Here is a 144,179-nt window from a genome sequence, read left to right on the forward strand (position 1 = left end):
CCAAAAAAAGTTTACAAGCAAAGGAGTGGGATCCTTTAGCTGTCAATTTACAAAGTTTTCTAGATAGGATTTGAGCTAAAATATAGGTATTTGAATGATTTTGTAATTACTCGAAGTAGTTTAGACTTAGTTGAGATTCTCGAGGAGAATATCAAGTAGTTTAGGTATTTATCTAGGATTAGATAGATTCAATCCATTGATTGAGGATCATATTGTTGGATGTAAAGTATTTATGTGAGTTTTGAACTATTGTAAGGGGATTTGGCTATGGAGAATTAGACTATAAAAGAACTGAAATATCTCTGTATCTTTGTGTATTCTATCCATGAAAGGTTAAATCCCGGAGGTTGAATTCCTTCGAAATATATCTGTGTACTGTTGAATCCCAGTTAGGCTTGTAAAAATAGAGTTCTGTATGATCTGGTGTTATCACGTTTAATTCCTCATTCACTGTGTATTAAGTTAAATCAAATGTGTTTCGAACCATAGAGCTTTAGTTAGCTAAGCTCCGAATTCCATAGAGAAGAGCTAAAGCTGGTGGAAGCGCTAAAATCATAGCGGAAGGAGAAAAATCTGATAAATTTGTGAGGGGACCCGAAGGAGCCTAGAACCGTCCGATCGACATAATCGTTAGATCTATGGTAGTCGCGTGCAAACAAGCGTGGAGTTAAACATAGAAGTAAAATGGTCTTCACAGGTGAAAGCTGTTTTCGCACGAGCTCAAGGAGGTAAGTGGTATTTTGGGATAGTCGCGCAATTCCATTTAGCAGCTGACACGTAGAATGAAGAATCTACTTTTCTCACGTTCTCTCAGCTTGATAAACACCGACAAGGATTCCACGCGATATTAAGTGTCAATCGTTGGATCAAGCGGGCTTGATCAACGGTGGAGGATCACTTGGCTAGTCTGCGAGCGGGGAAAGCGACAACCATCAGATTGAAGAAAGAGGATCGAACGTGGAGAATTAATGCTATAAAGGTTAGGAGAAAGGTGGATGCGAGAAGTTTATGAACAACGATGTTGTTTTCCTTTCGGTTTCGGGGTAAGTGAATGTAGAATTCCTACAGAAACTCCAATAGATCTAGAATTCTAGTTAAATTAAAAACAAGTAATTTGCTGATATTCAAGAGAGGAGAGAAAGAATTTGCTCCATAAAATCAATGTATTAAATTAATGAACAATAGTAATACATGAGAAACCAAACCTCTAATCCCAAAGGGAGGTGGTTATATAGAAATTGCCAAATCTAGAAAACTAAGAAAAAACTAGTAAAAAACTAGAAAAGGCTAAGAAAAGCTAAAGGGAGGCCTAAAATAGCAACAATGACTCAATACAACCTATGTCAACTATCATCCACGGGGAAAGCATGAGGAGGGGCACATTTCCCAAGGAAGGCAACTTTAAAACATGCTAAAATGGTCCCGGGACCAAATCCCTTGATTTAAGGGGGAATCTTCATGTGGGGTGCCAATCCTCAAATAACTCAAGTGGATGAGGTGTGGTTAGGTGTGAACATGCAATTAGATGTCTAAATGGTTTAGGAAAGTGGTTGGACCAATATTTCCATAATATTAAGCCTTTAAAGGCAAAAAACAAGGGAAAGTTGGTCCACCGAGCTAGTTTACCAAAAACCAAGTGTGAACATGATTTTTAGTGCATGTGGCTAAGTCAAGGATACTTAGGCTAAAAAATAAATGTAGATGTTAGGATTATATTCCAACACCCCCCTTCATCCTAACTCACTTATCTAAACTGAGTCCCGACCAAGATGCCATGTTAGGTACTCAAGTACAATAAATAATCGATCCTCATAAAATAAAGAAAGAGGGAAAACCTCGTGGGAAAAACACCCCAACCCCCCCCCCAAAAGAGGAAAAAAGGGCTAAGTGGCCAGAAGGATCTACTCAACTGTCTCCACCACTCCATGCATATCTCTCAATTCTGAAAATTTCTTTTCAGTGAAAGACTTGGTGAAGATGTTTGTAACCTGCTGCTCAGTGGGGCAATATTGCGGTGGTATGACTCAGTCACGGATCAACTCGCTGATGTAATTCATGTGAATCTTGATGTGCTTATTCCTATGCCTTTGAAATGGGTCAATTGATATTTTAATGCACCCCTAATTGTCACAAAATATGACATACGGAAGTGGATACTGAATACCAAACTCGGAGAGAAGGCCCTGCAGCCAAACAACCTATGTAGTTGCATTCACTGCACCTCTATACTCTGCCTCGGCTGTAGATAAAGAAATCATGGATTGCTTCTTGCTAGACCAGAAAAAAGGCCCTAAAAAAAAGCTAAAAAAATAACCAGAGGTGGACTTGCGGCCTGTACCATCGCCGACCCAATTAGAATCTGTGTACCCAATCAGTGAAAGTGGGCAATCTGCAACATAAAAGATACCAAAACTGGAAGTACCTTTCACATATCTAAGGATTATCTTTGCAAATTTCCAGTGAAGCTCATGGGGCTCCTACATATATCTGGAACAAAATCCTACTACAAAATATATATCAGGTCGGGTGTGAGTAAGGTACAACAAACTCCCGACCAACTGTCAATACAGTGTACTGTCCACCAAAGGTGTAGTACCCGCATCCTCAAATATGATCCCCAAAAGAAAGGGAGATGCTGTTGGCTTGCATTCTGTCATCTGAAAGCAGACAAGTAGATCTGATGCATACTTATACTATGCCATATTTATCCTTGAAGTAGACTGAGAAACTTCAATGCCAAGAAAGTAGTGCAACATCCCCAAATTTGTCATGGAAAATCAATCGTGTAATGCTGATTTTGCCGAATCAATAGATGAGGTAAGATTCCTTGTCATCAGTAAATAATCTACATAAAGGACTATTAGAAAAAGGGAATCATCATGTTGTAGCAAATAAACATTTAGATCAAATTTTCATCGAATGAATCCAAAGGAAAGCAGGAAAGAATCCATCTTTGCATACCAGGCTTTGGGAGCCTGTTTTAGGCCATACAAAGATTTATCTAATCTGCAAACGAGGGAAGAGTTATGAATGTATCCCTATGGCTACTCCATATGTATCTCCTCCTTGAGATCTCCATGAATAAATGCACTCTTCACATCCATGTGATGAACTTCCCATCTGTGAGAAGTAGAAATGGCTAAAACTAGTTGAATGGAGTCCATTTTTGCAAGAGGTGCAAATGTCTCTATGTAGTCTATGCCATGTACTTGTGAGTACCCTTTTGCAAGAAGTCGAGCTTTGTACTTTTTGATCTCACCATCTGCATCAATATTTGTTCGATAGATCCATCGGCATCGAACAAGCTTTCTTCCTTTTGGAAGTGGAACCAAGTCCCATGTGTTGTTTTCAATGAGAGCAGAGTACTCTTCATCCATGGCAGCCTGTTAAATTGGCAACTAGGGACAAACTCCATGTGGGTCGGCTTATTTATGGCAGCTGATATTTTTATTGGATCCCTCTCGTCGAGAGGTGTAGGATTGATCCAAAGATCATCCGATTCCGATAAGTATTTATGGAGATATGAATTTATTTTGTTTATGTAATTATTATCAAGCCGACCAGCTCTTATGTAGGCTCTAGAAGCCCAACCGACGTGTCTATTCATCATCCTCATTGTGGTATAAATAGATGAGGATTTGATATCATTCACACACTTATTCTTGATGTGATCTCCTCTCCACGTCTTGGGTTTTTGGAAAAGGAGAGTCACAAAAGGAATACGCTGGCCTAGTTTGAGGATGCCCTAATCCAACGTAGTATTGAAGACACTTAGCTGCAGTAAGGAAGTCATTATTATGCTGTTCATGATGGAGACTATTACACTGTTAATAGAGACACATATACAGTGTCAAACAATGAGGATATTACGCTGTCCAGGAAGTAGTTTATACGCAGGTCATGAAGGTCCCTATCCGCTGTAAGTGGAGACACCTTATCCACCGTAAATGAAGACACCATATACGCAGACAAATGAAGATGCAGTCCATACGCTGTAATGAAGGCCATATATATATATGCACAGTATGGTAGAGATTATATGCTGGAATAAAGACGCAGTCCATACGCTGTAATGAAGGCTATATATATATATACGCACAGTATGGTAGAGATTATACGTTGGAATGAAGACGCAATCCATACATATATACGCACAGCATGATAACATTATGCGCTGTACTCAGTTAATGAAGCCGCAGTGAAAACCTATGTGCAGTCACGGAGACAGTCATATGAACTCCGATACTTCTGATATTTTGAAGAATAGTTACAAGATAAATGTCGGAACTCTGTCCACTATAATAATCATACTGTTAAGGGAATGAAGCAGCAGTGGAGCCGCAGTCTAGAATGCAGAAAGCACACATGCTAGATCTCGCATGGAGAAGCAGGATCTGACTGCACCTCGGTTAGGGTATGAGGTGCATTCCTGACCTGAACTCATAAGTATGATATGGATGCATATCTGATCGATATTCTACCTATGGATCCATGCTCGAATGAACGAAGAAGTATAGATCTTGAATGGAGTAACTGCAGTAAGGTCTGAACTACATGGAGACATAGCCCTTGGTATGACAGTCTTCGTATTACATGGATAAGGTATGACAATATGCTGTCGTGGTACTCCTGTAGAATATAAGGATGACCATGTCATGGATCTATTCTATAGATCACATGCCTATTTATAAGGAAAAGCTGTACCAAAGCTACTACAATCTAATAATCATTGTCGCAGTAATGATAAGGATATCAGATATAGTCATCATGCTGTAGACCTCATTGGAGACCTTGTTGACATAATGAAATGACTGTCATAATAGAAATCTCTGTATATCAATGAGAGCAGTAAACCAGTCATTGAGTACACATTAGATGGGTGCAGATCCATGATGTTGAGATCAACTCAGTGATATTTGGGTGTAGCGTAACATGATGAATGGGCAGCATGGAGATCTTGAGTAGCATGCAGGATGCAGCGTGATGGTGCTACACGGTCAGGTGTAGCAAATGGACGAGATGCAGCACGATGATAGGTGAAGGAGTCACCTTGAGAATTAGTTGAAGTAGAATGTCTTCAACTGATCTCATCATTATACGAAATGATCTATGCTAGATCTAGATAAGTCAAAGTGTTGACTTCTGTTGTAAATGTATTCTCTCTCTCTTTCTCTGCTGAACTTTGAAGATAAAAGAAGATTTGATCAAAGGGTTTCCCCACATATTATGGGTTTTGTCCCTGGCTCGCGCCATATCTTGTGTCCTCTTGTCTTGGCTTGTCTTCTGTGTTTTATATTTATGTTCTATCTGCAGTTTATCGTAATGTTGATGTGATTGCTAACTGTGAAAATTTAAATAAATTGCTCTAGCATAGAACATACCTAATCTTAACACAGCCTCCCAAAGCGGGTTTCCAGCAGCCTCAGAGTGTGAGTGTGGATATGAACCAAGTTTCAAATATAAATGTATGGGAAGTAATGGTTCAGTGGCAGCCAGGGTTTGAGGAGCCCCAAAAGACTGTGGTCTAGTCCTTCTCGCATCCGCAGGATCACCGACTAGTTCACCCGCATCTTGCAGGGTTTCTCTGCCCAAGTTGGCAGCTGAGTTGGAGCAGCCATGAACTTCTCCTCATCCTATGAATCAGACCCAAGAGGCTTCTTTGATGGCTACTCTGAAGTGCTCGAATAAGTTTCAGATTCCTCCTCATTAGTGGCAACAAGTGGTTCCTCGGCAACGTCTGCTGAAAAATCATGCAGTGATTCTTCTTCAAACTTCACACTTCAAGCTACAAGGAACTTTTCAGTGTGAGATTACAACAATCTATTACCTTTGACACCGTTAGGATATCCAACAAAGATTGTTGGGTCCCTATAATAATAGTGATTACCCCATTACTATTGTAGTTATACCCCTTATTTATATTGTTGTGCCCCCATTACCCCCATATTGTTATTAATGTGCCCATAGAATCCCTCTATTGTTATTTTTGTGGCTTTATATTATTATTGTTAGGTCGGCTGGATTATATTGTGACTCCATAGACTCCTATATATAGAAAGGAGGTTTTGTCATTTGTATCATCCAAGAATTGTTCATTTATGTAATGTAAAGGAGGTTGCCCCCTCGAAGAGGCTGAATTCTAAGGCGTTGTTCTATCTTTTCTATCTTTTCTTGAGCTGGTTTCATAACATTTGGTATCAGAGCTTTGGATTCTAGGGTTTCGCTGCTCCAAACAGGTCATCGTGGCATTTTCGCTATAACTTTTTTTCTGTGACGTTTCAGAAGTCGCAAAAAAAAACCCATTTGAGAAGAAATCGCGCTGAACCTTGGGTCCAAATTTCAGAGCTTTTTGCGCGATATTTTCGGAGATATGATCTCAGGAAGTTGGTCTTTTTGCAGACTCCTGAATTACACTCAAAACAGGTGACCTGGGGAAAATTGTCATAACTTTCTTTCTGAGCATCGGATTGAAATTTCGTAAGAAGGTAAAGAAAGAGGACGGACTGTAGTTTTCTTTTATATATTTTTCAGAGTTAAAGGTTGAAACAGTGACACGTGGCGCTTCATACAAGTTCGCTCTACTGAACTAGTCTATAATCAGGTCACTGCGGGAGATTGTGCATAACTCTTTCTTGGAGAATCAAATTTGGTTCAGACTAGTGGCATTGGAAAGAGGACATAGAAGGCTACTATAGGTCACAATTTCAGAACTGGATGATTCGAAATTACAGAGATACATCAGATTCAATATCAAGCTTCTACAAAGTAAAAAAAGGTGTGTAGTTTTTTTTTTTTATTTTTGCATAAGCTTGGTTTGAAGGAATTCAAAGGGCATAGTAAAGCATTATTATCGGTAACTGATGCCCCAAGGAAAGAAAATGAAAACACCTAGTAAGGAACCTGAAAGCTCTAGCATGACTCATGAAGAAGAGGAAGAAATGCTACATGATATATCAAAATTACAAGAACAAGTGCAACAAATGTCACGCTCACAAAAGCTAACAGATTCTAAGATAAATGGCGTGGAATCTAAGATAAAGGGCATGGAAGCTAAGATGGATTATCTGAAGACAGATTTGAGGACAGATTTGAAGACAGACATGGCAGATTTGAAGACAAATTTGACAAATTTTCTACAAGAAATACTTACTAATGGTGAAAAGGTTGTAAAGGAAACTCATGATGTGAACAAAAGAAATGTTAATCATGATTCCATAGACTCTAATGTTGGATCGAAGACCCACCATATTCCAAAAATCGATATGAGGAAGTTTGATGGCAAGGATCCCGCCACATGGATATTACAGATGGAGCAATTCTTCGATCTCAATAATGTGCAAAACACACAAAAGGTACGTATGGCAACTTTATATTTGGAACCAAATCAGTTTGTATGGTATCAATGGCTTTGCTCTCGTAAACAATTTATCACTTGGGCAATTTTTACGGAAGAATTGATAGCACATTATGAGGATACAAAAAGCAACACTTTTTTTAGCCAATTGATAAGTCTCAAACAAAAGGGTTCAATAATGGAGCACATTGAGGAGTTCCAAAAATTGAACATAAGGGTAAAAGATATTCCAGAGGAGCATAGGATTGATGTGTTCATAGGGTCTTTAAAGGATAATATCCAACATGATGTTTGCCTTTGGGAACCTGATTCATTAGAGAAGGCATTCAGGTTAGCAAGAAAAATGGAAAGCAAAATTATGGCAACCAGGAAGCATACCACTCACAACTATAAAGACGGAAGTGTTGTTGCCCCTAGTCTTCCACAACCTATAAGGTTGACACCAAACAATTGGAAGAAAAAAGAGCAAAAGGGCTTTGTTACAGTTGTGATAGCAAATACACTAAAGGTCATAAGTGTGCTGAGAAGAAATTATTCTACATAGATTGTGAAGAGGAAGAAGAAAAGGAGCAAGAAAGGTCAAAAGAAGAGGATATACTCCAGGAACAAAGCCTAGATGAAGAACAAATAAATCCGACCATATCTTGTAATGCATTGGCGGGAATTACCACTCCTCAAACCATCAAGATAGAAGGACAAATCAAGAAGAAAAAGGTAATAGTGTTGATTGATTCAGGAAGCACCCACAATTTTATTCATTGTAGGGTAGCAAAAGAATTGAATTGCTTCCTATATCCAGCACCAGAGTGTCAAGTGATGATTGCAAATGGAGGAACAATAAATTGCTCTGGAAAGTGCCATAATATCAAGCTATCCATGGGAGAATATGTATTGACTAGCCCAATGCTTTCCATTCCAATGGGAGGTGCTGATGTTGTACTAGGAGTCCAATGGCTACAATCCTTGGGTACAATAGCTTTTAATTTTCAAGAACTTTTCATCAAATTTTCTGTGGAAGGAAAGGAAGTTGAATTAAGGGGTATTGCAGGGAAACCAGGAAAGATAATCAGCTCTAATGGTATGACAAAGCTTCTAAAAAAGGAGCAAAGAGGTGTAATTGCACAATTATGTTCGCTAGATGTTTCCACATTGGAATCATCTATTTCTCCAGATCTCCAAAAAGTCCTGGACAATCATTCCAAGGTATTTGAGACTCCCAAAGGTCTCCCACCTATGCGTGATCATGATCATGCTATTCATCTGATTCCAGGAAGTGTTCCTCCAAACATCAGGCCGTACAGATATCCCTATGTCCAAAAAAGTGAAATTGAACGTATGGTTGCAGAAATGCTAGAGGCTGGTATAATTCAACCGAGTCAAAGTTCTTTCTCTGCTCCAGTAGTATTGGTGCACAAGAAGGATGGATCATGGCGCATGTGTCCGGATTATAGGGAGCTCAACAAGCTCACTATTAAAGATAAGTTCCCCATTCCTGTCATTGATGAATTACTGGATGAATTGCATGGATCAATTTACTTCACCAAGTTGGATCTTCGTTCAGGATATCATCAAATCAGAATGAAGATTGAAGACATTCCAAAACGACATTTAGAACTCATGAGGGTCATTATGAATTTTTGGTCATGCCTTTTGGCCTTACCAATGCACCTTCAACATTTCAAGGTTTGATGAATTCAATTTTCAAACCATTCCTTAGAAAATTTGTGTTAGTATTTTTTGATGATATACTAATCTACAACAAGTCTTGGAAGGATCATGTTGAACATGTTGACAGGGTGCTACAACTATTGGAGGAGAAACAATTATATGCAAAAAGATCCAAATGTTTCTTTGGAGTCCAGGAGGTGGAATATTTGGGTCATATTGTATCTCATGAAGGAGTTAAGGTAGACCCTAGCAAAATTAAAGCCATTAAGGAATGGAAAATCCCCACATCCATAAAGCATCTGCGAGGATTTCTTGGGTTGACAGGGTATTATCGCAAGTTTGTTAAGAATTATGGGAGAATAGCAGCACCTCTAACAACATTATTGAAGAAAGATGCATTTTCATGGACTCCGGAAGCAACAAAGGCCTTTGAACATCTTAAAGAGGCAATGTGCCAAGCACCGGTCTTAGCTACACCGGACTTCACAAAAACCTTTATTGTGGAATGTGATGCTTCAGGAAATGGAATTGGTGCTGTTCTAATGCAAGATGAAAGACCCATTGCTTTTGAAAGTCGTCCAATCAAGGGAAAGTTTTTAAGCAAAGCTATTTATGAGAAGGAAATGTTGGCAATACTCCATGCACTTAAGAAATGGCGACCCTACCTAATGGGAAGACACTTCAAGGTAAAAACGGATCATGATAGCCTTAAATACTTTTTAGAACAAAGATTATCCTCTGAAGAGCAACAAAAGTGGGTCACAAAGATGTTGGGTTATGACTTTGAAATCATCTACAAAAAAGGGAAGCAAAATGTGGTGGCAGATGCACTCTCAAGAAGGATGAGGATGTGGAAGCATTGTTGTGCGCCATTTCTATTATCCAACCAGATTGGATAAATGAAGCAAGGGAGGAATGGAAGAATGACGAAGAAGTGTGGGCACTTATTCGAAAGCTACAACAAGATTCCAGTACGTCTGATACATTTAGCTGGAAAAATGATTCGTTATGGTACAAAGATCGCTTATACCTCTGTAAGAATTCCCAGCTAAAACAAAAGATTCTTATGGAATTGCACACTTCTCCCTTAGGAGGGCACTCAGGATTTTTAAAAACTTACCACAGGGTTAAGAAGGAATTTTTTTGGGATGGCCTTAAATCAGATATTCAAAAGTTTGTGGCAGAATGTTTGGTTTGCCAACAAAATAAAGTTGAAACAATTAAGACACCGGGTCTATTACAACCTTTATCCATTCCAAGCCAACGTTGGGAGGAGGTTTCAATGGATTTTATCACAGGTTTACCCAAGTCTGAGGGAAAGAGTGTCATCATGGTGGTAGTTGACAGACTTACCAAGTATGCACACTTTTGTGCATTATCACATCCATTTAAAGCCAGTACAGTTTCTACTGCATTTATGGAAACAATTCAAAAGCTACATGGAAACCCAAAGATTATTGTAAGTGACAGAGATCCCATTTTCACTGGAAATTTTTGGACAGAATTATTTTCTTGTCTTGGTACTCAGTTAGCTCATAGCTCATCTTATCATCCTCAATCTGATGGGCAAACTGAGATAGTAAACAAATGTTTGGAAGGATATCTTCGTTGCTTTGTATCTGATAAACAGACACAATGGGTCAAATGGTTGCCTCTGGCTGAATGGTGGTATAACACTTCCTTCCATACAGCAACAAAAATGACCCCATTTATGGCACTTTATGGGTATCAACCACCATCCATCACATCATATTTAAGAGAAAATTCTAAGGTTCAGGCAGTGGAACATCACATCGAACATCAACAACAAGTCCTCCAACTCTTAAAGGATAACCTCGTGTTGGCACAGAATAGAATGAAACAACAGGCAGATCAACATCGCAGTGAAAGAAGTTTTGATGTAGGTGATTGGGTATTCCTACGGCTACAACCATATAAGCAAATGTCCCTCAAGCAAGCTAAGAAGGATAATAAATTATCACCAAAGTATTATGGTCCGTACAAGGTGTTGCAAAAGATTGGTACTATGGCATACAAATTGGAGCTTCCTGCAGCTTCTCGATTGCACCCAGTTTTCCATGTTTCATGCTTAAAGAAGGTTATAGGCGACAAGCTCCCAGTTCAAACAATATTGCCAGAACTTGACGAGGAAGGAAAAATTATATTGGAACCGAAAGCAGTTATAGAAACAAGAACTCGACAGCTACGAAATCGATCAATTTCAGAGTACCTTATCAAGTGGAAGAACTTATCCGCTGAAGATTCCACATGGGAGGATGAGAATTTTATGCAGAAGTATCCAGAACTACTCAAGCGTTGAGGACAACACTTTTTTGAAGGAGAGGGGCATGTTGGGTCCCTATAATACTAGTGATTACCCCATTACTATTGTAGTTATACCCCTTATTTATATTGTTGTGCCCCCATTACCCCCATATTGTTATTAATGTGCCCATAGAATCCAACATTTTGAGGCTCCAAAGCCTTCCTCTTATTTGTTGAAATGTGAGCCCATGCTCGTGAACCAAAAATGCAAAAGTGCAACACTTTCGGTTTCTTACCGGTCCAACATTCAAATGGAGTGGTGCCTTTGAGTGCTCTGTGAGGAATGTAGTTCTGAATGTATGTTGCACAATTAATAGCTTCAGCCCATAGCTTAGTAGCTAATGATTTGGACTGTAGAATACAATTGGCCATCTCTTTTAACGACAATTTTCCTCACCGCGACACCATTTTGATGTGGTGTATATGGCACTGTGTGTTGCAGCTGTATACCTGCATCAATACAAAGTTGCTGCACATCTTTGTTGACATACTCCCTCCCATTATCAGTACAGAGTATCTTAATCTTACACCTACACTCATTCTTAGCAAGTGCTTTAAATTCTATAAGGCATTCAAATACTTCCGATTTTAATTTTAGAAAAAATACCCAAGTAAAGCAAGGGAAATCATCTATGAAAGAGAGTACATATCGAGCCTTACTGATTGAAGGCTGCGGGAATGGACTTGTGATGTCACTGTGAATCAGCAAAAGAGGTGAAGAAGCTCTTTGTGCCTTCCCTTTGTCAAACTTTTGCTCTAGATGCTTGCCAAAAATGCATCCTTGACATACACCGCTTGTGAATTTAATAGCGGGCAATCCTTCTACCATGTTTTCCTTGCTGAGTTGATGCAAGTACTTATAGTTTAGATGGACAAATATTTATTGCCATAAACTATTTATATCATTTGTGATATAAATATAGTGCTAATAGATTTAGGAACAAATTGGGAGAAGAAATACAAACGAGAACCATGATCTGCAATTACATGTGCAAGCGTTGAGCCCGTGGAAATGTTGGTAATCACTGTGGAGTCCGGAGTGAACTCCACCTTCCTTCTAGAGCCGGAATGAGTGATCTGATATATCGAGAGAAGATTTGCAGATAGTGAGGGAACATGAAGCACATTTGTGAATCAGCCCCCTTCAATGTCTACACTTCCTTCTCTGCACACCTTTGTGGGTGTGGTATCTCCCAAGTAAATTGGAGATCTGGTGCTTTCTTCGATGGAGGAAAATTCATCTTTTGATGCATCCATATGGTTCGATGCACCTGAATCAAGGATCCAAGCTGATGGAGTGGATGTGACAGCCATTAAAGCATGACCATCTCGTGCTCTCCCTCTCCCATATCCCGTTCTATTATCATCCTTCTTCTTTGAATTCTTGGGCATGGTGAGATTGTGCTGCTGTAATTGCTTAGCCATCTCATCGATTATTTTCCTCATGCAATTTTCTTTGGGATGAAAACCTTTGGAACAATAGCTGCAAAGTGTTCTTTCCTTCTTATTCTTACCCTTAGGCAAAGAAGGGCTCTCTGAAGATTGTACGGGTCTCTCCTTCTTCGATTCATTAAATTTACCCTTCCCTTTTTGCTTGTCTCTTCTACTGCTCTTTGGAGCATCAGTAGCCGCAAGTGCTTCGTTCTTTGAATGCTTGATGGCACCCATTTGGACTAACTTAGCTAGATCTTGAGTCAATTATGCAATGAAGTCATTCAATGGAGGCATTTTCCATCATTCCTGAGTCAATTTAGATGCTTGAAAAGACGATACAAATACGGAATATTCAGGGCCTAATTTCGAGAGAATCGAAAGGATGAGTTGATATTCCTCTTTCTTGACTCCACATGCATCAAGTTCAATGAGGAGAGAATTAAACTTGGTGAAGTATCCTTTCAGGTTTCTGAAATGAGTTGGACTGAGGGATATGAGTTCATTCTCCAGTTTATGCACTCTCATTTCATCCTGCTTGCCGAATAGTCCTTCCAATGTGGTCCAGACTGCATCGGGAGTAGTGGCTCCATTGACATGAAAGAAGATTTCTTTGGAAATTGATAGGAATATCAGCCCAATTGCTTCATATAATTTATTGAAATACTTAATCTACTCCACTGCAGAAGTCGATTCAGTCTTCGTTCCCATTGTTACCCTGTAAAGCCCTTTGCTTCAGAGGAGCAGAATGATCTCTATCTTCCATTCGAAGTAATTGAAAGGATTTAGAACGAGCTTTGTGGGATGATAGAGATTATCCTTTTCTGTTTTCTATGGCTCCTGATGATCTATACCTGCAAATAAAACCATGTACAATCCACTAGATTTTAACTAGCTCTGCTACCATGTAGAATTCCCACAGAAACTCCAATAGATCTAGAATTCTAGTTAAATTAAACACAAGTAATTTGCTGATATTCAAGGGAGGAGAGAAAGAATTTGCTCTATAAAATCAATGTATTAAATTAATGAACAATAGTAATACATGACAAACCAAACCTCTAATCCCAAAGGGAGGTGGCTATATAGAAATTGCCGAATCTAGAAAACTAGGAAAAAAACTAGGAGGCCTAAAATAACAACAATGACTCAAGACAGCCTATGCCAACTATTAGCCAAGAGGAAAGCATGAGGAGGGGTTCATTTCCCAAGGAAGGAAACTTTAAAACATGCTAAAATGGTCTAGGGGACCAAATCCCTTGATTTAAGGGGGAATCTTCATGTGGGGGGCCAATCCTCAAATAACTCAAGTGGATGAGCGTGGTTAGGTGTGAACATGCACTTAGATGTCTAAATGGTTTAGGAAAGTGGTTGGACCAATATTTCCATAATATTAAGCCTTTAAAGGCAAAAATCAAGAGAATGTTGGTACACTGAGCTAGTTTACCAAGAACCAAGGTGAACATGATTTTTAGTGCATGTGGCTAAGTCAAGGATACTTAGGCTAGAAAATAAATGTAGATGTTAGGATTATATTCCAATAGTGAAGTTTTGCTAATTTTCGGGTAATTTTAGCAATTTTGCTGTTTTAGTAGAATATCTAAGTTTGGAGGTGGATGACTGAAATTCCAAGGGAAATTCAAGAAGAACTTCCACCTGTGCTTGAGGAAATCATTTCTGGATTTGAACGATTATCCCTTACACCTGCACCCAGCCCACCAGATGACAAGGTTGAGGACAAAAAAGCATCAGATCACTCACTTGTCATGATGGGGATAGAAGAAGAAAGAATTTTGAAGCTGTAAGGTACCTCTGCTCGTGCACGAAAATTCTCATACAGTTCTCATTATGATGAAGGTACATTTCCATCAAGTCTTTAATGGCATGCTAGATTCAATGGACACTTGAACTATGACAACCTTCACTTGTTGAAGACAAATGGTGTTTCTGGTTTTCCTATAATTCCTAGGAAACTTAAGCAATGTGATGCTTGTATTCTAGGAAAGCATTGAAAACAATCTTTTCATGATTTGCATTCCAGAGAATATAGAAAAATTGAACTCATTCATTTAGATTTATGTGGTCCAATGCCTATTCCTTTAGCAAATGAAAATAAATATATGATGACATTTATTGATGAATACACCAGAATGTGTTGGGTTTATTTATTGAAGAACATATCTGATGCTTTTAAAACATTCAAGAACTTTCATACATGGATTGAAAATGATGTACAATGTCATATTTGGCTCTATTCACACTGATAATGGAAAAAAATACACTTCAAATGGATTTGAAAACTATCTTCGCTAGCATGGGATCAAACAGTAAACAACTGTGCCTTATAATCCCCAACAAAATGGAGTAGTTGAAAGAATGAACATGACAATCTTAAATATGGTCCATGATGTTTTTCAAGAATGTAAAATTGATGGTTTGGGCTGATGTAGTTCTATGTGCCATGTATGTAAAGAATATATTTCCATCTAATGTTATTAGAAAAAAGACTCCTTACGAAATGTAGTATGGCCACATTCCTTCGGTAAAGCATCTTAGGGTCTTTGGTTCCTCCTGTTATGCCTTTATACCAAAGGAACAAAGAAACAAACTTGGTGTAAGGAGTTGTAAGTGTATCTTCTTGGGTTATACAAATACCTCCAAAGCATACTGTCTCTATGATGAAGTTAATAATAAGTTTATTGTATCTAGAGATGTAATATCTCTTGAATCTTCCAAAGTTGACAATGTTGTTGAGCGACAACTTGGTTGCTTGGATAGATTCAGACATTCAAAATCATTTCAAGAATTTGATAATCAAATTCCAAATTTTGAAGGGGGGATTCCTATACTGGATCAATATCTGGAATCTTCTTCTGAAGACCTCTCTCCCCCACATGAATCTCCAACCACCTATGATACTTTGAGTGATGTGATTGAAATAATTGGGAGACTCAATATGGATTTAGTCCCAAATCAACAACTTATCAGCTTGGGACATCACAGAAAGGTCCTCCAAAATGGCTGATAAAGACACTTGAAAGTGTTCATCCTAATGAGGTTGGAAAGACAGGAACAAGAAATTCAACTAGGCAAAATGGAGGTGATGTAGATGATTCTGATTCACCTGTTGATATGGATGTTTCTTATGATTGTGAGTTGAATTTGTCTACTATTTTTTAGCCAACTTCTTTAAAAGAATTCACTTCTCATGATGAATGGAAAGAAGCGATGCAAAATGAGTTTGATGCCTTGATAAAGAATGGCACTTCAAAGCTACTTGATCCTCCATTGGGAACCAAACCAATTAGCAGCAAGTGGGTCTACAAGAACAAGTATAAAGTTGATGGCTCACTTGATTAGCACAAAGGCAGGCTTGTGGAAAAATGTTTTGCACAGAAGGAAGGGGTTGATTATGAGGATACATTTTCCCCCACAACAAAATGGGCTACCATCCAGAAACTCTTTCCCTTGGCAGCTTAGAACGGTTGGAAAGTCCATCAAATGGATGTAAAAATCACTTTATTGAATGGAGATCTGAAAGAGAATTTTTTTATGTCCCAACCAGAAGGATTTTTTGTGAAGGACCAAGAACACAAAGTATGCAAGCTTGTGAAATCCTTGTATGGCCTCAAGAAAGCATGCGAGCCTGGTATGAAAAGTTAACTGAGCATCTTCTGAAACTCAACTTCAAACATTATGATCTTGATGATGTAACTTTGTTTGTCAAGAAAGTTGACAAAACAATTGTATATCTTGTGGTATATGTAGATGATCTTTTGATGACAGGGAACAATGAGAGCTATATTGCATCCATAAAGAAGGAATTGATAAAGGTTTTGAAATGAATGACTTGGGATATGTTCACTACTATATTGTTGTTGAAGTAACTAAACATCTGAAGTCTATATTCCTCTCTCAAAATAAGTACATTGGAGACTTGTTGAATAGGTTTTGCATGGATGAGTGAAATCCTTTGACTGCTCCAATGGAACAGAACCTGAAACTCACATCCATTGAAGGAAAATAATTGAAGATGCAACAAAGTATAGACAACTTGTAGGAAGTCTAAACTACCTGACTAATACCAAACCAGACATTTCATTTGCTGCTGGAATCCTCTCTAGGTTTATGCAAAAGCCTTGTGAGAGATATTGGTCTGCTGCAAAAAGAGTTCTAAAGTACTTGAAGGGAACTCAAGGCTTTGGATTCAAGTATACATAGGTGGGCAACTTCAGTTTGATTGGATACTAGGATTCAAACTTTGATGGAGACAAAGAAACCAGGGTATCTACTTCAAGTCATGCTATGAGTCTTGGATCAGGAGTTGTCTCCTAGAGATCACACAAACAATTAGTTCCAACATATTCCACAACAGAGGTAGAATATGGGGTAGCAGCTGAGGAAACAAAGGAAAGTGTGTGACTTAGGAAAATTCTGGAAGATTTGCAGGTCAAACAAGTGCATTCGTCTCCACTCATGATTGACAACACCTCTGCAATAAAGTTGTTAAAGAACCCAAAGTTCCACGATCGAACGAAGCACATCAATACAAAATACGATCTAATTCGACATCATGTTGAGGCCAAGGCAATCCATATGCACCATTGTTCTCCTAATGATCAAATTGCAGACATCTTCACCAAAGCGCTTGGAAGAGAAAAGTTTGAAAGGTTAAGAATGATGCTTGGACTCACCAACATCCCTTTAGATTAAGGGGGAGAATGTTGACTCCTAATCATTGGGATTGGGTGAATATATGTAAATAATATAAATAGTAAATAATGGATAATAGGAATATGAATGGACACTGGAAGGTGAATCCAAAGAGTCTCTCCCTCCTTGTATATATCCATGAGAAATCTTAATGAAGAAACAAAATTCAGTTTGAGGAGTTACCTCCTGGCCTACCACTCTACTTCTTCATCTTGCTCTTTCTCTACTTCTGCCTCTAGGTCTTCCTTTGTTTTATCTGCCTCTAGGTATTCCTCTATTTTCTCTTCCGCTGTATCTCTTTCCTCTTCTTCCTCTGCCTCTTCTTCTTCTTCTTTCCCTTATCTTCCTCCAACACTAGAGGCTGGGGTCTCCCCTAGTGTGAGGATTTGAGTGTCAATGAAGGCCTCTTTGTCCATATCCATGAATTTGGACCAAAGTAATGGGATCATTAGTTTATTCAAATCATCTACCACTATCAGTTTGATGAGGCCATGGTGGCCTAGGTGTTGGTGCTTTCCCTCTCTCACCTTTTGGCTCATGTCCCTGATGGACTGTAGGAGGAAATATGGTACATTGAGTCTTTGGGTTTGGGGAAAGTCTTCCTGAAACCTTAGTTCATGGAGTAATCTAAAATGATAGCCATGGACTACAGTCAACCTTCCTTCACAAGAGATATATTTTAGGATATGGTAGGCCACCTCATCCTAGGGATCGGGTAGGATTTCCCTCCTAACTCCATTTTTTTCTTCAATAGGTTTTTCTTCAGGAATGAAGAAGTTGTTTTGGAAATGGCACTGCTGGTATTGTCTTCTCTTTTCCATTGGACTCTTAGGGGAAGGGTTTTCACCCTTCTAATTAGCTTAGGAATGATTGGAATAACTAATCCCCTCACCACAGTGGTGGCATTAACTCCTGTCTTTTAGGGCCATGGAAAAATCATATGTAGTATCATCATCATATCCCTTTAGTAGTTCAAATAATCCTAGCCATTGATGTCTTCTAAAAATGTCTAATACAAGAGGGTCAAGATTAATTCTTTTAGTGTCTGTAGGCTCCCTTCTATTGAATCCCCCTCCCATCTTTTTCCTCCATTTTCAACTAGGTGAAGAAGGGTTACTTCCTGTAATAGATCAGATGTATAATTAGGTGGAAGTAGAGGGTTGGAGTATTTAGTTGATGAAAATTTTATATATTCCCTCTAATCTATAGCCTAAAAAATTCTTGAAATCCAAAATTTGACTAACATTTCCTATGGACTTTAGGGTGCACCAACATACAAGTTACGAATAGATGAATGAGAGGGTGTCGTTACTTTTACCACATGGAATGAGATAAGGATAATTGGAGACCAAATCAACCCTTGGAAATGTTGTTTCACCCTTTGGAGATGATGTGTGATGTTTGAAGGTTGTAGCTTAAAATAATGAGAGTAATTCCTATCTCTAATTGGGTAAAGTTGAGAAGAACTAGCCATTGGACATTCTATGTGTTTTTATGATGGATATGTCTCTTTGAAGATAATATATGAGGTGCCTTTATAGGCATGAGAATAATTCTAAAGTTCAAAAGTTTTTGTTTCCCTATTACACTCAATTTTAGATCTTTGAAACAACCATGGGAGCTTATGGGAGATTTTAAAGTTTGGGGATGAACCCATTGATTTTTTTAGGTTTCTTATTGGAAGTTTTGTGAATTTAGGGATTGGAGGCAATAGCCCTAGCTCTTAGTAATATGGCTCGACAAGGGGCTATGACCAAGTGCTTGGTTGACAGGAGTCAAGTTCGACATGTGGGATATTGGGCTATCAAGGTTTAGGGTGTTAGGATTATACACCAAACAACTTCTATTGCAAATCCCTAATATTGAAAAATCCTGGTACATGTGTCAATTAACATAAATTATTCTACTAGTTAATGGTCCATTATAAAGTATCGAATATCAGATGCTATGCTATCTGGGTGATGAAGTATCAACCTATTTTCCTTTGGAGTATCAGGTAGTGACTTATCGTGATCTCGACTATCGATGTATTGGGTAGAGGAATTTATATAATCCCCATATCCATAAAGTAAACTTTGGAGTATGGACTGGATACCTCACATCCTTGATTAAGCATTAAGGGGCTAGGTATGTTACAAATGGTATCAGAGCCACGATTCAACACTCTAATTGAAAGGGTTCAAGATAGAAATAATGAGTTGGTTCTAGTTAATGTTAAAGGTTTTTTGTAGTAAACTTGTTGAATTAAATTTTAATTGACTTTTTTGATCCATATTTGAGTGTGATGTGTAGTAACAACATCACATTAATTTAGGCTAGCATAGGCCTATGTGAGTGTAAAAAATGAAACTACATATGTTTAAGTTATATTATTTTCTTGAAACTAATAACTGTGTGTTATTTTGACACATAGGAAGACTTGCTAGTGACAAAAAAGAAAGGAAATTTTTGAGAAGATGTTTCAGTCCCCTCTAGAGGAAACCTCACATATTATATTGAGGAATTTGGAGAAAGGAGGAACGTGGGAACACCTCTAGATATGGTAAAAATGATGAGGATAATGAAGATAAGGCTCAAAGATGTAGGTAAAATAACAAAAGCATAATCCATTAGTAGGAATGTAAACAAAAGTGAATGCCATGATGATACAAAGTCCGTTTGAAATACAAAACTAATTGCAACAAGGACCAAATGCTAGCAACACTGAAATAAATTCCTTTATGATGGTAAAAATTCCATTAGCGATTCAAAACTAAGGGAAAACTACCAACACCATTGGGAAAAGTGCTCCTATAAAAAGTCACCAAAATTAAGAATATATATATTTGGTGATAAATCATCCATAGATTATTCTAGTGAAGGGACAACTAACTTGAATGGATTTTCAAGTAATAATCCTAAGTATACCTCACATAAAAAGAAGAAGAGAAAGCATTGAAAGAATATGTTTCTTGAACAATTCAAGAAGGCAAGGGCACCTACTTTTGATGTTTAAATCAAGAAAGGCGAGGGAGAGTCATGTATGTTGGGACTATAGAATTTGTATAGAAAAATATTTTAGGAACATGAAATATTGAATCAATGAATTGTGGGAAAACCTCAAGAATGCAAAAGGAATAAATGAAAGGAATCTCACTTGGAAAAAAAATTGAGTAATACTTTAGGAGGAAGTACTTGTTTGAAACACACTATGATGGGAATATTAGGGAGTTCCATGAATTGAAGTTGGGACAAATTACTATGAAGATTGTGCCTATATATTTCTAGAATTATTGCTCCATTTTCCATATATTAAGGACAAGAAAATAAAAATTCAACATTTCTTAGTGGGATACCTCGCTCTTGTTAGGACCCGATAGAGTTTGATGAGCCCATGAATCTTGATGATACAATAAGAAAGGCCACATATCATTATGATAAATCAAGGCATTGATCAGAGATGCAGAAGCCATAGAAGAATAAATACAACATTGGATTAAAGGAGAAGAGATTCAGATGATGAAAACACAAGACTATAGGAAAGGGTACCAAGGTGATCTCCCTATTCAAAATAAAAGTCCAACATAATTAACCTACACAACGTGGCATTAAGCCGACATAAACCATGGAAGAAAAGACAAGGGATCATAAAATAGGACCCTTGAAGTGTTGGGGATGTGAAGAAGAGCATTGAATCAAGGTTTTCCACATAGGCAAGATGACAACAAGAGGATTTATCAAGTACAATAAGCTAGTATCGTTAATGATGTAGCACAAGTGATGCCTCAAATTTACATTTCTATAGAGAATCGACAAGCAAACCACTAGGCACTGGTCATTGAAATAGAAGGTACAATTTCTTAATGATATGTTTATATTTTGAGTGACCCTGTACCTAAACTTAGTTATGCTGCACCATAAGTTATTTATGCCTATGTCATTTAGAAAAATAAGTGTAAGAAACCATGTGTAGTCTATCTAGCTATAGGGACAAGAAGGTAGGTGATGGAGTTAGCGGAATATTTCCCTATTGAAATGAATGGATCTATAGGAAAAAATAAATATATTTCCCTTTGGATCATATGATGTCATGATTAGAATGGATTGGATGGAAACACACTAGGTCAAACTATATTTCTACAACAATACTTTGGAATGTGTGGACGATAATGGAAAGCCTAGGATCCTCAAAGACATATCAAAACTTGTGGTCGTAAGACATGTATAAATGATGTAGTTGAAGAAATTCCATAGGAAATGGTGCTAGTTTCTATTCATGGATTAGACTCAACATACAACAAACCACCCAAGCTTGAAGACTATACCATATTGAAAAAAATTCTATATGGATCTTTGGAAGAGATATTTGGATCAAGTTTTGGCACAATCTGAATATGCTTATAATGATTCTCCTAATAGGAGTACAGGGTAGAGTCCATTCCATATAGTTTATGGAGTGCAACTGAGAGGAGTGTCTAAATTGAGAGATTTGGGTAAAGGTGAAATGAGGAGTGCTCAAGGAGAAGATTTTGTTTCAGAGATTCAAGTAATACATGAACAGGTAAAACAACAGTTACAGGACAACAACATAAAGCACAAGAACAAAGCAGATTTGAAGAAGAGAGAAGTTAATTTTTAGGTTGGAGATTTGGTTTTGGCACACCTAAGGAAGGAAAGATTTCCAAAAAGGGAGTATAACATGTTAGAATTTACGAAAATTGGACCATGCAGAGTCTTAAGGAAAATTTCTGCAAATTCATATGAAATTGAATTAGCCCCTAGTATTGGAATATCTCCAATTTTCAATGTTCTTGATTTGTACAGGTATGAAAAGGGACACAATAGAAGACAAGGAAGAACAAGAGGTCGATTTGGTAAAACAATTACCTATAGCAAAGGCATTGCAACCAAAGAAGATATTGGATAAAAGAGTGTTTAAGAAGACAAGGGGACAAGAGTATTTTCAGTACTTGGTCAAGTGGAAAGATCAACCAATTGCTGATGCTACCTGGGTGACAAATACCATGCTACAGAAGTTGGGTAGTTCTGTAGAAGAGCTCATGGACAGGAGCCCATGAAGAATTTTTTCCTCAAGAGTCTGATGCAGGAGCATGAGGCTTGAAGACAAAAGGCTTAATTTTATTCCAAAAATCCAAAAAAAGTTTACAAGCAAAGGAGTGGGATCCTTTAGCTGTCAATTTACAAAATTTTCTAGATAGGATTTGAGATAGAATATAGGCATTTGAATGATTTTGTAATTAATCCAAGTAGCTCAGACTTAGTTGAGATTCTCGAGGAGAATATCAAGCAGTTTAGGTATTTATCTAGGATTAGATAGATTTGATCCATTGATTGATGATCAGATTGTTGGATGTAAAGTATTTATGTAAGTTTTGAACTATTGTAAGGGGATTTGGATGGATTTGTGATCCAGGTGGATATTGGTGGCCACCTACCAAGTCCACCTGGACCCCCACCATTGTCTTTCTCAGCATTTTTAGTTTCCTTAATTGTAGCACCACTTACTATTTTTAGCAGTTTTTCGGGTCCTGAACTTCCGGAGCCGTTTTGAGGCCCTAAATGACGTTTTTTGGGGAATCCAGGGGCAACATGGGTCCATGGAATGGACCGTTGTTGCCCGTTCCAACAATGATAATGCTCGGATAGATCTTTCTAATGAGCTATTGTACGCGTCAAACGGAGATCATATGCCAAAGTTACGACCCCGGGAAGTTGATGTACCAATTTACCCCAAACGGGGCCCACAGTTTGGCGTTTCATCTCCTAGGGTTAGGTTTTGGAATGTTAAGGGTTTTCCATTGTTTCTCAACAATAAATAGGCCTTCGAGCCTCATTGTAACACAGTTCAGAGGCATGTAGCCATCACATCTCTTCTCAGAGATAAGCTACCATCGCCCTAGCTAGTTTATTTCCATTTCTGGTTGTAAGCATATTTCAGTATTTTCCATTAATGAAATGAAGTATTATTTCCGCTGCATCTTTGTGTATATGGTTATCTCTGTAATTTTTTGCGTTCCTGTTTAAATCTGGATCAGTGGTATCATAGCGGTCTGCTTTTTCTCTGTTTTTCTTTGCATGTCCCCAACAAGGTCGGGATATAAGGAGTTAGGGCTTGAACTGGTTGAACCTTTGCAAGACCAGCCTCGCAAATCCCGACGGCCTCCCATGGCGGACGAGAAGAAAGACGAGGGGGCAGGAGATCCCATCAAAATCTTGCTCGAAGAAGCCCTCGAGCGACAACGGAACGTGATGATGGACAGCTTTGCCCAAATCCTTCAGCGGCTACCCAGAAGCAACGCATCGGCTTCCAGCAGCTACTCTGGAAACGCCACACCCTTTAAGGTACAAGTTAATTTTGAAATCCCCATATTCGAGGGTCAGATAGACGCAGATGCCGTAGATAAATGGTTAAATCTGCTAGAGGGTTATTTTTCTGTTCATGAATTTTCGAATCGGGAAAAGATTGTTTTTGCTCTTCTCAAAGCAGCCCCCCACGTCAAGGACTGGTGGGAAACCTACTGCGAGCAGAAGGATGAAAGTACTGGCTCACTATTTTCAGCCGCACCCACCTGGGATTCGTTCCGGGATGCCATCAAGGAGCAGTACTACCCTGTCGGAAGCTATGAGGATGAATACATAAAGTGGACCACGCTGCGGCAGGGAAGGGACCAAGACGTGCCGGAGTTCACCAATCTTTTCCATACCCTTCGCACAAAGTTGGGTATCAAGGATTCGGAGCAACATTTGATACTCAAATACCGTGGCTGCCTGCACAAGTACATCCAGGAAGAAATACAATTCCTAAACATCCCCTCGCTCGGTGCAGCATACCGATATGCCGTCAAGGTCGAGCAGAAGTTTAAACAAAAGAAGCGAGACTTTGGATCTGCGAATCCAAAGCAGGGGAAAGGTGCCCCTAAACCACAGAACAAAGGACAAAGCCAAGGCGGGACAGCCCAAGACAACCAGCCGAAGCTGCAAGAAAAGAACAGCGCCGCGAAGCCGAGAAAGGACACTGGAAAATGGTGCGAGTTCCATAAGAGCTCCACTCACAACACAAGTGAGTGTCGGGCCAAGCAGTCACTCGTGGCTAAGCTAAAGGTTTCGAAATCAGATGCATGTTCCGACTCTGAGTCAGAACCCGATAAGGGGTATGAAAAAGGGAAGCAGATCATTGATGCGGATCCCAGCGCCACTGTTGCTACCATAAAGATCCAGAAAAATGAACCCGAAGATCCAGAGGAGGAGGAGCGTCTCTTCCACTCCCAGATGTGGGTAAAGGGCTCCCTGATACAGTTCATTGTTGATAGCGGGAGTCAAAAGAACCTCATTTCGGCAGAGGTCGTGAAGCGGTTGGGCTTACCGACCACAGCACATCCACAACCATACACCATTGGGTGGCTTCACCAAGGACGAGATCTTCGCGTGAGCCAGCAGTGTCGCCTTCCATACAACATCAAGCCCTTCACGGATGAGGTATTGTGTGACATCGCTCCCCTTGAAGTTTGTGACGTATTACTAGGACAACCATACTTGTGGAAGCGACATGCTGTGTATGAATCTAGGCCCCGTGCTGTTATTATTACATTGGGAAATAAGTTGTTCAGGGTACCAGAGGTAGCACCACCTACCGCCATCTCTTTGATTACTGCAAAACAATGCAGTAAGATCATTTCCAAAACCAGGAAATTTGTTTTCCTAATGATACACCCTCAAGGAAAGAAGAAGACAGTGGCCGCGGCCTCCAGACGGGGTCCCTCTGCTCGAAAACTACAGATGGAAAAGGTTGTGGAGGAGTACGAGGACATCTTCACCTCCCCGGCAGGGGTTCCTCTGCACTGTCAGGTCAAGCACTCCATCGATCTGACCCCAGGTGCGCCGCTACCCAATGGACCAATTTATCGGCGCTCCGTTCTGGAGAACGATGAAATCAAGAGGCAGATTCAGAGCTCCTGCAGAAAGGTCACATCCGTCCGAGTTCATCGCCCTGTGGGAGCCCGATCGTGTTGGTACAGAAGAAGGATGGGACGTGGAGACTCTGTATTGACTATCGAGCGCTGAACAAGATCACTGTCCGTAACAGGTACCCGATCCCGCGGATTGATGACCTCCTAGACCAACTAAAGGGGGCGAAATATTTCAGCAAGATCGATCTGAAGTCAGGATATCACCAGGTGCCAATCGAACCCTCTGATGTGTGGAAGACTGCCTTCAAATCCAAGGAGGGCCTCTTCGAATGGTTGGTCATGCCTTTCGGATTGACGAATGCTCCTGCAACCTTTATGAGGCTAATGGATGACATCTTGCGGCCATTCACCAACTCCTTTGTAGTAGTATACTTGGATGACATTCTGATCTTCAGTCAGAGTTGGGAAGAGCACCTCCACCACATCCGACAGGTTCTCCAAACACTGCGGCAACACAAGCTATGTGCCAATTTGGAGAAATGCACTTTTGGCATGACCCAGGTTCAGTATCTGGGATACATCATTGATGAACAGGGGGTGCATGTCGATCCAGCCAAGATCCAAGTCATTCGGGATTGGCCCTCCCCAACCACTCTAACAGAGCTCCACAGCTTTCTAGGTCTTGCCAACTTCTACCGCAGGTTTGTGTTGGGGTTTTCTCATATTTCTTGGCCCTTGAGTCAAGTCACCAAGGGAGGGGCAAAAGCAAAATTCTTTTGGTCTGAATCTCAACAGAAGGCATTCAGGGAGTTGAAGGATCACCTCTGCACAACACCAGTGCTCGCGTTACCAGATCTACAACAACCATTTGAGATCGAGACAGATGCCTCTGACTATGCGATTGGGGCAGTCCTTACTCAACATGGACACCCAGTGGCATATCACAGTGAAACACTTTCAGACACAGTCCGGAAGTACCCCACTTATGATAAAGAGATGTATTCCATTGTACAGGCCTGCCGACAATGGAAGCATTACATTTTGGGGAAGGAAACGGTCATCCACACAGACCACCGACCCCTGCAGTTCATACAGACCCAAGGGAAATTGCAGAATGATCGCCATCAGAAGTGGTCTACATACCTGCAACAGTTCCACTTGAATATCAAGTATAAAAAGGGCAGCACCAATAATGTTGCAGATTGCCTCAGTCGACCACCGATCATGGCACTAACCACCGTGCTCAACTCTTGTGGGCATGAGACTTCTGATTGGCCACTTCTCTACAAAAGCGACCCAGAATTCGGCCACACATACCAGACACTCTTGGAGGGTCGGCATGTTGCAGATTTTCACCTCCAGGATGCCCTATTATGCCACCTCGGTCACCTTTGTGTTCCTTCAAGCGAGCGTGCCAAGATGATTTGGGAAGCACACTACAGTCGGGCTGCTGGGCATTTTGGGGTCGAGAAAACGGTGGCAGTACTGCAAAATTATTTCTATTGGCCGAATCTTCGACATGATGTTGGGAAGTACATCCAATCATGTACTGCCTGTGCCGTTGCCAAATCGACCATTAAGAAGCACGACCTCTATACCCCGTTGCCTACCCCTAGTCGACCTTGGGAATCCATCTCCATGGATTACATGTCAGGCCTTCCTTCCACTAAGCATGGAAATGACTGTGTTTTTGTGGTCGTCGACAGGTTCTCGAAGATGGCCATTATGGTGGCCTGCAAGAAGAATATCACAGCAGAAGCCATTGCTAAACTCTTCTTTGAACGAGTGTGGGTGCACTTTGGGATCCCACAGTCTATCATCTCAGATCAGGACAATCGGTTTCTCAGCACATTTTGGTCTAGTCTCTGGTCAATGCTGGACACCAAACTCACGAAGTCCACAACCTTCCATCCTCAAACTGATGGCCAGACAGAGGTTGTTAATAGGATGATTGTGCACATTCTGCGCATGTATAACTCAAAGCATCCACGCACATGGGACGAGAGCCTCCCCTATGTTCAGCACAGCTACAATCGAGCTCTTCACAGCTCCACTGGCCATAGCCCTTTCCAGGTGGGTTTGGGATTCCAGCCACTATGCCCCATTGATGTGGCCATGCCACTTGTAGCTACTCACATGAATTCAGCTCATGTCCAGTCTGAAACAGATAAGGCCACCAGCTTCATTGAGCTCATCCAACATATTCGCCAGCAGGTCCATGACATTCTTGAGAAATCAAATGCCAAGTACAAGCAGCGACATGATCAACATCGGGTGCCACACAAGTTTCAGGTGGGCGACAAAGTTTGGTTGCATTTGCAAAAGGAACGCCTTACTGGAGCCTATCGGAAATTGAGACCACTCCGATATGGTCCTTACACCATTACTAAGGCTGTGGGAGACAATGCATTTGAGCTCAGCATTCCCCCATTCCTTGGCCTGCACCCAGTGTTCAATGTGGACCGCCTTCGGCCATACTTTCCACCATTGCTAGACACATCCGACATTGCAGAACAACTCAAACCCACAGAATTAAATCCAGATTGCATGGAACAAGCTGCAACTGATCGGATCATGGACACACAGATCAAGAACACTCGCCAACAGAATATCCAACTGTATCGAGTTGTCAAAGTAGGCCAACTCCTTCAGCAGGGCAAGTGGCTCACCAGGGAACAAGTTCAGCAAAAGTTTCCTCATCTCATGGAGGAGCTCAACGCAATGGGGACCATTGATTCCTAAGGGGGGAGGAATGATCTAGGTGGATATTGGTGGCCACCTGCCAAGTCCACCTGGACCCCCACCATTGTCTTTCTCAGCATTTTCAGTTTCCTTAATTGTAGCACCACTTACTATTTTTAGCAGTTTTTCGGGTCCTGAACTTCTGGAGCCGTTTTGAGGCCCTAAACGACGTTTTTTGGGGAATCCGGGGGCAACATGGGTCCATGGAATGGACCGATGTTGCTCGTTCCAACAATGATAGTGCTCGGATAGATCTTTCTAATGAGCTATTTTACGCGTCAAACGGAGATCATATGCCAAAGTTACGACCCCGGGAAGTTGATGTACCAATTTACCCCAAACGGGGCCCACAGTTTGGCGTTTCATCTCCTAGGGTTAGGTTTTGGAATGTTAAGGGTTTTCCATTGTTTCTCAACAATAAATAGGCCTTCGAGCCTCATTGTAACACAGTTCAGAGGCATGTAGCCATCACATCTCTTCTCAGAGATAAGCTACCATCGCCCTAGCTGGTTTATTTCCATTTCTGGTTGTAAGCATATTTCAGTATTTTCCATTAATGAAATGAAGTATTCTTTCCGCTGCATCTTTTTGTATATGGTTATCTCTGTAATTTTTTGCATTCCTATTTAAATCCGGATCAATTTGGCTATGGAGAATTAGACTGTAAAAGAATTGAAATATCTCTATATCTCTGTGTATTCTATGCATGAAAGGCTAAATCCTGGAGGTTGAATTCCTTAGAAATATCTTTGTGTATTGTTGAATTCCAGTTAGGCTTGTAAAACTAGAGTTTTGTATGATCGGGTGTTATCACGTGTAATTCCTCATTCACTGTGTATTAAGTTAAATTGAATGTGTTTTGAACCATAGAGCTTTATTTAGCTAAGCTCTGAATTCCATAGAGAAGAGCTAAACCTGGCAGAAGCGCTAAAATCATAGCGGAAGGAGAAAAATCTGATAAATTCGCGAGGGAACCTGAAAGAGCCTAGAACTATCTGATCGACATAATCGTTAGATCGAAGGTAGTCGCATGCAAACAAGGTTGGATTTAAACAAAGGAGTAAAGTGGTCTTCATAGGCAAAAGCTGTTTTCGTGCGGGCTCAAGGAGGTAAGCAATATTTTGGGATAGTCGCGTGATTCCATTTAATAGTCGACACATAGCACGAAGAAACTGCTTTTCTCGCGTGCTCTTAGCTTGATAAAAATTGGAAAGAATTCCACGCGATATTAAGTGTCAACCGTTGGATCAAGCGAGCTTGATCAACGGTGGAGGATCACCCAGCTAGTTTACGAGCAGGGAAAGCGCCAACCGTCAGATTGAAGAAAGAGGATCGACGGTGGAGAATTAATGCGATAAAGGTTGGGAGAAAGGTAGACGTGAGAAGTTTATGAAAAATGGTGTTGTTTTCCTTTCGGTTCTGGGGTAAGTGAAGTTCTGCTAATTTTCGGGTAATTTTAGCAATTCTGCTGTTTTAGTAGAATATCTAAGTTTGGAGGCAGATGACTGAAACTCCAAGGGAAATTCAAGAATAAATTCCACCTGTGCTTGAGGAAATCGTTTCTGGATTTGAATGATTATCCCTTACACCTGCACCTAGACCACCAGATGGCAAGGTTGAGGACAGAAAAACATCATATCACTCACTTGTCATGACCGGGATAGAAGAAGAAAGAATTCTGAAGCTGCAAGGTACCTCTGCTAGTGCACAAAACTTCTCATATAGTTCTCATTTTGATGAAGGTACATTTCCATCAAGTCTTTTATGGCATGCTAGATTTGGACACTTGAACTATGACAACCTTCACTTGTTGAAGAAAAATGGTGTTACTGGTTTTCCTACAATTCTTAGGAAACTTAAGCAATGTGATGCTTGAATTATAGGAAATCATTGCAAACGATCTTTTCATGATTCACATTCCAGAGAACATACAAAAATTGAACTCATTCATTTAGATTTATGTGGTCCAATTCCTATTCCTTCAGCAAATTAAAATAAATATATGATGACATTTATTGATGACTACACTAGAATGTGTTGGGTTTATTTATTGAAGAACAAATATGATGCTTTTCAAACATTCAAGAACTTTCATACATGGATTGAAAATGATGCACAATGTCATATTTGGCTCTATTCACACTGATAATGGAAAAAAATGCACTTCAAATGAATTTGAAAACTATCTTCGCCAGCATGGGATCAAACATCAAACAATTGTGCCTTATAATCCCCAACAAAATGGAGTAGTTGAAAGAATGAACAGGACAATCTTAAATATGGTACGTTCCATGATGTTTTTCAAGAATATAAAATTGATGGTTTGGGCTGATGCAGTTCTATGTGCCATGTATGTGAAGAATAGATTTCCATCTAATGCTATTAGAAACAAGACTCCTTACGAAATGTGGTATGGCCACATTCCTTCGGTAAAGCGTCCCAGGGTCTTTGGTTCCTCCTATTATGCCTTGATACCAAAGGAACAAAGAAATAAACTTGGTGTAAGGAGTCATAAGTGTATCTTCCTGGGGTATACAAATACCTCCAAAGAATATTGTCTCTATGATGAAGTTAATAAGAAGTTTGTTGTATTTAGAGATGTAATATTTCTTGAATCTTCCAAAGTTGACAATGCTGTTGAGTGAAAACTTGGTCACTTGGATAGATTCAGACATTCAAAATCATTTCAAGAATTTGATAATCAGATTCCCACATTTTTAGGGGGGGATTCCTATACTGGATCAATCTTTAGAATCTTCTTCTGAAGCCCTCTCTCCCCCACATGATTCTCCAACCACCGATGATACTTTGAGTGATGTGATTGAAAGAATTGGGAGACTCAATATGGATTTAGTCCCAACTCAGCAACTGATCAACTTGGGCCATCTCAGAAAGGTTCTCCAAAATGGCTGATAAAGACACTTGAAAGTGTTAAGCTTGATGAGGTTGGAAAGACAGGAACAAGAAATTAAACCAGGAAAAATGGAGGTGATGTAGATGATTCTGATCCACCTGTTGATATGGATGTTTCTTATGATTGTGAGTTGAATTTGTCTACTATTTTTGAGCCAACTTCATTAAAATAATGCACTTCTCATGATGAATGGAAAGAAGCGATGCAAAAGGAGTTTGATTCCTTGATAAAAAATGGCACTTCGAAGATACTTGATCCTCCATTGGGAACCAAACCAATTGGCAGCAAGTGGGTCTACAAGAACAAGTATAAAGTTGATGGCTCACTTGATAAGCACAAAGTCAGGCTTGAGGAAAAATGTTTTGCATAGAAGGAAGGGGTTGATGATGAGGAGACGTTTTCCCCCACAAAAAAATGGGCTACCATCTGGAAACTCTTTTCCTTGGTAGCTTAGAACGGTTGGAAAGTCCATAAAATGGATGTAAAAACTACTTTATTGAATGGAGATCTGAAATATAATTTTTTTCATGTCCCAGCCAAAAGGATTTGTTGTGAAGGACCAAGAATACAAAGTATGCAAGCTTGTGAAATCCTTGTATGGCCTCAAGCAAGCACGCGAGCTTGGTATGAAAAGTTAACTCAACATCTTCTGAAACTCAACTTCAAACATTATGATCTTGATGATTCAACTTTGTTTGTCAAGAAAGTTGACAAAACAATTGTAAATCTTGTGGTATATGTAGATGATGTTTTGATGACAGGGAACAATGAGAGCTATATTGCATCCATAAAGAAGGAATTGGGTAAAGGTTTTGAAATGAATGACTTGGGCTATGTTCACTACTATCTTGGTATTGAAGTAACTAAACATTTGAAGTCTATATTCCTCTCTCAAAAGAAGTACATTGGAGATTTGTTGAGTAGGTTTTGCATGGATGAGTGCAATCCTTTGACTACTCCAATAGAACAGAACCTGAAACTCACATCCATTGATGGAAAATAATTTGAGGATGCAACAAAGTATAGACAACTTGTAGGAAGTCTCAACTACCTGACTAATACCAGACTAGACATTTCATTTGCTATTGGAACCCTCTCTAGGTTTATGCAAAAGCCTTGTGAGAGATATTTGTCTGCTGCAAAAATATTTCTAAAGTACTTGAAGGGAACTCAAGACTTTGGACTCAAGTATACATAGGTGGGCGACTTAAGTTTGATTGGATTCTATGATTCAAACTTTGATGGAGACAAAGAAATTGGGGTATCTACTTCAGGTTATGCTATGAGTCTTGGATCAGGATCTGTCTCCTGGAGATCACGCAAACAATTAGTTCCAACATATTCCACAACAGAGGCAAAAAATGGGGCATCAAATGAGGCAACAAAGGAAAGTGTGCGGCTTAGGAAAATTCTGGAAGATTTGCAGGTCAAACAAGTGCATTCATCTCCACTCATGATTGACAACACCTCTGCAATAAAGTTGGCTAAGATCCCAAAGTTCCATGATCGAACAAAGCACATCAATACAAAATACCATCTAATTCGACATCATGTTAGGCCAAGCCAAGCCATTTGCGCCATTGTTCCACTGATGAGTAGATTGCAGACATCTACACCAAAGTGTTTGGAAGAGAAATATTTGAAAGGTTAAGAACAATGCTTGGACTCACCAACATCCCTTCAGATTAAGGGGGAGAACATTGACTCCTATCATTGGGATTGGGTGAATATATGTAAATAACATAAATAGTAAATAATGGAGAATAGGAATATGAAGAGACACTGGAAGGTGAATCCCAAGAGTCTCTCCCTCCTTGTATATATCCATGAGAAATCTTAATGAAGAAACAAAATTCAATTTGAGGAGTTACCTCATGGCCTGCCACTCTACTTCTTCATCTTGCTCTTTCTCTACTTCTGCCTCTAGTTCTTCCTTTGTTTTATCTGCCTCTAGGTCTTCCTCTATTTTCTCTTCCACTGTATATCTTTCCTCTTCTTCCTCTGCCTCTTCTTCTTCTTCTTTCCCTACTCTTCCTCCAACACTAAAGGCTGGGGTGTCCCCTAATGTGAGGATTTGAGTGTTAAGCAAGGCCTCTTTGTCCATATCCATGAATTTAGACCAAAGTAATGGGATCATTAGTTTATTAAAATCATCTACCACTATTAGTTTGATGAGGCCATGGTGGCCTAGGTGTTGGTGCTTTCCCTCTCTCACCTTTTGGCTCATGTCCCTGATGGACTGTAGGAGGAAATATGGTACACTGGGTCTTTGGGCTTGGGGAAAGTCTTCTTGAAACCTTAGTTCATGGAGTAATCTAAAATGATAGCCATAGACTACACTCAACCTTCCTTCACAAGAGATATATTTTAGGATATGGTAGGCCACCTCATCTTAGGGATCGGGTAGGATTTCCCTTCTAAATCCATTTTTGTCTTCAATAGGTTTTTCGTCAACAATGAAGAAGTTTTTTTCCAATGGAACTGCTGGTATTGTCTTCTCTTGTCCATTGGATTCCTAGGGGAAGGGTTTTCACCCTGCTAATTACCTCAGGAATGATTGGAATAACTAATCCCCTCACCACAGTGGTGGCACTGACTCCTATCTTTTAGGGTCATGGAAAATTCATATGTAATATCATCATCATATCCATTTAGTAGTTCAAATAATCCTAGCCATTGATGTCTTCTGAAAATGTCTAATACAGGAGGGTCAAGATTAATTCTTTTAGTGTCTGTAGGCTCCCTTCTATTGAATCCCCCTCCCATCTCTTTCCTCTTTTTTCAACTAGGTGAAGAAGGGTTACTTCCTGTAATAGTTTGGATGTATAATTAGGTGGAAGTAGAGGATTGGAATATTTAGTTTATGACAATTTTATATATTCCCTCTAATCTATAGCTAGAAAAATTCTTGCAATCCACAATTTGACTAACATTTCCTATGGAATTTAGGGTGCACCAACATACATGTTACGAATAGATGAATGAGAGGGTGCCGTTACTTTTACCACATGGATTGAGATAAGGATAATTGGTGACCAAATCAGCCCTTGGCAATGTTCTTTCACCCTTTGGAGATGATGTGTGATGTTTGTAGGTTGTAGCTTAAAATAGTGAGAGTAATTCTTATCTCTAATTGGGTAAAGTTGAGAAGAACCAGCCATTGGACATTCTATGTCTTTTTATGATGGATATGTCTCTTTGAAGATAATATATGAGGTGCCTTTATATGCTTGAGAATAATTCTAAAGTTTAGAAGTCTTTGGGAAAATTAGTTTTCCCTATTACAGTCAATTTTAGACCTTTGAAACAACCATGGGAGCTTACGAGAGATTTTAAATTTTGGGTATGAACCCATTGATTTTTTTAGGTTGCTTATTGGAAGTTTTGAGAATTTAGGGATTGGAGGAATTAGCCCTAGCTCTTAGTCATATGGCTCGACAAGCGGCTGTGACCAGGTGCTTGATTGACAATAGTCAAGTTCTACATGTGGGATATTGGGCTATCAAGGTCTTGGGTGTTAGGATTATACACCAAACAACTTCTATTGCAAATCCCTATTATTGAAAAATCCTTGTACATGTGTCAATTAACATGAATCATTCTACTAGTTAATGGTCCATTATCAGGTATCGAATATCAGACGTTATGCTATCTGGGTAATGAAGTATCAACCTATTTCCTTTGGAGTATCAGGTAGTGACTTATCGTGATCTCGACTATCGATGTATTGGGTATCAGTTTTCAGGTAATGCCTCAAGAAACCCCCAACAACATTCCCTCAATACCAACAAATCACTACACATTCGTTGACTAATGGGCTCAATTATGGAATTCGATTTCAGTTATTAGATTGGGTAAAAGGTTGTGAGTGGGGTTTTATGTTAGTCCACTAGTTGAGTGGCTTGAGAGATAGAAATGTAAATTAACAAAAAAGAGGGAGTATGACTATTGACATTTGTTATTAAATATTGGTGTATTGGGTGTTAGAGCTTCAAGTGTCCAATTTCAGGAAATACAATGAAATGCTCTCTATAGTGAATTCTCTAACACTAACATATCCCAAAAAGTTCATCAACTAACATGAATCTTCCCTCGTCATATTACATCCATCATGAGATGATCGAGTGTTGACTATTGAGATCCTCTCATTTTAGCTTTCAGAGCTTCAGGATATTGACAGAGCCTAATACGATTCTAACAATGACGTGGTAATTGATGTGGTATTGTGTCATATGGTGGGGACATGGGGGACAATTTATTACCACTTAAATTCTATTGACACCGATATGGCACAAAGGAACAATATTTTAGTGGCCATAGCTTTGGATCTAGAGCTTGGATTTGGATGAAATTTTATATCATTGGAAAGCTCTCGATGAGTGGAAGATGATGCTGGTCTCCAAAATAAGTTCTAAGGTGGTTTAAGGTAGAGGAATTTTTATAATCCCCATATCCATAAAGTAAACTTTGGAGTATGGACTGGATACCTCACATCCTTGATTAGGCATTGAGGGGCTAGGTATGTTACAAATGGTATCAGATCCACGATTCAACACTCTAATTGAATGGGCTCAAGATAGAAATAATGAGTTGGTTCTAGTTAATGTTAGAGGTTTTTTGTAGTAAACTTGTTGAATTAAATTTTATTTGAATTTTTTGATCCATATTTGAGTGTGATGTGTAGTAACAACATCACACCAATTTAGGCTAGCATAGGCCTATGCGAGTGTAAATAATGAAACTACATATGTTTAAGTTATATTATTTTCTTGCAACTAATAATTGTGTGTTATTTCGACGCACAGGAAGACTTGCTAGTGACAAAAGAGAAGGGAAATTTTCGAGAAGATGTTTCAGTTCCCTCTAGAGGAAACCTCACATATTATATAGAGGAATTTGGAGAAAGGAGGAATGTGGGAACACCTCTAGATATGGAAAAAATGATGAGGATAATGAAGATAAGGCTCCAATTTGTAGGTAAAATAACAAAAGGATAATCCATTAGTAGGAAAGGTAAATAAAAGTGAATGCCATGATGATACAAAGTCTATTTGAAATACAAAACTAATTGCAACAAGGACCAAATGCTAGCAACACTGAAATAAATCACTTTAGTATGGTAAAAATCCCATTAGAGATTCAAAACTAAGGGAAAACTACAAACACCATTGGGAAAAGTTCTCCTATAGAAAGTCACCAAAATTACGAATATATATATCTGGTGATAAATCATCCATAGATTATTCTAGTGAAGGGACAACTAACTTGAATGGATTTTAAAGTAATAATCCTAAGTATACCTCACATAAAAAGAAGAAGAGAAATCATTCAAAGAATATGTTGCTTGAACAATTCAAGAAGGCAAGGGCACCTACTTTTGATGTTTAAATCAAGAAAGGCGAGGTAGAGGCATGTATGTTGGGACTATAGAAGTACTTTTGTATAGAAAAATATTCTAGGAACATGAAATATTGAATCAATGAATTGTGGGAAATCCTCAAGAATGCAAAAGGAATAAATGAAAGGAATCTCACTTGGAAACAATTTGAGTAATACTTTAGGAGGAAGTACTTGTTTGAAACACACGATGATGGGAATATCAGGAAGTTCCATGACTTGAAGTTGGGGCAAATTACTATGAAGATTATGCCTATATATTTCTAGAATTACTGCTCCATTTTCCATATATTAAGGACGAGAAAATAAAAATTCAACATTTTCTTAGTGGGCTACCTCTCTCCTATTAGGACCCGATAGAGTTTGATGAGCCCATGAATATTGATGATACAATAAGAAAGGCTGCATATCATTATGATAGATCAAGGCATCGATCAGAGATGCAAAAGCCATAGAAGAATAAATACAACATTGGCTTAAAGGAGAAGAGATTTAGATGATGAAAACACAAGACTATAGGAAATGGTACCAAGGTGATCTCCCTAGTCAAAATAAAAGTCCAACATTATTAACCTACGCAAAGTGGAATTAAGCTGACATACACCATGGAAGAAAAGACAAGATATCATAAAATAGGACCCTTGAAGTGTTGGGGATGTGAAGAAGAGCATTGACTCAAGGTTTTCCCCATAGGCAAGATGACAACAAGAGGATTTATGAAGTACAATAAGCTAGTATCGTTAATGATGTAGCACAAGTGATGCCTCAAATTTACAATGCTACAGAGAATCGACAAGAAAACCACTAGGCATTGGTCATTGAAATAGAAGGTAAACTTTCTTAATTCTATGTTTATATTTTGATTGACCCTGAATTTCTTAATGATATGCAGAGCCCAATGCCACCGTTTCCACCACGAAGATCCAGAAGGAGGAACTCAAAGATCCGGAGGAGGAGGAGTGCCTCTTCCACTCCCAAATGTGGGTAAAGGGATCCCCGCTACAATTCATTGTCGACAACGGGAGCCAAAAGAACCTCATTTGGCAGAGGTCATGAAGCAACTAGGATTACCAAACATAGCACATCCACAATCGTACACCATCAGGTAGCTCCACCAAGGATGGGATCTTCGCATGAGCAAACAGTGTCGCCTTCCATACAACATCAAGCCTTTCATGGATGAGGTATTGTGTGGCGTTTCTCCCCTTGATGTTTGTGATGTATTATTAGGCCAACCATACTTATGGAAGAGACATGTTGTGTATCAATCAAGGCCTCGTGTTATTACTATTACTTTGGGAAATAAGTTGTACATGATACCGGAGGCAGCACCGCCTACCACCATCTCTTTGGTTACTGCAAAACAATGCAGTAAGCTCATTTCCAAAACCGGTAAATTTATTTTCTTGATGATACACCCTCAAGGAAAGAAGAAGACGGTGGCCATGACCTCCAGACAAGGCCCCTCTGCACGACAACTACAAATGGACAAGGTCGTGGAGGAGTACAAGGACATCTTCACCTCCCCCACAGGGGTTCCTCTGCACTGTCAGGTCAAGCACTCCATTGATCTGACCCTAGGTGCGCCATTGCCCAATGGACCAATATATTGGTGCTCCATTCTGGAGAATGATGAAATCAAGAGGTAGATTCAGGATATGCTGTAGAAAGGTCATATCTGACTGAGTTCATTGCCCTGTGGGAGCCCAATCGTGTTGGTACAAAAGAAGGATGGGACTTGGAGACTTTGTACTGACTATTGGGCACTGAACAAGATCAGTGTCCGGAATAGGTACCTGAACCCATGGATTGATGACCTTCTGGACCAACTGAAGGGGGGAAATATTTCAGCAAGATCAATTTGAAGTCAAGATATCACCAAGTACCAATCAAACCCTCCGATGTGTGGAAGACTGCCTTCAAAGCCAAGGAGGACCTTTTCGAATGGTCGGTTATGCCTTTTGGGTTCATGAATGCTCCTAAAACATTCATGAGGCTAATGGATGGCATATTGCGGCCATTCACCAACTAATTTGTAGTGGTATACTTGGATGACATCTTGATCTTCAGCTGGAGTTGGGAAGAGCACCTCCACCACATCCGTCAGGTTCTCCAAACACTGCAGCAACACAAGTTATGTGCCAATTTGGAGAAATGCACTTTTGGCATGACCCAAGTTCAGTATCTGGGATACATTATTGATGAACGGGGGGTGCATGTGGATCCATCCAAGATCCAATTCATTCGGGATTGGCCATCTCCAACCACTTTGATAGAGCTCCTTAACTTTCTAGGTCTTTCCAACTTCTATCGCAGGTTCGTGTTGGGATTTTCACATATCACATGGCCCTTGAGTTAGGTCACCAAGGGAGGAGTGAAAGAAAAATTCTTTTGGTCTGAATCTCAACAGAAGGCATTCACAGAATTGAAACATCACCTCTACTCAACATTGTTGAAAATGCAACAAGATGATGGAGCTTAGTGGAAAGGAGTCACCTTCACTAAGTGGGCCCGCGGGCTATTTTTGGTGCAAAGTCTATTTTTAGACTATGTCTATTTTTAGACATATGGATCATGGTCTGAGTTGTAGGATGCTATTTGTGGATGATTGGTCATGTTGGTAAAAATAGATGGACTTCTATTTTTAGACATATGGGCAGAGTCTATTTTTAGACTGCCAGGCTAAAAATAGAACAGTCGAATATTATTAGCTCTTAATAATATTTGGACTATAAACATTATCTTATCCTCTTGGAGCACTTCAATTCAAACTATGGATGTGGCACATGCAATTTTCAGAAGGAAATACGCTTTTCTTATGGGTTAGATGAGCTATTGCAATAAGGACTTCAGTTAGAACGCAAGTGATTGAGTTTGGTGGAGTTGATTGAGGAGTTGATGGAGTTGTGTTCAGTTTGACTTGGTTAAACTAGTTGTATTTAGTCTAACTGCAGAATACACTAGTGATGAGTGATGTGAATTAATTTTTAATTAATTCACTAATTATTAACTCATAAAGCAACTAAAGAATACATCAGTTAACTCAGTGCATGGACAGTTCAGTGGAGACAGGTGTTAGAGGTTGAGATTGCTATCAGTTGTGACTATAGTTGTGCATGAGATTTTGCACATGCATGGATTGAGTATTGCCAATGAGGATTTCATGGTTAAAACAAGGAAATATGAGTTTGCTTCAGCCATTCTCATCTATTCTCATGCAGGATTGCGCAGTGGAGGCAGGCAAGCAGCAGAGGAGATTTGAACCTGTGATTGATTCAGATATGAGCTAGTTTTGTGTGTAACAGGTGGAGATAGTACTGAGTACTTGTGAGGAGTATTCTAATATGTATTGTTACATGTTATCAATCATTATAATATACAGATAGTGTGGGGTTTTCAGCAGTATGCTTTCCCCGGGTTACATACTGTGTTAATGTGCGCATGCGATTGATGTTTCATTGTTTTTAATTCCGCAAAATTGATGATCAACGTAGAGGAGGTTATGTATTATGCATGTATTCCGCAATAGTGTATAATCGGGATAATCTCTGTGAATAAGTGTCATATTATTCAAAATTTCTACATGGTATCAGAGAAGAATTGATCATCAGATCTATTATTCAGAAAGTGTTTACATTTTATTTCTTCAGGCAGAGTCTGTAATTGGGCCAGGTAGCCTCTGGATTCATCCTTCTTTTGGAAGGTGAGATATCTGGTAAAAGCCCATACAGTCAATCTCTGTATGAGAAATACTTTATTCTCACGAATTTTAGATCAGAAGCGGTTGAGTTTTGAGCTGGTGGAATTCGAATTTGCAGCAGTGTTTTCTTGGTGTCAAATTTGAAATGTCTTTCAATGGATTGCGATTGGAGTATGCCCTTGAAGGCAGCTCGAATTATATTGCATGGAAAGACAGGATGGAGGCAGTGTTAGATGAAAATGGGTTGAAGGATTTCATAGATGCTGAAGTCCCAAAACCTACTAATGGTGCTGAAGCTGTGGCTTGGCAAAAGAAGACAACAAAGTGTCAAAGGATTCTGTTGGAGGGCATGAAGGATCACATTGTATCTAGCCTGCATGGAAAGGCTTCTCCATACTTGATGTGGAAAGCATTGACAGATTTATTCCAAAGCAAGAGCGACCAGAGGAAGTTGGCGCTCAAGGATAAACTCAGGAACATTAAGTGTGAGAATGGAGACAGTATGCCCAAGTATCTCACGAAGTTCACCCAGTGCCGGGATGAGCTGGGAAGTGTGGGGGTGGCTGTCGATGATGAGGACTTCGTGAGCTTGGCTCTCCTTGGTCTTCCGAAGAGTTGGCATTCCTATCAGGACTCTATCAATGGTCGGGAGAAATTGCTAGGATGGGAGAGACTTTGGTCGGATCTTGTGCAAGAGGAGATCAGGCGGAATACCAGGGACGAATCTTCATCAAAGGCATCTGATGAAGAAAATTGTGCTTTGGCTGCCAAAGCAAAGAAGGGGAAGGAGAAGGTTTCTCTTTTCGAATCCAGCTCTTCCAATGATGGGAAGAAGGTTGAAAAATCGAAAGTGAGATGCTTTCGTTGTCATGAGGTGGGCCATTATGCTGCAAATTTTCCACGAAGGAAATCCAAGAAGGGATCCGGGGAAGGATCTGAAGGTGAGGCACTTGCTTCACAATTTGAGTTGGATTTCACACTCTTCGCATGCATGGTTTCATCCATGGTAGGAAGTGGTTGGATTCTTGACAGTGGAGCTTCTTTCCACATGACCGGTGACAAGCGTTTGTTTAGTACTTTGGAGGAGAAAGATCTCCAGATACTCATAACGATGGGTAATGATGAGAAGTATAGTGTCTCAGGTGTAGGCACGGTTATTTTTCAGGGGGAGCATGGATCTCGCCTTACCTTGACCGATGTCAAGTATGTACCAAGACTGAAGGGAAACTTGGTGTCGATCGCGATGTTGGAAGACAGAGGCTATGATGTAGTCTTCAGTAAGGGAAAGGTTTTCCTTAGACACATCATCACTAGACAGGTGAAGTAGATTGGTTCATGGGTCAAGATCCTGTATGCTCTTGAGGTTCAAGATGCATGCAAAGCCTTGAGCAGCGAGGCAACTGATGGGGAGTTGGTGGTTGAGAGGGAGCATATATTACCTCTCAGCATGCAGAGCCAGAAGAAGTCTCAGACGATTGTGGAGGAGCCACGATTGGTGCAACAGCTTCAGGAGGTTGTGGAGCAGCCACAACAAGGGAAGTTGAGAGGAGATCAAGTAGAGACATCTACTCATGCAGAGACCTCTAGTAGGGGGAAACTTCGAGCCAGGTGGGCTGAGGGATCACATGCAGCCATACCTCCAGGTAGGAGGTGGGGCGATATTGAGTGATCGTCCCAAGGAGGAGGGACAGGATCCTTGAGGTACCCAACCTCTTGGATGAGACCTTGCTACGGGAGCCCCGATGTGGAGTAGTAGGAACTGATTGATTGGGTAGAGACAGATGTGGATGGAGCAGCAGAAAGAGCGACAATGCAGGGAATCCCAAGACAGCGCATAGCTAGCAGGCTGTAGCAATGCGAGAGGCACAAGTGTTTTGCATAGTGCTAGGTGGCACAGAGAGGTGTGCAATGGTGCAATATGCATGGAGATGTTGCAGTAGCGTAGATGTCAGAGAGGGAGCACTTGTCAGCAATAGGTAGAGCTTCAACATCAGAGTATGTTCCTAGCCCAAGATAGTGGTCAATTGGGAGTGTTTTTGTTCCAAGTGTTGTTGGAGCAAGTGGACCGGGCAAATGTGTTGCATGCAGATATTCCAGAGTTGTAGTATAGGGGTTGCAGATAATACATATCTTGTTGAGAGGGAGTGTTGAAAATGCAACAAGATGATGGAGCTTAGTGGAAAGGAGTCGCCTTCACTAAGTGGGCCCGCAGGCTTTTTTTGGCGCGAAGTCTATTTTTAGACATATGGATCATGGTCTATGAGTTGCAGGATGCTATTTGTGGATGATTCATCATGTTGGTAAAAATAGATGGACTTCTATTTTTAGACATATGGGTGGAGTCTATTTTTAGACTGCGAGGCTAAAAATAGAACAGTTGAATATTATTAGCTCTTAATAATATTTGGACTATAAACATTATCTTATCCTCTTGGACCACTTTAGTTCGAGCTACGGATGTGGGACATGCAACTGTCAGAAGGAAATACACTTTTCTTATGGGTTAGTTGAGCTATTGCATGAAGGACTTCAGTTAGAACTCAAGTGATTGAGTTTGGTGGAGTTGATTGAGGAGTTGATGGAGTTGTGTTCAGTTTGACTTGGTTAAACTAGTTGTATTTAGTCTAACTGTAGAATACACTAGTGATGAGTGATGTGAATTAATTGTTAATTAATTCACTAATTATTAACTCATAAAGCAACTAAAGAATACATCAGTTAACTCAATGCATGGACAATTCAGTGGAGACATGTGTTAGAGGTTGAGATTGCTATCAGTTGTGACTATAGTTGTGCATGAGATTTTGCACATGCATGGATTGAGTATTGCCAATGAGGATTGCGTGGTTCAACCAAGGAAATACGAGTTTGCTTCAGCCATTCTCATCTATTCTCATGTAGGATTGTGCAGTGGAGGCAGGCAAGCAGCAGAGGAGATTTGAACCTGGTTGATTTAGTTTTGAGCTAGTTTTGTGTGTAACAGGTGGAGATAGTACTGAGTACTTGTGAGGAGTATTGTACTATGTATTGTTACATGTTCTCAATCATTATAATATATAGATAGTGTGGGGTTTTCAGCTGTATGCTTTCCCCGGGTTACATACTGTGTTAATGTGCGCATGCGATTGATGTTTCATTGTTTTTAATTCCGCAAACTTGATGATCAACGTAGAGGAGGTTATGTATTATGCATGTATTCTGCAATAGTGTATAATCGGGATAATCTCTGTGAATAAGTGTCATATTATTCAAAATTTCTACAGACACTAGTGCTCGCATTACCAGACTTGCAACAACCATTTGAGATCAAGACAGATGCCTCTGACTATGCTATTGGGGTAGTCCTTACTCAACACGGGCATCCAGTGGCATATCACAGTGAGACAATTTCAGACATAGTACTGAAGTATCCCACTTATGAAAAAGAGATGTATTCCATTGTGCAGAAATGCCGACAATGGAAGCATTACATTTTGGGGAAGGAAATGGTCATCCACACAGACCACCAGCCCTTGTAATTCATACAGACGCAAGGGAATTTGCAGAATGATCACCATCAAAAGTGGTCCACATACCTGAAACAATTCCATTTGAATATCAAGTATAAGAAGGGCAACACCAATAATGTTGTAGAATTCCTTAGTCGACCACTGATCATGGCGTTAACAACCATGCTCAAATCTTGTGGGCATGAGACTTCTGATTGGCCACTTCTCTACAAAAGCGACCCAGAATTCAGCCACACATACTAGACACTCTTGGAGGGTTAGCATGTTCCAAACTTTCACCTCTAGGATGCCCTGTTATGCCACCTGGGTCACATTTGTATTCCCTCAAGTGAGTGTGCCAATATGATTTGGCAAGAACACTACAGTCGGGTTACTGGGCATTTCGGTGTCGAGAAAATGGTGGCAGTATTGCAGAAATATTTCTATTGGCCGAATCTTCAACATGATGTCGGGGAGTACATCAGATCCTGCACTGCCTGTGCCATTTCCAAACTGACCATCAAGAAGCAAGACCTCTATACTCCGCTACCTACCCCTAGTCAACCTTGGGAATCCATCTCCATGGATTACATGTCAGGCCTTCCTTCTACTAAGCATGGAAACGACTGTGTTTTTGTTGTTGTCGACAGGTTCTTGAAGATGGCCATTATGGCGGCCTGCAAGAAGAATATCACAGCAGAAGCCACTGCTAAACTCTTCTTTGAATGGGTGTGGGTACACTTTGGGATCCCATAGTCTATCATCTCAGATCGGGACAATAGATTCCTCTGTACATTTTGGTCCAATCTCTGGTTGATGTTGGACACCAAACTCACTAAGTCCATAGCCTTCCATCCCCAAACTAATGGCCAAATAGAGGTTGTCAACTGGATGATCGTACACATTTGTACATGTAAAACTCAAAGCATCCACGCACATGGGATGAAAGCCTCCCCTTTATTCAACACAACTATAAAGGGGCTCTCCACAGCTCGACTAGCCATAACCCTTTTTAGGTGGGCTTGGGATTCCGCTACTATGTCCCATTGATGTGGTCATGCCATTTGCAGCTACTTAGGCAAATTCGGCTCATGTCCAATTTGAAATAGATAAGGCAAAAAAATTCATTGAGCACATCCAACATATCCACTAGTAGGTCCATGACATTCTAGAGAAATCAAATGCCAAGTACAAGCAGTGACATGATCAACATCGGTTTCCACACAAGTTTCCCCCATTCCTTGGCCTGCACCCAGTGTTCAATGTGAACCGCCTTCGGCCATACTTTCCACCATTACTAGACACATTTGACAATGCAGAACAACTCACACCAACAGAGTTAAATCTAGATTGTATGGAACAAGATGCAACTGATCGGATCATGGACACATAGATCAAGCACACTCGCAAGTAGAAGATCCAATTGTATCAAGTTTTCTAAGCAGGCCAACTCCTTCAGCAGGCAAGTGGCTCATGAGGGACCAAGTTCAACAGAAGTTTCCTCATCTCATGGAGGAACTCAACGTAATGAGGACCATTGCTTCCTAAAGGGGGAGGAATGATCCAGGTGGATATTGGTGGCCACTCGCCAATTCCACTTATACCCCCACCATTATTTCTTTCATTTTTTTAGTTTCCTTAATTTTAGCACAATTTACTATTTTTAGTAGTTTTTCGAGTCTTGAACTTCTGGAGCTGTTTTGAGACCCTAAACGACATTTTTTGGGAAAATGGGAGCAACATGGGTCCATGGACCGAATTTTCTCAATCAAAGGTTGTATTCCTTGGATAGATCTTTCTAACGAGGTATTATGTGCGTCAAATGGAGATCATATGCCAAAGTTACGACCCCAGGAAGTTGATGTACCAATTTACCCAAACGGGGCCCATAGTTTGGCGCTTCATCTCCTAGGGTTAGGTTTTTGGATGTTTAGGGTTTTCTATTGTTTCTCAATAATAAATAGGCCTTCGAGCCTCATTGTAAGATAGTTCAGAGGCATGTAACCACCACATCTCTCCTCAGAGATAAGCTACCATCGCCCGAGCTAGTTTATTTCCATTTTGTTTGTAAGCATATTTCAATATTTTACATTAATGAAATGAAGTATTATTTCTGCTGCTTCTCTATATTTATGGTTATCTCTGTAATTTGTTGCATTCCTGTTTAAATCCAAATTAAGTGATTTCTTTGATCAATTGAGGGGATATATTGTATTTTCCAAGATAGATATAAGTTCATGATATCACCAAGTTAAAATAAAAGATGAGGATATTCATAAGACAACATTTTGGACCTGATAGTGTGCAGTGGTTCCTTTTGGTTTACTAATGCTTTGACTACATTCATGTGCCTGGTAACCACATCCTTAGTAAGTGCTAAAAAAATGTATCGATCCTCATCAACAACGTCCTCAAAAATTCAAAGACTAATGAAGATTAAGAAGAACACCATAACACTATATTAAAAGTGTTGAGGGAGCATCAATTATATGTTAAGTTTATTAGGTGTGATTTTTTCAAAAAGGAAATTAACAATATGAGTCACATCATTCCTGAATAAGGGATCACAATAGATCCTGACAAAATGAATGCCATCATGGATTGGTCCACCCTGAGGAATGTTATTGAAGTGAGATCATTCATAGGATTAACATGATACTATTAGAGATTCATTTAGGGATTCTCAAAGATTGGCCATCCAATCACTTCATTGCATAAGAAAGGAGTGAAGATTGTCTGGTTAAAGGAATGTGAAGAAATATTTTAGTATTGAAAGGACCTCCTTAGAAATGCGCTAGTATTGAAGAACGAAGATGCGAACAAATACTTCTTAGTGTGCACTGATGCATGTAAACAAGAGTTAGAAGGAATCCTTATGCAAGATGGATATGTAACTAGCTACAAGTCTAGGAAGCTCAATGAGCATGAGAAAATTATGTCACTCATGATCTAGAACTTGTTTATATTATCTAGGCCCTTAAGATGTGGCAACACTAATTGCTTGGCCACAAATTTGTTTTGATGGCTAAACACAATGCGTTGAAGTATTTGTTTAATAAATCCTGTTTAAATGTTAGGTAAGCTAAATGGTTGGAACTCACTAGTGAGTGTGAATTTGAGATTCGACACATAACATGAAAAGAAAATTGTGTTGTAGATGTATTAATCCAAAACATGTAGACAATACACATGGAAATAATAAAATCCTAGAGATTGATTTAATGGCTAACATAAAAGATGCTTTGTAGAATGATGCACATTTAAATCATGTTGAGGAATGCTTGCAACAAAGTATTAAAGGACCAAGGTGTGTAGGATATTGGTTGATTGAGGATGGGTCATTTATGTGTCAGGATAAGTTGTACATACCATATGTCACTATACGAAGAAGCTCATGATGGATGAACTGAATACAATTATTTATTCTAGATACACTGGTTATTATAAGATGATTACAATTGAAGAAATTAAACTATTGGTGTAGGATGAAGAAGGAAGTTGCAGGATACATTGGTTGATGTTTGGAATGGAAAAAATAAAGGCTAGGCATAGAAATCGTTCAGGTTGGTTCCAACCCATTTCGATTCTAAAGTGGAAGTGAGAAATCATAACTATGAATTTCATCATAGGACTACCAAACATCTTTTGGGAATGTGTTATATTATTTGCATGAATCTCCCCTTGTGCTTTAAAAATGTGCTATGCCTAGCAGGGGGGAAAAAACTCCCCCGATTTTTTTTTGGTGTGGTTTTTTCATCCATTTCGGTAGTCTTTGGCATATGGTTTCTCCTAAATTTTTTTTTTGTGGTGTATGGTGGTTTTTCCCACAGTTTTGCAGTTTCGATTAAGGAAATACGATTGTATTATAATCCAAGGTAAAAGGATTGGTAGTTCATGGATGTTGCAGGATATAGATTATATTGTAATACTATACAAAGGAATAAATATTGAAAGAAGTATTGTTGGTTTCTAGAAAAAAAAATCTCTGTGTTAATGTGTGTTTATCATTGCATCTTTTTTGTTTTAATTAAGAATCTATTTGAAACAACTAATTGTATAGGGTTAAAACCTACAAAATCGTGACACAACATGATGGAATAATGCTAATGTTGGACAAATTGAGAAAATTCATTCATTTCATTGCAATGAAATCCAGTTAGAAGACAATTGATATTGCTGAAATTTCATTAAAGAATTTTTTAGATTGCATGGTATGCCAAAGGTAATAATGTTTGATCGAGATACTAAGTTCTTTGCAAATATTTGTTTGAAGGAATTGGAACATAATTAACATTTATTATTTCCTACCATACTTAGATGGATGGGAAAAAGGAGAGAACAAATTAGTTCCTAGAAGATATGCTTCACATGTATGTGATGGATAAAAGTATTAAATGTGAGGAGAATCTACCATTAGTAGATTTTTCATACAATAAATGCTACTAGGAATAATTGAAAATGAGTATGTTTGAGGACTTATATGGCTAGAAGTGTAATGCTATGACTAGATGGGATCATCCAATGGATTAGATTACAATTGGACCAGGTATGCTAAACGAATTGGAACAAGAAGTTTTACAGATCAAGCAAAGGTTGAAAGCAGTTCTAGATCGCTAGAAGAGTTACACAGATTAAAAAACAATCAATAGGAAATTTAAGGTTAGAGATCATGTATATCTATGGGTCAAGCCCAAAATAATTTCCTTTTGAATGAGAACCTGTGCCAAATTATCACCCCAATACTATGGACCATTCAATATTTTGGAGAGAGTTGGACTAGTTTCTTATAGGTTTGCTTTACCTGCTAATATTAAAGCACATGATGTATTCCATGTGTCTCTACTTAAGAAATATGTGAATGATTCTAATAATATTAGTAATCTGGCTGTGATATAGGTGGAGCCCAAAGGAGAGTTTCAACTAGAGCCTCAATACATACTTGATAAGAGGGAGACCTTGATCCGGAACCAAACCATTGAGCAGGTCAAGATGCAATGGAAACTCTTTGGAGCAGATGAAGCAACATGGAATCTAGAGGATGCCATGAAAATCACATGCCCATTTTTGTTTACTATATGAAATCAATTCTACAAATAGTAGAACACTAAGGATGATGTTCCTTTAAGAGGAAGGGGATTGTAACACCTCTTTGTTGTCCCCAGATTTTGTAATATGTAATTAGGAATGATGGTTATAAATGACCAATATGGATACTTTAAAAGACTCTATTTTTATGTAAATGTTAATTTTGATCTAGTATATTTCTAAAGGTGAAGGAGTAGGAAAAAAAAATACCCATGCTTGAGGGAACAAGTAGTAAGTGGGAGTTTGGAAGTGTTCATATCTACCTAAATTAATTATCTATATCTCTAATTTGGTAGATGAAATACCCAAGTGCCAACAATTATGAGAAGAATGGGCGAAGTCATACCAAAATTCCCCTAAGAGTATGGGTTATTTACCCCTTTTGGAGGTTTTTGGTTAACCATGCGACCCAAGGAGGGACCTTGAATTATCATGCTATGGTAGTGCACAAGTGTAAAAGAGGAAACAAAGAAACATAATGGAGGGGAGTAGAAAGATAGAGAGGAAGAGTGAGAAGACTAGAGACTGTTTGCAGGTGGAAGAGAAAAACCATGGTAATTAAAGAGAAGATACTTGGGAGTTAATATGGAATTTAAATAGGAGGAGAATACCACTTTTTGAGTCACATACATCTTGTGTGGAGTTGTCATTTTTGTTAACATAATTGGACAAGGAAATCAATGAGGAGGCCTTGAACTTGAATCATAGGATCAAGAGGAAATTTTGAATGGATTATTTTATTCTTGGAAGAAAAACACTAAAAAGATAAGTTCCAAGGGACTATAGGCTTAATGAAGGGATCCCTTCATGTTGTGTAGAAGTAGAGTGGCCATATTGTGAAATATAAGAGGCCCTTGGCTTAAAATTGAAAGGCATAATATTGATTTCTATATGTGAAGGAGAGCTATCTTCATGTCCTCTTCCATGATTTGAAACCTATAACACCTTGAGAGAAGCTTTCCCATAAGGCATTAAATTTAGCTCATGGGTAGCCAATTACAAGAAATATTGCAGTGCAGTTGTTCCTATGGATGGGTGGAGAGTGGCTCTCCCTTCTTTAGTTTTCAACAAACTATTGCGAATAAGATAAGTGTATTATTCCTTTGTTAATGAAATGATATTGGTATGCTTGGCTTCATGAAACTTATTATTTTGGATCACTAAGTATGATTTGTTGATGATCTTAATCAATGTATAATTGTGCTTGGTTATTAATTGTTATTCTTATAATGTATGAACACTATATGTAGAAGCATCCCCTAAATTATGTTTTCCTCTAATGATTTTGATACATATATTGTGTTGTGTAGAAAGATATAATGATTGATTTGAGCCTAAGACTCTTTTTTTTATTGGTGTGTCTAACCTTACAAGGCAAATTGTGGAATGGAACAATTGCGATGTTTGCTTGTTTAACTGAGGATAATTTAAAGTTCATCATGAGGAGAGACATTGCTTCCTCTAGATAAGCTATGATTTTGGACTCTCTATTTGTAAGAATCTGGAGATCTCAGTGTGATGTTTGTAAGTTGCATCTCAAAGGAATGAGAGTAATTGTCATCTATTATTGGCTAAATTTGAGAAGAACTGACCATTTTCCATTCTGTGTCCTTCTTTCAAGGAGATTTCTTGTCTAAAATAGTATCTATGATGCATTTATAGGTTGGATAAGACTCCTAAGCCTTTAGAATTCTTTGGGAAATTTTTATGCCCCATTTTCGAAAAGTGATTGGGATCGTAATGGGAGATTCGAAAATTTAGATATGGCCCCTCTGAATTTTTTTGGTTTGTGAATTCGAGGATTGGAGGTGTTAGTCCTAGCCCTTGGTCATATGGTTTGGTAGAGGGTTATGACCAAGCACTTAGCTGGAAGGAGCCAATTCTAGTAGGTGGGATATTAGGCTATTGGGGTTTCGAGTATCAGGATTATAGATTGAACAAATTCTATTGTGAATCCTCAATACTAATAGATCTTAGTATGTATGTCAACTAATGGAGGTGATTCTACCAATTGACAATCTATTATTGGGTATCAACTATTGGACCTTATGCAATCAAAGTTTGGTGTATTTACCTATTAGCAATCATAGTATTGGATATCGAATTATCCATATTTTATCCATTTAGGTGTCAAGTGTTAGTTGTTGGGTAATACCTTAAGTAACCCCAACTATAATTCCTCGATCTAACGATGTAGAAATGTGGTTTAGAATTGAAACCACTGTTGGGTGTGGAGCCTGATTATCTTCCTTATTTAGAGGTATCGCCGCATTGGACCCCAGTTCAAAATGGGGTGACAACATTACCCGTTTTTTCACCGCCAAGGGGGTCCAAGGGGGGCGACAATGATTTTTATGAGCCCCCCAGGGCAGCAGTTCGAGGGTAGCACCCTTGAAGCTAAAAATAGATAAAAAATTGCCTTGTAAAATGTTTTAATTTCGTAGTCAATCTGAGTCCATTAGGCAGATGATTTGACGGTAGAAGTTATGTTTAATTTAGGGTTTTTTTTTCCCTAGAAGGCAACCCCATGCCATATATGAGGGAATTGTATTACGGTTGTGTACATGTGTATTTTGAGCGAGAAAGAGATAGGAGACTATGTGAGAGTGAAGAGGCAGTTACAATGGATTGGATCTAGGTTGTATCTCTTCATTTTGCTAGATAATATAAAGGAAGGACTGGCTGTTTCTCCGTGGCTGTAGCCCAAATTCGGTGAACCACATATCTCTGTGTATCGCTCTTATTTTATGCATTTTCTATGTTTGAGTTTCTGTAATATTTTATGTGTTCCATTGCTCTGTAATATATAATTCTCTAACAACGGGTATCAAAGCCAAAGGTCTATTTGGCTGATAAACTCGTAGGAGAGAAGGGTTCCTGGTTCAAGTGGGAGCAATGGTAGAAGATGGTAGGTTTAGGGTCGAAAAATTTAACAGCCAAAACTACCAGTTGTGGAAGATGCAGATGGAAGATTATTTGTATCATAAAGATCTATACCTGCCATTGAGCAAAAAGACAAATAAGATGTCAAGTATGACATATATATAATGGGATATTATCGACAGAAAGACACTTGGAACAATACGGCTGTGCCTAGTGGCATCAGTAGCCTTTAATATTTCAAAGGAAACAAAAATAGAGGGTTTAATGTTGGAATTGTCCAAAATAAATGAAAAACTCTGAGCCTCAAATAAGGTATTTCTTATGAAACGTTTATCTAGTATGAAGATGTCAGAAGGTGGATCTGTTGCTGATCATTTAAATGAATTTAAAATGGTTACCAGTCATTTAAGTTCTGTAGGGGTAAATTTTGTTGATGAAGTTAGGGATTTGTTATTTCTCTGCTCATTGCCAGAAAGTTGGAATGGTTTAGTTATGGCCATTAGTAACTCTATCTCTGTATCTAGTACTTTAAATTTTGATGATGTTGTCAATGCAATTCTTAGCGAGGAAGTGCGACAAAAAAGCTCCGGTGAGACATTAGGTAATTCTTTGATTGTAGAGATTAGGGGAAGAAAAATGGAAAGAGGAAAGAGCTCAGGATTTCACAATAAGTCAAGGAAAGGCAGATCCAAGTCCAAATCGGGGATAGTGTGCTGGAAATGTGGGTAGAAAGGACACCTAAAGAAAGACTGTAAGTCTCAGGAGGGAAAAGAAGGAGACGCGCAGTAAGAAAACAATCATGAAGCGAATGTGATAGGTGATGTGTTGCAAGATGCTTTGATTATTTCTTTAGAAAATATTATTGATGCCTGGGTGGTAGATTCAAGGGCCTCATTCCATGCCACACCTATTAGGAAACGTTTTCATGATTATGTTCAAGGAGATTTTGGACAGGTTCGTTTGAGTGATGATAAACCTTGTAAAATCATTGGAATGTGTAAAGCTTTCATAAAACAATAGAATGGAAACCAATGGATATTGAAGGAGGTAAGGCATCTTCTAGAGCTGAAGAAAAATATAATTTCAACATGATAGTTGGGAGGTGAAGGCTGTGTAACTAGTTTTATAGATTAAACTTGGAAGGTCACTAAAGGAGCTCTGGTAATAGAAAAAGGAGAAAAGGTTGGTACATTGTATTTATGCAATGGTATTTCTAATTCTGTTAATGCTTTAACCTCTACATGAGTAGATACAACATTGTTACATCATAGGCTTGGGCACATGAATGAGAAGGGGATGAAGATTCTTCACTCAAGAAATTTGCTGCCAGGTTTGAAGCATGTTGATTTGGAATTTTGTGAGAATTGTGTTTATGGAAAATAGAAGAGAGTCAAATTTTGTAGAGTTGGGAAAGAAAATAAGAGCGAAAAAATAGAGCTTGTGCATATAGAGGTATGGGGACCTTCTCAAGTATCATCTCTCGGTGGATCTCATTATTATGTTACTTTTATTGATGATGCAACCAAAAAAACTTGGATTTATTGTATTCAAAATAAATCTGATGTATTTGATACTTTCAAGAAATGGAAAGCTTTGGTTGAATATGAGACAGGAAAAAGGTTGAAGTGTATCAGATCAGAGAATGGAGGTGAATATTGCAGCAAAGAGTTTGATAAGTACTATTTAGAGAATGGAATTTGTAGAGAGAAGACAGTTCCACGAATACCACAAGAAAATGGTGTGTCAGCGAGGATGAACAAGATGATCATGGAGTGTACAAGGTGCATGAGATTGCATGCATGATTGCCTTTACAATTTTGGGCAGATGCTCTAGATACTGTTGTTTATTTAATAAACATAGGGCCTGCAAGTTCCTTGGATGGTGGTATTCGAGAGGAGGCATGGCTAGGTAAAAATGTAAGCTACTCATTTTTAAAGACTTTTGGTTGTGAAGCCTTTGTCCACATTAATAAAGAAAATAGAACATAGCTTGAGGAAAAATCAAAGAAATGCACCTTTATTGGATACAGTGTTAATGATTTTGGTTATTTCTTTTATGATTATGAAAAACACAAAATCATTAGGAGAAGAGATTTCATATTCAAAGAAAAGGTTTTTTATAAGGATCAGATGCAGGAAAAGAAACAAGAAAAAGAAAACAGAGAATACACAGTGCTTAATGAGATCACAGAAAAAGTGAAGGTGCCTGAAAATCATAATGATCAACAGCTGGAACAACAACAACATGCACCTCAAACACCTGAAATTGGCATTGGAAGATCTACCAGGATAAGTAAACCCATGAAAATACTCTCCTTCATTATATTATGTATTGTTGATTGATTCTAGTGAACCAGAATGTTATGAAGAAGCCGTGTAGGTAGAAACCAGGAAGAAGTGGGAGCTAGCCATGAAAGAAGAGATGGACTCCTTGGTACATAACCAGACTTGGGACTTAGTCAAGTTGCCTGTAGGTAAAAAAAAATATTGCAGAATAAATTGATTTACAGGTTGAAGGAAGAATATGGAGGTAGAAAAAGGTATAAAGCTAGACTTGTGGTGAAGGGGTTTGCACAGAAAAAAGGTATAGACTTTGATGAAATATTTTCTCCTGTTTTTAAAATGAATTCAATTGGAATTATTTTAAGTCTAGTAGCAGCTGAAGATTTACATCTTGAGCAGTTAGACGTAATGACGACTTTTCTCCATGGGGATTTGGGGGAAGAGATCTATATGCAACAACCACAAGGATATGAGGTCAAAAGGAAGGAGAAACTGGTGTGCAGGTTGAAGAAGAGTTTGTATGGCTTAAAATAGGCTCCAAGGGAGTGGTATCTAAATTCTGACTGGTTTATGTCTAAACAAGGTTATATTAGATGTCACTCTCATGATTGTGTTTATATCAAAAGGAAAAATGATGGTAGATATATTATATTATTATTGTATGTAGATGACATGCTTATTGCAGGTTCTAACATGTAAGAAATAAATGTGATCAAAAGAAAATTGGCAAACTCATTTGCAATGAAGGATTTGGGTGCTGCAAAACAAATCCTTGGTATGAGAATAAGTAGAGACTGGAACAATCGCAAATTAACATTGTCTCAAAGTGAGTACGTACAAAAGATGTTGAAAATATTTAATATGCAAGATGAATAACTAGTTAGTACACCTTTGGTTAGCCATTTCAAACTAAGTAAGGAGATGTATCCCAAGACTCAGGAAGAGATGGATTATATGTCTAAAGTTCCATATGCATCAGTAGTTGGAAGATTAATGTATGCAATGGTTTGCATAAGGCCTGCTATTCACATGTAGTGGGAGTTGTAAGTAGGTACATGAACAATCCAGGAAAATAACATTGGATGATAGTGAAGTGGATTCTCAGGTATTTGAGAAGAACCACATATCAAGCATTATTCTTTGGTGGTTCAAACATTTCTCTACAGGGATATGTTGATGCAGATATGCCAGGTGATAGGGATAACAGGAGGAGCACCACATGGTATGTGTTTACTATAGGTGGAAAATCTGTCATTTGGGTTTCAAAATTGTTGAGTGTTGTTGCACTCTTAATGACATAAGCAAAGTATGTTGTTGCTACAGAGGCTAGTAAAGAAATGATTTGGTTACAAAGGTTTTTGGATGAATTGGCTAAGAAGTAGGAGTTGGGAAGGTTATCCAGTGACAACCAAAGTGCCATTCATCTTGGAAATAACTCAACATTTCATTCCAAGACTAAACATATACAACTCAAGTGCCAATTCATACGGTCATTGTTGGAAGATGGAAAATTGAAGCTGGAAAATATACACATTAGCCAAAATCCTGTAGATATGTTAACAAAAGTTGTAACCAGGGAGAAACTGAGATTCTGCTCAGTTTCAATTGGTCTTCAAGTATGATGATGAAGATGAGAAACAACCAGGTCCAAAGTGGAGTCATTGTCCAACAAATGAAGCAACGATGGAGTTTCTATAATCAGTCTCCAAGTAGGAGATTGTTGGGTGTGGAGCCTGATTATCTTCTTTATTTAGAGGTATCACCGCATTGGACCCCAATCCGTAATGGGGTGAAAACGCCACCTATTTGTTCACTGCCAGGGGGGCGATGATGATTTTTATGAGCCCCCCCTGGCAGGGGTTCGGGGGTAGTGTCCTCGAAGCTAAAAATAGATGCAAAATTTCCTTGTAAAATGTTGTAATTTCGTAGTCAATATGAGTCGTTCATTAGGCGAATGATCTGACAGTAGAAGTTATGTTTAATTTAGGGTTTTTTTCCCTAGAAGGCAACCCCACATTATATATGAGGGAATTATATTGCAGCTATGTATATATGTATTCTGAGCGAGAAAGAGATAAGAGACTGTGTGAGAGCGAAGAGGAAGTTACATCGGGTCAGCTGTAGGTTGTCTCTCTTCATTTTTATGGATAATATAAAGGAAGGGCTAACTATTTCTTCGTGGACGTAGCCCAAATTGGGTGAACCACATATATCTATGCCTCTCTCTTTTTTTATACATTTTCTGTTTTTATGTTTCTGTAATATTTTATGTGTTCCATTGCTCTATAATATATAATTTTCTAACAACTACTTAAGAAATTTTAATCTAAATCAAGAGACAAAATTCTACTCTACTGCTCTGCGGAAATTAATTCACAATTTAGAACAACAATCTTAGACATGCAATAAGAAATAAAACACATGCACAATATTTTTATATGGAAAGAAACTTATAAAAACATTTAAGCCTTCTTTCATTAATCAAATGAATAGATAATGTATTACAATTGTTAGCTCACTCTGAGCTCAACCTGCAAGTGAATAACCTATCTCTCTGCTCAATGAGAAGCCTTGAATAAAACTTGGTCAATTTATACCTCTTCTTGAGCCCCTATTTCCTTGCACAATTCTTGACGTATTATGCCCCTATTATTTAGGAATTTTCCTCCAATTGATTGTGCAATTCCCAAGGTTGATCATCTAGTTGCATGCAACACCTATACACTTAAGACTAGTCTACAACTGATGTTACACTACCTTGGAATATCCACCACAACTAGGGAACTTGAATTCTCTGTTTGTAGTAGCTATGTTGGGCTAATTGATTAGTTATCTAGATGATCACTACGTTAGACTGTTGTCCCACTGCAAAACTGACCTTCCACTAGTTCCGTCAACTATTAGAACTAGTTTAACTGAAAACAACTTAAAATAACTAACCTTTATTGCTACAAATTAGCAACCACACATGCTTAACTGAGCTCTAGGCTCTCTAACTAGAATTTACTAAGATAAATGAGTACCAAGAGCCATGTCACACAAGTTAAATGCCTCAAAGTTGTCTGCTGATGTGGAAATTTGATTTTTTCAATTTATCCATGGAAAAATAAAATTGAGACTTTCTTGCTGCATTTTTCAAAACTCCTTCTCAGCAAGAAAGGGATTATCAATCACCCCTATCCCGCACCTATGGAATTCAAACTTCCCTCTTGATAAAACCTTTGTCAAGATGTCAACACATTATTCCTTTGTCAAAATGAATTCTAGTAGCATTATCTGCCTCTGCACACAATCCCATAAATGATGATGCTAGATATCTATATGCTTGGATCGGTCCTGAAATAGCAGATTCTCAGAGAGCTTAATGCAACTATGATTATCACAATAGATCACATTTGGATCCATCATCTAACCAATCAATCCCACAAGTATCTTTCTCATCTAGATCACCTCACATGCTACTTGAATTGTAGCCATGTATTATACTTATATGGAGATGAGTGCCACAAATATTTTCTTACTGTTGTATTAGGAAAATGTTGCGGACCCAACACTGAAAATTCCACATGATGTACTCTTTCAGTCAGATGGACTCCATGCTTAATATGCATCTATGAAGCCACACAACTTCACTCACTCCGTTCGACTGTACCATAATCCATATTGGGTAGTGCCTTTGAGGTACCATAAAACATGCTTCGTTTCCTTCCAATAAAATTTGGTCGACCTAACCATAGCTTGGCTCATCTGGTTAACTACATAGCACATATCTAGTCATGTGTTCACAAGATACATCAGTGAACCCAATATCTATCGTTAAATGGTAACATCCACTTGTTCACCTGAAGTGACATCCTACTTCCTGTAGTTGGTTGCTAGAGGTTTCTCCATGGGTTTACAACTATCCATACAAAATCTCCACAATATTTCATTAGCATACTTTCCTTGAGACACAAACAATTCCCCATCACCTTTCCATACTTCCGACCTGAGGAAGTAGTGCATAATACCCATGTCCTTCATTTCAAATTCCCTTACAAGGTCCTCCTTGAAAGATATGATCAACTGATCATCACCTGTAAATGTTAAATCATCAACATATAAAACAATGATAAGAAATTTACCTTCTACCAAGATATGATAAAGGTTCGCATTTGCTTCACTTTTGCTAAAACTCAAACTAGTGAGATAATTGACGATCCTAGTGTACCAAGAATGAGGTGCTTTTTTGAGACCGTACAATGCTCACTTGAGTCTACACACACGAGAATATCAATAAAATGCATAAAAACCTTCTGGTTTCTTGATGCACACCTCCTCCTCATTAACATCCATGTGGTGAGTCTTCCACCCATTTGCGCATCCAGTGCAAGAATTGACGTAATGTATTAATACCTTGCTACAGTAGCAAAGGTTTCCTCATAGTCAATTCCCTCCACTTGAGAGAATCCTTTGTCCACAAATATAGCCTTATACTTCTCTATGCTTCCGTTCACTGCATGCTTAACCTTGAAGATCCATCTCGAACCCACCACTGATTTATCTTCTGGTCTTGGGACCACTTCCCAAATACTGTTCTTCATGATGGATTCACAGTCTTCCACCATGGAATCAACCCAAACAATTTTCTCTACTGCTTCCTCGAAAGAGGATGGCTTAATCTCTATAAGCTCAGTCATTAGATCCATGTAGCCAGTGTACCTCTCAGATGACCTACTTTTCTTGCGCAAATTTGAAGGAGCTCCCACATTCTCCCTCGCATCCTACACCAATTTATCAACTTCCCTGGTTATTTTTCTACCTTCTCTAGATGGTTCTGCATGAGCGAATGTCTTCACTCTATTTCATCTCTGCTCCTCAATTTGTGGCTACTCCAAAAATTCCTGAGGCTCATGATTTGGAGCTAAAATCTCCTCTTCTAGTGTGATCTAAAGATGCCTCTCAAGAGAGCACCACATCTCTTTCTCCTCATCAAACTTTACATCCCTTCTCACAATTGTCATTTTGAGGGATGATAAGTACACATGGAAATTGTGTGGAGTTTCGATGTAGGCCGCAAAAACTCCCAACTCTGTTCTTTGTTGTCGGCTTATGCTTCTCCCTCGAATATTTGGAGACATGGCAGTAAACAAAAGCTCCAAAAATTATGAAGTGAGGTACTTCCAAATTTCTCCCTGAGAAATCCTCCTCCAGTGTAATCATACCAAGAATATGATGAGGACTCTAGTTCTGCAAATAGACTATTGTGTTGCATGCCTCTGTCCACAAATGCAGTGGTAGGCCTTGGTCATGTAGCATATCTTTCACAACTCCAACAATTCTACGGTTCTTTCTCTTAGCTACCACATTATGTTGTGGGTTGTTGGGTGTTGTTAGCCCTCTTCGAATGCCTTCTTTCACACAAAATCCCTTGAAGTCATTTTAAATATACTCACCTCCATTTTCAATCCTAAGAGCCTTCACCTTCTTGCTAATCTATTTCTCAACTAGTGCCTTGAATTCTACAAACTTGGAGAATGTCTCATCCTTCTTCCGCATGAATAAGATCCAACACTTCCTTGAGAAATCATCAATAAAAATAATAAAATATTTATGTCTGGCAGTGGAGGCTATCGAGAAAGGTCAAAAAACATCAAAGTGAACTCTTTCCAAGATTGAATATGATTTTCTATCTTGATCATGGAACATGGATTTTACATAATTCCCTAAGGTACAACCTTTGCAGACATCTTGTTACTCAAGTGATCCTTTAGGGAGACTAGTGGTTATTTACTACATAATCATTAAGGTAACATGATGCAAATAACCCAATATTTTGTGCCAAAGTTCACTAACATCACAACTCTTCACTTTATTTTATTTACTGCTTAATGCAACATAATATTCCACGTTCAACTTGTATAGGTTCTTCACATGAACCTCGATTTTCTTCACTGTCAAGTGGCTATGTGCCTTAGGAATTATTTCACTTTGCTGAAGATCACATCATAACAAAGATATTCCAAAATTGCAACATAAATGAGATTCTTCTTTAGGCCTAGAAAAAACATGACATTTTTTAGGTGAATAGGGGATCCTGACTCCCTCTGAAAGGTTACTGTACCAATATCAGTAGTACTATACCTTCCATCATCCCCCAGATCAATATGCATCTGGAGATATTTCTCCTCTAGGTCACTGAAAAACTATCTACACCTTGTCATGTGGAATGAGGCACCCGAGTCCAAGTACCAAACACTTCCCATCAGTGTGTTGACCATGCATGTGATAAGGGTGAAGTCAAACTCAAACTGTGAAGCCAAAGATTCACCTGCTGCTCCTCCTGATTTCTTATTGCTATACTTTTATGTGGACACTTCGTAGCATAGTGCCCAAATTCATGACAATTGAAGCATTTGATTTTGGACAAGTCTTTCTTCTTTCCCCCTTGGCTGGATTCTAGTTTGGTTTGAGATTTTTTCCATTTCCATCCAATACAAAATTTTGTTCATCCTCTTCCTTGGATGAAGTTCCATCACGTTATTTCTCCTGAACCCTTCTTGAACAAAATCAGACCATAAACTTTCCCACTTCTATAACTTTTCCCTTCCATTCATCGAGTCTTGGTAGCCATGCAAAATTTTGGGAAGATCTAGAAGAGCTAGGGTCACCAGGTCATCTTCAACAACAGCCACACCAACCCCTCCAAGTTCATCACGAAAATGTGTAAATCTGCTGAGATACTACATAATAGTGTCATTGTTCCGCATCTTGATATTTCGAAGTTTGTCTTTGAGGGCCAGTTTTCTATGGTCGCTGTTATTTTGGAATAGATCTGTCAGTGCATGCCACATTGTGAAAGGTGTTTCTTTCCTATGGATATTTGAGACAATGGGTCTTGCACTCCCTCCAATATTATTCTCCTCGCCTTGGCTACATATTTCTTCCATTGAGCTAGGTTCTAAGCATCAACTGGTCCTAGTTTTGCAATGTATGTCTTGACATTATCTAGCAATATCTTGTCATCTGCACTACCTCCATGTTCCATGAAATGAAATTTGATCTTCCTTCAAAGGAATACTCTAATCTCAACCCATTGAAGGTCATCTTACCAACTATGAAGAAATCCTGTTACACTGAAGCTACAAATTCGAACCTCCCGAGAAACAACTTCGAAATTCTTGTTCTAATGTGAGTCCTGCTCTGATACCATGTAGAAACATGGTGTAAAATTTCAACTTCTCAAGAAATTTTAATATAAATCAAGAGACAAAATTCTACTCTACTGCTATGCAGAAATTAATTCACAATTTAGGACAACAATATCAAACATGCAATAAGAAATAACACACATGCACATTATTTTTCTAGTGGAATGAAACTGCTAAAAACCCCTTAAGCCAACTTGCATTAATCAAATGAATATATAATTTATTGCAATTGGTAGCTCGCTTTGAGCTCAACCTGCAAGTGAATAACCTATCTCTCTACTCAATGAGAAGCTTTGACCCAAACTTGGTCAATTTTTGCATCTGGTTGAGCTCCTATTTCCTTGAACAATTCCTAAGGAATCAGGCCCCTATTATTTATGATTTTTCCTCCAATTGATTGCGCAATTCCAAGGTTTATCATTTGGTTGCATGCAACACGTATACATCAAGACTAATCTACAATTGATGTTACAATGCCTTGGAATCTCCACCATAGCTGGGAACTCAAATTATTTGCATACACTAGCTATTTTGGGATGATTGATCAGTTAACTAGATGATCATTGAGTTAGACTGTTGTCCCATTACACAACTGACCTTCCACTAGTTCCATCAACTATTAAAACTAGTTTAACTAAAAACAACTTGAAATAACTAACCTTGATTGCTACAAATTAGAAATCACACATGCTTAGCTGAACTCCAAGCCCTCTAACTCGAATTTACTGAGCTAAATGAGTAAAAAGAGCCATGTCACACAAGTTAACTACCTCCAAGTTGTCTGTTGATGTGGAAATTCAAATTTTCTCAATTTGACCAAGGCAAAATCAAATTAAGACTTTCTTGCAGTATTTTTCAACAAACAAATCCCAATATATTCATTAACTAATGTGATCAATTTTTCTATTTTACATTTGTTATCAAATCGAGCAAAGGGTCGTGAGTGGGATTTTATGTTATTCCAGTGGCCTATTAGCCCAGGAGATACTAAAGGTCAATTGAACAAAAAGGGTAAGTTATAACAGTTGACATCTATCATCAGGTATTGGTGTATAAGCTGTCAGGTGTATGGGAATACAACAAATTCTCTCTATTGTGAATTCCTCAACATTGAAAGATTCCTATAATTCCATTGGTTAATTGGAATGATCTCTCGTCAAATGATGCCCACTATTGGATGCTTAAGTGTTGATTATTGGGACCCTCTCACTTTTGGCTTTTTTTGGGTATGTGTTATATTCTTTGCATGACTAGGTGTAGTTGTTGTTACATTATGTCAGGTGCATTGAGGATTTTTGTTGTTGTTGTGGGTGGACCCACCCTTGGTTTTGTGCATGGTTTTAGGCATGATGTTTTGCCCATGGTATTTTGTAGATCCAGTTAAGGGAACTACAATTATGTTCTATTCCAAGGTTAATGGATTGGGGGTTTATAAATGATTCAACATGTATATAATGCATTGTAACATTGAAAGGAATATAATGAAAAATCAATATGGTTTTCCCAATTTTGGGTTTTAGGAGAAAAATATTTGTGTATATTTTTTGTTCTCGCCATTGTATATTTTCTTATTTTTTCAAGAATTTATTTGTAAGTAATTTATATAAAGGGTTAGAACCTTCATTTTTGAAGCTTTGAGATACCAATAGAGCTTTATATATCTCCAACGTGGCATGCTGGCATTGTAATTGAAAATTATGCCATATCATATGTCAGGGACACATGGGGAAAATGAATGTGTCATGTCTCCCACATGGACGATAAAAACACTAATGTGGCACAAAGGGAGAATCTTCTAATGGCAATAACTTTATATCTAGAGCTCAAATTTTGATGAAATTTTATTTAGTTGGAAATATCTTGACAAGAAGAAGACGATAGTGGTCTCCGAAATAATTTCTAAGGTGGTTGAAGGAAGAGGAATTTTTATAATTCCCATATCCACAAGGTAACCTTTGGGGTTAACACTAGATACCCCACATCCTTAATCATGAATTAAGGGGCTAGGTATGTTACAATGTTGCCAATTATCTAGGGTTTTAATCACACATTCATGAAGCCCTTCCTCAAGGTCACTCTCAACACAAATCCTAGCATAAGAAAAATAGTGTTCTTCTATTTTGCTCGATCCCACTAATGCCTAGAATATTTCCTATATAACAAAAGGCAATCCTAACACAAGAAAAATAGTTTTCTTTTGTTTTTCCTTGTCCCACTAATGCCTAGAATGTTTCTTGTATAACGAAATACCTTATTTCTTCAACGATGAAAATGAAGGTGAGGAGCCTCACCAAAACTATAATAGCTAATGGAATATCATTCTATATATTGAATTTAGGTACCCACCTATTCAATTACATTCCCCTAGTACTTAGAAAATATGTCCCACTTCAAAAAATCAAGTCATGACCTTCCTTGAGCTTGAAGACAAAGTCATATAACCCTCTTCCATAGAAGAAGTGCTTCAACTACCCTTTAACATGATGTTTCCAACCTTTTTGAACCCAAGTTGTCACAATCTTTGGAGATGGACAAATCCTAGTAAATTGACCAACTAGGCCGTGATTTGAAAAAGCTAAGGCTTTACACCTTGATAATTTTAGAGGAAGCTTGGATTCTAGGTTATGCTTAGATTATTTTTCGACTTGGATAATTGCATTTGGTAGTCATAGCATAAGCAATGACCATTGTATGGATATATATTTCTTAGATATATATATATATATATATTTCTTAGATATATATATATATATATATATATATATATATATATATATATAGATATATATATGTTATTATTATTTGGTTAACTGGGTTTATCTCGGGTGGTTGGGATGAATGATTGGGACCCTATGCAACGAGGTTCAACTCCCACAAGTGACATAATGATGTTTGATGTAATGGCTTCAAGCCCAAGAGGTATTCCTCAAATGGAATATAAAGAGTATTTTATATATATATATATATATATATATATATATATATATATATATATATATATATATATATATATATATATATATATATATATATATATATATATATATATCTATATATATATATGTTTGTGTGTGTGTGTGTGTATTCATTCTATTATAACATTTACTGTGTGTGATTAATAAATTTTTTCTGCACAAAATAATCCATAATGTTTATTACAAAATAGTAAATTAGTTACATTGCAGATACACTAGAGTGCATTTAAAAACATATATGAGCTAAAAGAAAGATCTTTTTCCCTTACAAAATTTTAACTAGTATTCAAAGCGAAAGCAACAAGATCTAAACGTAGTCATGAACAACTCAAAGTACAAAAACAAATAACATAATCGTGGATAGTCTGTATAAAGTTACCGTCAGTCACAACATGAAAAAAAAACTATCAAAAATTCATGACAAGAACCTGATAAGCCATGGCATTCTTCTATCAAAGAAAGCTCATACATAATATGAAACATAAAGTAGGGAACAATTTCCCTAAAGAAACCATAAACGTTCTTTGCCACAACCAAGGAGGAATGATAAAAAAATAAGACTTCCCAACTGATGGAAGCAAGACTTGGCCACCTCGTTTCCCTGTGCATCCCTGTCTATATAAGGACAATGATAGAACTGAAATTCTTCAAAATTCTTGTGCTCGAACACTGACCAAAGTCCCTGTTCCAACCTTAATCTTGTTTTTGAAAGTGAATCCATGAGTTGATTCCTCTCCCTATAAATATGAGTGCATGTAAAAACATTAAACAAAGAAATAAGATAAAATACTTCTTCTAAGATAGGAAAAAGATATATGTTCTTGCATGCCTGAGTTTTTTTCACCCAATTCATGACTAAATTTGAGTATCCATAGAGTACAACCCTCTTCTAGAGCATATAAAAGAAGTTACTCTCACGCCATCTGGTTTGCCATATTATTTGTGCCACTACCGAAACCCATGGAGATATGGAAGGAATGTGAGGCTACTAGGAACAAAACTGCCCCTCCACCACACACATTAATATGCTCTTGTACATATCCATCAAAATAACCCCATGGAACTAAAGGATCATGTTGTTCATGTATGATAATTCTAGGGGCAACACCATCTTTTGATTGAGGGAAATGACTTAAAATGGCCAACGCTTCCCTAGCTACCTGAATAGGAAAGGAGAATTGGTCCCTGATGTGTGTGACCAATAATATTTGCATTTAGTATTTATTTTTAATCATCATCTTTTAACTCTATGTTAATTCAACTTACCTAGGAACTATCATTAATGAGACAATGTAGGTTAACCTTCATTAGATAACACTTCTAACTTAGTGTGACATCACATATACTTTTACTAGTTCAATATTTTACTTAGGGGGCCCATTTTAGACCCCAAATTTACTGTAATGAGAATGAACAAAGAAAATCCCAAGTGTTTGTAAGAATAGCTTTGTAAAAAACCATGAATTAATTGAAAATGCATCAGACAACACAACATTAATACTCCAACTTGTTATGACCCCCACAAATAAATCCATAAAATCAAGTGCTAGAAATTCCCAAACCCCCAATCAACTTTTTAAGTTTGGGGATTGAAGGTATCATATTTTTGATGGTTTATTGAAATAGAGAAATCTCAGGTCTTTCAATGTCTTCCACTCTAATGAAGGACAATTGTTTGGCCTATCCCCCCAGGCCTCAAATATTAACAGACAAAATATTCACGGGGAAATGTCAAGAAGGACTAGTACCACTCTAAGTGCCGCAATAATAATTCCCTATTTTCCTTGATTCATTTCTTTGATTTTGTCTTCATGTGCCTATTTAAAGGCTGAATTCTTACCAATTGAGAGACTCCCCACTTCTGTAGTGGAGTCCATTCCTAGACTTCCAAATGGATTGATACAAAATGATGTCATGTCTTAGGACATAGATCACAATGTACACCTCCTCCAAATTGAACGCCATATGAAAGTGACACCAACCCCTCCGTCGACCTGAATGTTAGTAGCTGACATGGGTCATAGTCATTGAATAGATAAACAAGAGGGATATTAAAGCAAAAGGGGGTTTTAGTCATCTATGGAGGTTGGTCTGTAGGTCTCTTAATTTGAACAAGAAGAGGAAATATTCAACTTAACCACATCATCCACACAGGTGTTGAAAATTTCCTTTTATACCACTTGAATATGTTAGGAGGATGTGTGCTCCAAAGTTAAACCTTCTCCACCTTGAGAACCCACCTCATAGCCCAAGAGTGGTCTTGCTCTAATAATTAAATAATTAAAGGTATTAAGAGATCCAAATAAGGATTTTTGTAGCCCCTTCAAATCCATTACCCACTTCCATGTGTGAATAAATCATAAGAGCTACTTAATAATTGACTTATGATCAACAATCTTCTTGGGGATAAGTGGCCTCTTCTCCTTAGAAGCGGCTCTATGTAGATCCTCTTTCCTCCTCCAAATTTCTATTTTAAGAAACACCTTCATAAAATCCTTCATAATGTGTCCATACACATGACACCTTGAATAATAGAACTATAGATTAACATAATCAAGGAGCTACAAATAACTTTTCTCCTCAAGAACCAAATCAATGGATTTGACAAACCCTTTCTAATATCCAAGTCTATTGGAATTCAAGTTATCAACTTATATATCTCATCTAAAAAATTGTCATCAAATAATATGGTCTTCTCAAACTAGTAACTAATGGCCCGTAAGGCCTCTGCCATCCAAAATTTCACAAGGAGACATAACAATTTAATTTAGACTGGGCTTCTGGGCATTGGTTCCTTCTTTGCATAAAATAAAGGATGCCATGATTTATGGATAAGTATGACCTATCCATAAACCATACCTCAACAATTGAAATAATGTCTTCTTCTAATCTAAAAGTAATTCCAAGCCATCCTTTGGATAAGAGATGTGCCTCCAAGGTATACATAAACTAGTGCCTGAATGCCTTTCTATCCAGGACACTAAACAATCCATCTCAACTATTTTGTTAAGGAATTTTCCTAGCAAGTTATGACCATATAGATCTAGAATTTGGTTCAACACAATGTTCTCCCCCACCACTAATACAACCTCCTCTTTACGACTTTTGATTACCTTATGATTATTTTTTTTCTAGGTACCTCCTTTTCACACCAACCTCCTTACAAGTGTTGAAAACTAACCCCGGACCCAACAAAACCAAAGCGATCAACACTAATGGGAGTATCAGATCATAATGATACTAGATCATCGACCAAATTGAGAGAGTGTCCTAGTGTTGTCGATATTGCATTGAAAATATCAACATCTCGATTTAATCACTTACAATAAACCAAGGTCTGAACACAGAGGTGCACTCTCAGAGGTAGAAAGAGTTGTAGGGTTCTCATAAGTATTGTCTCTAGACTAGCCAAATATTTCAGAGGTACCAACAACAACGACCTCTCCAATGCCACAGATTCAAATCTTGGATAAATAATTTTTGGCATCTTTGCTTAGGTCAAGTGAAGATGGTCCATCAACACCTAATAACCACAACAACCTCTCCACTAGAGATACTACACTTGGTGGGAATAGAAGATTGATATTTGAATATTGGTCATCTGAGTAATTAACAAGTTGTACCTCATCATTCATCCTATCTAGCAAACAAACCCTCCCAACTACCTTTGGCTAAACCCTTTGCAGACTCCCCTCTTTTCTCAATATCACATACATGACTCTGAAACTTAATACATGAAACTTAAAGTTTTTGACCTTATAAACTAACTCATTAAATTACAATACCATAACTTGAGTGGGTCTAATGGTTAAGAAAATGTGTTTTCCCATGAAAGGTCACAAATTGAAATTTAAACAAGAGTAGAGTATGTACATCTTTATAGATTTTATTGTTAAATTATTGCATAAACATGCATCAATTTGATGTCTAACTCAATTGTGACCTTAAAATTAAATTATTATTATTTTATAAAATTATATTTTCTTATTAATAATTCATTAAATTATGATTAAAAAAATTCCAAATTCACATCATATTTTTATATATATAAAATCTATTATAAACCTAAGGAAAAAAGCCATTCAGGATTCTTAAATTGGATTCGAATATTCTTATACTGATCTTTGGAGAATAAAGGTCCGTACTTTCAACTGAGAGATGATAAATATAATTCATTATATATTTAAATCTAAAGATGAGGATTCATAGTATAACACTAGATTCTCTTAAATTTGATAGAGTTTATACTTATAAAAATAAATAAATAAATGTAGTTTTTATAGAATATTAATATATATTTAAATAAATTTCGTGTCAATAATGGAAGGATGTTATATAGTTTATTATTGTTTAAATTTTATCTTATATGGATATATTCTGATGATAACTTTATTAAATGAGTTTTTAAAATTATAAAGTATAATTAATAAATAATATTTTTTCCTTTAAATTTATGTTTAATGATTATTTTTTTTATTAAAATAGATGAATTTGTAGCAACACTATTATAAAATAAAATATATTATAAATTAATATTAAGTACAAATAATTGTGTAGCTTACACATGGATCCATTCCTGCTTTGAAAGATTCCTCTGAATAATATTAAATATAATGTTGTTATAAAAATATTGAAAATAATTGTCAAATCAAGAATAATAAACAAATTCTCTATGTAGAGAAAAGTCTTTGATAAAAGGAGAAATTATGTCATAATAAAGGTGCCTGCACGCACTTATTGTGGCTTGCCTTGTCTTACACACATATTAAATTTAAGGTTGGATACCTAGATCCCCTTCACAATTGCTATGTTATAGTACATAAATATTCTCAAGGAGTTGATTATTCCTAGACTACTCTTGGGGAGAAAAGTTATTCGATTAATGCTACGCTATACTATATAAAAATTCGGAGGGAGTAGATTCCAAATTTCTCTGTGGACTACTTTAGGGGCGAAATGCTCTTTGAAAAACTAAGAGAAGATAAAAAAATTCTCATTCTTAAATTTTTTGGACTACTTTAGAGAATAAATGTTTTTTTTAGAAATAAAATGAAGTATAATTTTTTTTAGAGGGAGTAGATTCCAAATGTCCGTGTGTACTACTTTAGGGGAGAAATACTCTTTGAAAAACTAGGAGAAAATAAACAAATTTCATTCCTAAATTTTTTTGGACAACTTGAGAGGATAAATGTTCTTTGAGAAATAAAATGAAGTACAATTTTTTTTTGGAGGGAGTAGATTCCAAATTTCCATGTGGACTACTTTAGGGAGAAACGCTCTTTGAAAAACTAAGAGAAGAAAAAAAAATTCTCATTCCTAAATCTTTTTGGACTACTTGAGAGGATAAATGTTCTTTGAGAAATAAAATGAAGTACAAAAAAATTCGGAGGGAGAAGATTACAAATTTTGCCGTGGACTACTTTAGGGGAGAAATGCTCTTTGAAAAGCTAAGAGAAGATAAAAAAAATTCTCATTCCTAAATCTTTTTGGACTACTTCAGAGGATAAATGTTCTTTGAGAAATAAAATGAAGTACATTTGTTTTTTTTTATAATAGATTTGTTGTTGTTGTAAATATGCATTGGATTTCTATTAATACCAAAAGTATATTGGTTTACAAAATTTCTATCGATAGATTTCGCTCCTTAGGAGCCATGTGAATATTGTGGATCTACAACCCTAAAACATTGGTAAGTTAGAAATTTGTGAGGATCATAACACTGACTTTTATATTTAGCCATTTTGAGTACAAAATCTTCAAACCAAAACACTACAAAACATCTAAAAAATAACTTAGGCTAGGATTCTTCGAGCCAGTAAGCATGAGAGATAGATATAAAATGTCAAAAATCCAAAACCTAGAAACCAAAACCAAGTTTTCCTTCCAATAGTCCTGCTTTGCAATACAAGTAGTTGGACTCCTTAATCCAAAATGATAACCAGAGAAGAAGTAGTTGAGTTAGTTTGAGGGGAGGCTTGAGCTGGTGCGTTGATGACTCCTGGTCCTTCCTGGTTCTCATTTGATTGTGTATGAATTGGAGACACTATAACGCTCAATGTTAACCGAGCAACAATGTCTTCCAAGTTATATCTAATGTCTCTGAGAATATGTTTGATGTCTTCTTGGCCTGCAAAAAGCTTGTAGTTGTCCACCTTCTTATCTCTGATGACCATACTAAGTAAGGTCTCTATCTGGCGATGATGGGTGATAGAGTGAAGAAAGTGGATCCTTCACCTATAAAACTTTCTCAGATTTAAGAACCATTTGAGGCCACTACCTCCTATGTCAGAGTCTGATAAATAAGCTTCGTCTCCAAATTCTTTGGCCTCAAGCTGAAGAATTTCCTTGCGGACCTCGAGGGGTGTCGCATCAAAAAAGTTTTCTACAGACTCCTAGCTGAATAACATCCTATACCTGGAAGAGGAGGGTCCTGAAGAACCTCCCCGACAACTTGATGCACAGAGCCTTGGGGGGATGATAAATACATACCTCCTTGATGTTGCACACCTTGATGAAGAGGTATGCCCTTCTGTTCACTTCTTATGAATTTGTCACTGTGAGAGGATGCGCTCCATACCATATCTCTTCACCACCCTGAGAACCCAACCATGCATATATAAGGCAACTAAGACGTGAGGACGAGCACATACCCATCTTGATTTGGACAAATGTAGATTCTGCAACCGCTAAGGTTTGCTTGGATCCTGTGAGGCATGATTTGCTCATTAATGAGCTGTCCCTCAATGTAAGTCTGGGAGGCATAGATATCCAATCCACTAGGAGCCGGGGATGCCATCTCCAAGCCGACAACGCATAGGGAGTGTGCCAACTTTATAGCACATGCACTGGGTAATACACTGTGCTGAGAAAATGTATGGTGCATTGAGAGGCGAAGGGTAATATCTTCATATGACCATCATTTTGGCCATGCACATGGTTGATTCCACCAAGTTTTGTGCTCTGTTCCCATATCGAGGACTGCCACCATGGTGGCCATCCACATTTTGTGGATGTCCATTATTATCTCACCTGTCGAAAATATTTGATGTCGACGTTTGTTGGATAAAATTGTCTTCGACATTAGTGAATTTCTAGGAGATACCCCATCAGGGACTCAGAGTAGATTCTTCAATCCTCTTTAGACTATTACGAAAGAGAAAATCTCACTTGAAAAAACAAACAAACAAACACTTATATTAGTTATTCATTCTTTTCTTTTCTCTTTTAAAAAGACATAATTTCAATGATTGATATTATTTACAATATAATAAATATATAAAAAACTAATAAACATAAAATTATATGTATAATAAATTTAAAATTTATTTAAAAAATAAAATAATTAATCTTGTTATTCAAATTTTTTTAAATCACCATTTCAATGACTAATATTATTTACAATATAATATATATATAAATTTAATAACATAAAATATTATATATAATATTAAAAATAAATATTAATAAGTTTAAAATTTATTTACACAATGAAAATAATCAATTTTGTTATTCATTCACTTTTTTTTTTTAGTCACCAATCTAGATCCATTTTAAATTTGGATCTCTAAGCGTCAAGAGGGATCAAGTTCAGAGTTAAGATGGATCTAAGGTGGAAAGGTTGGAGTCCAAAAAATGCCAACGATAATTTTATTTTTATTTTTATTTGACCATATCAAAATGGTTATGTTTACATTATAACATATCTTCCCTACTAGACTACAGAGTGTGTCTCGATGCAATAAAAAGGAAAATAATGTGTGTTTAGGTTTCTTTCTTTATCACAAAAAGAAAAGACTGAGTTGATGGTACAAATTATAATATAGCTTATAGGTCTAGAAGTTTAACATGAAATTAAGATTGAAGATATTTTTGTTTCTGACAATAATGAGAATATTTTTATTGATTTCAAAATCTATTCATGGTTCTCAATTTTACACTGGGGTTAGAATTCAATGTTGTAATATACTTCAGGTATATCTAGCATAACTTGTACCAAAATTATCCTTTGTTGAGGGACTCTACACTTATAGAAAAAGTATGGGTCTTTGGAGTTGAAAACCTTCCAAAAGGACCCCCAAATAAAGTAAAATCCGTAAGACATCCAACCTATTTGAAATTTAAGGAATATTTAATTCATCAAACTTAAGCATACAACCTTTATTGGCACATTAATCTGTTTCTTTATTTTTATCCAATAAGACACGAAAATAGTTAATTGAGTGGATTTATTTTGTGACCTTTCTAATGTGAATTAATAGATTTTCCAATATCGTAATTTTATAATATTTTTTCAAAATAATCATCCTCTCTCTTAGCTCGAGGGAAAAAGTTGTTAGAGAATCTAGGGCAAAGTAGTGTTGTGATGATTCTTCGTGATTTGATAACAATTTGTGAAGTATTTTTACTTTTCTTGTTATCTTATTCTTCTTCTTCTTCTTATTAATGCATATATGTGTGCTTCATCAAACTACTACCAAAACAAAATAACAAGAACACAAAATTTGGCTCTCTTCCAGGGAAAAACCCTCCCCACTCTTGAGAGGAAAACCATTTGTACGATTTCTCTTATTTAGTCTTCTTATTTGAACAACTGCCAAACCCTAGACCCTTGACTAGGAAATCCTCCAAGCATAAGTCAACTCCTTCCTCTTCCTGCACTGTCACTTCCGACACATCTTCCTGCACTTCTTCTAACACTTCGTCTTCCAACACTTTGTCTTCTAAGTTAGGAAACCCTAGAACATTAGGGCTTCTTTACTTCATTATAGAGATAACCTTCTTCGCTCTTATTGGGATACCTTGTAGACCTAAATGCACATCTGAATTAGGCTTCTTATGCTGCTGTCCTCAACTGCTGTCAAACCTGTAAGGTTTACTTGGTTCACGTGTGAACAAAAACCCTAAAACAACCTTCTTCTACTCGTTGTATTTTCCCTCTTCTTCACTAGTTGGGGAGGACTTATAGTGCTTATTCCTTCGCCCAAAAACCAAGATACTTGTTACTGCTATGATGACCACAGGGAGCCTCCTTTACCTTCACATGTGTGGCTGCAAAATACCTAGAAAAGTCTGTTTTCCTTTGCTATTCTTTCTCTTTGTTTGCTGCCCTTGTAAACCCCTTTAACTTGAATTTCTTCGTCCTTCTTGTTGTCTCTTTCCTTCACTTATTTCAGAGATGATTCGTTGTCCTTTTGAGGAGTGGGCAACCTCTATAAATATAGGTATGTCCCTCCTTTTCCAGCTGACATGACTGTCCTTAAATCCAACTTGACAATTTTCTTTATAATTCATTTTTATTCATTATTTTGGTACTTGTAGACTTCATTGGTGCTAGAAGAGGATTTGACCATGCTTGGAGGTGTTCTCATGACCTTGTATGATGACTTACATGATGTAACATGCCCTCAAAGGGTCTTTCCATAATTACATTTTGACTTTGACTTTCTAGAATAACTTCAAAATGCACTTGACCTATTTTCAATAAGCAACAAACTCATTGACAAATAATACAAAAATAATTTCTCTTTTCTTGAATAAGTACAAATATCAAAATTACATTTATGAAGACCTAGACTAGTTACATTTCCTTCAACAAGAGTGAGGGTCAATACATCAATATTCATAGGCATGTAGCCATTGCAACAATATTTATCATCATCATGTCACTTGCAAGGAATTGAATATGGGTGGGGTTGATTGTTGAAGAATGTAACTAGTGTCGGTCTTCATAATTATATTTGAGTCATGATGTAATGTATTTGTCAAAAGAAAGAAAAAATAAATTTTATTATTAAAGAAATTAACTTATTAAAACAAATGTTTCATGCTTGGGTCAATTGTTTATAGGTCAAAGCCTCCATTTCAGGATTCTAGGGTTTATATCAAGTGTCCTTGTCCATGTCATAATGTAAATAATACTTCTTGGTATTTATTTGTCAATAAATAAATTTATTTTATTGTAAAATAGGTCTTCTAGGCCTCCTCCACCAAGGTAGCCTCAAGGAAGGTTAAGTCGACCTCAATAAGGGAATTCGACCTCACAAACTCACTATATATTGGAGAAACTAGAACTAATTTGAATCACTCACTCAACAAGTTTGAATTTTAGTAGATGGAAGCAATAAAGGGTGAAAATTTCAAGGAGGAAGAACGAAAGGGCTAGTGAAGGAGAAGAAAGTATTTATCTAACTAAGGAAGTCGAAATTCTCTCTCTCTTGTGTCTCACATATGAAGGAACTGAAGCTGTACGAGGGCCAAAATCACAGTCTTGAAGCTAGGTCGAAATTCTAATGCAATAGGTTTGAAATTTTTCCTTGATGCAGTATTGATGTAGCATTGAAGCAATGTTGATGCAGTCGATCTTTGAAGGTTGGAGGAATAATTTGAAGGCTGACTTGGAGGATGATAAAGGTATTTGGGTATGGGGTCTTAGTCTATCTTATTTTGAATCTTTTGAAGGAAGAGTTCTTTGACTGGGTTTTCCCCTATATAGGGGTTTTAGCCTTGGCTCAGTGCCTACATCTAGTGTCCATTTATCTGTGTTTTTCTTTTGGTAATTTCTTGATGAAACAAAGATAAAGGAATAACATAAATAAGTTAATAAGAACACTAAGATTTCACAAGTAATTATCAACATAAGAAAATCTTTCCGCCTTTCCGATTTTCTAAAATGGTATCAGAGCTAAGGTGAAAGAAGGACGAAAAAGGAAACCATAAGATCTATCAAAAGGAGAATAAGGAGTTTCAACGTTAGATCACAAGGAATAGAAGATATCAACATGAAAAACTCAATGAAGGATTTAAGAAAAACTAGAAGGATCCTTCAAGTACAAGGCATGAAAGAAGAGGATAGATCTTATCCTCAAAAAACACAAAGTATTGAATCTTGTTCAAGGGAAAGTAAAGAAACCAATAGATGACGTAGAGAAAGAGAAGTTTAGAGAATCTAAAATTGTAGTCATGAATCTAATAGCGTATGGAGTAAAGGACAAGTTAATTCCATATATTTCCGACATGGATTCCACTCAATAAATGTATGAGGGTCTCTCCAAATTATTCACAGTCAAGAACATTGGTCAAATAGAAAGCCTCAAGAATGAACTAAGAATTGTTAAGATGAAAAATGATGATATCGTTTCATCATATTTTTTTATGAATGTCTAGAGTAAAAGATGAAATCCAAGTAATAAATTAAATCATACCAAAAAAATAGCTTGTAATTACTGCTCTTCTACGACTACCGAAATATTGGAGTGCTTTTGCTTCAGAACTTAACAATTGGAAGGATAGTCCATGATTTGAACAAATGTGGAATGCATGCAATCAAGAGGAAGCTCGAGTATCGGTTGTAAAAAACAAGAAGGAGGATGAATAAGAAAATATATCTAATGCCTATTCTGCTCATCACAAGAAGAACGGAACCTTCAACAAGTTCGAAGGACCGAAGAAGAAAATTGACCTATCAAAGATCGAATTCTACAATTTTCATAAGATGGGTCATTATAAAAGTCAATGTCTTGAGAATCCAAGGAATAAGAAGAGAGGTAGGGACCAAGAAAATATTTCCGATGAAGTTCCACCTAAGAAGAACAAGATTGAAGAATCGAAAGTCAAGGACTTATACTACTAAGTCCTCTCTTGACAATCCTTTCTTAGTCTTGTATTGTTTTCCCTTATGTTTTGATTTCTATATTTTTTAGGTATAACATGTCATGTTAGAACAATTTTGAATTATTTTGATAAGTTGTAAGTATCCCTCAATATTGGACTAAGAAGGATCCTTCACCATTTTACTAAAGATAAGTATCTTGTTCCTTATTTCCTCTTTTATGTTTGATTTCCCTTTCATATCAAGATCTATTTGTGTTATATGCTAATAACCTTTTCTTTGTACTTTCCTTGGTAGGAAAAGATTGCAGAATACGCAAAGGTTATGGAGGAGACTTTAAAGGATAAACTTGAAGCATGGAAGAAGTTATGCTACAAAGGAAGCTTGTCAAATAATTTATGTCCTACAAGGTTTGTTAAGGAACAAATCAAGGTATGTCTTAGACTATAAGTTTTGTTATAAAGTTCTCTTCATGTAAAAGGTATGTTCATTCTCTTTTGAAATTTGCATTACATTACTAACATCGTTATGTCTAGGGTTTTGAATCACAAAGATTCTTGTTAGGGTGATTAATCATTAGATTAAATCTACCCTCATGACATTATTTTGTCATTCTTATATAACCCTATACTTTAGGGGTCACTATAAAACCCTAACCTATTGTTTCTAAGGGTATGTCAATATTATGAAACTGTAGTCTACTTAGGGTTGTTGATGAAATCTAGAAATCCTATTATTTTGATGTTTAGGGTTTTGGTATTGTTATGATAGAAACCCTAGTTCTTTAAGGTTCACTGTTAATGTCTAAATTATGTATTGAATCCCTAGATCTTTAAGGTTTGGTGAATTAGGGTTTGTGAACAAAACCCTTGTAAGTAAGATTCTAGGAATGAAGCCCTAGGTGTATGTTTGATCAAAACCCTAGCCTGGAGAAAATTGTTGTATCCCTAATTTTGATGTATTAATGTTTGTGTCTTGGGTTTACCTAGTAGATATGGATATTGATATGATATGCTAGTACATAAAATCCTAGATATGTATATGCGAGTATGCTGATGCTCATATTTTTAGTTTGTGAAATCTAGAGTTTGTAACAAACCCTAGTAGAATATAACATGTAAATTCTGAAAATTGTTGAAACCTTAGATGTAGAGTACTATGATTGGATTGCTATTGAATTGATGATATCTAAGGCTCTGTGTCTCGAATATGGAGTCTAGTGTTCATGACAAAACACTATCAAGAAGTTGAAATCTAGTATGTAAAAAGATATGTCTCTTGCTGATTATAAACCTATCTAGGTTTAGGTGTTTGATTTCTAAAATCTAAATGCTTCCATGATTATGATGTAGTTAACTTCACGCTTCTATATATTTTTGGTTGTACTGATATAAAAGTTTTGCAGGTACATAATATTCAAGATGATGAAGATGCTTGGATTATATTAATAAGCATGATGAAGGAAGTTATATAAATAATGATGATCAAGATAACCTTGATGCCGTAAGAAGGGATGGATCCATGAAAGGTTCTCCGATGTTATAGAAGAAGGAAGCAGTTGATCTCCCTAAGTTGAGAGGGAGCTTGGATAGAAGAAAGGGTATATCTCCCTAGTTAAGAGGGAGAGCATATTATGACAATGAATACCTTGAAGTAAGCAAAACTAATATTGATAAATATTCATGAAGTTGCAAACAAAATACTTGAGAAGATCTGAGGATGTATTTGGTGTTGCTGAAGAAATGAAAGAAGCATAAATATTCCAACAAATTATATATGAATAACTTGATGATGAAAGCAACATCAAGATTATTGAGGACCCAAAAGGTTTGTGTTTACTTGTAAATATATTTTATAGTTTATTGCTGATTGGGGTTTTTGTTTTTACATGTAAATATGTCCATAAGAAGGTTGAACACTTTGGAAGCATGCTTGAACAAATGGATATATCCGATTTAGTTTATTAGGAAGAGATGAAGCATCTAATGGCAAGATGCTTGGGAGGAAATCTGACCGGCCTATGTGTTAATGTCTAGATCCTGAAGAGGGAGGGTTGTGTTGGTCATGGAGCTCTGACCTTGGATATGCACCTAGATCCCTGGGTTTATTCTTAGTAAGTAAGCATGATGGTACCTAAAGCGGCTGAAAGCTTGAGTCCATCTTAGTCCCACCCGGATAGATTACCTTGGTTAGGTATCTAGTCCGCAAAACTAAGTATGCTAGAACTCTTCATAGTTCATTTTGAGATTTTCCATGTACCTCTATATATTTGTAATTATGAATACCTCCCTAGGTAAGAGGGAGAGTTGAAGAATTTAACTAGTGTCGATCTTCATTTTAATATTTGAGTCATGATGTAATTTATTTGTAAAAAGAAAGAAAAATAAATTCTATTATTAAAGAAATTGACTTATTAAAGCATGGGTTTCATGCTTGGGTCAATTGTTTCTAGGTCAAAGCATCCATTTTTTCCTTCTAGGGTTTATGTCAAGTGTCCTTGTCCATGTCATAATGTAAATAACCCTTATTGGGATTTATTTTTGAAGAAATAAATTTATTTTATTGTAACATAGGTCTTCTAGGTCTCCTCCACCAAGTCAGCCTCAACAAGGGAATTCGGTCTCACAAACTCACTATATATTGGAGCGGATGACCTCATTTGAATCACTCACTCAACAAGTTCGAATTTCCGTAGTTGGAAGCAGTAAAGGGTGTGAATTTCAAGGAAGAATAAGGAAAGGGATAACAAAGGAGAAGGAAGTTTTTATCTAACTAAGGAAATTGAAATTCTCCCTCTCTTGTCTTACACGTGTGAAGGAACTGAAGTTGCAGGAGGTCCGAAATTGCAGTCTTGAAGTTGGGCTGAAATTTTGATGCAGTAGGGTTGAAATCTGTCCTTGATGCAGCATTGATGCAATATTGAAGCAATGTTGATGTAGTGTTAATGCAGTCAATATTTGAAGATTGGAGAAACAATTTAAATGCCGACTTGGTGGAGGAGAAAGGTCCTTGGGTCTAGGGTCTTGGTCTATCTCATTTTGCATCTACTGAAGGAAGATTTTTTTGACTATGTTTCCACCTATATAGGGGTTTTATCCCTGGATGAGTGCCTACATCTGGTGTCCATTGATCTTCATGCTTTGATTTTGGTAATTGCTTGATGAAACAAATATAAATGAAGAACATAAAGAAGTTAATAATACACTATTATTTTATAAGTAATTATCAACATAAGAAAATATTTCTGCCTTTCCAATTTTCTAACAGAGATAACAACCATTATACCCCTTGGATCCGAGTGTACATGCTAATATTGGAGGCAAATAAGGAATCCATGACAGGTCACTCCAAAGCAGAAATGGTGGGAGGATTTCGACATATCCCACCTATCATCACCACTTGCCGCATTCCCTGCTCAAGGTGGGGTTTTTGGATGACAAATAATTTGTAATCAATATAACATTGGAAAGATATATAGGGGTTAATTCTATTGGGAGCCCTTCAATTGGCCATTTTTAGTGTTGAGAGAGTCATGAAGTTGAGTAGTGACAATAAAGGAAACTTACATCTAGCTGCCATGGTCCATGAAGGGGGTTGTCTTAGGTGAGGAGGAAAAGGAAGAGGCCATCAACATTACCCTCCATGGCACAAACTAGGACTTGATGCATTTGATGAGGACCTTCCACTTTATATTATATGGATGGTTGCTGAGACGTAATCAAAATAAATTGGAAATACATGAGATGGTCATTGGGCATTGTGAAATATGCTTAGAAGGCATGTAAGAGACCAATATTTCATTTGGAGGGTGGTGGAGAAATGTATCATTGACTTATATTTCTACCTTGTCCAGACAATTTTTTCTCTGCATATCCTAGATAGAGCACTGAGAATCTAGTATCTTCCACCTCCCTCACCTCCCATGACTTCCAATTCTTTAGACAACTTGGGCTCTCCCTCTCCGAGTCCCTCGAACTTGGTGCTTCATGGTGCTCAAACTCTTAGTACTAAGAAGCTAGGGCTAGAAAAAAGGGAGGAGAGGATGACACATAAATTGATATTGTTAAATAATGATGGGAAGGAGAAAGCCACTAGCAACAAGGAAACAACAACTGACATGTCGAGGGAAGATACATCACAACAAGTTGCAGACACCTGCTTTGGAGTAGCGACATTTGAATGGAAAAGACCAACATGGATTTTAGAAGGTAGGGGGTGATCCCTTTAGCTAACTTCCAACATGTATAGGAGCACCCTCAAGAACCAGGAAATATTTCCTCAGCTTTCTCCAGTTTTTTTGCATATTAACTCTATTTTTTATGTTAAATTTTGCTACAAGGCACTATCTGGTTTCCCAATCTCGGGTAGATGGTATTCCCTAGGATTGGCATTGTGCTAGCTTCAAGTTAAATAGGTTTTTCTGTTTTTGAATATGTTTAATCCAAACAAGGCCCATAAATGCACTTACATGCTTGTACACTGTAAATTACTAGTAAAATAAAGCATTCTAGCTTACAAAAAAAACAACCATTCTACCCAACCATTCGAGATAGTCCAATTGACCATATTATTTTTATAATATATTTAATTAAATATTTATATAATTATAAAAATATTAAAATTTATGTCAAAGCATCTTAGCACTAGTGGTTCGTTGAACAATTTGTTTCCCGAGTTGCATGGGTTCAAGTTTCCATAAACATGTTGTATTTGGCCCCTTAGTGGCATTTATGAAATAGTTGTATTTGGTATAATAGTGGAATTGAAACTTGAAGTAGTTATATTTGGTGTAATAGTGACAACTGATCTCGAAGTAGTTGTATTTGGTGTAATAGTGACAACCAATATCAAAATAGTTGTATTTGGTGTAATATATATATATCTATATATATATATATATATATATATATATATATATATATATATATATATATATATATATATATATATATATATATATATATATATATATATATATATATATATATATATTACACCAAATACAACTATTTTGATATTGGTTGTCACTATTACACCAATAGTGACAAATCTTAACTCTGGATTTATCAAGCCCTCATTGGGATCAATTCTCTTAAAGTGAAAACCTCTTTTTTGAGTGTAAAACTTGAGAAAAGATTTGCAGCTTGAGAGTTTTGATCCTTCACTATGTTTGATAGATCTAGAGTTAAAATGAATTTGAACTGGTTTATTGCTATTTATATGATGTATTAAACATTTTTATTATAATAATATATTAAAATTTTGAATTATATAAAAAAGTGTTTTTTTTTTTGGTTTAATTTGCTTCCAATCAAATTATTATAATTACAAACTAATAAGCTTACTTTGTAAAACTAAATTTAGGAAAAAAAACACAAAATTCACCTTATCAAAATAAAAAAGAATTTAAAAAGAATCATTAATATTTATTATTAATTATTATTATTATTATTATTAATTTTTTTTTAAAATCAAAATTAATTTCTTTCCAAAAACATTAATTTTTTTTTTGGTCATAATAGTTTTTTTTTGTCATAATAGTTTTTTTTTTTTTTTTAAGCTAATATTGTATTGCCTCAAAATATCATAAAAACACAATACATAAGTCAACCAATCATCTAAAAAATATCACCAAGTAGGCAGTCTCAATCTGCCCATTGGGAAACCATATATTTTTTACCACCTACCTATAGAGTAGCTTGTCCAAAATTTTAAAAGTTTTAACATCTCAAACATGACAAAGTATCCGCAAAAGTAATGTAAAACAAAAAATACCAACTAGCATGCACTATATCAAGTGCTTGAGGAGGTGACAGGTATTGAATCTTTGGTACTGGAGCCAGGTGGAGCATGAGGAGCAAGATCACACTAAATATGGTACTCTACACGAGTCAGTCACGCATCTATTCTTTCCAAAAAATACCCACCAATTTATGTGAACTCCTTTTAGATCTTCCAAAACCTGCAAATATATTATATCTCTTTGCCTGATTATCTTTCTGAACCCTATCTAAATGGGTTTTCAATTACCAGTACAAGGTTACTACATTAAGGTAATGCATCCTTCTTCCCTTGATATGCTCAGGGTTAGGTATCCAAGTAGAGACATACTCTAATATCTCAGTGTTTGAGACAATTTGTCTGTCTCTAATAGTGAGAGATTCTAATTAACAAATTTCATTCTAGGTTTTTGGGGAAGTAGCGAAATGGTAGGTGCCAACAACCTCCTATGCTTGTTTCTCAACACGAGTGAGGCCTTGAGGGCCACAACCACTCCCTCCATACCCACTACACATTCGTTGGTGCTGCATGTTTAATATGGAACTATTATGCCAAAAATATTCACTAGGGCTATTCATGGTAGGAAACCAGGAATGAATGAGATACAAGGTGCGACCCAAAGTCAAGACAAAACATCAAGATAGTTGAAGTCTAAGGGGTGAAAATAGGATGCACTTAAACAACTAATAAATAAGGTGACAATCAAAACCAAAAAAAATTGGGATAGACAAAGCAAGGGGTTCACCATGGACAAAGGAAATCAGAGCATCTATATAACTAAGAGGACAATTCAAACCCTAAAAACCATCCAAGACTCTCCCCGTGTAGCACCAAAAGTCTAACAAATAACTGATACAAATAGAAATAAAGAGAAGCAAGGTATGACGAATTACCTGGAAGTTGATGCACGAGGAGGTCGCTCAACTAACAAATTGGGAGGTTGTTATAGTGCTGGCCATGACAAAAACATGAGTCTCTTGAGTAGCTTCATCCAAGTGAAGAAATATGTCTACCTCTCTTCGCAACCTTTCAACACACAGTCCCCCTTCACCTTGTTGTAGTGTTTTCTTCTCAATGATGTATGAAAAGAACCCACTTAAGGTTGCAGATGACAAACAATCTCAGCAATAGAAATTACTGCTAAACATTGTAGATCTGCATCTATTGATAGAAACAAAACGTGCCAAAATTTTGATCTATTCCACAATCATAGTTAAACAATGAAAGAAAGAGTAATAACCCTAAACATCCAATGGAAACCAGATATGTAAAGAATAATTGTATAATAACACCTGTGAAGAGAACAAATAAATGTTACCAGTCCCCCTTTATAGAATGGGTTCTTGGCTATCCTCAAACATCTTTAGCTTCTATAGAGTCTCTCTCCTCTATAATGCATAAACCCAGTAAAAATATGGTGTGCGACAATGAAAATAATCAGAGTTACAACAGTGAATGCAACAATGGAAATAATCAAAAGTGAATAATGAATGGAAAACCCTTCTATTTATAACAAAATATTGAGTTATCCTCAAATAATGAGAAAATAAAATATTATTGATCCCATTCTTGGAATAATCACTTGGAATATTTTATTATATTTGTTTAGGAGGGAAAAAGTATTTAAACTTTTATTTGGAAATAATAAATAAATAAATGATTTATTTATCATCCCAAGGAATTAGTTAAGGAATAATAAACAAATAAGGATTTTTTTAATTATTCCTAAGGGATCTAGTCAAATTTAACAAAGAATAATAATTAATTAGTGATTAATTAATTATTATTAGAGAAAAATAAGAAAAATAATGATTTATCTGTTTATTTTTCATGATTGGGTCAAATTTGACAAGGAATAATAATAAAACAATGGTTTAATTAATTATTCCTAGAAGAAAATCAAATAAATAGTGATTTATTTAATTATTCTTCATGGGTTTAACTATAAATTACTTAACAAAGGTGGTTTATTAAGTAATTTCTCATAATGAAAGTAATTTTACTATGGTAAAATTGGCTTTACATGGTGTACTTCGATCCATCTAGTAAATTAGGCTAGATGATCAATTTTTTGGTGATAACAGATTTCCCCCCAACGTATGAGTGTTAGGAGCAAAACGTATGACCGAAGTACGTTGTAAAGACACAATCACTTAGACAACACAGGGGAGTCAAGGAGAGAGAGAGAGAGACCAATGAAGCTGAATTTGAGAGAGGATAGTGACAGAGGGGGCAAGACTAATGCAAGTATCCTTTTATGTTTGTGGTACCAAACCTCGATGAGGCAGGGGAGACATACCCATACCCACCGAGATAACTTAGTACAAAAATAATGGATCGCCCAAAAAAATGAAACTGAGGAATGAAGTACATGCTGAATGGTACATGACGTGCTAGCATAACAGAGCCAAAAAATAATACAATGTGTCCCATATACATAATTCACTTGGAAAAAACATGAGCCAGGACTGAATACAATAATATCTGAGTACATGAGATACAAAGCCCCTTCCCTCAAAAAATGGGTGGGAGGGAGGGTAGAACAACCAGAGAAGCCCTGCTGAACAAGGAAGGGCTCTGCAAAACTGAATGGATCATTTGGAGGAGACGTGCATGATATAAACAATGCGATCGGTAGGAACTGAACCCATCAACTCTGCGAAACTACATCTGAGGCTGTAGCATAATCGGTATGCATCTAGGCATGTGGGGGGCTACCTGAATGGCCACCCTGTCATGAGTTCTGAAACATCTCACACACACCTGGGAATCACTAGTACAATCTGCTGCATCACTGGACCATCAAGTGTATGGATCATGAACATGAAATGACCAAGTCAAAGGGCAATAATGAGACCCTATTCTCGATCCAAGGCGCCAAAAAAGAATGGAAGTTGGAACCAAGATACACTGCCCTCTAGGCTGTTCTTCTGGAATAAATGAGCTGATGTTAATAAAATAGGGCCTGCGATAGATGAGGCAATGAGTATCCTCAACTAAAGCATGAGGGGAAATAGTCATGTGACTGATGGAATGATACTAGGGATAATGGGGAAATGGGACTGAGGGACAAACACATGACTTCCCTTGTTAGAGCATAAAGTGCATGGTTGACCTGGCAGCAACTAACTCAATTCCGGAGGGGATGGGGACAGTATGACTGGAGGCGAAAATGGGCAACATAGGATGAACGATATGAAAATATGGATGGAATATTGTGACATGATACGATGGGACATGAAATAGACTCTAGGAATGCAAGAGTGACCCATCACAGATGCTATAAACAAGAGTCACTTGATGACGCTGCCACACAGACTAGGCCTAGTGGGGACCATGAAAACATGAGTAAATGATGGTTACTCATGACGAAAATCGACATATGATATGAAAAGTATTAAGAGGAGGTGGAACTTAAAGTACAATTGTCACTTTATGATGAAATTCGATTTTGAGAGGCGAAGAAGTGACCTTTCATGGAAGAAAGGCTTCCTAGTGAAGTGTCAAATCATCACAAACTAAGAGAGACCCATTATAGTACTCGATGAGAGTTTTCCAATGGTGTTGATGACTCATTGAACAGAGCTACGGTCTGGTCACAATGTGTGAAAGAAAACACTGTGGGTTTTCATATAAAAAGGTTTTTTCCCTCCAATATGAGAGGAGGAGAAAGGCCTAAACCTTATGGTGATCATAGCAGACAAACCGACCATCAGAATCGGGATCTACGACTTTCAGGCAAGTGGCCTTACTTGTTTAAAGATGGCCTTAATGCTTCTTGGAACGATGGTTCCTGGTGAAGAATTAAAGGAAGAGGAAAGCGAGAATGAACTACTAGAGGAGGTCTAGAATCATTCTCACCCACTAAGTCAAACATGGGGACTATGTGGACATAGAGTAGAATATTTGAAGATATGATATCAAACATCTACAATATGCAATGTGCATATGGCTTGCTGGAGAGGTTGGTAGGAAAAACTATCCAAGGAATGGGAGGATAATCGACCATACCTAGATCCAATGGGATCTAGGCCGAGACTTAATTGAGAAGATGGCTAGGGGAAAACCATCATGCCCCCAAGCATGGGATACTGATCTGGTATACAAAGGTGGGAATGATGCCCCATAACAAGAGGAGTTTGTGGAGTGCCATTATGTTCCAAGTGCTCGAAAAAATGGATTCAAGCATCTTGACCCAACTTGACACGAGATCCTCCAAAGGATGATGTAGGGGCCTATGTGCCCCCCTGGTATTCTATGGGTGTACTGGATGTATTTAGAGCTAGGGGCTCCAAATACTTATATGATACATAATATGATTATTCATTTTATATATGATGATGATGGTTCACCATTGGTTTTCTTATCTTCTGTGGTATACATGTGATAAATGAAAATCTAGAACGTTGTTTGAAATGGTATCTGCATAGTGATTTTGGGCTCTAGGCACATGACTGAAAGTAATGGTTTCAAATTCACGTACCAATAGCTTCACTGGTAGATATTTTCTAATAGGACTTGGTTATGCAAATGATACACACCATTCAATTGCTTGACAAGTAGCAAGGAATCTAAACGAACATGAAGATGAAGGATGCGATGAGCAAGGGCATCGACTAAGGAACCTATCACTGCATCATATTCGGCCTGATTATTAGTGGCAGATTCAATGCACATGCCATTTTAAAGGACTAACGTATGCAAGGGGGTAAAAAGGTCGAGGATAGATTTCGGGAAAAACGACTTGCACCATCGGTATGACCGATATACGGTGTGGATGATGGATCCATCTAAAAGGTGCAAAAGACAAATGATGAGATGATGCAATCTACCTAACTTCATGGGAGAAATAAAGACATGCAAATCAAAGGGATATGCTCTGAGCGCAATTTCTTGAGGTAGGGCACATTGGGAGACTTAGGAATGAGATGGCCTTCAAAATCCTCTAAAGAAATGTCCCCTTACTTAAGAGTAGGGGTAATCAGGGGTAGACATAGATCCCATGGTGTACTCATTAGGCTGGGAGATGGGCAGATGGGAGGAAGACTGACTACATGATGTGATGGTATTACCTGGTGCATCAAACTGAGAAATAAGGTTCACATACACATCGTCTAGAATGGTAGACGACGGATTGGTAGATGGAGGATCTACTGATGTTCAGACCTGGGATCATATTGAAAGAGGTTTGACAGAAGCGTGCAGAAACCTCAAAAAGGTTTGCCTGCGAGGAACTTAAGGATGACGACAGGTAAAGGATATGTACCGTGGTGTCCGTCATCTCGACATCGGGGGGGGGGGGAGGGATCATAATAGTGGGGTCAGAGTCTCCCTGTTTTGGTTGACTAGTGGTACTAGAATTCATGGGTAGAGGAGTAGATGATCCACTACGAGTGGCCTCGTATTCGTGAACCACCCCAAGGCAATCACGAAATTCATCAAGACGAGGGAAACAATGGGAATAGTGAGCATGATGATCACACAGGGCACATGGGTGGTTTGTGCACAAAGTTTTGAGTTTCTTAGGTGGTCCCAACAAGTTAACATGGGCTTTTGGGATATTTGACTTAGGGAATGCTTCATGAACTAAATGTTTGAGTCGAGGAAGTTTAGGACAATTATTGGTGGCATGCCCAACGACTTCACACAAAGCACATGGATGTGACAACTGTGGGGCTTTGGGGGCTGGAGAATCTTGGGTAGCCTTGTCCTTAGGTTCTTTCCTCCTAGATTTGCCCCACTATCTGGATGTTGTTGCAATAGGAGTGGATTCTTGTTGAGGTTGCAGTGGAATTGGAGTAGTGACAGGGGTCATAGGGATCAGTTGAACTGGGGTCAAAGCATGATATGGTCGTAGTTGACTAGGTGGAGTTCTTGCTGGGGGATCAATGTACCATACTGGGATCCCCAAAGTCATGTTAGGAAGGACCAACGAAGCCATGATAGGGACATAAAATAATCCCGAAGGGGGAAACAACAAAGGTATCTGTCCTGTAGGGAAATGACCCGGTGGATGGTTGAGACCTAGAGGAACGATTCTTGGTGGGAACATAGGAGAGGAACCCAAAAAAGGAGGAGGTATTAGGTGGGTGGATTCGGATGACTTGGCTGAGATGGTAACAACAGAGTGTTGAGGAGCTAGATGTTGATCAGAGGTATTTACCTCACTAGAATCCATCATGAGGATTTGGTAGTCACCGAGACCAGAAGGTTGGGGGAGGTGGGCTGCTTGACCTGGCTGAGGTTGAGCAACAACAAATCCTTGCTGAGGGAAAGGATTTGTGAGCATGGCCGATTGAGGTGGCGCAGGATTCTGAGGTGATTGTTGACCTCTAGAAGCTGCTTGAGCTTCCCACATTTGGTGCATCTAGGGTAAAAGAGGACACTCATGTGTATAGTGGCCATGTACACCATAACATGCACAAGGCTTATTCATATGAATAGCCTTGTTCTTCTTGGGTTGGCTGCCCTATTGCTGGTTGTTGGTGTTAGGCTAGTTCCCCTGGGGTTCACTAGGTTGGTTACCTTGGTTACCCTGGTTACCCTTGTTACCCTTCCCCTTATTCTTTTTCTTCGAATTTTGGGGATTGGTATCACTCTGTTGTGCAAACACTTGACCCTGAGGGGGCGATGGCTACTGGGGCTGAGGATGCATGGGATGCTGCGGCGCTAATGCTTGAGGGGTTGGAGCGTCAGGCTGTGCATAAGAAGGAGCAACAGTTTGGTAGATGGGTTGGGGCCCAGGAAACATGTTGCTAGTAGGAGGGGCATAAATGTTGGAGGAACTGGTGCCCCCCTGCGGGTAGCCATAACTCTGTTGAGGGTATGGAGAAGAGTGTGAAAGGTATCCAATGATACCATCGATGGCGTGAGATGCCCCTAGTGCATTGGAACTTCCAGGACGAGGGAGGTATGGAATGATGGTATAGATATAACCGGATTGGGCATAAATAAGATCGTATCTCAAAGTGGTCTGGAGAGCTTCTTCCTCGGTCTGACAAAAATGGGACGCGATGTCTTTCTCGATGGGGGATAAAAGGATCTTAAGAAACCAATCTATATAGACATGGTCTTTGAAAGGTGGGGCATGACATGTGCTCCTCCTTTGACGCCACTCTTGAACATGGTTGGGAAGGCGAGTGGCAGAGGACTGACTGAATGTGGTCAATAGCTCCCTACCAGTGTCATATCAGAGAGGTAATTGAAAATATGATAAGAATTCTTTAGCAAGCGCCGCGAAAACAGAATGAGAGGCGGAGGGCCGGTCTACATACCATTTTGCAGCGTCTCCAATGAGTGTATGTTGGAAGAGATGAAGACGAATGGAGTCATCGGTTATGGAGTTGGACAAAAACCACATGTGGAAGGATTGAACATGGTTGGTAAGATCCTCTCCAAAAATATCCTCAATCTTTGGGATGTCTGAGGGAAGCTTAGTCTTCATTGAGGGCCAACCAGTATCATGGTGTATGGGGTCATTTATCAACTGGTTAAGATCCGCTAGACTTAACCCAGCCATAAAGGGGAGCATGGGGGCTACTGGAATGGTTCCTGAGACTATTCCACCTGATGTGACTACCAGTATAGCACCAGAGCCACCACTAGTTTGGGTTCCTCACTAGCTATGGGCCTAGACATGATGGTGATATGTGGTGAAGGAGGCTCAGAATCTGATGAGGAATCAGAAGGACCAGGAGAAGAGTCGGGATGGGGATTCAGAGGGGTATGAACTCGAACCTGATGGGGAGGAGTAATATGCCCAAGCAGAAACTGGGGGTGAAGGCCTAATAGTCTCCGTGACTCACGCCTTGGTGGCGCCAATGATGGAAGGACACACGGAACATGGAAATGGTGAAGGGAGATCAACAATATATCTTCTGTCTCTAATGTGATGAGATAAATTTATTATGTTAAGTCGTGGCTTGGTGGTGTAAACAAAGCGCCCTTCACTTACATTGTTCTTGTGTGTGCAAGTGTATTAACTGATTAAGACTATATCGTGTTTGTAAAGAAAGAAAAAATATTGCTGCAAATAAATTGAAATAAATAAGAGAAATTGTACAACAAAATGATTAACTAAACCCAACCCAAAATGTGTTTGCAAACACTGTACTGCTTGGTGGCTAAACTAATGGAAAATACACTAAAACGGTTAAGAGATCTGAATGTCATTGTGACTGGGATCAAGTGACACTAAGCTGCTAGAAAGTGGTGCAGCAACAACAAAAAAACCAGAGGGGAAGATTGCAGCAAAAAGATAGGGAGATGGGTGAAACACCTAGGGAAACTGATGGGACCCTAAGGGAATGACCAAACAAGTTTAGATGTGAAACTATGGATGGTAGTAACCTATCTTATCATATCTGAAACAAAAGGTTACCAATCTGGAAAATGTGGTTGAAAGTGCTGCAGAAACTCAGACTTCTCACTCAGCTAAACTCCTCCTAGAAAGGTGGAAGTGTATTAGAAGCTCTAGGGGAGGCTAAATTTTTCTTCGACGAGTAAAACAGAATGGATCAAGGCCTAAGTGGGATGAGATAGAGGTCAGACACCTAGCATACAACTCTCAACAAAGCCTAGAAATAGATATGAGATAACCCAGAAATTGCAGGTTCTGACCTGTTTTTTGATGAAATTGCACTTTTTGGGCTGAAAGCTATATTCTAGAGCCTAGATCGCTCCTTTTGGGCTAAAAACTGTGATTTCTGTTCCGAGACTCCTTGTCTACAAATTTCTGAAAAAAATGTTGCCTTTGCCACCACTGGTTCTTGTGACTTGCGGAAACAACCAGAAAGCTTGTGGAAGTCAAAAATTTATCAAATCCAGGGTTAAAACACTAGGGAACATTACTAGAATTGAAAAAAGAGAAAATCCTCAGCTGAAAACCAAAGTTCACCCAGGTTTCTAGATCTGAAGTATAAAACCCAATGGAGTCGCCAATTTGTTGTAGTGTTTTCTTCTCAATGATGTACAAAAAGAACCCACTTAAGATTGCGGATGACAAACAATCTCAACAATAGAAATGATTACTAAAAATTGTAGATCTGTAGCTATTGATAGAAACAAAACCTTCCAAAATTCTGATCTATGCTATGATCATAGTTAAACAGTGAAAGAAAGAGTAATAAGCCCAAACATCGAATGGAAACCAGATATGTAAAGAATAATTTTATAATAACACCTGTGAAGAGAACAGATAAATGTTACCAGTCCCCCTTTATGGTATGGGTTCTTGGCTATCCTCAAACGTCTTCAGCTTCTGTATAGTCTCTCTCCTCTATAATGCATAAACTGAGTGAAAATATGGTGTGTGACAATGAAAATAATAAGAATTACAACAATGAGTGCTACAATGAAAATAATCAAAAGTGAATAATGAATGGAAAACCCTTCTATTTATAGCAAAATATTGAGTTATCCTCGAATAATGAGAAATAATAAAATATTATTGATCCCATTCTTGGAATAACCAATTGGAATATTTTATTATATTTTTTTAGGAGGGAAAAAATATTTAAACTTTTATTTGGAAATAATAAATGAATAAATGATTTATTTATCATATCAAGGAATTAGTTAAGGAATAATAAACAAATAAGGATTTATTAAATTATTTCAAAGGGATTTAGTCAAATTTAACAAGGATTAATAATTAATTAGTGATTAATTAATTATTCTTAGAGAAAAATAAGATGAATAATGATTTATCTCTTTATTTTTCATGATTGGGTCAAATTTGACAAGGAATAATAATAAAACAATGATTTAATTAATTATTCCTAGAAGAAAATCAAATAAATAGTGATTTATTTAATTATTCTTCATGGGTTTAACTATAAATTACTTAACAAAGGTGGTTTATTAAGTAATTTCTCACAATGAAAGTAGTTTTACTATGGTAAAATTGGCTTTACATGGTGTACTTCGATCCATCTAGTAAATTAGGCTAGATGATCAATTTTTTGGTGATAACACACCTCAATTCAGACCTCAATCCAGGACATGATAAGAACAACGCTAGGATGGCTATGTTTCCCATAGAGACCAACTAAAAATCAGACATGGTGGAGCTTCCCTCAATTGATGGTAGATGGGTAGTGAAAAATCAGTTCCTATTCGCACTCTCCTTCACTCTTGCCTCCTGCAGTGGGGATTCCAGAGTATACCCCATCCCTCGGATTTGCAGACCAATCCCCAAATCCACTGAACGTTGAATGCCATAGAATCGACCTATTTGAATATTTACTAGTCACATGCTAGTGCATGCATGGGGATGGCCATGCCGTGTCTGCAAACTCTGTAGTGGGGTGGCAGTCACATCCCCCGATCTCACCTAAATCCTTGAAGATCACCCCCATAGGGGAATAATAGTTCTAGATTTTAAGACGTGAAACATGACACTGCCATGCCACGTCTGCAAAATCTGTAGTGGGGTGGCAGTCACATCCCCCGATCCCACCTAAATCCTTGAAGATCACCCCCATTGGGGAATAATAGTTCTAGATTTTAAGACGTGAAACGTGACACCAAATTTTCAAAATAATTTAAGCTTAAAAATTATCAACTTAAATTTGAAATTAATTTTACGCTAGCGTTTAAAATTGAAAATATTTAAACTTTAATTTGAAAAGGCCGAATGGTTACAACTGACATTTCATGTTTACCCTCATTTGTAAAATACAAAATCCATAATAACAAGATAAATAGTGAATTAAAAAATGCTACATAACATTAATATTCCATAACAATTAATAAATATTGAATACAAAATGTTTGTTTTTGAAAACACAAGAAAAAATGCAGTATATATATTTCTTTGTGTTTACATCTTCATTATGGTTTTTATTCCAAAAAAATAAAATCGTCATTTATTAAATAAATATTTAATATTTAATACTAAAAATAAAAATATTATATCTTCTTTTAGTAAAGTTAAATTTGTTTTTCCCCGATGTGGTGAGGAGTTGGGCACACAAGGTAATGCATGAGCAATTATGAAATCCACTTGGCTGACGGTACGAGGACCGACCTCCCCGTCCTCTCACAACTACTTGTGTATGGGAGGCATTATGGCAGTTTGTGTGAAACCTCCATCAACCTCAAATTGAGTGGGAGGAGCTGAACGACGAAGGTTTATGGAGGGTGGTGTGTGTTGCTGGGTATGGTATCGGTTCAATGAATGCAATTGGAATTCTATGAGTAGGAGGTGGAAGAGGTGAGGAGTTCTTGTTTGGGAAAGGTGGTGACTCCAAGGCTTGTGTCCCCTCCCTGGATTTTGGGTTTGTAAATTGGTCACTTTCTTCTCTGGTGTGTGGAATTTGGTGTCTTGGCATGAGAGAGGAGCAGAACCTACGGTGGTGCAGGCCAGTCAACGGTCTTACTGCGAGCAAGTGGGTTTCCATCTGCATCTGTGTGGAAAACAAATCACCCTCCTTTGCAGCTCTTCCTCAAGGTTTTGTATGTTTCAATGGTTTCTACATTAAGGGTGTACAAGCTTTTGGGCGACTAGACTGGTGAGCTACCAATGAAGGGTTGAGGGCGACAAAGCATGGTCTCAACTCTAATTTTCCAGTTGGAAATTTTTGGTCTGGTTATTGGTAGCCCAATTAAAGTGGGTGGGGTGAACCTTGGTGGTTGAAGATTTCATTTATATACCAAGTCATTGGTTTGATCTGTCCCCTCGAACCAGTGGTGGTTTTGTAAAAATGCACCCCTTCCTCTTCACGGTTAGTCCTCTTCCTTGTCGAAGCCTAGCTCGACTGGACAGGGGGGCTGGGAGTCTCCAATGCAGGTGACAGTGGTGGAAGGGGTGAAAATTGGAACTAGGTGGGGTGGCAGGAGTGTTGTCCAGTCAATTCGGGTGACATCTGGAGTTCGTGGGGGTCGTGGTCATGGTGGCTCAAGGGGTGGTTGTGGGGGTCACATTTTGCAGCCTCACAAATGGGATGGAGTGGTGCGATGTGGAGTTTTGGGTAGATGAGGGAAGGCAAGGCATGTGAGACGTGGACAGAGCGATGCCCATTGATGTTGTCTGGAAAATTGTAGGGACTTGATCTAGTCGGTGTTTGATTGCCTGGAAACCTCTGAGTGAGTATGCCAGGAAGAACATGATGATATCATAGCCACAATGAACAAGATGCACTACTTATAATGCCATGTCCAAGAGTGAGTTGTGGTGGTCTGGCGTGGCCAGAACCTATTAGCTGAGAAAGTGGAGTGTTAAGAAATTTACTGCATAACATAAATAATTACTGAGAGGAATAAATATAAGAAAATAACCAGCAACAACCATAAACACATAAACACAAATGTAACCCCAAATTTGGGGAAAAACCCAGCCTAATAAGATCTCATTAGCATTGGCCAAAACCCTGGCCAATCCGACCAAGTGAGCCTTCACTGGTCACCTCCAGGTCTTTTCATTACAAGGGAGTCCTTCCAGCCTTTTATAGGCTCCATTACATATAATACCACAGGCAGAATACCATGGGTGCACAATACCATGTGCCCCAAAACCATCACCGTTTAACCTGGTCAACTTTGACTCTATCCTAAGTCAAGTTTACCTAACAATTCCCCCCTTAAACTTGACTTGGGGTTCCTTGACTAACTCCAGCCAAACCTACTAAGTGAGACAATCCCGCTCACTCTAGCCCTTACCCCCCCTAGAGTTTTTAGTCAGGTTATTGTTAACCCGACATCCCCCCTATCACCTAGGTCTAACTCAGACTTTACCGGTGATCACTGAGGGGTACACATGCCTTACTAGGTCTTACAGTAGTATTCCATTTTGACTTCATTATTTTTTTTTTGTTTATTGCTGTTGCCATTCTGATCCATCCTCTCTCAATTTTATTTGCTCAAAAACTTCTATCAAACCACTCCAACTGCGAGCCTAGAAACTCTTAGATGCCAGCACCGGTGGCCTCATGTAGCAGAAAACAAACAATTTTCGAAGCCGCATGAATCCCAAACAATTCGTCAGCATGTTCCAAATCGGTAAATATCGCAAATTCACTGCGATCCCTGGCAGTTACGACACTATCTTCTGCACATTATCCTCAAGGTTCTTCCGCGTACGATTGTTCCACCATTATTTTCCAGACCCAGATCTGTAAAAAGGCTGCATTGATCTCATCAGGAACTATAAACCCCTGGCATCAAAGAATCCCTTTGAAGCCAATATCTGGCTCTGACACCAGTTGTTAAGAAATTTGCTGCATAACATAAATAATTACTGAGAGGAATAAATATAAGAAAATAACTAGCAACAACCATAAACACATAAACACAAATGTAACCCCAAATCTGGGGAAAAACCAAACCTAATAAGATCTCATTAGCATTGGCCAAAACCCTGGCCAATTCGACCAAGTGAGCCTTCACTAGTCACCTCCAGGTATTTTCATTACAAGGGAGTCCTTCCGGCCTTTTATAGGCTCCATTACATATAATACCATGGGCAGAATACCATGGGTGCACAATACCATGTGCCCCAAAACCATCACTGTTTAACCTGGCCAACTTTGACTCTATCCTGAGTCAAGTTTACTTAACATGGAGAAGCTAGAGTCTTGGATGATCCACTTCAAGGAGCATGTCCAGTGTTCTTTTTGCCCTCCACCTCCTCCTGGAAGATCCCCATATAACCCAACTTCAATCACTTCAGATCACTAGCATCATTATAGGTGTTCTACTTGTTTTTGTGTTTTCTGGTGCTTTTGGAATCCTAAGTCGTGGACTGTATCTCTGGTTGTATTTCTGTTTCTTTGTCATATGCTGATCGCAACAGTCAACAAACCTGGTTGGGGTGAGACTACCTACATTTTTATGCTCATGTACTTATTTTTTGATGAATGAATAGAACATTGATTTACATAAAAGAAGAAGAAGTTAAATTTCTTTTATTTATAGAAATAAATAAGTTTTGGTTTTGTCATTTGGAAAACCAGACTAGTTGCCAAACCATAATTTTTTATAATCCAAAAATTAAGAGGAACTATGACCATAAAAAATGCATAGATTTTGTCATGAAGTAGATAACAGTCTACTTACTTTAAACAAAAAAACAAAAGATAACATAACTAACATAAAGAAAAGGAATAAACAGGAAATGTCATTGAGTCTTGGGAGAGTCAGATTATTCCACAATAAATGGCTCGCTGTTGCTTCTTGATGAACATCCTCGATCCAAAGGCAAGTTTAAATGAATTTAAATGCACTGCAAGCACATGTACAAGCCTTTCATGGAGAGTTGAAGCTCATCTAGAATCAAGATGATTTTCTCCTTAGTTTCCTTTTAATCCAGCAAGACCCTACGCAATTGTTTTTTCAAATGCCAATAAATATACATTATGCACATATATTGACATAAGAAACTGTGAGTATGCCTAATATTTAGAACTCAATCAGCCTCAATGACTACCTCCATATCAATCTGACATCCTTGTTCACCTACAATTTCTTACTCTCCTTCTGCTATCTCGTCCTAAATGGGTTGAGGAGTGTGAGAGAAATAAAGCCTCACATAGGATTTTTAGCTCTGTTGAGCCCAAGACCCACCCTACTCTCTGTAATACACTACTTCTCTTCGACTACTTGCACACTGCCGAGGTATTGAGACAAAACCAAGAAATCAATAAAGGGTCCAAGTGAAAAGATGTTGTAACACACCCAACCCCCTAATGCGTTATTAGGGTTGTGGGGCATAATTAGACTTGACCTTCAAGATTTATTATGAAGACGGGGTTGTCAAATTTCCTCTTTCCTCTGTCATCTCAAATCATATTTCTGATGCCACCACCATCTTCTTCACATCGAAAGCTTTCCAATGATATACATTTCATCTCATTCTAAGATTTGGCCTTAAATTTATGCCCACTTGAAGTTCTTACCCTTTTGAAGCCACATGAGCATAGTGCTAGCCATGTGGTTGACAGCTAACAACACTTGGCCACACATCACAGTCCATGTCTGTTGACAGGTTGTTGAAACGACACATCACCATATGGATGATTCTATAATATATCCATTGTCCATATCCCTGGGGGTTATGGAATTCAACAAGTAAATAGGCTCGCCAACATTAATATGTCGATATGTGATATGATTATAACATCCATTTTTCTAATCCTTGAGTTTTGTAATATGATTAAATGATGATAATACTGGAGGGATAACATGGATATCTTGCTAAAATTGTTTGATGTAAATATTTTACTAATTAAATCATAAAATTTTGAAGTTGAAGAGGAGGAACAACCTATACAAATCCTGATGTTTGAAAGGATAGTTTTCATGAGGAAGATTGTAAGGGGGATTGGGACATTTTCTATGTTTCCTGAAATTAATGTTTTTGACCCTTGATGTTCTAGTTGATCTACCAACTACCAAGTAGTTGTCAAAGAAATGGGGGAGGTGGTATTAGACTGCCTATTGTAGTGGCTACAACCACCCTCAAAATTTTTTCCTTAGCTCATTTTGGAGACTCCCTACCAACCTTTCACAACACCTTGTCTTGCTCTGTCAAGTACACAAGCTTCAATGTTTTTCATGCACGAAGGTAGCCTGTTGAGTAGAGCTTGATGCATTCCCCTCATAGGCTGTTCTCCAGACTTGGTCCATCTACAGGCTGAGTAGATTCCCCAAGAAAATTGCACATTTCTTGAGGGAAACCAACCTTCCCTCCAGAAATTGTGCAATTATGTTTGGTAGTCTACTGGGCTCCATAATTATGCAATTCTGCTAGCCAACACTCCCAACATAAATTGCATAAATTTACCCTATAGGGCTGCTCAGCCCAGAATTTGCACAAAGTTGGGTAGCAGTTAGTTGCATCGCCTAGAAATTGCACAAACTTCCTGGCAGTCAGCCCAACTCCCAGCCAGAAATGTGCACTTTTTTCAAGCAATTGAACAGTTGCATGCATGAGCAGTCCAGTTAAAAAGTTCCACCCAAGACTAAGGAAACTTGACTTGCATGCATGCATGAATTGTTCTTCCCAGAATAGCAAAAGGAAACATGCAAAAGGAATCCCATGATTCAGGGAGCTATTTTTAGCAGCCGGAGTTTACATGCAAAGTTGTTTTAGAAAATTCCCTCCAAGTGTTGCTTTTTCCTAGATTTGTGGCATGCGCGTCATGAGCCCAACTTATTTATTCAGAACATCAGAGCTCATTCTTTCACATCGATCTTGGATCTTTGACATCCCACATCACATCCAGGACTCTTCGACACATTCGGCTCATCTATTCACGAGTAAGTGGCCTTAACTTGTCTTTTTCAGCATTTTTGTCGCTTTTTCTATATTCGATTGTGTGAGTGCTGTTTTCTTGATTTCTTTGAACACTTGCTATCATTTACATGTATACTAGATTTTCCTAGATCTGTTTTAGTTTTCATTTCTATCTCAGTGCTGTCGCATGCATGAAACTGTTTTGCACGAACGTTTGCCAAACCGACGAATCGCTTCACCCACATACATGTTGATCTGTTTGCTGAATATTTCATTCATGTTTTACATGCACTATCAATCACTTTTGCTACACTTAGTGTCACCATGCATTCACTGTCTGATTTGCTTTCAGTTTCCTGTTGGCGAGTCGAGCCAACCTTGGCCCAGACCCTGCCTTCACTGAGGTTACATTGTGCAATATAGGGAAGGAAGGCTACGCCTTCCTCTCCAGAAATGCACATTTTTTCCCATCACTGCTCTCCAGGATTGTTTTGCACATTTTTGAGGGGCAGTGACTGCTGGCCCAGAAAATTGCGTAATGTAGTCCCTGAGCCCGCAGTCACTCCCAGATGGAATTGCGCATTACGCAATCCCAGCAGCCAACAACCGGTTTGGATTGCACATTGTGTAGTTCCAGCAGCCAATCCTACCTCCTAGATAGCCTAGACTTCCTTTTGTGCGGTTCTGGAAGCCATTCACCCAGCCTCCCAGAAGAAATTGCGCAATCTCGCCCGTCAGTTTCCCAGGTATGTGCTGTGTCATTCCTGAAGTTTCTTTGTTTTCACTGATAGATTTCTTGCCATGCATGTTTTTTGTCTCCAGATCTTTCAGGTGTTCATCTATCTCAATGGCTTCCAAGAGAACAGGATCTCAGGGCACTGATGGAAATGCAGTTGGAGCAGCAACTGAGCAAGTGTCCTCTAGTCTGCCAATCTATGAAGACACAAATCTGAATCTAGACAAGGACATCAAATTGAAGTGGCAAGAGGTCAATGAAAAATTTGCAGGAACTTTTGGGTAACACCTCGAAGACCATCAGGTGTACGTGAACATTCAAAAGTCTGACTTGTATTAGATTGCATGCATATATCTCGTGTTCCCATTTGTGGAAATGATACACTGGATCGTCTCTCACACTGATCTCGAGACGATGATCTTGAGCAGTGTTAGTGGCATGAAGATTTTCACCTTCTGGGAATGAGATTATGATGAGATGTCAGAGCCCGTGATTGTCATGGAGACTCCATTCAGCTTACCCAGAAACAATGCTAACTCTAGAGACATTTTGAAGAATTGGGTAAAGGAGCCAACTTGATTCAGGTTGACACCCAACCAAGTATACAAGACAAAGATACTAAGGAAGGTGTACCAATACTTGATCATATTTTCTTGTCGACTGTATGGCTAAGCAAGCACGAAAACATTCCCATAGAGTTGGGTAGTTGCACTGGACCAATTGGCTAGAGAAGGAAAACCATGTAATTGGTCTAACATACTGGCTCATCAGCTGAAGGAGCAAGTAATGAAGGTTCAACAGTCACCCGGAGGTATGCATGCAAAGATTTACATGTCCGCCTACATCCTAGATGTAGTCTGTGACTGACAGGAGTTCCTGGGCTTAGAGTGGGCATGGTCACCGGTAGAGACTGCCGTGAACATATATTTCAAGTTGTTGTCTGAATGCAGCTTCAAAGGAGTAATCACACGGTTGTCCAATCATTTTGTCACCCCTATGTACAAGATGATATTCGAACAGGATCCACCCTGCATGTCAAAGGAAGCAATGGAGGCATTGATAGGCATTTCATATTGGTATGCCTCACCATACAACACTTTCATCCGAATGTTTAGTACGAAGAAGCCTCCTCATGTTCTGCCAAAGTTTGCCTTGGGCGTACTTGTCATGCAGGAAGTAGCATATCACATCTCGGTAGGATTGACAGCTAGACTGCATCGGAAGAAGAAGGCACCTTGGCCCACTCTTCTGTTACACATTGGGTTATATGAGATCCAAAGTATCAAGCAAGCAGATGTCGAAGCAGAACTGATGAAGAAGTACCCATTTGACCTCCGAAGCTACAATCCATATGACCCACCTTTCATTGTGAAAGATCATTGCATGAGAGTTCAATTAAACTGGATCTACGGGGCATCTCATTTGGTTGAGGAGGACCCATGGAGATATTGCTATAGTTTCTCCAGACCCAATGAACCGGTCGGATTGGCTGTGGAGTGGTTAGGCAAGCAACGTGAAGTAGCATCATGGAGAGCACCAACAATAGTAGCAATGGAAACAGAGCCAAGCATACCAGTGTGTGAAAAAGGGAAGAGAAATATTGTCGATCACATGGAGGAGGAGAAAAGCTACAAGTTTCGAGCAGATCCACTTGTAGAGAAAGCAACTATGGCTATTGAGGCAAAGCGGGAGTAGCGTGACAAGAGAATCTCATGAAGGCAAAAGGACAAGAAGAGAATGGAAGAAGAAAAGAAGGAGTTGCATGAGCTGAGGGAGAAACTCTGAAAGGAACAAGAGGTTCGAAAACAGGAGAAGGAAGCGCAACAGAAATAGATACAACAAGGGGCGCAACATGCATAAACAGACGAAGCAATGCTCGTACAAGTAGTTGATTCATCTGAACAGCCAGCATCAGGCGAACAAGGTGAACCATCGTAGGGTCAAGGCTTTTCTCATGAGATAGAACATGCACTTCAACAGTTGGATGCAGACATGGAGTAGTAGGAGTTGGAGCAGGACACCGACCTCATGCCTCACCACAAGGAGGTTGACTAATCCACTTCAATGCATCCAGAAGAGGAGCAAGTATCAGATGACCAAGGAAGCACTGAGATCCTTGGTGATCAACCAGAAGAAGAGATTCACAACATCTCATTTGATGAATCCCAACATAGAGTTTTGTAGTCTCGCAGAGTGTCAACTCCAGAGGATCAAACATCTCCTGCGCAAGTTGAAGAATGAGTGATCGTGACTCACGTGCGCAAACATATAGCTTCCTTTGCCAATGCAACCAGAATGTATGACGAAGCCACTAGCTCAAGAGTTCACTTTCTAATAGCTAAGAATGAGTGAATGGAAAAGGAACTATAAACGAACAAGAAAGGAGGAGACTTGGTGACAATGTCCAACCGAGTTGAACTAAAGAAGGCAATACTAGATGAAGTATTGTCCCTTGACACAGTTATGTGAGCATTTTACTCCAAGTTTGGTACCGTGCACAAGGTAGTCATCCATCTCAACGGATGGAAGCAACGATGTGCTAGAAGAGCACACATCTTGACGAATGTCGATGCTACTATTGATGACATGCAAAAATGGATGATGAAGTACAAGGGAGCTCCACTTCACTTGCTTAAGATGATGAGGGTCAAAGCGGTTGAGATGAAAGCATGTATCCGGAGTCAGATACAAAATTACGAAGAACTCCCACAATTCATCACTAGCATACAAGCTTCCCATGCACGAGTATTCAAGAGTATGGATGTTGTGGTGCATACACATGTGATCTCATCAATCGAGACTCTCACCCAGGTGAAGACAAAGAAGCAGGTCCAACTAGAGCTTGACTCGTACTTTGATGAGTTGATGTGCATCGCCACAAGCCTAGACTTGCCTATCAGTGTAGACATCATGCACAAGTATGTTGCTTGTATGACCACATTGAAGACAATGATGCGCATTCTTTCAGACGAGTTGGACAGAGGAGCCCGAGCAGTGTACCCGGATGCTATGGAGGCAAAGGTCAGGTGTCAGATGGATGTCACCGTGAAACACACAAACAATATCAAAGACTACAGAGCTTGGAATCAATATGTCATTGTTGATCAGCATGAGGATGTTGAGAAGTTGGACTTCTATAGTTGTCTAAGTCAGAGTGATGTCTAGTTTAGATTGCTCAAGCCACTGTGTTCACATGGGTACATGTGCATTGTAATGTTGAGTCATGTCAAGTGTAAGTCAAGTGTCAATAGTGGATGTAACAGTCATAGAGTAGGTGAAGAGTCATGAGGGTAGTTGAACAATCACAAAGGGGAATGTCAAGGGCCACCCCACCCTTTGCTATAAATAGTCCCTCATAACTCATTTTATGGGGTTTTGGTCAGCCAAGCTTTTGATAAGACTATCTTGGAAAGCACTTGGACAGTATTGTAACACGCCTTGGCTTATCCACTGCACGGAGCTAGCACATCTCTTTGGAGGAGCAGGCGAATGTGGCTGTAACGTTCCACTGTTGGGGCTAGTAGGTTTACATGGATGTATTGTATGATTGTGACTTACAATTATTTATATAATATGAGCCAACACATTTTCATGCATATGTTGTTATTATAGTTGGACTATTCTGTTTGCTTAGCAATGTATGTTGTTTAAATTACATAGTTGTGTATGAACTGCTTTGTATGCAATTATATGAGTCTTGTTGTAGATGTGTTGTTGGTTTAACCATCACTTTGGATTGCCAACTGACCCACTTTCCAGATTGTGATGCATTTTTACTCGTGTGTTCCCTTCCTAGCTGAGTATTGTTATAGGTTGTTAAGGGGCGCACTCATCTCAACCCCCATTTGTTAGAACCTCCCATATACCTTCCTTGACTCACCGCAGCGGTCACACCCTTGCTACTGACAGAGTTATCTTACTTGCCTCTGTGCAACATCGCGGTCAAGGCATTGCTTTACGACCCACTGCTGGGACTCCTACACCAAGCAGTCTGAGGTCTAATTGGGACTTCTTACCGGGGAGATCCCCTTCACATGTTGGCGGGTCTAGCACTATCAACATTTCTGGTGCTAGAAGGAGGGCCAGATGACAAGCTATGTCCTCTCATCTGGTTTTGAACCTTTGCATACCTTTTGTGGATTCTTGCACTCTTATCCCCTCGCAATGTTTTTCGAATCATGAAGATGTCTCATCACGGGGGATTTTTTCAATCTCTTGTCCACTTTCACGTATGATGGTGAAGGCAAAGTGGCCTGGCCTGAGTACTTACATGCCTTTATTTCCATGCTTCATGAGGAAGATGGGTGTTCTAATGAACATGCCAGCTTGTTGCTTGCACACACACTTCGCGAATCTCCACGTTGTTGGCTGCTCAGCCTACTGGCTGACAACGTGCACTCACTTGAGCACTTCTGTGATCTCATTGAAGACACTTTCTATCATTTTGATCCAGACCATCTTGAACAAAAACTGTTACAACAACGGAAGGCTCCGCATGAATCGGTTATTGATTTTTGGCAACGCTTCCATGACTTGTAGTTTCAAGCTCCGAGGAGCTAGATGAAATTTTCTTATCTTTGGGACTAGTTCGAGTATTGCCTTAAGAAATCTGCCTGTCCCGAGAAGAAGCTAGAGATTAGACCTCGCTCAACATTCTTCAGTGAGGGAGCTGCACAATCTCATGTGGATGCGGTCACTATCTCAAATGACTGTCCACCTTCCTCTTATTCAACAGCTCCACCACTACTGAGTGATGTTGAGGATCATGCTCACACACTTGTTTAGCTTTCACATCCTCCCAACATCACCTCACTCAATTTTTGTGCAGATTTGGTTGTGAGTCCTTCGAGTTCTCATATGTATTCTTTTCTACGACCTCTGTCTTTGCACCAGGGTGCTCCTACAGATGATGCTATCTTGTGTTCGTCCATTCCGAACTCTTCACTTGTTGTGAGTGAGGAACAACCCATTGACGGAGTTGGTGTTGCACAACCAACATGCGCTGTCATTCATGAAGAGTATGAGTGGGAGCTTGAGCATCAACACTCGATGAAGGAGGACTCCCTTTCATCTGAGCCCCTTGCTTTCTTTCCTCACATCTTTGGTGAACCTTCCATCCATGATTTTTCATGTGTTTCTTCATTCACGAATGCACCCATTGTTGATCACTTGTAGGACTCACCGATGTTGGTCCATAATTTTACAACGAAGAGGATAAGTTATTCATTGAAAGTTCACTTGATCTTTCATCTGTATTTTCCGGAAACACAGAGGATGAGTTTGTTCTCTTTTTATCTACCCCTATGTTTGATTCATCTAATCATGAGGATGCCGATGAAATCATTGATTTTTCTGATCGTGGCGGTCGTGATCCATTTGATTCCGTATTTTATCATGATCATGACTCTATCACAATGGATCTTTTGAAGCCACCGGTTTATGATGATCTGTCTGATGTTGAAGTTGAGACACCCAAGACTGCTGAGGCATTTTAGCCCAAGCTGATGGTTATGTCAGGCCCTTGCCCTCTTGGGGTAGGTCTCACTTTCAATCATGAAACTGTTCAATCACCCAAGGCTCCTCATCACTCATATGTATACATTCAAGACACATCTCACACACAGATCACATCTCCTCCACTCGAACTGCATGATCCCATCGCTCATGCAGTGGAGGAATCTTACATTGCAAGCACATGTGTACGATGTAAGTTATCTTTGTTTCTTTCATTTTCTTGCATGTTTCAGTTAAGAGTGTGCTTGTGCTTCAAAGTTGCACGCAGTGTCACACAAAACCATGATAAGTCCATGGAATGCTTCTCATGCACTTGCGCTCATTTATGTCCTATGGGTACTGTCCAACACGAAGTGTGGTTGTCTTTGTTGTTATATCTTTCTTGCTTGCTGGTTCGCACAACGAGGTTTCTCGCAAACCAAGCCTTCACCAACATGGGTCAACCAATGCGCCAGTGGCTGCATTGGAAGTATCACTTCATGTGATTAGGCCCATGCACCGTTAGTGGAGGAGTAGGAGTAGTTTTTTCTTTCAGTTAGTCTTCTTGCATGATTGTTTTCTTATTTTCCTTGTTTGCATGTTTGTTTGCTTTCTTGTTTTCTTACTTGCTTTGCTTTCACTTTTTTTTTTCTGCTCTTGCTTTACTTTGTTGTTTGTTAGTTCACTTGTTTCGTTTGTAGGTTAGTTTTGCATGAAACCATGTATGACTCTTGAAACGAGCTGGGTGAAGTACAAGAGGGCTTGTACAACTATCACTACTTGGTTATCTGTCATCTTACCTCTATATGAAGAACTTGTTACTTTTAGTCCATGATACATTGAAGGAAAATACGTACTGTTCGAAGTGAACCTTGGTGAAAACACAACGCTTGCACGCTAATTAGTGTCACCTTCTCTAGTCAGTTGTTTTTGGGTTAACCCTTGTCAACTTAGTCAAGTAGAGTAAGGTGAGGGGGAAAACCTTAACAGGCATGTCAGAGATACAATAAAATACTTCTCTGCTAGAACAACCTCTTCTGCTCTTAATAAGTCAGGATCCCTCTTCTGCCTCTCAAATGAATAAGTACTATCCATAGACGAAAAAAAAATGAAAAAATGAAAAAGTCAAAAAATTCAAATTGAAAAATGAATAAGGCAAAAGAAGAGAAAGGCTTCCTACGCAGGGAGGTGATGCAAGTAACTCCGTCGGGGTATTGACTAGGCTTGCTGGTAGCAGAGCCATGCTTGTGTTCCTATGTGACTCCGTCGGGGTACTATCCAGGCCTGCTGGTAGTAGAGCAACACCAGAGATGAAACTAAGACTCTGACGACTATACTACTTGTGCACCTATATACCGCTCAACCCCAATCGAAACAACTATGTTGCATTGGCTTGGAATGTGTGTCAATCAAAGAAGATCTTGGCAGACGCTACATCTTACAATCAAGCTAGTTTGAAACCAAGATGAGTTGAGAACTAAACAATACTTTCGGAGGTGTTAGACTTGCTTTTCATGAACAAGGTCCACTCGGAGAGCTGGAGTTCTACCAGTGTGTCGCCAAGTGTTATAGTGGCTACAACCACCCTCCAAAATTTTTCCTTAGCCTGTTTTGGAGCCCCCCTATCAACCTTTCACAAAACCTTGTCTTGTTCCATCAAGTACACAAGCTTTAGTGTTTTTCATGAACAAAGGCAGCATGTCGAGGACAACTTGATGCATTCCCCTCACAGGCTGTTCACTAGACTTAGTCCAGCGACAGGCTAAGCAGATTCCCCAAGAAAATTGCACATTTCTCGAGGGCAACCAACCTTCCCTCCAGAAATTGTGCAATTATGTTTGGTAGCCTGTTGGGCTCCAGAATTGTGCAATTCTGTCTGGTAGCCTGCTGGACTCTAGAATTGTGCAATTTTGCCAGCCAACACTCCCAATAGAAATTGCATAAATTTCCCCAGCAGGGTTGCTCAGCCCAAAATTCGCGCAAATCTGGACAACAATCAGCTGCTCTGCCTAGAAATTGCGCAAACCTCCTGGGCAGTCAGCCCAACTCCCAGCCAAAAATGTGCATTTTTCTCAAGCAGTTGAGTATATGCATGCATGAGCAGTTTGGTTGACCAGTTCCACCCAGGACCAAGGAAACTTGACTTGCATGCATGCATGACTTGTTCTTCCTGGAATATGAAAAGGCAACATGCAAAAGGCATCCCATGATTCAGGGAGCTATTTTTAGTAGCCGAAGGTTACATGCAAAGTTGTTTCAGAAACTTCCATCCAAGTGTTGTTTTTTCCTAGATTTGTGGCATGTGCGTCATGAGCCCAAATTATTTATTCAACGAATTAGAGCTCATTCTTTCACATCGATCTTGGAGCTCTGACATCCCACAACACATCTAGGACTCTTCGACATATCCAGCTCAACTATTCACGGGTAAGTGGCCTCAACTTGTCTTTTTCAACATTTATGTCACTTTTTGTGTATTCGCTTGTGTAAGTGCTATCTGCTTGATTTATTTGAATTCTTACTGTCGTTTACATGTATACTAGTTTGTCCTAGCTCTGTTTTAGTTTTTGTTGCTATCTCACTGCTGTCGCATGCAAGAAACTGTTTTGCACGAACATTTGCCAAACTAGCGAACTGTTTCACCCACATGCATGTTGATATGTTCCCTGAATCTTTCATTCATGTTTTACATGCATTTTCAATCACTTCTGCTATCACTTAGTGTCGCCATGCGAATCGGGCCAACCTTGGCCTGGACCCTGCCTTCACTGATATTGGATTGCACAATCTGGGGAAGGAAGGCTCTGCCTTCCTCTCCAGAAATGCGCATTTCCACCCAACACTGTCCTCCAGGATTGTTTTGCACATTTCTAAGGGGTAGTGTCTGCTAGCCAAGAAAATTGTGCAATGGAGTCCCTGAGCTTGCAGTCCTCCCAGCTGGAATTGCGCGCTGCGCAATCCAAACAGCCAAAAACCAGTCTGGATTTCACATTGTGCAATCAAAACAAGCAGAAACCAGTCTCGATTGCGCATTTCATAGATCCAACATCCAGTCCTGCCTCCTAGACAACCCAGACTGCCTTTTGTGTAGTTCTGACGGCCAATCACCCAGCCTCCCAAAATAAATTGCGCAATCTCGCCCATCAGTTTCCCAGGTATGTGCTGTGTCATTCCCCGAAGTTTCTTTGTTTTCACTAACAGATTTCTTTCCATGCATGTTGCTTGTCTCCAGATATTTCAAGTGTTCATCTGTCTCAATGGCTTCTAAGAGAACAGGATATCAGGACACTGATGGAAATGCAGCTGGAGCAACAACTGAGCAAGTGTCCTCTAGTCTTCCAATCTATCGAGACACAAAGATGTATCTAGACAAGGACATCAAACTGAAGTGGAAAGAGGTTAATGAAACATTTGCAAGCACTTTTGGGGAACACCTCGAAGACCGTCAGGTGTCATTGAACATTCACAAGTCTGACTTGTACCAGATTGCCTGCAGATATCCTGTGTTCCCATGTGTGGACATGATACATTGGATCGTCTCTCAGACTGATCCTAAGACAATGATCTTGAGCAGTGTCAGTGGGACGAAGCTTGTGACCTTCTAGGAACGATATTATGATGAGATGTATCAGATGTTAGAGCCCGTGACTATCATGGAGACTCCATTCAGCTTACCCAACAACAGTGTTAACTCCAAAGACATTATGAAGAATTGGGTAAAGGAGCTAACTCGATTTAGGTTGACACCCAACCAGGTCTACAAGACAAAGATACTAAGGAAGGCATACCAATACTTGATCATATTTTCTTGTTGACTGTATGGCCAAGCAAGCACGGAAACCTTCCCACAGAGTTGGGTAGTTACACTGGACCAATTGGCTAGATAAGGAAAACCATGTAATTGGTCCGGCATACAAGGTCACTAGCTGAAGGAGCAAGTAATGAAGGCTCGACAGTCACTCGGAGGTATGCATGCAGAGATTTACATGTCTGCCTACGTCCTAGATGCAGTCTGTGCTCGAAAGAAGTTCCCGGGCTTGGAGTGGGCATGGTCACCGGCGGAGACTGTTGTGAACACATATTTCAAGTTATTCTCGGAATTTAGCTTCAAAGGAGTAATCACATGGCTATCCGATCATTTTTTCGCCCCTGTGTACAAGATGAAATTTGAACAGGATCCACCCTCATGTCAAAGGAAGCAATGGAGGCATTGCAGATTGGTATCCCTCACCGTATGACACTTTCATCCAGATGTTTAGTGTGGAGAAGCCTTTACATGATTGCCCATTGATGCCCATTCATCATAATGCTCATAATGATGAAAGTTTGAACTGAACATATATATATATATATATATATCTGTATATATATGTATATGTATATATATATATATATATATATGTATATATATATATATATATATATATATATATATATATATGATGATATGATAATATGGAGGATCCAAGTGAACTGAACATATATATATATATATAGATATACATATACATATATATACATATGTATATATATATATATATATATATATATATATATATATATATATATATATATATGTATGTATCTATATATATATATATATATAGATGTAGATATATATATCTATATATATATATATATATAGATGTAGATATATATATCTACATATATATATATATATATATATATATATATATATATATATATATATATATATATATGTATATATATATATATATATATACATATGTATATATATATATATATATATATATATATATATATATATATATATATAGATATACATATACATATATATACATATGTATATATATATATATATATATATATATATATATATATATGTATGTATCTATATATATATATATATATATATATAGATGTATATATATATATATATATATATATATATATATATATATATATATGTATATGTATATATAATAGAAGCAGTAGACCCAAGAAGAAATCTAGTCAAAGAATAGCTATCAGAAGAATTCTTTGGAAGAGTTATTGGAGGTCACACGAAGATAAGCCAAAGGAGGAAAGCTATCAGAAGCCGAGGAAAGCCAAAGAGTAAGAGGAAGAAGTCATTGAAATCCAGCAAGAGAAGAGAAGCAATTTATCGGAAGCAGTTTATAGGGAGGAGTTAAGATATCAGCGCTTTATCAGAGAAATTATATCGGCATGTTATCGGTGGTTCTATTATATTAAGTTATGTAAACAATACTCAAACCCCTGATTGCAATATGAGTTACGGATCCGATGGTCACATTACAACACACCCTAAAGAAATATCGCATCATCCATATCGCTGGCCTTAAAGCCTTGTCACATACAAATCCCCTGATTGCGATATAATATGCAGACCCACTGGACCATTATAATACACCTTAATGAAATATCACGTCCACATTGGAAGTTATGTATCACAAAGGAATGCCACTTGAAAATTGCGATTGCGATATCATTACGGACCCGTTGCACCATTGCAATACAACTCAATATCATATCGCATCCATCACATAATCGCAAACCAACCATTATATTCACATAATCATGTTCCATTCAAAACATCGATTATGATATAATACACGGACCCGATAGCTCCATTAGAAAATATCATATTGCATCCATCACATAATTGCAAACCAACCATTATATTCGCATAATCATGTTCCATTCAAAACGTCGATTGTGATATAATACATGGACCTGATAGCTCCATTAGAACATACCTTTATGTAGTATCGCGTCTAGATATCGGGGAAGTTACACAAATCATAAGAGTTGTCACCGTCAGACCGCCGATTGCCATAAGACTTGAGAACCCAATCGGCGATTGCGATATTACTATGGACCAGACGGAGCGCCGATTGCAATGGAGCTATGGACCCAAGAGATCTATTGACGATGTTTTAATATTATATCGCCTTCACTTGGAAGTATGAATATCGACCATGATACATCCGTGATGTTAAGAGTTGTGATTGCGAGACCTCAAAAAGTTGGGATTGCGATTAAAAATATGACGTGGCATGTGGGGACCTCTATTAATGTGGATTTTCATGAAGGTTGTGATTGCGGGGGTAAGGTGATGACATGGCAGGTGGGACCACCCATTATCCAACATAATATGGTTTTTGCTATATTGCTATGTAATTTCTGTGAATAACAAGTCTATGTTGTAATTGGTTGAATATTAAAAGGGCCCTCCGATATATTTTAATATACCACCTCATGCACAAGTCGGCCCCTCCACCTTTGAACGTGTCATTTCGTTCATTGGAAAAACTCATATATATATATATATATATATATATATATATATATACATATATATATATATACATATATATATATATATATATATATATACAAGTTGAAACACTTCACTTGAGTCAGGTGAATTAAGCATCTATCACAGAGAACAAGGAAAGCTCAAAACTCATGAACTCGAAGAAACAGAGGAAGCCGAAGGTCTAGTAGACGCAGAAGGTGCAGTAGAACCCGAAGGCTGAGCAAAGGAGGAAGTTGAAGACAGAGTGGGAGGACAATCTTTTGACCTGATTCAGCTTGGAAGGATCATACCCGAAGTGAATCCATAGCACAGACAATGACTTGTTGCAAAGACCTAGCGCATATATCTTATTAAAAAACTTGGAGACTTTATTGAAGATCATGATGCATTATTGAGATCATCATGAGGCAAACTTTACAAACTCTATTGGACAGTATGAAGAATTGTGAAGACTCCTTCATATGAACACAGGTTGTCATTGATGATGTAGCATGGAGACTATAGTGAAACTGTAGATTGATAGAATTCAACAAAGAAGATTTTGGGAGCAGAGAATTAATATCAAAACATATCTAGACAAAATATAGTAGTGGGTTGGAGCCCAGAGGGTTGGTGCCCTGAAGGTTGGAGCCTCGAACAAATAAGTTAGGTGCCTTGAAAGATAGGGTCGGAGCCCTTAGGGTTGGTGCCTCAGAGTTGGAAGGATTGGTGTCCTTGGAGTTGGTGCTCCTAAATATTATATTAATAAAAGCATTTATTCCTATTGTTCATTTTGTGTTCTAAATATAAGTGATCTAACTGGTAAAAGTAACAATTCAAAAGGAATACTGATTCACCCCCCCCTCAGTATTTCCAACAATTGGTATCAAAGCCAGTACCTTCACTCAAAGCCTAACAACTTGAAGGTTGATGATTAGAACATAAATGGCGAAGCCAAGGAAGAAAGTATCCAATCCTCCTGAAGATGTGTCTCCCTCAATCGCCAAAATTGAAGTCAATCAATTTTTGACGGCTCCATTGTTCAAAGGAAACTTTGATATATGGGAGGCAAGAATGAGGAATTTCTTAAAGACTCAAGGTACTGAAATCTAGAAATCGGTGATTGTTGATAGCATGATGGATGGAGAATCCAAGGAGTACAATGCAAAAGCAATGAAGGAAATCTTGAATGGGCTACCAGATTCTATAAAGAACAATTTAGGAAAATGTTCATCAGCGAAGGGTATATGGGACAAACTTCATGACCTTCACTCAAAAGGAGCATTGACCATGACCACTAGTCAAGAAGATGATGGAAACCAAGAAGGAAATCTAGAACCCATCATAGAAGCTGAAAATGAGAATGATGACATCAAGGCTAAAGAAGACCTAGAAGATGAAGAGAATGAAAAATATTTTGAAGAAGATCTCCTCACTAAACTTATGGTTGCCATGGAAGAGATTATCAATTTGAAAAAGGAAAATGAGGAACTTAATAAGAAAGCACTAGTTGGTGACCAAGACCAAACAAGGAAGAAAGTTGACCTTGTCAAGCTTCAAGTACAAGAAAGGGATGAAGAGCTTGCCAAGCTTAAGAAGTAATTTCATCAAAGCAAAAGAAAGCATCATGAAGAAGTCATATCCATGACAAATCAATTGGATAAAGCAAAGAAATGGGAAGATAACTTGTCAATCCGCCTTGAACAAAGGCACCAAAGCTTGAAATAACTTGAAGCAGAGATTGGTCAATACAAGGAAGAGGTCTCCTCCCTTGGATCACAACTAGAAGAAGCAAGGAAACAAGCACAAGGAACTTTGAAGACAATGGAAGCATTGGTAATCATAGAAGGACAGGTTGATGAAGCAGAAAATGAGAAAAACACCATGATATGCCAACTAAAAGCAAAGAATGAAGAAATATTCAAACTAAAATTTGACCTCAACCTTCTCAAGGCTGAAACATGTAAAGCTAAAAGGATCATGGAAGAAATGGAGAGAAATCTAGCTAAGGAAAATGAAGAAATCTTCAGAAAGAAATCAGAAATCATCTCTCTTAAAATAGAAGCAAATGAAGCAACTTGTATCAAGGAAGAGATTGAGAAACAATTTGCTAAGAAGAACAATGCTTGCAAAATATTGGAAGAAGAGATTGTCTCCCTCAAAATGTTAGATGATCCAAAAATACAATTTTTATCATAGGTTATAAAATTAGAATAAAATAATTATTAATTTAAGATATTAAATTAATAATTATTATTCTAGAATGTTTAATTATTTAATGGAGATTTTTAGAATTAGCATATTGTTGTAACAAGATATGACTCTCCAAATGTGTCGTATCTTAGGCTCTATTATAGGAGATTAGTTAGCTAGTTGGTTTGAATAGCATTTATTGTAAATGGACACTTGTAAGTGATCCATAATTAGAGGTAGTTAGGACATGGAGCTTATAAATAGCTCATTGCAAGAGTGTTTGGTTGTTCGGGTGTAAACTCTTGCAAATCAATTATGTAATTGTTTTTTCTGATTAATAAAATTACGTGTCTGAGGACACTTCTGCCATTATTGTGGTATCAGAGATATGGTAATGCTGCAGTTGATTTGAGAAGAGATTCCAGCAGTTAATTTGAGGAGGAGATTCTAGCTCTACCAGATCGTGGAAAAACTCAACTCCGTTGAAGTGATCAGCAAAAGATTGGTATGAAATTTGCAACAAATTTTTTTATTGATTTTAGATCTGCCAATTCTAAAATCTTAAAAAAAAAAAAAGCGCTGCAAATGCAAATCTGTAAGATTTTTTTTAAATTGGTTGAGTGAATAAAAACCTAAAAAAAAAAGGACAGCGCTATATATTTGATTTTTTTTTAGTTGTTTCCAAACATTCAATCGATTCTGCAAATCGTTTCTGCATTTTTTATGAGAATGGTTGACATCGATTTATGCTCAAATACCCTGCGTTGAGCATTCTGGCATCATCAACATCAACGACATCGGTTGCTAGAGGTCTGGGTTCTGTTCCTGGCTCCAGTCGGATTGGCGCTGTAATCTGTACCATAAAACCAGTGTGCTTTCGATGAGACCGTTTCATTGTCAGTCTTGGGCGTTGTAGTCAGAGCGAGAGTTTTGCTGACTTTGTAATAAAGGTATGAGTAAGTGGGAGTCTACGTTATTGGAATTTGACAGAACCAGCTGATAGTTGACGTGACGATGACGATCCAAATGACTGTTTTCCTGTGCTGAGTTTTGGTGTCAAGCTTTTGCCAGTGAGAGATGGAAAATCTGGCTTATAAAAACAATGGGGGCACTGTCGCTTGAACTATTCCAAAGATGCCAGCCCGTGCAGGTCTTGGCCTAACTTCTACACCGTGGGCAGTGTGCTGTTGATTCGCAGCAGCCTCAAACTGAAGTCATCTGTCTGTTTCTTGTTTTGCTCGTTGTCTTTTTACAGCATTCAGTCATCACTGGGCTGGATCCAGCGAGTGGAATGGACCGAGAAACACCGAGGAACGTGGGAGAAACGTAAGCCAAACTCCGTGGTTCACAACTTTTCCAGCCCCTTTGGTTCACAACTTTGTATGGTTATCGCTGCAAAATTCTTCCACACTCATTTTTCAAACTGGTGGCCCTTAGGCACTACCGTGAGAACATAAAAATGTCACTTTTACATACATACATGTTTTAAAAACTTTAACGCTGGTTAAATTACTTTTATAAAGTAATTTAATAAAAAAATATTAATTTGTTTTCATGGGGAGTATATAAAAGTGATTATAAAGGTCTTTTAATGGAGCGATAAGGTGTGAAGAAATTGGGGAGTATGTAAGGTGTGGAGAAATAAGGTGCGGAGAAAAGTGTTTTTTAAAAGCTTTGTAATAGAGTGATAAGTGAGGTTTTTAAAAGTATTTTTTTTTAAAGTCATGTCATGGAGTAATAAGGATGGTGTTTTGAAATTTATGATTTTTGGAGTAATAAGGAGTTTTATTTGTAACTTGGAGAGATAAGGTGTGTTTGATAATTTGAAGCTATTTTTTAATTGGGATCATCGTATTTGTAACTCAAAGTAATTTTACTTTGAGGGGGGGTAAATTTTTTTTACCAGATTGTGCAAAAGCACCCTTGTAAAAAGTCAAATTTTGAAAGTTGCCTTGTAAAAATTTGAGAAATTGACTAGAGCCAAGTGCAAAGCTCAGTCAATATTCTCTTGTTTTGACGACTATTCGAGGGTCAAGGCCAAGCCCCGATAGATCGTGTTTTTGCGTGGTGTGTTGTGTTGACTATCTTGTCCTTTCTGTTTTGCTTCTTGGTGCGTCTCTTTATCGCTAAAATGTCTAAGTTGATTAACTTATTTTCTGATTCCGACAAACTTGAGGGCACTAAATCTTATAAAACGTGGCATCGTCTTATTGAAAGCACACTCATTTATAATGAATTATGGCAAGGAATATGTGATGGAGATGTAAAGCCGAATAAACCCACAGATGCAGATCCACTGGCAAAATGGGAAATCAAGAATGCTAAAGCCTTAGCTCTTATTAAATCGCCTGTGAATGATGAAATGCATGTGCATATAGAGAATGCCACAGATGCATGGACTGCTTTAAAAACTTTTAAATACCTCTTTGATACTCAGCCTGAATCAAAGAAGGTTGATCTACAGTTAAAATTGTTGCAACAAAAATTAACTGAAGATGGTGATATTCTTGAATATCTCTCCAGACTTAAGAATATTAAGCAGGAAATTATTAATGCTGGTTTTCTCGCAATTGATGATAGCTTTATGGTCACAATTGTAATTGCTGGGCTTCCTTCTTCCTATACGCATTTTTTAGAAACTTTACAAGTAACTGGGAAATTAGAAAAACTAAAGTTTGATGAACTTTGTGAAATGTTAAGTCAGCATGATAAAACTTTTGGGAAGAAGAAGAAAGTTGGTGAAGATGTTTTTCTCACAGAAGCCAGCACAAGTAAGTCTTCAGCAGATAGTTCTCGAGGAAGAGGCCGATGGAATCAGAATCAAGCAAATCGAGGTCGAAGCCAAAGTAGAGGCAACAATTTTAACAGAGGAGGAAGAAATAATTTTCAAGGTAGAGGAAACAACCAAGGAAGAGGCAATTTTCAAGCACAAGGATATAATAGTCAAGGTAGAGGACAATCTCCAAATAGAGGTCAAAGCAGAGGCAGAGGACAATCTTCAGGACGAGGAAGAGACTTAAGTCAAATTGTATGTCGAAGATGTAACAAAGTTGGCCATTATGCTGAAGATTGTCGAACTTCACTTAGTAGAATTCCCAAGTTTCAGCAGCATTCAGCACAATTTGCAAATGATCAAGATGAAGACAGCTCAGAATATGTTTTTACTTCCTCACCAGCATCAAAAATTTCATCTCATCTTAGAAGTGACTATGAAGATGCCTGGATCTTGGATTCCTGGGCAACTCAGCACATGACATGTCGACGTGATTTTTTCTGGAATTTTCAAGAATGCCAACTTAATTCCATTTTTCTTGCTGATGATACAAAACATACTCCTTATGGAAAAGGAGTCGTAAAATTTTTTCTCCCTAACATTGGAGAAAAGTTGATTTCCAATGTATGGTATGTACCCAGTTTCAAGAAAAATTTGCTCTCTTTAGTCACGATTCGACAAGAAGGACATCAGGTGATTATGGAAGATGGTTTAGTGAAGATTAATTCAGTGAACCAGAACTTGAAAACAATTATGACAGGTTATGAAGATGGAAAACTGTTACGGATGAAAGGGACAGTTATTCCAAGGAATTCTGATTTTGCAAGGGTAGTGACTATAGGTATTTCACCTCTCAGACTATGGCATGTAAGATATGGACATTTGAATTTTGAGAGTCTTTCTCAATTGCAGAAACAAGGAATGGTTAAAGGACTTCCCACATTCAAAAGGGAAAATGCAAAATGTGAAGCTTGCATTTATGGGAAACAAAATCGAGAAAGTTTTCCAACAAGTTCATGGCGAGCAAACAGGCGGCTTCAACTAATTCACAGTGATGTTTGTGGTCCACTACAAACCTCATTTGGTGGTTGCAAGTATTTTTTACTATTCATTGATGATTTCAGCAGAATGATTTGGGTTTACTTCTTGAAGAACAAGTCAGAAGCATTTGATAAGTTTAAACTTTTTCGCCAACTTGTTGAAAATGAAGTCAAAGAAAAGATAGGTACTCTCAGGACGGATAATGGGGGAGAATTCACTTCAAATGAATTCAAAAATTATTGCAGTGAAAATGGCATAAGACGACATCTCACTAATGTTTACACTCCACAGCAAAATGGAGTAGTTAAAAGAATGAATCGCACTTTGTTAGGAATGGCGAGATCCATGTTAACCTTTAAGAGGTTAAGTCCAACATATTGGGTGGAAGCAATACATACAGCTGTCTACTTAAGAAACAGATCTCCAACTGCTTCTTTAGACGGAATCACACCTTATGAAGCTTGGTTTGGTTTCAAACCTCGAGTTAAACATCTTAGAGTTTTTGGGTCAGTGTGTTATGCCTTAGTTCCGAAAGAAAAACGAACTAAGCTTGACTCAAGAAGTTTAAAATGCACAATGATTGGCTATTCTGATGAGAAGAAAGGGTATCGTCTTTTGACCAATGGAAAATTCATTGTGAGCAGGGATGTCATTTTTGATGAAACAAAGAGTAAGAGTGCTGAAGAAATTGAAAATCTTCTTCACAAATTAGAAACTAAGGGAAGTAAAAGAAATGGACAAATGCAAAGTCAACCAACTTCACCAAATTGGTATGAACTTGATTTTCCTTCCTCTGAAGATGAGTCATCCAGTCCATCTACATCAACAACATCATCCGGGTCTTCTAGCAGTTCATCCGCATCTCCAAGCAGCAGCAGTTCTTCAGACAGTGAGTCTCCACATTCTTCACCTGAACGTCATACATCAGTTTATATTAATCCTCTTTACAATGATGGGGACTTTACAGAAGCACCAACAACTGAGCACCAACTTCCAAAATGGGCAGTTCAACTTTTGAAAGATGTCAAGCCTGATGAATAGAATAAAACTGGCACCAGAAGGGCACATAGAAGTGAAGGCAGTTTTGCCTTGATAGCAAATGATTTTACTGAACCTTCCACATACAAAGTGGCAGTAAAACATAAAGAATGGCAATAGGCTATGGTTGACGAATATAAAGCAGTAATTGATAACAACACTTGGAAACTTGTTGATTGTCCAGAAAATGTTAAACCCATAGGATGTAAATGGGTTTACAGAATTAAGTATAATCCGAAGGGTGAACTTGACAAGTATAAAGCACGACTTGTCGCAAAAGGTTTTGTGCAGCAGGAAGGCATTGATTATGAAGAAACCTTTGCTCCAACAGCTAAATGGAACACCATCCGATTAACACTTGCATTGGCCACTCAAAAAGGATGGAAAGTTCATCAAATGGATGTGAAAAGTGCTTTTCTCAACGGGGATTTACAGGAGGAAGTGTATATGACCCAACCACCAGGTTTTGAAGTGGAAGGACAAGAACATAAAGTCTGCAAATTGATCAAGGCTTTATATGGGTTGAAACAAGCTCCCCGAGCATGGTATGCAAAGATGGATGATTACCTTAAGAAAGTTGGTTTTCAACGAAGTGAATCTGACGATACTTTGTATGTGCGACAACAGGGCAAATATCTGGTAATTCTTGTTATGTATGTAGATGATTTGATCATCACTGGCAATCATGATGATCATCTTGCACAGGTAAAAAAGGAGTTACATGCAGGTTTTAAGATGACAAATTTGGGATTACTTCACTACTATCTTGGAGTTGAAGTCTTCCAACGTCCACATCATATTTTCATTTCTCAGAGCAAGTATGCCGCAGAGGTTCTTCAGCGATTTGGCATGCAAGATTGCAAGCCCGTTCTCACCCCCATGGAGAAAAACTTGAAACTTTCAAAATTTGAAGGGGGGGAAAAGGTGGACAGTACAACTTACAGGCAGTTGATTGGTAGCTTGATTTATTTGACCAATACTCGTCCTGATCTATCTTATGTAGTCAGTATTCTTTCACGTTTTATGCAGGAACCACGAGACAGCCACTGGAATGCAGCCAAAAGAGTTCTTCGATATATCCAAGGAACAAAAGATTTTGGTCTTCTTTACACAAAGACTAAAAATGTTGTACTTGGTGGATATTCTGATGCCGACTTTGCTGGGAGTATTGATGATCGAGCATCAACATCAGGTTATTTAATGAATATGGGGTCAGCAGCAGTATCTTGGAGTTGTAAAACACAAGCTACAGTGGCCACTTCTTCAATAGAAGCAGAGTACATTTCAGCATGGGAAGCAACATGTGAAATTGTTTGGTTGCGCCGAATTTTGCAGGACTTGGGCATTTCTCAGGGAGACGCTACATCATTGTTCATTGACAGCCAGTCAGCCATCAAACTTGCCAAGAACCCAGTTTTTCATTCAAAGACAAAGCATGTGGACACCAAGTATCATCATATCAGGTCGCTCATTGCCAAAGATGTTCTCAAACCAGTTTATTGTCCTTCCGAAGATTAGATCTCCGACATTTTCACCAAACCACTTGGCAGAATAAAATTTACTAAGTTCAGGGATGAACTTGGTATTTGTTGTAATGTATCTTTGGATCATAGGGGGGAATGTTAGATCATCCAAAAATACAATTTTTATCATAGGTTATAAAATTAGAATAAAATAATTATTAATTTAAGATATTAAATTAATAATTATTATTCTAGAATGTTTAATTATTTAATGGAGATTTTTAGAATTAGCATATTGTTGTAACTAGATATGACTCTCCAAATGTGTCGTATCTTAGGCTCTATTATAGGAGATTAGTTAGCTAGTTGGTTTGAATAGCATTTATTGTAAATGGACACTTGTAAGTGATCCATAATTAGAGGTAGTTAGGACATGGAGCTTATAAATAGCTCATTGCAAGAGTGTTTGGTTGTTCGGGTGTAAACTCTTGCAAATCAATTATGTAATTGTTTTTTCTGATTAATAAAATTACGTGTCTAAGGACACTTCTGCCATTACAAAAAAAAGGTTGAAGGGATGGACAAATTTTTGAAGAGCTCCCAAGCCTTGGATGACATGCTCAGCCATCAAAGATCCCCATTTGATAAATCAGGTCTTGGCTATGAAGGAGAATCCTCAAGCAAGAATGATAATTCTTCAAACAACAAGGATGTGAGAAAGCCAGAAAGAAATATTGATGCTCCTAGTTCCAGCAAAGGCAAAGATAAGAGTCAAGGCAACAATGAAGGAAGTCCCGTTCCAAGAAGAAATGTAGATGATGTCACGGATGCAAGAAGAAATGGTTATAATCAAAGGATCTCAAGGCAGAAAGACTTCAGAAGTACATCAAGGAAACCTTCTTCTCCCAGGTACAAAAGTATATTTTTTGGTTATTGTTATGCTTGTACAAAATTTGGACACATGGCAAAAGATTGTAGGGCATATCACAAAGATAGACATTATGGTCCCCGACAATCTTTGAGAAGCAATTTTTCAGGAAGAAATCATGAATTCTTATTCATGAACAACATAGAATGCTTCAAGTGTCATAACATTGGTCATATGGCACATGATTGTAACTTGACTTGGGCTCCTACACAAGCTAGAACCATGCTAGAGAAGAAAGTTACACAAGTATGGAGAAGAAAGAAAATACAATCTAAAAATCTCCTAAACTCTCTAGCCAACAACACATGTTGTTTACCTAATGAAGATATCCTTGATATTCTGAGTATTTGATGATGGGATTATGCCAAAAAGAAACTGTGCATATAGTTAGGGGGAGCTTGTTATTCTTGATCATTATTGCAGAAGCTATCTGTGAAAGGATCCTTATGAAATCCTTAATGAGCTATATTAACAATCATTCTTTGATAAAGATCATTTCTCGGGAGCACTCCATTGAAGAACATGATCTCTTAACCATTCTTTGGACTATTGTTGAAGATGTTTTCCACTTGATCACTAAGCAGAAATTGGAGCAGCAGAGAAGGCCATCTAATGCTAGAGAAATAGGGAAAATAACTATGTTGTTGGTATTACAAAAGTTGAATATCTTGACTTAGGAATATGATGTGAGAAAAAACAAATCGAGGACAAAAATAGAGGCAACCTTCAAACAAACAAACACATCTGGGAATGGAGCATGAAGCAAGAGTAGCTTCAAACATCTAATATAATTGAAGCATTGCAAAAAGTTGTCAACTAGTAGAAAGAACTTAAAAGATAGTCACAGATTGGATATAAAAAAAGGGGATAATGTTGTGATGTCGAATATAGCTCGGTAACTTAAGGAGATGCAGAAAGATACATAGGAATCATGATTTGAAGAAAGATAGCAAGAATGAAAATTTTAGTGGCATTTTCTCTTGATTCAGACTATGAAGGCCTCTTAATTCTAACTGTGGAGACAACAGAATACAGTGTAGAAGGGTAAAAACTTGGACTTGGACATTTGGTGTATGACTATTTGGAGTCTGTTTGGAAGCATTGAAGTGGAGCATCTTTAAGCATTGTTGAAGCCATGATGAAGAAGTTCTAAGACATGAAGAGGGGATAATGTGCTAGTTGATGATGAGGCAACAATCCTTCTATCTTGAGTAAAAAGAAGAGCAGTTCGACAGGGGGAGTCCATGAGCACCCTGTTTGCCATTGACATCAAAGGGGGAGAGAATGTTGAAAGGAAAAGAATATTGCCATCAATGAGAAAGGGGGAGATTGTTAATCTAGGTTGCCATTGATATCAATATGGCAGTGTTTGTGATGAAAAATTCTTTGATACATGATTGCCCATTTATGCCCATTGATCATAATGCTCATAATGATGAAAGTTTTATATATGATGATATGATGAGATGGAGGAGCCAAGTGAACTGAATATATATATATATATATATGTATATATATATATATATATATATATATATATATATATATATATATATATATATATATATATATATATATATATATATATATATATATATATATATAAATAATAGAAGCAGTAGACCCAAGAAGGAAAGCCAGTCAAAGAAGAGCTATCGGAAGATTTCTTTGGAAGAGTTATTAGAGGTCACATGAAGATAAGCGAAAGGAGGAAATCTATTGGAAGTTGAGGAAAGCCAAAGAGTAAGAGGAATAATTCATTGAAAGCCAACAAGAGAAGAGAAGCAATTTATTGGAAGTAGTTTATAGGGAGGAGTTAAGATATCGACGCTTTATCAGAGAAATTATATCGGTGCGTTATCGATGTTCTATTATATTAAGTTATGTAAACACTGCTCAAACCCCCGATTGCAATATGAGTTACAGACCCGATGGTCCCATTACAACACACCCTAAAGAAATATCACATCCTCCATATCGCTAGCCTTAAAGCCTTGTCACATACAAATCCGCTGATTGCGATATAATATGCGGACCCGCTGGACCATTATAATACACCTTAATGAAATATCACATCTGCATTGGAAGTTATGTATCACAAAGGAATGCCACTTGAAAACTGTGATTGCGATATCATTACGGACCCGATGCACCATTGCAATATAACTCAATATCATATTGCATCCATCGCACAATCACAAACCAACCATTATATTCTCATAATCATGTTCCATTCAAAATGTTGATGGCGATATAATACGCGGACCCGATAGCTCCATTAGAAAATAACTTTATGTAGTATCGCGTCCAGATATCGGGGAAGTTACGCAAATCATAAGAGTTGTCACCATCGGATCACCGATTGTGATAAGACTTGTGAACCCAACCACCAATTGCAATATTACTTTGGACCCGACAGAGCGCCAATTGCAATGGAGCTATGGACCCAAAAAATCTATTGATGATGGTTTAATATTATATCGCCTTCACTTCATCGACACTATGAATATCGACCATGTTACATCGGTGATGTTAAGAGTTTCGATTGTGGGACCTTAGAAAGTTGTGGTTGCGATTAAAAATATGACGTGGCATGTGGGGACCTCAATTAATGTGGATTTTCATGAAGGTTGCGATTGCGGGGGTAAGGTGATGATGTGGAAGGTGGGACCACCCATTATCTAGCATAATATGTTTTTTTTCTATGTTGCTATGTAATTTCTATGAATAACAAGTCTATGTTGTAATTGGTTGAATATTAAAAAGGCCCTCCGATATATTTTAATATACCACCTCATGCACAAGTCGGCCCCTCCACCAATGAACGTGTCGTTTCATTTATTGGAAAAACTCATATATATATGTGTGTGTGTATATATATATATATATATATATATATATATATCTATATCTATATCTATATATATCTATATATCTATATATCTATATATATATATAGATAGATAGATAGATATAAAAGTTGAAATGCTTCACTTGAGTAAGGCGAATCAGGCATCTATCATATAGAACAAGGAAAGTTCACAACTCGTGAACTTGGAGAAACAAAGGAAGCTGAGGGTCTGGTAGATGCAGAAAGTGCAGCGAAAGTCAAAGGCTAAGCAAAGAAGGAAGTTGAAGTCAGAGCGGGAGAACAATATTTTGACTCGATTCATCTTGGAAGGATCGAACCCGAAGTGAAGCCATAGCACAGAAACAACTTGTTGCAAAGACCTAGCGCAAATATTTTATTGAAAAACTTGGAGACTTTATTGAAGATCATGATGCATTATTGAGATCATCATTAGGTAAAATTTGCAAACTCTGTTGGACAGTATGAAGAAAGGTGAAGACTCCTTCATATGAGGACAGGTTGTCATTGATGATGTAGCATGGAGACTACAGTGGAACTGTAGATTGACAGAATTCAACAAAGAAGATTTTGGGAGCAGAGAATTAATATCAAAATATATCTAGAAAAAATATAGCAGTGGGTTGGAGCCTAGAGGGTTGGTGCCCTAAAGGTTGGAGCCTCGAACAAACAAGGTAGGTGCCTTGAAAGATAGGGTAAGAGCCCTTGGTGTTGGTGCCTCATAATTGGAAGGATTGGTGTCCTTGGAGTTGGTTCTCCTAAATCCAAGGTTGGTGCCTTGAGAAGACAGGGTTGGTGCCCTAGAGGTTGGAGCCTCACAAAAAGTCCAAGTTGTTGCTTGGTAACTGGTTGGAGCTCGAGAGTTTGAAGATTGTTGTCTTCATCTAGGGTTGGAGCCCTATAGACATTGTACTTGATTCATTTCAAAGATTATATTAATAAAAGCATTTATTCCTATTGTTCATTTTGTGTTCTAAATATAAGTGATCTAAGTGGTAAAAGTAAAAATTCAAAAGGAATACTAATTCACCCCCCCTCTCAGTATTTCCAACAGGAAGTAGCATATCACATCTCGGCAGGATTGACAGCTAGACGCATTAGAATAGGTAGGCACCTTGGACCACTCTTCCATTGTGGATTGGGTTATATGAGATTTGAAGTATCAAGAAAGCGGATGTTGAAGCAGAAATGATGAAGAAGTACCCATTCGACCTCTGAAGCTACAATCTATATGACCCACATTGCATTGTGAAAGATCACTACACAAGAGTTCATTTCAACTGGATCTACGGGGCATCTCATTGGGTCGAGGAGGACCCATGGAGATATTTCTACAGTTTCTCCAGACCCAATGAACTAGTCAGATTCACTGTGGAGTGGTTAGCGAAGCAGCGTGAAGCAACATCATGGAGAGAACCAACAATAGCAGTAGTGGCAGCATAGCTAAGCATATCAGTGCATGAGAAAGGGAAGAGGAAGATTGTTGATTGCATGAAGGAGGAGCAAAGCTGCAAGTTTTGAGCAGATCCACTTATAGAGAAATAAACTATGGCTATTGAGGCAAAGAGGCAGCAATGCGACAAGCGAATCGCGCAAAGGTAGAAGGACAAGAAGAGAATGGAAGAAGCAGAGAAGGAGTTGCATGAGTTGAGGGAGAAACTCTAAAAGGAACAAGAGCTACACAAACATGAGAAAGAAGCGCAACAATAGCAGATACAACAGGGGGCACAACATGTGCAAACGGACGAAGAAACGACCATACAAGTAGTTGATTCATCTGAACAACTAGCATCAGGTGAATAGGGTGAACCATCGCAGGGGCAAGACTTTGCTCATGAGATAGAATAGGCACTTCAATAGTTGGATGCAGACATGGAGCAGTAGGAGTTGGAACAGGACACCAACCTCATGCCTCACCACAAGGAGGTTGACTAATCCGCTTCAATGCATCCATAAGAGGAGCAGTCTCGAATGACCAAGGAGGCACTGAGATCCTTGGTGATCAGCCGGAAGAAGAGATGCACAACATCTCATTTGATGAATCCCAACATAGAGTTGTGTAGTCTCACAAAGTGTCAACTTTGGAGGATCAAACATCTCCTGCGCAAGTTGAAGAACGAGTGATCATGACTGACATGGGCAAACATCCAGCTGCCTTGGCTGATGGAACTAGAGTGTATACTAAAGCCACTAGGTAAAGTGTTTGCTTTCTAATAGCTAAGAATGAGCGAATGGCAAAGGAACTACAAATGGCCAAGCAAGGAGGAGACTTAGTGACAATGTCTGCCCAAGATGAATTGAAGAAGGCAATACTAGATGAAGTATTGTCCCTTGACACAGTTATGCAAGCATTGTACTCCAAGTTTGGTACCATGCACAAGGCAATCATCCATCTCAACGAATGGCAGCAATGATGTGCTAGAAGAGCATGCATCTTGATGAACGTGCATGCTACTATTGATGACATGCAAACATGGACGATGAAGTACAAGGGAGCCCCACTTCACTTGCCTAAGATGATGAGGGTCAATGTAGTCGAGCTGAAAGCATGTATCCATAGTCAGATATAGAATTACGAATAAATCCCGTAGTTCATCACTAGCATACAGGCTTCCCATGCATGAGTATTCAAGAGTATGGATGTTGTGGTGCGCACGCATGCGATCCCATCAATCGGGACACTCACCCAAGCAAAGACAAAGAAGCAGGTCTGACTAGAGCTTGACTCGTACTTCGATGAGTTGATGCACATCCTCCAAACTAGACTCTCCTATCAGTGTAGACATCATGCTTAAGTATGTTGCTGGTCTGGCCACATTGAAGACAATGATGCGCATGCTTTCAGATAAGTTGGACAGAGGAGCTCGAGCAATGTACCCAGATGCTATGGAGGCAAAGGTCAGGTTTTAGATGGATGTCACCACGAAACACATGGACACTATCAGAGATTACAAAGCTTGGCATCAATATGTCACTATTGATCAACATGAGGATTTTGAGCAGTTGGACTTCTATAGTTGTCTAAGTCAGAGTGATGTCTAGTTTGGCTTGCTCAATCCATTGTGTTCACATGGGTACATGTGCATTGTAATGTTCAGTCATGTCAAGTGTAAGTCAAGTGTCAATAGTGGATGTAATAGTCATAGAGTAGGTGAAGAGTCATGAGGGTAGTTCAACATTCACAAAGGGGAATGTCAAGGGCCACCCCACCCTTTGCTATAAATAGTCCCTCATAACTCATTTTATGGGTTTTTAATTAGCAAAGATTCTGATAAGACTATCTTGGAAAGATCTTGGATAGTATTGTAATGCACCTTGGCTTCTCCACTGCACAGAGCTAGTACATCTCTTTGGAGGAGCAGGCAGATGTGGCTATAAGGTTCCACTTTCGGGGCTAGCAGGTTTACATGGATGTATTGTATGATTGGGACTTACACTTCTTTATATAATAAGATCCAACACATTTTCATGCATATGTTGTTATTGTAGTTGGACTATTTTGGTTGCTTAGAAATGTATGTTGTTTAACTTATGTAGTTGTGTATGAACTGCTTTGTATGCAATTATATGAATCTTGTTGCAGATGTGCTGTTGGTTTAACCATCACTTTGGATTACCGGCTGGCGTGCTTTCCAGCTTGTGATGCATCTTCGCTCGTGTGTTCCCTTCCCAGTTGAGTATTATTACAGGTTGTCAAGGGCCGCACTCATCTCAACCCCCATGTGTTAGAACGTCCCATACACCTTCCTTGACTCACTGCAGTGGTTACACCCATGCTACTGACAAATTTGTCTTACTTGCCTCTGTGCGACATCGTGGTCAAGGCATTACTTTACGATCCACTGCTGGGACTCCTACACCGAACAATGTGAGGTCTAATTAGGACTTCTTACTGGGGAGATCCCCTTGACATGTTGGGGAGTCGAACACCGTCAAAACTGCCCAAGCATGGGATTCGTACCATACAAAAAAGTCCTAGTTGACTTCGCAGCCACACGACTCTCTTACATGAGATAACACTTGTGAGGAAGGGAAAGTAAATAAATTGGACCGAGGGGAACCATTTGGAGGTCAGGCATTAGGGATATTATGATTGACAACACATGTGAACCCTTGTGAACCCATAAGGTGCTATATAGTGGTAGTTCCATGTGCACCCGTCATGAAAATGCAACGAATAAGCCTATGTTTGAAAGTTGAACGACAATTCCTTGCTTGAATTATGTTAGTTGAGTAAAATAGTGGGGAGGGCTTCAAATAGAGTCATATAGACCAGTAGGAACTTGATTGTTTGGTTATCTTTGTGCATGTTAAGCACTAAAGAGAATAAAAATCATCGAGGGACAATAGAGAGTGGTGAAGGGATTTCCTTTTGTACTGTGCAAGCCTTCAATGACCATATTTTTCCATGTGATTAGCTTAGACTCGGTACTTGAGAGTAAACATTCCTATTCCCTGATAGTTAAGCAGAATGGCCTTCATACTCTCTACCCTAAGTTAAATCCTCATTTAATTCCCTAAGTGAAGCATCCTTTAGATATTGGATCAGACTCGGGGGTGGCTAGCTGCAAGAAACTTACAATGTAGTTGTTCCTAGGATTGAATGGAGAGTGGTTGTCTCTTCTTCAATTTATAGAAAATTCAAGTGGAACAAATGAGTGTATTCATTCCTTGTAAATGAAATGTAAACATTGTTCAATGCTTCATGTTTATATCATATTTTAGAATTCACTACATATGTACACATTGTTAGGATGAAAGCTATTGCATTATCATATTGAATATGTGTGATCAGTGTTCCAAGTAATTAATATGGCTTTCTTGAATGTTGATATCAATTCATTTATGAATATGAATTCTATACACAATGAAATTATTTCTCTTATGTTAGTTGAGATCACTATGTGTTGTATGTTCATGAATGGGGAAGTTAACCTTGGTTGTAATGGCTGCATTTAGTTCCTATTTCATGAAAGTTGTCACATAGAATTATTGTGTCTACTGTTAGAGTCGGTCTTGTCAGTCCTCCGTCAGAGATCAAAACTCTTTCTGCATTTCATTTTTAGGTGTCTCGCTCCATTCACTCAGCTGCATTCTGCTAGGGGCATGCCATAACCTGACGGAAGGGCCTTACCATTCATTCCCCTCATGTCTTGTACCTGCTGGCTCAGGTCTTTTCATCAATGTGTATTAAAGTCCATGACAGTCAATGTTTGATCTTTTAGTGGACGAGAGTCATTTCAGTCATTAAGTCTAGGGATTAGTCATTAGGTCTTCAAACAATGTCCAATAAAGCCAGCAAGGCTAGAGGGAGGCTCTTATGAAGTTGTGATTCAAAGACTTTCATCGTCATGTTGATAGAATACGACTGTTCTTCAAAACTCTGTTTTGAAGAAAAGTCAACAATTTGTCATTTGTAAAAATTTTCAAAAGTTTCTCAGTGGATTTCTCCAAGCGCAACCCTGGTCTCCTTAGCCAAATTCCATGTCGGCTACCCCTGCAAAAAATCGCCAAAAAATTTCATCATTTTAGTCAAAGAAATCAAAAGGAAGTGTGAAAAGCAGAGTTGTATTAATTGTGAAAAAGTGTCAAAGTGAAAACATTACAAAATGGGTTTTGGAGGAAGAAAAAATCAAATCCAACTCTTGCAACATATTTCTCCAAGTTATATAAATCATTTGTGTCAAGTTACATTCAAGAAATCTTATTGCAAAGTCAAATTTGGAGGTTGGAGAGCAAACTGCCGTTTGGAAAGGCCGTGACTGTGTTAAGAATTGGAGCGCGGCGCACAGGTGGAGTAGTGCGGCGCACAGATGGAGTAGCGTGGTGCACATAGAGCATGCAGCGCACTGGGGATATCCGCCCAGTGTTAATTTGAATGGGCGCGACACACACAAAGAGCGCGGCGCATTGGGTTCTTGGCGTGGCGCATATTCATAGAAGCCCGATTTTTCTTAGAATTTGCAACCAATCGCCTTCAATCCATTGAATTTTCTAGGTGGGGTCAATCTCTTAGTGTTTCATCCATTTTTATGTTAGTATGATGATAGTAAATGGTAGCTTATGGTTGCACAAAAACTCTTAAACCCTACCACTTAAAATCATCAAAGCAAATGTTGTTAGGGTTACAAAGTCATTGTGTTGGTGCCAAGGTTCTTCCTCCATTTCATTTTTCCTTCTTGCCCTCATTCCCTTCTTCCCTATTCCACTTTTTCCATTTCTCCCTATCCTAAAATGCTACTAAAATCCTATTCCCTATCCCCTCCGCACATTTTTCAAAGGTAAAACCCCAAACCCTACCCCATATAAATTTTCCTAACACCCCAAACCCTACCCTATATAAAATCTCCTAAACTCCCTACTCCCTAAATAAAATTCCTCCTCATAGTCCCTAATCCCTTCATATTATTCCCCTTCCTAATAGTCCCTTGTTGCATTTTCCCCTTGGTGGCAGATTTCAACACATCAAAAAGAGCAGTTCAAGCACAGTTCATACACAACAGTCATATTGTCTTTAGGGTATTTTGTATAGCAGTCATGGCATCTGAGCATTCATCGGACTATGAGGTGGAAACCCAAAGTGACTCTCCCTTGGAAGAATAGGCACCCCGGAGGCCTCATAAAAGTGGTAGACATGTGAGAGAGGAACCGACCACCCTTACAGAATTGCAGGCCTATCCTCTTGCTATGTCATGTTTTCAGCATCAGTCATGTTATGAGTTTTGTCAAAAGGTAGCTAGTGTCCAATTTCATCATGAGTTGGCTCGCCTTTTTGTGCTGCACTTGCACGGATATCAAGCTATCTTGGCTGGTGTCACCATCACACTTACACCAGAATCTGTCTCATTAGCAACCGGTATACCGAACATTGGCGAACCATGGCACAAGAAACAGAAGATTGACCGACAGCATTATGAGCCATACATCAAAACCAGTTTCTTAAGGCATCTCAAGAGAGTGTTCCTGTTCCGATATCTAAAGGATGAATATGCTCCACTAATGAGATTGATCATGAAATATTTCAGCTGTGAGGGACAATTCTCTCGTCTTTATGCTTACCACATCAGGTTGCTCATGCATTTCACTAGGGTACGGATGATGAACATTCCCTATTTCATTTTTCGGAAAATAGAGAGGATGACCACCTTTATACAACGAAAAACACCTCAGCAGAAACTTAACAGTGTCTATCATTTTGCTCTTATCAAGATTTTGGTGGTTCATCAGCTTGGATTGCAGGGCATCACTTGGGATGATTTCATTTCGCGTGATTTCTTTAGAGATTCACGGGGAGTATCAGTGGTTAAGCATGAGAGTGAACCTTCTCATCAGTATGAGCACCATGAGATTGCTAGTGTGCCAGTTTTCATCACATATCAGAAGGGCACCAGACGTTTTTTTGCAGCGGAAAAGCGAGTGTTATCTCCACCTGGGGTGGAACGGACCTCGCTTCCTCCATCAGCATCACAGGAACAGGACAAAGGCAAGGATCCAATGTAGGATGAGGGGCCTTCAGGTGAGCCATCAGGTGAATGAGAGACCAAATTCGTTCTCCTTCATGATGATGATACAAATACGGATCCGCCTAGTGCATAGCTTAAAGAGATCATCTAGGAGCAGCAAGCAGAGAATCAAGCCTTGTCCATTGATTTGGAAAGAGCCAAATGGAACATGAAATATTTGGAGCAGAGGAACAAACAGCTTGAGGATCAGCAAGCGATCATGGAGCTACAAAACATTCGCGAGAATCGCCAAGCCGCGCAAAGGAGAAGAGTTGAGCTCACGTCATTGGAGCAAGAGATTAATGAGGATCGAGAGGCCAATCTCGAGAGAGTTAACATGCACTTAGAGAGGCTGCTGGACAAGGTCAACAAAGACCATGCATTACTGAGACACATGGCTTTCCACTACATGGCGCGAAACAAAGTGTGCAAGGCCCGAATCAGGAATTTGAAGGCGAAATTGAGGAAGGCAATTAAGAAGCAAAAGAGGCAAAGGGAGCTCGATCGAATTGAGATATTGGACGAGGCCTCTTTAGCCCAGCATAAAACTTGATAAGGAATCTCCATCCCAAATTTCAAGAAATTTGGGGCATTTTTGGTGTTTTTGGAAATTTTTGTGCAAAAAACAGGGGTTTTCTCCCTGTGCGTCGCACCACCTGGCACGCGCTTACACTAGGGAGCTCCAAATGAAAAAAGATTTGCATTTTTGGATTTTTCATGGAAAATCATGACTGTTGGTACATGGCCAAGAATTTTGGGCCAATTATGAGTCCTTAGGAGGTCAAAAACACCCTAAAAATGACCTCTCAACCCCTATTTTGACACACTGGAAGCAGTCTTGGGATATTGCAGTTTTGAAGGTGAAAATGGGCACCAAATTCCAAAATTTTACTTGGGTTGGAAAGTAGATAGACAGGGATTTCCAACAAGCACACTTGGGCTTAATTTGGACTTTATAAGGTGACTCAAAACCATCTCCAAAGTAGCACGATGCATACAGTTTTTGGCGCGGCGCACAGAGACCCAAAGGCCAAAATCTCTCCCGCTTCGCGAAATTTCGATTCGCAATTTTCTCCAAGTGGGCCCGCTCATTTACAATACATTTTTCCTGGCATCAAAGGCAAAGTTTAAAAAGCATTTTTGGCTTCTATCCAAGTGGCCAAATGAAGGCGAATAGCCACCCACAAAATCTATGCTCATATTTGCTTTTTTCTAATTGGTCTTCATAGAAAATTAAATGTAACTGCTGATGGTTGGCTCTTCATTGCCTAGGTTGATCGACCTTCTCATGGCAAAGCTTATTTATTGTATTGAGAGTCATTTTGTAAAGGGTTGGAATTTCTGGGAAACTGTGGGAGAGAAACCTAGTCACTCACTGTACATTTTGACAGAGAATTAATGAAAGATTGCAGCTCTGGTTCATGAGATTCCTGTGGCGTGAGTTTAGAAAATGTATCTTCTTTATGTTTCATATGTATTTTGTTATGTTTCATATTTTCATTCATATTCATTTCCAGTGAAAGCTTTCTAAGTAAAAAAGGTAGAATTCAGTGTACTGCTCTGCCTTGGGATAGTTTTCACATTCTATGTTTTCTTCTGTTGAAAAGGATTCATGTATTTATGCCCTTTTCACACTCTCAAACAATCTCTCCACCTCATATTATTTCAAATCTAATTTCTAGACTTTCCGCCTGTCTTTCCTCACGAAATAACCTGCGTCTTTGAGTTAAATTCTTTGCTCATGCTGTTCCTTGGCCCCACACATCCCAGAAAACTCAGTCATTCTTCAAAATACCTCCATCATATTTATTTACCTAGCCTAAAATCAGTATCCATTTTTGCGTCATCTCAGACCCTATTATTTATTTTCCTGAGTGTGACCCAGAGAGAGCCCTCTCCTGTTCTGGTAGGGCTAGCTACCACACTGAGCGTGGTTTGTGGTTACCATGAATTTTGCCTTCCTTCAGCCTAAGGTAGATTTAGGCTCTAACATGGTGGCGACCATACTGGGGAGAACGAAATTCTTTGTTTGTTAGTCTTCTCCGTTGCGTAAACGACAGGATTAACCTACGAACACCCCATACTTCTGATAATTCTAAGCTTCTGGATGATATGTTTAGGATTTGATAGGCTAAGTAAGTTGTTCATGTCCTTCTGATTTTTTCGAAATAGCATGCTGGCTTCGAGACGATATACCAGAGCCAATCCAGATCCAGTTCCTCCTCATATCTACAAAAACCCCAATTTGATTCCAAGACTCCTTCGTCAAGAGAGCTCTATAACTCCCGTGTTCAAATCCCATTCATGTCCTGGCATTTTTGAGTATCTTGAAGAGCTTGAGTTTGATGAATGGTTTGAAATATCATTGTTCGAGACCAAATCTGAAAGGGCGGTTGACTCTACTGTCCCCAATCCACAGTTTCTTGTAGACCTAGAAACTGAAAGGGCTAACCGGTCAATTGATAATTATATTGCGAAGCAGCTTCAAACTCAAATTGCTAATTCCTTACAAACTGTACACACCCATCCAACACCTCCAAGACCAAACCCACCAAGAGTGATGGCTGCTCGTTTTGCACCTCTTGTGCTGCCTCAAGTTCTAGATGATATGCCCGCAGATTATCAAAGCAAAATACCCTTGTTTGATAGTGCCCCTCACAACGTTACCGCTCAGCAACATGTGGATAGAATGGTAGATTTCTATGACCTTCATGAGATCGATGCAGAAAATGTAGCAATGAGACTCTTTGTACAAACATTTGCAGGTGAAGTTAGGAAATGGTTCAGAGGTTTGCCGGTTGCACGTATCGCTACCTTGGCCAAACTGCAAAGACAATTTTTAGACCGCTGGGAAGTGAAAAAGAATCCTCTTCAAATTCTTACTGAGTATGAGCAGATCAAACGAAATGCTGGTGAGTCGGTCCAAGACTATTGCACTAGATTCAATTCCATTTATAATGAAATTCCTGATCATCTAAGGCCACCTGTGGGACTAGCTATGATGAAATATCCAGATGGTTTTGATGCTGACATGGCTTATCAACTGAGAGAGAGAGAGCCGGCCACAATGGAAGACATGCAGAAAATTGCGATCATCGTTGAAGCAAATCTGTTGTCCAAGAGAGCTAGAGAAAAAGCAGAAAAGAAGGTCACAGTCAAGGAAGAGTATTCCTCAATGGATCAATTACTCAAGAAGGTAGAGCAGATGCTTGAAAGGGTGAAACTCGACAAACCTGAGCCACAAGTTAGAAATCCTAACTTCCGTGGCCAGCAACAGCCACAATATAGGATAAGGTAGAGATATCAGTGAGCCCAAGATCAAACAGCACAGCAGCCAGTACAGCCGCCTCTGCAGCAAAATTTTGTGAATGGACCAGAGTCTGATGAGGAAGGGAAGGTAATAGGGGAAGAGAACCACTTCTTTGCTCCAGATGATTTGCATACTTACATTACTGAAGAGGAGGAGTATGCGGAAAGTTCAGTTGCACACAAAGATGCAGATTTCATTCTAGCAAGTGACACAATTTTGGAAGAAGAATCAGAGGATTATCAAAGAGGCTATATGAATGCTCTGTCCACTCAGTAGCGACAATATTCACTTAGAAATAGAGATGTGCCAGTTAACCCAATTCAAAAGAGGAAGGAAGTTTCGGCATCAAAGAATGATTCGCCAGTTGCACAAAAGAAAGGCAAAGAGGCACTTGGACCTCACAACAACAATTCACCATCAGCAGAAAAATCAAATCAGCAAATTGTATCGAGAGAAAAGGAAAGGAAAGAAGTCCCGTCAAAGAGGTAGAAAAGACTTCCATCTTTAGTTTAGAGAATGAAATTTCTAAATTGAAGGTATCCATTCCATTGATTGAAATAATGAAGAACAACAGTTATAGAGGGCAAGTTTCTAAGATTTTGAATTATGATCCAATGTTTGATATGGTGAATGTCGAAGATGATCAACCCGAAATGAATTTTGGGCCAGCATTTAATGGTGAGTCTCCAGATAATGATGTGCCACCTTTTTATATTAGTTTAAGATTGCATGATTTTGTGTTACATAATGCCATGTTTGATTCCGGAGCTTCTCACAATCTCATGCCCAAGGCTATCATGGATAAGCTGGGTTTGGACGTCACCCGGAAATACCATGATCTCTATTCGTTTGATTCCAGCAGAGTAAGATGTATCGGGCTCATCAAAGACTTGGTTGTAAGTCTGGATCAAATCCCAGTGAAGAATGTTTTGATGGATATTGTTGTAGCGGATATTCCTCCCAGGTTCGACATGCTTCTTTCCAGGTCTTGGGCAACAAAATTGAAAGGGACACTACAACTAGATTTCTCCTATGCAACAATTTCGGTGTTTGGCCAGATGAGAAAACTGTATCAGGAACAAAAAATGAAATACATGATTACCAGCAAGGAGAAACCCATTAATCATCCAATTAATTATGTACATACAGATCTAGAGTCGTTTGTTTTGTATTCAGATAGTTTTAATGATGTAGATAGTCAGTTAGTTGAAGCAGAAAGCATTCCAGAAATAGTAGAAAATTTCATAGAAGTTTTGAAGAAAGAAGGACGAGGACAACAAAACACCATTGAGAAATTAGCTGAAGATAATGGACAACAAGCAAGAAAAATAGAGCCAGCAGAATTTCGGCACTTGGAAGAAGAGGAAGAAGGTTTGTGGACCATGGATTTCGACAGTGCAGTGGGAAATGATGGTGCTGGAATTGGTATTTGGGTATGCAGTCCTTTCTCCACCCCGAACAAGGTGCCTAGTAATGTGCGGGTATGCTCTTACAAATTAGCTTTTGATTGTTTGAACAATGAGGCCGAGTATGAAGCTCTGATTGCTGGCCTAAAGATTCTAAGAAAGCTGAATGCTAAGAGGATTGCAGTATATGGCGACTCCGAATTGGTGATTAAGCAGGTCAGAGGCGAATATCAAGCAAAGAATCCTCGGATGCGGGCTTACCGGAATGCAGTCCTAGACATCCTGAAATTATTTTCAGAATATACCTTGACATGTGTGCCTCGTGTTCAAAACAACATTGCTGATGCTCTTGCTAAGGCAGCCGATAGTTTGAAGATTCCAATGAACTCCAGTAATAAATTCGAAATCCATGTCAAGCATCGTCCGACTGTCCCCGACAATCAGAGGTATTGGCAAGTCTTCCAAGATGATGAGGAGATTGATGATTTTTTGCAAAACAAAGGTAAGTTCAAAGAGACCTCAATCGATGAAGAAAATGATGATGGCAAAGATGAGGTGCAGATCAATCAAATGGACGTATTGCGGCTGAAGGATAACATCGTCCCTAAAGGCTTGATACCTCTAGAAGAACTCTTTGATCAAGATGACGTAGCCCGCAAACAAACATTGCGACCAACAGAGAAGGCTGTTGAAGAGGTCAATATAGAAATAGCTGCTAATCCTAAAATGGTAAAACTGTCTAAAGCATTGCCACAAAAGATGAAAGACAAATATATCAGTTTGTTGTCTTCATTTGCTGACGTGTTTGCTTGGGATTATTCTGACTTGAAGACATACGATACTAATATCATTCAACACACTATACCCATTAAGCCTAATCAGAAACCTTTTAGATAGAAGTTGAGAAGGCTAAATCCAAAACTGCTGCCATCAATTGAAAAGGAGATAAATAGGTTATACAAATAAGGAATCATCGTTCCCATCAGATTTTCGGATTGGATCTCCAATTTGGTGCCCGTGCGGAAGAAGACAGGTGAGATTCGCTTGTGCATCGATTTTAGGAATCTCAATAAAGTTTCATTGAAAGATAACTATCCATTGCCCAAAATGGATCATATACTTCAGCGAGTAGTTGGGGCATCTCGTATGTCACTACTTGATGGTTATTCTGGATATAACCAAATTTCAGTCCATGAAGATGACGAGACAAGACATCATTCACTACTCCATGGGGAACTTTTCATTACGCTAAAATGCCTTTCGGTTTGAAGAACGCGGGTTCCACCTTTCAGCAGGCAATGGACTTGGCTTTCGCAAATGAGAAGGATATATTTTTGGTTGTATACCTTGATGATCTGACAATGTTTTCCAAATCTGATGAAGAACACATGTATCATCTGAAAACTGTCTTTCAAAAGTGTAGAAAATATGGTCTATCGCTGAATCCGAAAAAGAGCTTGTTTGCCATGGAGGAGGGCAAACTACTTGGGCACATTATCTCAAAAGATGGCATTCGTATCGATCCTGCACGTGTGCAAGCAATTCAACAAATTGATCTGCCCCGGAATAAGAAGGAGATTCAATCGTTCAATGGTAAAATGAATTTTTTACGCCACTTTGTACCTAATCTTGCTGAGCACCTAAGAGAGATCACAAACATGCTTAAGAAGGACAGCCAAGTGAAGTGGACGGAAGAGGCTGTAAAATATTTCAATTTAGTCAAATTGGCTCTTTCCTCAGATCCAGTTCTAATAAGCTCGGAATACACTCAGGATTTTATATTGTTTTCATTCGCTTCAGAGCATACTATGGCAGCGGTGTTGATGCAGAAAAGAGATGATCACGAAAGACCAATTGCTTTCTTCAGCCAAACTATAAGAGATGCAGCCTTAAAGTACAATATCATTGAGAAGCAAGCTCTCGCACTTGTGAAAGCATTGAAATATTTTTGGGTATACATTCTACATTCTCATATTTTGGCTTATGTTCCTAATGCTGCTGTCAAAGATGTTTTAGTGCAGACCGATCCGGAAGGAAGACGAGGCAAGTGGATCGCAGCTTTGTTAGAATATGATGTGGAGATAAATACCACAAAGCTAGTTAAAGGACAGGGATTAGCAAAGTTAATGGTTGAATCAAACTTGCATGCCTTAGACATAAATCTGATCGCTGCTATGTCCGATGAGAATGAGGAAGGTTCGTCAATTCAGGTATCTGAAATGTTTGCTCTTTATCCATGGTATTCAAACATCATATATGTGCTTCAAAATTTGTCACCACCACCCGACATGACTAGAAACAAAGCTAGAACTCTCAAATTAAAGGCTACCAAGTTTTGCATTCTAAATTCTACACTTTATTGGAAAGATCTCGATGGAGTTCTTTTGAATTGTTTGGTGGAAGAAGAAGCAAAGCAGGTCATGGAGGATTTCCACGAAGGGGATTGTGGTGGTCACCTTTTTTGGAAAACAACCACAAATAAAGTTCTGAGAGCAGGATACTATTGGCCAACATTGTTTGCTGATGTATATAAGGTTGTCAAGAGCTGTCATAAATGCCAGATTTTTGAAGGAAGGCAGAAATTACAGCCTTTGCCGCTTAAGCCCATTGAGGTGAGTGCCCCTTTTCAATAATGGGGGTTGGATTTCATTGGTGAAATTCATCCCGCTTCTTCTAGTCAGCATCGATGGATTCTCACGGCAACAGATTACTTCACGAAATGGATCGAAGAAATTCCCACCAGACAAGCTACAGATGCGGTAATTATTTCATTCCTCGAAAATAACATCTTGTCTCGCTTTGGTTGCCTGAATAAGTTAATCACTGATAACGCAGCAGCTTTCAAATAAAAAAGGATGGTAGAGTTTTGTCATAAATATCACATCATTTTGGGTCACTCAACTGCCTATCATCTGCAAGGCAATGGATTGGCGGAGTCCTCTAACAAATCTTTGGTCAACATCATTAAGAAGCTGCTGGAAATCAACAAGAAGAGCTGGCATAAGAAGTTGGTCAATGCACTTTGGGCAGATCGGGTCAGTCAGAAGAAATCCATTGGTATGTCCCCCTTTGAGCTTGTGTATGGAGTTGATGCCTTGTTTCCTACCTCTCTCGCAGCCCCGGTAGTCAAACTTCTTCAGGAAGCCGACAGTGAAGATGATCCTATGCAGAGAAGATTGAATCAAATGATCCATTTGCAGTAGACCAGAGAAGAAGTTTTCCAAAACACATCCAAGTTGCAGGAGAAAATTAAGAAAATTTATGACAGAAAAGAAAAGGCGGACAAATTTCAGCTGGATGATGTAGTACTGAAGTGGGATGCAAGGAATGAGGAAAAGGGTAAGCACGGTAAATTCGAGAATCTCTGGAAAGGTCCCTTCAAGATTGCAGCATATCAGGGTCAAAATGCCTTTCTTCTAAAGGAAATGAACGGGGAAGATTGTCCAGGAGGGCCGATCAATGGTCGGCTGCTCAAGTGGTACCACTTCTGAGTTGTTTCTACTGTTTCCATTGTCACTGTAAATACCATTTTATTTCAGTTTTGGTTTGAGTTTGTCTAGTCAGTCTTTGAGTCATTTTAAGTCCAAATTTGAGTCAGTCCGAGTCAAGTTTCAGTCAATAAATGAGTCAAGAGTTGCGTGTCGTTTGTCGAAATGATGACTCCATAGCCCAATGGATGAAGGCACTGTCTGCTCTCCCAAAGATCTGCCATTCTTGGCACCTCCAAGGAGCTACCATCCCCCATTGGAGCCAATGTTAGAGTCGGTCTTGTCAGTCCTCCGTCAGAGATCGAAACTCTTTATGCATTTCATTTTTAGGTGTCTCGCTCCATTCACTCAGCTGCATTCCGCTAGGGGCATGCCATAACCTGACGGAAGGGCCTTATCATTCATTCCCCTCATGTCTTGTACCTGCTGGCTTAGGTCTTTTCATCAATGTGTATTAAAGTCCATGACAGTCAATGTTTGATCTTTTAGTGGACGAGAGTCATTTCGGTCATTAAGTCTAGGGATTAGTCATTAGGTCTTCAAACAATGTCCAATAAAGCCAGCAAGGCTAGAAGGAGGCTCTTATGAATTTGTGATTCAAATACTTTCATCATCATGTTGATAGAATACGACTGTTCTTCAAAACTCTGTTTTGAAGAAAAGTCAACAATTTGTCATTTGTAAAAATTTTCAAAAGTTCCTTAGTGGATTTCTCCAAGCGCAGCCCTGGTCTCTTTAACCAAATTCCATGTCGGCTACCCTTGCAAAAAATTGCCAAAAAATTTCATCATTTTAGTCAAAGAAATCAAAAGGAAGTGTGAAAAGCAGAGTTGTATTAATTGTGAAAAAGTGTCAAAGTGAAAACATTACAAAATGGGTTTTGGAGGAAGAAAAAATCAAATCCAACTCTTGCAACATATTTCTCCAAGTTATATAAATCATTTGTGTCAAGTTACATTCAAGAAATCTTATTGCAAAGTCGAATTTGGAGGTTGGAGAGCAAACTGCCGTTTGGAAAGGCCGTGACTGTGTTAAGAATTGGAGCGCGGCGCACAGGTGGAGTAGCGCGGCGCACATAGAGCGCGCGGCGCACTGGGGATATCTGCCCAGTGTTAATTTGAACGGGCGCGACGCACACAGAGAGCGCGGCGCACTGGGTTCTTGGCGCGGCGCATATACACAGAAGCCCGATTTTGCTCAGAATTTGCAACCAATCGCCTTCAATCCCTTGAATTTGCCAGGTGGGGTCAATCTCTCAGTGTTTCATCCATTTTTATGTTAGTATGATGATAGTAAATGGTGGCTTATGGTTGCACAAAAACTCTTAAACCCTACCACTTAAAATCATCAAAGCAAATGCTGTTAGGGTTACAAAGTCATTGTGTTGGTGCCAAGGTTCTTCCCCCATTTCATTTTTCCTTCTTGCCCTCATTCCCTTCTTCCCTATTCCACTTTTTCCATTTCTCCCTATCCTAAAATGCTACTAAAATCCTATTCCCTATCCCCTCCACACATTTTTCAAAGGTAAAACCCCAAACCCTACCCCATATAAATTTTCCTAACACCCCAAACCCTACCCTATATAAAATCTCCTAAACTCCCTACTCCCTAAATAAAATTCCTCCTCATAGTCCCTAATCCCTTCATATTATTCCCCTTCCTAACAGTCCCTTGTTGCATTTTCCCCTTGGTGGCAGATTTCAACACATCAAAAAGAGCAGTTCAAGCACAGTTCATACACAGCAGTCATCTTGTCTTCAGGGTATTTTGTATAGCAGTCATGGCATCTGAGCATTCATTGGACTATGAGGTGGAGACCCAAACTGACTCTCCCTTGGAAGAACAGGCACCTGGGAGGCCTCATAAAAGTGGCAGACATGTGAGAGAGGAACTGACCACCCTTACAGAATTGTAGGCTTGTCCTCTTGCTATGTCATGTTTTTAGCATCAGTCATGTTATGAGTTTTGTCAAAAGGTAGCTAGTGTCCAATTTCATCATTAGTTGGCTCGTCTTTTTGTGCTGCAATTGCACGGATATCAAGCTATCTTGGCTGGTGTCACCTTCACACTTACACCAGAATCTGTCTCATTAGCAACCGGTATACCGAACATTGGCGAACCATGGCACAAGAAACAGAAGATTGACTGGCAGCATTATGAGCCATACATCAAAACCAGTTTCTTAAGGCATCTCAAGAGAGTGTTCCTATTCTGATATCTAAAGGATGAATATGCTCCACTAATGAGATTGATCATGAAATATTTTAGCTGTGAGGGACGGTTCTCTCGTCTTTATGCTTACCACATCAGGTTGCTCATGCATTTCACCAGGGTATGGATGATGAACATTCCGTATTTCATTTGCCGGAACATAGAGAGGATGACCACCTTTATACAGCACAAAACACCTCAACAGCAACTTAACAATGTCTATCATTTTTCTCTTATCAAGATTTTGGTGGTTCATCAGCTTGGATTGCAGGGCATCACTTGGGATGATTTCATTTCGCGTGATTTCTTCAGAGCTTCACGGGGAGTATCAGAGGTTAAGCATGAGGGTGAACCTTCTCATCGGTATGAGCACCATGAGATTGCTAGTGTGCCGGTTTTCATCACATATCAGAAGGGCACCAGACGTTTGTTTGCAGCGGCAAAGCGAGTGTTATCTCCACCTGGGGTGGAAGGGGCCTCGCTTCCTCCATCAGCATCACAGGAACAGGACAAAGGCAAGGAGCCAATGCAGGATGAGGGGCCTTCAGGTGAGCCATCAGGTGAATGAGAGACCGAATTTTTTCTCCTTCATGATGATGATACAGATACGGATCTGCCAAGCGCACAGCTCAAAGAGATCATCCAGGAGCAGCAAGCAGAGAATCAAGCCTTGTCCATTGATTTGGAAAGAGCTAAATGGAACATGAAATATCTGGAGCATAGGAACAAATAGCTTGAGGATCAGCAAGCGATCATGGAGCTACAAAACATTCGCGAGAATCGACAAGCCGCGCACGTCATTGGAGCAAGAGATTAATGAGGATCGGGAGGCCAATCTCGAGAGAGTTAACATGCACTTAGAGAGGCTACTGGACAAGGCTGACAAGGACCATGCATTTCTGAGACACATGGCTTTCCACTACATGGCGCGAAACAAAGTGTGCAAGGCCCGAATCAGGAATTTGAAGGCGAAATTGAGGAAGGCAATCAAGAAGCAAAAGAGGAAAAGGGAGCTCGATCGACTTCAGATATTGGCTGAGGCCTCTTTAGCCCAGCATAACACTTGATAAGGAAGCTCCAGCCCAAATTTCAAGAAATTTGGGGCATTTTTGGTGTTTTTGGAAATTTTTGTGCAAAAAACAGGGTTTTTCTCCTTGTGTGTCGCGCCACCTGGCGCGCGCTTACACTAGGGAGCTCCAAATGACAAAAGGTTTGCATTTTTGGATTTTCCATGGAAAATCATGACTGTTGGTACATGGCCAAGAAGTTTGGGCCAATTTTGAGTCCTCAGGAGGTCAAAAACACCCTAAAAATGACCTCTCTGCCCCTATTTTGACACACAGGAAGCAGTCTTGGGAGATTGTAGTTTTGAAGGGGCAAATGGGCACCAAATTCAGAAATTCCACTTGGGTTGGAAATTAGATAGACAGGGCTTTCCAAAAAGCACACTTGGGCTTAATTTGGACTTCATAAGGTGCCTCAAAACCAGCTCCAAAGTAGCATGACGCATACAATTTTTGGCGTGGCGCACAGAGACCCAAAGGCCAAAATCGCTCCCGCTTCGCGAAATTTCGATTCGCAATTTTCTCCATGTGGGCCTGCTCATTTACAATAAATTTTTCCCTGCATCAAAGGCAAAGTTTAAATTTTTTTTTTTGGCTTCTATCCAAGTGGCCAAATGAAGGCGAACAACCACCCACAAAATCTATGCTCATATTTTCTTTTTTCTAATTGGTCTTCATAGAAAATTAAATGTAACTGCTGATGGTTGGCTCTTCATTGCCTGGGTTGATTGACCTTCTCATGGCAAAGCTTATTTATTGTATTGAGAGTCATTTTGTAAAGGGTTGGAATTTCTGGGAAACTGTGGGAGAGAAACCCAGTCACTCACTGTACATTTTGACAGAGAATTAATGAAAGATTGCAGCTCTGGTTCATGAGATTCCTGTGGCGTGAGTTTAGAAAATGTATCTTCTTTATGTTTCATATGTATTTCGTTATGTTTCATATTTTCATTCATATTCATTTCCAGTGAAATCTTTCTAAGTAAAAAAGGTAGAATTTAGTGTACTGCTCTGCCTTGGGATAGTTTTCACGTTCTATGTTTTCTTTTGTTGAAAAGGATTCATGTATTTATGCCCTTTTCACACTCTCAAACAATCTCTCCACCTCATATTATTTCAAATCTAATTGCTAGACTTTCCGCCTGTCTTGCCTCACGAAATAATCTGCGTCTTTGAGTTAAATTCTCTGCTCATGCTGTTCCTTGGCCCCACACATCCCAGAAAACTCAGTCATTCTTCAAAATACCTCCATCATATTTATTTACCTAGCCTCAAATCAGTATCCATTTTTGCGTCATCTCAGACCCTATTATTTATTTTCTTGAGTGTGACCAAGAGAGAGCCCTCTCCTGTTCTGGTAGGGCTAGCTACCAGACTGAGCGTGGTTTGTGGTTACCCTGAATTTTTCCTTCCTTCAGCCTAAGGCAGATTTAGGTTGTAACATCTACTATAATGGTGAAGTGAAACATGTGTGACTAATGTAAATATCAAATCTCTTTAAGTATGTTGCTGCAAGGATCGTCCTTACCAAATTGGTGGTGAAATAGAGTAGATTGGATTGCTCCCCCTGCTTTAAATGAGAAGTATTGGGAGACCCTCTCTTCTTAAGGGGAACTTGTTTCTCAGGAGATAACCACACACACAAACCTCTCTATTTTGTAGGCATTATAAGTAAGATTCTTGAAGTTGCCTGAGTAGAGATAAGGTGTTGGTTTATTTTGAAATCTATTGAAAAGTTTTGGATGTTGAAGGTAATTGGGCATAAATCTCTAGGTTTTAATTGAAATTTAGATTTTGGGATATTTTTTCCCTAGCCCTTGGTCACATGGGATGACAAGAACCAAGACCAAGATTCAGGTAAAATGAGGGATTACTGGGATACTAGGTCCTAAAAGAATAGAAGAAATTCCTTTAGGAAAGTATTTGATATGTTGCAGCTCCAGTTGACAGACCATCACTTGATGATGGTAATTCTATTGAGTAGACATGGTAATGATGGAACCAAAGTTTGTGAAATCCCAAAGAATGATGTATGAAGATGTCAAACCTGATGATGTGGTAGTTCCAGATGGAGGACATGTGTCACCTATATTTGGCTTTGTTGGCCTGCCATCTAGGAAAATATGATTGCCATGTGGAGCATGTCAAAAATTGCCACATTTCATAGGATACATTAATATTTTCCACGTGTTGAGTGTTGATTAGATGTTGAAGAATGATGAAGCATGTTGAGTTGTTACATCAATGTATCGACATATTGGGATGTCATGAGGGTTGTGCCTTGGAACTATTTGATATCCTGATATAAATGTCAACACCACCACGTGTCTGGCATGTTAGTGTCTGCCACATGTTGAACAATGACTAAGTGTTAAAGAAATGAGGTGGCATGATGAGTCTTATGAGGCATTGGCTTATCGATAATTTACAAATTTTTGAGTCATAAGGAATTTTTTGATATCTTTATATGTTGTATCGAGGGATATTGCATATCGACATATCGAAGGAACTCAACCATATCGAAATATCAATGTTTCAGGGCCTACCAATTTATTTGAACACCGAAACCACCAGGGATATTGACAATGCACATTTTATACAATTGTTGATATGGAAATGTGTTGATATGCCAAGCTATCAATAGACGTGGAATAAAATGTGTGGCTAAGTGCCACCATGTGTTAA

This window comes from Pinus tabuliformis, chromosome X (assembly GCF_031772625.1).
Source record: "Pinus tabuliformis cultivar Carrire ecotype Pingquan chromosome X, CPIR1, whole genome shotgun sequence".
Lineage (NCBI taxonomy): Eukaryota > Viridiplantae > Streptophyta > Pinopsida > Pinales > Pinaceae > Pinus > Pinus tabuliformis.